Source organism: Mchenga conophoros, linkage group LG15 (assembly GCF_057382185.1).
Source record: "Mchenga conophoros isolate Kocher_MC1m ecotype Shallow Benthic linkage group LG15, M_conophoros_male_GT1.1, whole genome shotgun sequence".
Taxonomy (NCBI): domain Eukaryota; kingdom Metazoa; phylum Chordata; class Actinopteri; order Cichliformes; family Cichlidae; genus Mchenga; species Mchenga conophoros.
Window position 1 is genome coordinate 21,197,500 of NC_140540.1, and position 118,944 is coordinate 21,316,443.

The 118,944-nt window shown below is 39.8% G+C and overlaps 5 protein-coding genes across 10 annotated transcripts; 2 read left to right on the forward strand and 3 right to left on the reverse strand.

Moving 5' to 3' along the window:
• The first annotated feature begins 8,560 nt into the window (after nt 1-8,560).
• Nucleotides 8,561-26,949, forward strand: LOC146558249 (plasminogen-like). The gene is made up of 19 exons (XM_085245950.1): nt 8,561-8,717; nt 11,025-11,160; nt 12,671-12,777; nt 13,085-13,199; nt 13,284-13,423; nt 13,666-13,786; nt 13,891-14,009; nt 14,867-15,029; nt 15,821-15,945; nt 16,043-16,202; nt 17,165-17,346; nt 17,450-17,598; nt 17,699-17,792; nt 20,671-20,785; nt 21,391-21,465; nt 21,563-21,703; nt 24,373-24,479; nt 25,267-25,412; nt 26,552-26,949. The coding sequence occupies exons 1-19, from the start codon at nt 8,669-8,671 to the stop codon at nt 26,711-26,713; spliced, it is 2,406 nt and encodes an 801-aa protein (XP_085102076.1). The 5' UTR covers nt 8,561-8,668; the 3' UTR covers nt 26,714-26,949.
• Nucleotides 25,162-39,652, reverse strand: LOC146558250 (solute carrier family 22 member 2-like). Of its 2 annotated transcripts, XM_085245952.1 has the most exons (12): nt 39,197-39,652; nt 34,045-34,092; nt 33,785-33,888; nt 32,349-32,503; nt 31,941-32,109; nt 30,525-30,639; nt 30,140-30,240; nt 29,846-30,060; nt 29,648-29,756; nt 29,456-29,568; nt 27,364-27,463; nt 25,162-27,033 (listed from the first exon to the last, which is right to left on the reverse strand). In XM_085245952.1, exons 1-12 carry the CDS (start codon nt 39,545-39,547, stop codon nt 26,943-26,945), a joined length of 1,671 nt encoding a protein of 556 aa, XP_085102078.1. In that variant the 5' UTR covers nt 39,548-39,652; the 3' UTR covers nt 25,162-26,942. The 2 variants fall into 2 exon arrangements, 1 of the variants encoding a protein (XP_085102078.1); XR_014888467.1 differs by lacking the exon at nt 29,456-29,568.
• A 2,254-nt stretch (nt 39,653-41,906) lies between these two features.
• On the forward strand, nt 41,907-55,374 carry LOC146558251 (plasminogen-like). 4 transcript variants are annotated; one of them, XM_085245946.1, is made up of 19 exons: nt 41,907-41,998; nt 42,829-42,964; nt 43,065-43,171; nt 43,459-43,573; nt 44,096-44,235; nt 44,380-44,533; nt 44,612-44,730; nt 45,384-45,546; nt 46,927-47,051; nt 47,132-47,291; nt 47,702-47,883; nt 47,966-48,123; nt 48,209-48,302; nt 49,786-49,900; nt 50,181-50,255; nt 50,331-50,471; nt 51,220-51,326; nt 52,037-52,182; nt 54,919-55,374. In XM_085245946.1, exons 1-19 carry the CDS (start codon nt 41,950-41,952, stop codon nt 55,078-55,080), a joined length of 2,448 nt encoding a protein of 815 aa, XP_085102072.1. In that variant the 5' UTR covers nt 41,907-41,949; the 3' UTR covers nt 55,081-55,374. The 4 variants fall into 4 exon arrangements, with proteins under 4 accessions (XP_085102072.1, XP_085102073.1, XP_085102074.1 ...); XM_085245947.1 differs by having other exon boundaries at nt 47,975-48,123; XM_085245948.1 differs by having other exon boundaries at nt 44,413-44,533.
• Nucleotides 55,375-56,375: 1,001 nt separating this feature from the next.
• On the reverse strand, nt 56,376-67,947 carry LOC146558252 (solute carrier family 22 member 2-like). Its single transcript, XM_085247683.1, has 11 exons — nt 67,477-67,947; nt 61,293-61,396; nt 60,973-61,127; nt 60,398-60,566; nt 59,690-59,801; nt 59,044-59,144; nt 57,791-58,005; nt 57,608-57,716; nt 57,088-57,200; nt 56,912-57,011; nt 56,376-56,637 (listed from the first exon to the last, which is right to left on the reverse strand). Exons 1-11 carry the CDS (start codon nt 67,873-67,875, stop codon nt 56,541-56,543), a joined length of 1,674 nt encoding a protein of 557 aa, XP_085103809.1. The 5' UTR covers nt 67,876-67,947; the 3' UTR covers nt 56,376-56,540.
• A 999-nt stretch (nt 67,948-68,946) lies between these two features.
• On the reverse strand, nt 68,947-117,119 carry igf2r (insulin-like growth factor 2 receptor). Of its 2 annotated transcripts, none has more exons than XM_085246141.1 (50): nt 116,521-117,119; nt 114,618-114,757; nt 105,311-105,429; nt 102,226-102,324; nt 101,626-101,758; nt 100,267-100,378; nt 99,802-99,910; nt 99,455-99,614; nt 97,465-97,654; nt 97,059-97,162; nt 96,479-96,643; nt 95,658-95,801; nt 95,315-95,470; nt 95,070-95,207; nt 91,754-91,904; nt 91,000-91,168; nt 90,775-90,890; nt 90,479-90,632; nt 89,227-89,403; nt 89,039-89,134; nt 88,800-88,901; nt 87,657-87,819; nt 87,235-87,411; nt 86,938-87,084; nt 85,260-85,438; nt 84,658-84,745; nt 84,321-84,530; nt 84,097-84,227; nt 83,582-83,685; nt 83,000-83,133; nt 82,685-82,881; nt 82,327-82,453; nt 81,948-82,079; nt 80,807-80,966; nt 80,267-80,375; nt 79,351-79,432; nt 79,083-79,210; nt 78,785-78,934; nt 78,538-78,696; nt 78,207-78,411; nt 76,797-77,031; nt 76,407-76,543; nt 76,032-76,149; nt 75,334-75,480; nt 75,010-75,194; nt 74,636-74,822; nt 74,383-74,529; nt 74,186-74,255; nt 72,807-73,022; nt 68,947-72,640 (listed from the first exon to the last, which is right to left on the reverse strand). In XM_085246141.1, exons 1-50 carry the CDS (start codon nt 116,649-116,651, stop codon nt 72,482-72,484), a joined length of 7,248 nt encoding a protein of 2,415 aa, XP_085102267.1. In that variant the 5' UTR covers nt 116,652-117,119; the 3' UTR covers nt 68,947-72,481. The 2 variants fall into 2 exon arrangements, with proteins under 2 accessions (XP_085102267.1, XP_085102266.1); XM_085246140.1 differs by having other exon boundaries at nt 72,741-73,022; nt 116,521-117,117.
• Between the last annotated feature and the right edge of the window lie 1,825 nt (nt 117,120-118,944).

Consider the following 118,944-nt stretch of genomic DNA (forward strand, 5'->3'; position numbering starts at 1 on the left):
TTTCTTGTAGTCATCGTTCCAACACAGTGTGTTCGTTTTGATTTGTAGACCCCGAAAATGGCGCCGCGCTCCCACAATGCATTGCGGCATGACGTCAACTCCATTTAAGAAACAACAGGAAGACTGAAGCTCATGGCATTGATCAAGCAGGACTCATGATCTTGACCAGCAGCTCCCTCACAGGGAAATCTTCAGACCTCCACCGTAGGCCTGCCCCAGAAGATGGATAAACCCAGCATTTCATGAACACTGTGATGGAGACCTTTGGTTTGTGTAATGTTATAAATACTCGGATACTCCCCAGAGGCTCTGGACTTTTAAATAAAGATATTCAGTCATGTAGAAAGTTATATATTTTAAAATACATGTTCCTCTCTTGTTACTCTGGTATGAGTTGTCATGATCTGGCTGTGTGGCAGGCAGGAAATAGTTCCCAAACGCAAACTCACGGGAAAACAGGACTGAACTCAAAATGCAGCTTTATTGCTGACAAAAGATGACAAAAGATAACGGCGATACAAAATAACATGAAACTAAACTGGGAAGTACTAAGGAACAGACTGACGAGGACACACACGGAGGGGCACACAGTCATGAGGGAGAACGCGACACAGAACTGAGGGAGACGCAGACATAAATACACAGAGGGTTAACGAGGGAAGTGGGAGCACACGGGGAACACAGGTGACACTGATAATCATAACAAGACACTGCAGGAGTGAACGCAACACTGACGGGAGACGGGCAAAGTAAAACAGGAAGTACAGCGGTTCCGACAGGAGGAGAGAGAGCACGGGGAAAACACAGACATAACGGGCTGGGGAAAACATAGAATAAAACACAAGGAGAGACGAGGGCTCACAGATACACAGGGGCACACAGGAGGTAACCAAATAAGGAACATTTTAACTAAATAATCCTAGGAACCAAGGCATAACTAGGGAATAAAGTACAAAACACACAAAAACTGAGAATACTGGGCCCACATGGCCCAGGACCATGACATGAGTAGCTGAATCACTTTATGGTAAATGACACACTATCTGCAAAAAACTCTAAAGGAATTCCAGATGACAAGTTTATAGTTAAACATACAAGTGACGACCTTTGACCTTCATCAAGTTTTATTTTATTGTGTCAGAGAAACTCAAACGTGCTCTTCATGCAGCTGAGTATATCAAGTGTTTACAATGGAAGCTGTGCAGGTCTGAGATCAGCAGCTTTCGGAAACACCAAACTGAGGTCCTGGTAATGCTGATATACAGTGACACAGTTACAGGGGTGATTAATACTTTTGACTTTTTGTCTTTAACCTTATCAATAAAACAGCTGCAGCTTTCACTGACAGCACATGTGGTACTTTAACCTTTGTACTGTTTTCATCAGTTATTTTTGCAGTTAACATGTGAACATGTTGGATGATCTGTCTGCTGTCACTCGGTGGTGCTGAGGTCTGAATCTGAGGGCAGCTCCTGTAATCACAAAGAGAACAGAATCATCACAAACTGAAATATAATGTTTATCTCTCAAATCTGAAATAAAGCTGATCCTTCTCTGTCCCACACACTCAGGATCTTACATTTTGTCAATTCTACAGTTTAATCCATAGTTACAGATTAATGAGGAGTTACTGAAGTACAAGCTTAAAAAAATAGTGTTACTGTCTTTACACATGTGGAGACTGAAAACATGCTGGTCTTTGCACATATTTAATAATCAGCTCTGCACAGGAGCTGAAGCAGAGTGCAGCCTGTTGCCTTTACAGTATAATACTTGTAATGAAAGTACAGTAACGATAATTAGTGACTGAGCACCCCGGGGCGTTTCTCTTGATTTCTTTAGTCGGTGTAAATTCATTTACCTGCACGGATTAGCTAAACAAACTTTACAAAGCAAGTTTCCCCGACAGCTGAGTGTTCATCTTAGCTAGCGAGGTCTCAGGACCTAGCTAAGCACAGTAGTTACGGATTAGCTTGCAAACACGTTTAACTAATGCCGGGCTTACACTTTGCGATCTTTGGCCTATTTTGAGCCGATTTTTGAGTCGTGTGACCGTTTTGTTGGTCGGCCCGAGGTTGGCCTCCATCGTGCGTGGTGCATCGTGTAGTATACGTGGTGTAACGAGAAGCAATTAACACCTCCCGATCAGAAATTGCTTGGTCGGGAGTATTTCAAACATGTTTGAAATCCTCACGACCGTTGTGAGGGTGTCACCGCAGCCGCTCACACTGCGCACGCACAAACACATAAACGTCGGTGAAAAAGACAGAGTAGCACAGCAGTGCAGCGTTATCTGGACACAAGCGATGGAGGCACAACTTGTAGAACTTTGGAAAGCTCATCCGAGCCTTTTCGATGTGGCCTCACAAAATTATCACGACCACAACAACCGTGAAAATAGTTGGATTTACATTGCTGCTCAAACACAGCTGCCTGGTCAATGTTTTTCATTAGCAATGTAGCAAAGTTGATGGTGGTGCTGTGTGAGTAAAAGACAGCGAGGGAGAGCAAGCGACAGATTTTCTGTTATAACCTTCATTTTATGGACGCACAGTGTGAGCACTCGGGTCACATCAGAGCATCGGGCCGTATAGTGTGAGACCCTGCATCGTGACCTACGAACTTATAACCTCTGCGAGTCAATCGTGCAGTTTGAGCAGAAGCTGATTAACGAGACTGAAAAAAATCGCACAGTGCGTGGTGCATCGTGTAGTACCAAAGCTTTACCAAAAAAGTGCAGCGGGTCCTTTTGTCGGGTAGTCCAGTTTACCGAAGAACACCTCAGGCTGTCAGGGTAAAACAGTCAGGCGTGTTTCCGAAAAGTAAACGCTGGCCCTCCTCTCAGAGCCTACGCTCTATCTGTATTCCCGAACAGAGGTACTCTGTTTCTCTGTGACTGCAGCTGTCAGTCAAAGTTGCTATGATGACGTTTCACCCCAATTTAACATCACCGCGGCAGGAATTAGAATCAAATTCGTGGGAAAGGAGACCTCCTCCTTGAATCGCTACCTTATCGTGGTGGAGGGGTTTGTGTGTCCCAGGGATCCCAGGGGCTATGTTGTCTGGGGGCTTTTGCCCCCTGGTAGGGTCTCCCATGGCAAATTGGTCCTGGGTGAGGGACCAGACAAAGAGCGATTCAGAAGACCCTTATGAAAAGAATATCGAGGGAACAGTTTACCCTGCCCGGGATAGGGTTACCGGGGCCCCGCCCTGGAGCCAGGCCCGGGGAGGGTGCCCGAGGGCGAGCGTCTGGTGGCCTTAGTCCATGGGGCCCGGCCGGGCACAACCCGAAGAGGAGACATGGGCCCATCCTCCCGCAGGCCCACCACCCGCAGGAGGCGCCATAGGGGTCGGGTGCATTGTGTGCCGGGTGGCGGCCAGGAGCGGAGGCCATGGCGGACTGACCCCCGGCTGCCAAGACTGGCAATAGGGACATGGAATGTCACCTCTCTGGTGGGGAAGGAGCCTGAGTTAGTGCGTGAGGTTGAGAGGTACCGGCTAGATATAGTCGGGCTCACCTCTACGCATGGCTTGGGCTCTGGAACCAGTCTCCTGGAGAGGGGCTGGACTCTGTCTCAGTCTGGAGTTGCCCCTGGTGAGAGGCGGCGGGCTGGGGTGGGTATTCTAATATCCCCTCGGCTTGCTGCCGGTACGTTGGGGTTTTTCCCGGTGGACGAGAGGGTTTGTTCCCTGCGCCTTAGGGTCGGGGAACGGGTCCTGACTGTCATCTGCGCTTATGCGCCGAGTGGCAGTTCGGAATACCCAGCCTTCTTAGAGTCCCTGGGGGGGGGGGGGGGGGGGGGGGGGGGGGTGCTGGAAGGTGCTCCACCTGGAGACTCTGTTTTCCTGCTGGGAGACTTCAATGCTCACGTGGGTAACGACAGCGAGACCTGGAGGGGCGTGATTGGGAGGAACGGCCTCCCTGATCTGAACCCGAGCGGTGCTTTGTTATTGGACTTCTGTGCTAATCACAGTTTGGCCATAACGAACACCCTGTTTGAACATAAGAGTGTCCATAAGTGCACGTGGCACCAGGACGCTCTAGGCCGTAGGTCGATGATCGATTTTGTAATCGTATCACCAGACCTGCGACCATATGTTCTGGACACTCGGACACTGAGGTGGTTCGGGCATCTGACAAGGATGCCCCCTGGGCGCCTCCTGGGTGAGGTGTTCCAGGCATGTCCCACCGGGAGGAGGCCCCGGGGCAGACCCAGGACACGCTGGAGAGATTATATCTCTCGGCTGGCCTGGGAACGCCTTGGTGTTCCCCCGGATAAGCTGGAGGAGGTGGCTGGGGAGAGAGAGGTCTGGGCCTCTTTGCTTAGGCTGCTGCCCCCGCGACCCGGCCTCGGATAAAGCGGATGAAGATGGATGGATGGATGGGAAAGGAGACTCCTTGGACATAAAGCACCATCATGAGAACTATTGATAACAAAAGAAAGAATCTTTGGGAAAAAAAATTATCTGAGGAGAATTAATTTATTTTAGTCTGACCCCAGTCCCATCCACTAACATGGAGGAGGGGGGGTGCTGGAAGGTGCTCCACCTGGAGACTCTGTTTTCCTGCTGGGAGACTTCAATGCTCACGTGGGTAACGACAGCGAGACCTGGAGGGGCGTGATTGGGAGGAACGGCCTCCCTGATCTGAACCCGAGCAGTGCTTTGTTATTGGACTTCTGTGCTAATCACAGTTTGGCCATAACGAACACCCTGTTTGAACATAAGAGTGTCCATAAGTGCACGTGGCACCAGGACGCTCTAGGCCGTAGGTCGATGATCGATTTTGTAATCGTATCACCAGACCTGCGACCATATGTTCTGGACACTCGGGTAAAGAGAGGGGCTGAGCTGTCAACTGATCACCACCTGGTGGTGAGTTGGATCAGGTGGCGGGGGAGGACGCTGGACAGACCTGGTGCACCTAAACGCGTAGTGAGGGTGTGCTGGGAACGTCTAGCAGAGGCCCCAGTCCGCGAGATCTTCAACGCACACCTCCGGCAGAGCTTCAACAGCATTCCGAGGGAGACTGGGGACATTGAGTCCGAATGGACCATGTTCAGCGTCTCCATTGCCGAAGCTGCTGCATTGAGCTGCGGCCGCAAGGTGGTTGGTGCCTGCCGTGGTGGTAATCCCCGAACCAAATGGTGGACACCAGAGGTGAAGGGAGCCACCAGGCTGAAGAAGGAGTCCTATCGGGCTTGGTTAGGCTGTGCGACTCCGGAGGCAGCCGACAGGTATCGACAGGCCAAGCGGAATGCAGCTCGGGCAGTGGCTGAAGCAAAAACTCGGGTGTGGGAGGAGTTCGGAGAGGCCATGGAAAAAGACTTTCGGACTGCCTCGAAGAGATTCTGGCAAACCGTCAGGCGTCTCAGGAGGGGAAAGCGGTGCTCTACCTGCACTGTGTATAGTGCTGGCGGAGCACTGCTGACGTCGACTGAGAAAATTGTCAGGCGGTGGAAGGAATACTTCGAGGACCTCCTTAATCCCACTGACACGTCTTCCGAGGAGGAAGCAGAGTCTGGGGATGAGGGGAATGACCCGCCAATTTCCGGGGGCGAGGTCACTGAGGCAGTTAAACAACTCCTTGGTGGCAGAGCCCCTGGTGTTGATGAGGTCCGCCCCGAGTTCCTGAAGGCTCTGGACGTTGTAGGGCTGTCCTGGTTGACACGCCTCTGCAATGTTGCGTGGTGATCAGGGGCAGTACCTGTGGACTGGCAGACCGGGGTGGTGGTCCCCATCTTTAAGAAGGGGGACCGGAGGGTGTGTTCCAACTACAGGGGGATCACACTCCTCAGCCTCCCTGGGAAAGTCTATGCCAGGGTGCTGGAAAGGAGAGTTCGTCCGCTAGTCGAACCTCGGATACAGGAGGAACAATGCGGTTTTCGTCCTGGTTGCGGAACACTGGACCAGCTCTTTATCCTCTCGAGGATACTTGAGGGTGCATGGGAGTTTGCCCAACCAGTCTACATGTGTTTTGTGGACTTGGAGTTCGGCCATCCGGGAGGGGCTCAGAGTAGAGCAGCTGCTGCTCCACATCGAAAGGAGCCAGCTGAGGTGGTTCGGGCATCTGACAAGGATGCCCCCTGGGCGCCTCCTGGGTGAGGTGTTCCAGGCATGTCCCACCGGGAGGAGGCCCCGGGGCAGACCCAGGACACGCTGGAGAGATTATATCTCTCGGCTGGCCTGGGAACGCCTTGGTGTTCCCCCGGATAAGCTGGAGGAGGTGGCTGGGGAGAGAGAGGTCTGGGCCTCTTTGCTTAGGCTGCTGCCCCCGCGACCCGGCCTCGGATAAAGCGGATGAAGATGGATGGATGGATGGGAAAGGAGACTCCTTGGACATAAAGCACCATCATGAGAACTATTGATAACAAAAGAAAGAATCTTTGGGAAAAAAAATTATCTGAGGAGAATTAATTTATTTTAGTCTGACCCCAGTCCCATCCACTAACATGGAGGAGGCAGGGTTTATGACCTATACTGCAGCCAGACACTAGGGAGCAATAGAGACGTTTTGGCTTCATTTTTGGGGAGCTGTCGCATCGTCCATGTTTTCTACATTCCTTGCTCAGGACTCACCCCCCCCCCCCCCCCCCCTCCCTTCCTGTTATAAAGCATAGCAGGAACGAATCTCGTCCCCTCCCTACTGGCTCACAGGTTCTTCTTCTTGGTTGGCAACCAATGTTAAGGCGCTTTACCGCCCCCTGGCTCACAGCTCAGTGGACATATATCAAAAAAATAAAATATAAAACAGTTGTTTTTCTTTTGCAGTCACTCATCTTAGCAGTAGGATATACATGAAAAGAGAAACAAATTAAGTTTGAGTGAAAATGTACATTTTTTGCACTCTCTGGGCAACTGACTCAGTGACTCAAATGACTCAAAAAACACGATTCACTTTGGTGAGTGACTCATTCAAACTATATTCAGTCAAAAGAATCAAACTTACCATCACTAATCAATTGCCCATCTTTACTTTAGGGGAACTCTGCCTCTTTACTGTGAGCTTTTTATACCCAACCATGTTACTGAGCTGTTACTTAACTAGTTACAAAATAACTAGTAACAAAATGTTCTACAGCTGTTTCTTTTTAGTAACACTTAGTTTTACAGCAACTTCCAGTCCAACGTTTTTTTAAATAGTTATTGTTCATGAAACAGTACAAGGACTCAGTTTAAACGTTTGATATGTTTTTTTATACCCTGAATGTTAATACTCTGCACAGGAGGTGAAGCAGAGTACAGCCTGTTGCCTTTACAGTATAACACTTGTAATAAAAGTACAGTAACAGTTAATACATTATGGGTTCATTCAGTGATTTAAAATTATTAAGTTCTGTTTTCATTTACAGTTTTCACAGCTTTTTGGAACTGGATTGTATTTTAGTTCAATCGTTTTTGCTCAAATGAGATTTAGATGAAGATCCGATCACATTTTAAGGAGTTATTTACTTGTTCTTGCAACCATATTCCGAATTTGACTAAAAATGCTCTAAAATACAAGAATAATTATATTTCTTAATGAAGTAAAATTGAACACGTGTTCTTGTCGTACACTGATCTGTCTAGAGTAGGTTGTTTTGTAATCCAGTGTTTGCAGTGGAGGGGCATTGGTCCATTTTAGCTGAAGATTAACCACTGATATTGATTTCATTGTATCTAGATCACATATTATTTACCTGTAGAATGAACATTCTGCTATCTTTTTTCATTAACAAACACAAACAGGATTTATAATTTTAGATGACTTTCATTATTCAACTAAAACCTATTGCAGAAAACCAAAAAGGAAGTATTGCTGAGTGAATTAAAAATTGAAGGATAATTTTAAAAATGAGAGATAATTTTAGCAATATTGTTTGATTATGAAACTATAATAAATGTGTCACAAATGTCTTTGTTCCTCAGTTTGCAAACACATGAAGAATTACTTGGTACTGATGCTTCATTTAGACTGGGTTATCTAGTTAAGTGTGAACGACCTGCCTTCAGTTTTGCTCCTGACAACTCGTTATTAATATTAACTTAATAAAAACATATAGATTAACTCAAACTACTAAAGACTAAACCAAAAATAAAAGTAAACATTCTCAATAATGAAAACTAAACTGCAATGAGCAAATCCACTCTGTGAACTAACTGAATTAAACTGAATTAAAATTGTTATTGCTCTAATTCAAAGCTTAAGTAATGCTATGCTTAAAACAAAGAGCATAATTGGAATACAAAAGAAGACACAAACCCTCACATGATATCTAAATAAGTCAGAGTTTAGGGGTAGTTTTTTTAAACATTATGTGATTGGCAGAAGGCTGATCATTCCATCCAACAACAGATAAACCTTCAAAGTTCTCTCTCCACTCTCTAATTGATGTGGTTTAATAATTAAATAAAACTGGAAATTAATTGCAGCTAAAAAAAATTAACAATATGCAACATAATTGAGAATGAAATGCTGTGCTTTTCTTTGTGATGCAATGATTTTGCTTGTGCTCATAAACAAGGATTTTGACCAGCAGCTCTTTTGCTGTCCTTGTTGGGACAATGATTAACAAGTAATTGAATTGCCCTATTTTTCCCCCCGACATGCTAAAAGAAGCCCAATAATATACCACAAGGTGTCTCTTTGAGTTAGTCGATGATGAACTGCTAGTTTTTGGGTCTCACCATGGGCCTGTACACAGCAGCTTTCCTCCTGGGAGCCTTGATCTCCACTGGTAAGTAGTACAACTACTATAGGGCATGTAAAGATGATTTTTCTTGTTATTTGTTTAGCTCTGTTTTCTTACATTTAAAAGATAAACAAGGGTTTGAGGTCTAAACCCTTACAGCACAGGACAATGACTGACTAGCACTTTTTCCTCTTTCAGATGACGAAGAATAAAAATAACTCAGCCAAAGTAGAAAAATATATCCTCATTAGTTAAAGCAGGTCTAATCCAAATTAATACAGAATTTGTTTAAATGTGGGTTTTTGGAATAAGATCAGGCAGTGCAATGAAGTTGTTGTTTTTTACATTTACATTTTGGTTTACATTTAGTTTAAATAATGGAAAACTTGTTGGTCTAAACAGGTCGTGACAGACCACATCAGCACATTCAAAGCTATACTGTTGTTCAAGACTTGAATAATTAATTGAATTTGATAAATGTAAGTTTACATTAAAGTAATTGCAGGTAATTCTGTGTAATTTAGTTTATAAAGACTCAAAAAGTTGTGTAATTAGTGTCAAGGATGACTTTGTAATAATTTTGTAGCCTGTACACTGGTTCCTTTTAGTCAGATGACGTAAAATGGATTGTTTGGCTACACGATTTCCCGATAAACCCTCTAATCAGCAACCTTGACTGACTGACTGGACAAAACCTGCTTATTGACAATGAATATATACTCTCTTTTAAAATATAACATTTGGGTACATAACAAAAAGGACAGTTAGTCATGTTAGATCACTGTTTAGTATTAATATTATTTAGCTGCTGCGCAAGGTGGAAAAAAAAAACAAAACCTTTATCTAAAATTAAGTCTGACAGCATTTGTATTTTGCTGTTATGAGAACTGCTAGATTTGTAATGAAATGTATCTAATAGCAACAGACGATAAGTCCAATAGCACTCTTGATGTGGGAGTCTAAAGGTGACTTGCACTTTGGGTTTTATATTGATCTAACAAATAAGAAATGTTGAGCTTTCGAGATGCTGGTTTTGTTCTCTTCCACCCTTATGTTTCCTTGTGTTATTGCTAATTTCCCAAATTTAGCAGATTTCCTAAAATGTGTTCCTAAGTGTACTGCATTCATTTTTATGTTAGTTTAATGAGTTAATAGGCAAAGATTTAATTTATGTGTCCAACAGAATGATTATATTTTTTCCTTTTACTCCTTTATACATGTAAGTCTAGCTAACATTTCTATGACTCCAGAGTCCACTGCCTACAGCCTATGACAGTGAAAAAGCTTAAATCCCAAAGACCTGACTGAATAATAACTGAATACACAAAAAGGTTTTTTAAAATATATTATTTTGTTGTATCTTAATAATAATAATAATAATAGTTGTTGTTATTATTAGCTTACATGTGCAACTTAAAACACTGTTTTAAGTTCACATCATCATCACAGACGGTGTTGTAGCAATCACAATAACTCACTCTTTTTAGGGTTAAAAGCAGTATTATACTGGGGACTATAACTAGCACACACTCTAAGTCCCTGCTTCAAACCTGTCACGATCTGGTTACAGGGACTCAAACGCAGAGCGGTTAGATGTCTCCAAGGTGTAGTTTATTTACAGTGCCAGTGCAATATATGTACAGTGAAGGGATCCAAAACTCCGGGGAATCACAGGGTAGCTCTCTCACACTCGCTCACGTCTTCTTTGCTCACACTCACACACGTTCACACGGCAGGGAGGTCGCAGGTCCGGGGGGGGGGGGGAAGATCTGAGGCAGAAGAGAAGGAAAGTCACCAACTAATCACAAATCACGAATTATGAATTATGAAGCACAAGTCCACAGGAGCTGTGAGAACACTAACGTCAGTAGTACAATCATCCAGCGACGAGAGGATCTGTGTTCCAGCCTCAAATAGTGCTCCCGGTGATGACAGGTGATTATTGTCAGGTGTGTGTGCCAAGGGCAGGAGCCCACAGTGAGCTCCGCCCAGGCAGAGAGGGAGAGAACAGAAACAGCAAATGTAGCCTTGTGGGGCCGACCGGGCAGGCACGAAGACCATGACAAAACCAGCACTGTAGGGAAACAAAATGGGCCAAATCATCAGTATACATTAAATGATTAATAAGAAGGTTACCCACCATACATGCAGTCTTACATTCATTTTACACAACAGAAAGATCATCGAGATACAAATTGAATATAATATAATAGATAGATTCTTTTGTTTTATATTTTAAAAAACGAAATGTGAAGTCAAGTTTTACTCATCTTTGAGCCACACAACAAAGAAAACATTGATAAATGATGTAACTGATTTTTTGGGGGGGGTTTTGGATGTGATTGATTGCAGTTGGTGGCAATGACGTGGAAGGCTACTCCAAAACTGAAGGTGCATGGATTATCTCACTGAATAAACGAGCGTATTCAGTTAACACTGTGGCTGAGTGTGCCACCAAATGTGACACCGAAACATCTTTCACATGCAAGTAAGTTCACATCTCATTTCGTTCTGTGGATCAAAATGCTGCACATATATAGAATGTTATGTATATGCAAATACATTTTTTTTCCAGTTTTAGCTCCTACTCCTGCCATTATCCATAGGGCCGCATTTTACCCTCCACATCTGCTCCAGTTGTTCCTTTAGCTCCTGGTGGTTTTCAGTTTTCTTGTGCTTCTTCTTCCTGATGTTGCTCTGCACTGGTATTGCCACATCTATCACAACTGTTCCTCATCATCATCTATCTTCAGCTGTATTTGTGGATGCTCCATGATTCAGGTTGTGGCTCTGAAACTCATTGATCCTTACACTCTTTCCACTGCTTGTAGAACCTGAAGGTGCCTCACAATGCAAGGTGGACACCCCCATGCACTGCGTGGAGTTTTTGTTTCTCGACATCAGCTGCATCTATTGCCTTGTGTGGCCAGTGTATTTTTCACACTGGGGATCTGATGACCAGTAAGCCGTATGTGTTTTTGACTGGGATCTTATTCCTACCATTATGCCTTGTACAGTGCAGGCACTCTAATATGGTTGTGTGAAGAATTGAGTTTGTAGGTTGTCAATCCAGGCGGCGTTCAGGGTGGTCTGCGTAGTTGTAAAGTCCTGTGTTGCAGCTCTATAGACCAGGAGCTGATGCTTCTGCTGTCTGTTGTATTTCCAATGCCTTTCTGAGCTATTCTTGTGTATTGACTCATGTTTCTACTCAGTTTAGTTGCTATGATGCTTGAGAGGAGCTTCCGTATGTCTGTGGAAGGTTGCTGTGGTCTGGTGTTACTGTAGGTCCACCAGCCACTTGGCATTGGTGTGGTGTGGCACCTCTTTCTCACAGATGTTTTTTCAGTATTGTTCAGTTTCAACTCTGGGTGGGTCTGGCCCATGTTGTTATTCTCTTGTAGTTGGGAGTACGTCCTGGATTGGCTTCTTTTTTTTCTCCACTGGAGACTTCCTCTACTTGCATCCTTGATCTTTTATGCAGGTGCTTCTAAGATTACTGTGGCAGTGTATATGAGCTCATCATCCCCATAATCAGTGATGCTGATGGTGGGGATGGGGTATGAAGCAATGTCATAACATCACATCTGCAAGCATCTCCTCTGATGGGACTGTTAACCAGGAGACTCGTGCTTTTGCTTGGGTGGCTACCTTGGCTACATATTTTCTCATTTCAGTAGATGCATCTGCCGTTGCAGGTGGCTGGGCAACATTTAGTTTGGATTCACTGCTCTCTTCTACGAGGGTTGGCTCAATATTTCCATACTGCTCACTGCTTTTCCCATTGTACTGTAGACTCTGGATCTCAAGCTTTGATAACAGCTTCTCTTGTAGTAATATAGCTTTAATAGCATGGTATTAATAGCTTTCTATTAATACCATGTTATCAATCCTTGTCCATGTATGTTCCAGTGGCCACCTCAACTCCTAATGTGTACTTAACTTAGATTTGTATAGCAACTTGCAAGAAATCAAACAACACCTCATTTTTTTCCTCACAGGTCTTTTGTCTATAATGAAAAGGACCAAGAGTGTTTGACAACAGCAGCAAACTCTAAAACAGACAGTGTCTTTCGCAGAAGCAGCACAGCTTTATATGAAAAAAATGGTAATGATCCAAATTTTTCTCTATGACTAAAACTAACACTAAAGCTTCTGTTTTCATGTTGTCCTTTCTGTCAGCTACAGTGACTAGTCTATTCTAGTTTACATGTTTTTTGTTTCCAATGCTTTTTGTTGACATTGTAGTTAATGTTATAAACACAGTAGAGGACTGAAAGTTAAACACTGCTGTAATTTAATTTAGTTTCATAAAACATCACAGAACTCAGATCAGATACATTTTTTACTATAGATAATGCGTGATAAACATCAATAAATCTATTTCTAGTCTTTTCTTTTCTTTTCTTTTCTAGCATATCTTCTGGAGTGTGTAAATGGAATAGGAAGAGATTACAGAGGAACAAAGTCCAGAACAAACTCAGGAAAGATCTGTCAAAGATGGGACTCAAACTACCCACACAGGCCAAAGTGTGTGTTTGCGTTTGATTTTGCATCATCATTTCATATCCTTTTATGCCTTTGTTAAAACGTTTCATAATGTTTCTGCTGCAGTTTCATGCCGCAGAGCAACCCACTAGCAGATCTGGACTCCAATTTCTGCAGAAACCCTGATGGGGACAGCAATGGACCGTGGTGTTACACTACTGATGCTAACACCCGCTGGGAGCACTGCAACGTACCCAGCTGCTCTGGTAAGATTAATAAATCTCTGTGTTTGTTTTGTTTTGTTTTATTTCGCCAACATACATGTCTAATTGTCCTCTAGCAGCCATTTCTCTTTCAACAATCGCCATTTGGTTTTTAAATTATCTAATGTAGCTAATATGTGCAATCTAGGCACTACACAATGTTCTGAAATACTGATATGCAATATGGAAGAACGGTAATTATCATGCTATGATATTTCAGATAAATCAGTGTTTTTCCTTCACAGAGGAATGTATGGTCTGCAATGGTGAGAATTACAGAGGAAAAATCTCCACCACTGAAAATGGCTTCACCTGCCAACGCTGGGACTCCCAGAAACCTCACAACCATGGCTACAATCCTAGCACGTAAGACAACATGAGCAACACTTCAGTGAGCTTGTTGTGGACATTGAAAACATTTTCCAGAAGCTACGCTAAAGCTTAAATACTTCTATTTATGCTTTGTTGAGTCTTCCACTAAAGTATCTGGAGGAGAACTACTGCAGAAACCCAGATGGAGATCCCCGACCATGGTGCTTCACCACTAGCTCATCCAAACGGTGGGACTTCTGCTCCATACCGCGCTGCAGTAAGTCCTCACGTTTAATGAGGATAAGAATTTCACAATATTGGAAAATTTGGTGCACCACTGATGTTTGTTGCCAGACCCCACAGGTCTCTATTGCATTGACATTTGATAGCTGTTGAGGCCATTTATGTAGCTAACTCCTTATTAGCTTTAAGAAACCAGTCTGTAATTATTTGAGCTTTGTAACATGGTGTGTTATCTTGCTGGAAGCAACCATGATAAGAAGTGTACACTGTGATCATAAGGAGATCGACATGTTCAGAAAAAAAAAAGTTTGATCATTAGTTTGAACTTCAGTAGGTCACACTGATCATATCTGTATGCTTAAATGCTTTGTGTTGCTGCCATGTGATTGAAAATTTTTTTCTCTTAACAATCAACATAATGCACTGTTGTATACCTAGGGGAATGCCTGTTTAATCCCATTTCCTGTACAGAACCAATCAAAACTGGCTCAATATTAATTTCATATTCGTTTCATTTATTTCAGAAAATCAATTTAAATACAACTGAAATTTCCACCATTTAATAGGGGTTTCCTTCTTTGATGTAAACCTCAAATGCACCTGCAGTTTCTAGACAACAATGTAAACAAAGCATTCAGAAATCCATGTTGAATGAATATTTCTGCTCAAAGCAACATCACCCACTGCAAGAACCCACCAGCTTTAAAAGTACAAGTCAGTGGAAATATAACAGAAAAATAATTTAAATATGTAAAAACAATAAACAGTTTTTATAGCATCTTTCAGAATCGAGTTTAAAACATGCTTTTTACAGATAATAAAGAGAGTGCAGATGTTTGACATCTTTTTTTATGACTTCTCTATACAATCCATCTTGTCTTCTTTTCTCAGCTACTGAACCTCCCACCATCATCCCAGAGGTGGACTGTGTCACCAATGAAGGTTTAGCATACCGAGGAACAATTGCTGTTACGGAGACTGGCAAAACGTGCCAGAGCTGGTCGGCTCAGACACCACAAATACACAACCGAACTCCACAAAACTATCCCTGCAAGTAAGAGCTAAACCTGAAACCAGTGTCAGCCTTTAGTGATTTAATATGGTAAACAAAATATTAGTGGCACAGTTCAACTTTTTCATTAATAGCTTTTAGATCTATTGTAGAACTTCATGATCTACATGATAAAGGTAGAAAATGAGAGAGAAGAGGGCAGTAAGTGAATAACGAAGTGCAGAGAAATAGAAACAAAGAAATGAAGGCAGCTATGAAAGAGGATAAAGAGTGGAAAGGCATTTAGTCCAGATATCTATTGAGGTATGGAGAGGCCTAGGGTGAGAAGGCAGATTAGTTTTTAACCAGATTGTTTAACTCAAATGATCGAGAGTAAAATGATGCCTGAGGAATGGAGAAGATGTTTACTGGTACTAATTTTTAAGAACAAGGACTATGGGCAGAGCTGTAGCAGCTGGAGTGGTGCAAGGTTGATCAGCCATTTCATGAAGCTATGGGAAAGTGCTAGGTTAGGAAAAGAGAGTCGAGGTTCAGTCAGCAGCAGTATGGCTTCATGCTGTGAAAGAGCACTGTAAATGGGATGTTGCTACAGAAAGCATGCTGCTGAGAGAGGAACAGTCATCCTGCATATCAAATACTCAGCACTCAGCACAATACTCAGAACTATGGAGTATGACCACTGTGCTTGTACTAAAAAGAAAAAAAAGAAGAATGTCTATTGTTGACTCTTACTCAATAACCTGTTTTTGGTTTAAGGACCCTGGTAAAAGTATCACATGAAATCTGAAAGATGATCACGCATTTTTGTGTTTTTCTATGTTTATCTTTGTCAGAGGTCTAGACAATAACTACTGTCGCAACCCTGACAATGAAAGGAGGCCCTGGTGCTACACAACTGACCCTGACACTCGCTGGGAGTACTGCAATGTGACACGGTGTGGGAATGAAGCTGCACCAGGTATAATATTAGTCAACTTATTCCTTCTTTTAAAGTCAGCTTCATCTTCTCAAAATGTAGCCAGGAATGTTCTTCCTTTCTTTACCTTTTGCTGCAGATGATCCAGTGATCCCCCCAGATGCAGAAAACTGCTATGAAGGGAATGGTTTCAGTTATCGGGGCATAACATCAGAGACCATCAGTGGGAAAAAATGTCAGAGATGGAGCTCCATGACTCCTCACAGACATGAAAAAACTCCAGAGGCCTTCCCAAATGCGTAAGAATCAAATACATTTTATACACAGCAGAATTCTATACATGCAGAAGAGCGTCCTAACATTTTTGAGAAGCCTACTGCATAATGACAAAACAATCCACAATTTGTCTAGAGATTAATTATTGTACTTTACTTGGACTTTTGGGAGAGGAATGCTAAGGATTCTAGCTACTCAATAGCCCTGGGTCTTCTTTGGCAAAGTCTTCATTTCTTGATGCACAAAATGTTGGTGAAATCTCTCCTTTTCAGATGTGCAAGGTGCCAATTCCATAGGCACTGATTTACCCCGACACCATCAGAAATGCAGGCCTTTGAACTGAGTGCTGATAACAAGCCGGGAGGTCCCTTATCTGGCCTTGCCTTTTATAAACAGGGATTCTCCAGATTCTCTAAATATTTTGATAATGTTATCTACTATAGATGATGAAATATTGAAAGTCTTCACAATTTTACTCAAGGAATATTATCCTTAAGTTGTGCCACAATTTCTACCACTTGCTTTTCCATGTTGGTCCTGATACATTTGAAGTGAGTTGTTTTGTTTCACGAAATAGAAAAATGTCTCAGTTTAAATATTCAGTGTGTTTTCTATGTCCTATTATAAATAAAATATTGAACTTATCTGGATTGGGATTCATTTTTGCAAATCATTTTGTTCTGTTTATCTTTAATTTTATAACTTTTTTCTTCAACTTACTTAAGAACCATAGACAAAACTGTTCTGAACACCTACGGTGTTGTAGGTCAAAATATACTGATGACAAATACTCGTAAAAAAAAAGTAGCAGCTAGAAAGGCTACAAAGGCTAATATTTGTTCTAAGCATGATGTGCCAGTTGATTTGTTATATGATAAATGAGCCAGCAGAGATTTATAGTCCTCCTGAGGTTTGACTCCAGGAGAAAAAAAGTATGTTGTTTTGTGGGTCGATATCCTAATGTTCCAGATCTACCTTTCAACAGAGACCTCCGTAGAAATTGGTGCAGGAACCCTGATGGAGATCAAGCTCCTTGGTGTTACACTACAGACCCCACAGTTCGCTGGGAGTACTGCAACTTGGAGAAATGCCCTACAAAACCTTCAGGAACCACTCGTCCTCAACCACAGGAGCCCTCCACTAACACCCAGACACCAGCAGAAAGAGGTAAATCAACTTTTTTAAAAATGTGGATTTGCCAACATTTTGCTTGCTTGTCAGTTTTTTTGTCAGTTCTTTCACTTTTCCTGGTTCTCTGCTGCTGTTTTAGACTGCAAGACTGGAAATGGAGAAACATACCGAGGTCCAACTTCTGTTACTGTGCTGGGTGTGACCTGCCAGGCGTGGAGCGCTCAGACTCCTCACGAACACAGCAGCTTCACTCCAGAGACTCACGCCAACAAAGGTCTGGAAGGCAATGTAAGTGTGTGGGTGTTGCTATATAAACACTTTGGGGAAAGGGCAGAACTCTTTGTTTTTTTCTCTAGCCATCTAACTCTCCCCCTCTGTCCACTCTCAGAGCTGCAGAAACCCAGACGGTGATGTGAATGGACCATGGTGCTACACTACAGACAGAAACAAAAAATGGGATTACTGCCAGATCTCCGACTGTGGTTTGTATATTCAGTATATTTTATTTGTATTCGCAATAATACTCCATCACTGTGACTCTACAGTTGCTCAGTCACAACTGCAGACTGCAGTGATAACCAGTGTTGGGCAAGTTAGAATAGAATAGCTTTTTATTGTCACTGTTACAAGAACAATGAAAAGCAGTTTGGCATCTCTCCATGTGTGTGGAGTACACAATAGCGTAAGTATTTACACAATAACAGACAAATTTACATTTACATAAGAAAGATATGTACAAGTTATACATGCACCTGCAAACATACACGCACATACAGTGGCTTTCAAAAGTATTCGGCCCCCTTGAACTTCTCCACATTTTGTCACATTACAGCCACAAACATGAATCAATTTGATTGGAATTCCACGTGAAAGACCAACACAAAGTGGTGTACATGTGAGAAGTGGAACGAAAATCATACATGATTCCAAACATTTTTTACAAATAAATAACTGCAAAGTGGGGTGTGTGTAATTATTCAGCCCCCTGAGTCAATACTTTGTAGAACCACCTTTTGCTGCAATTACAGCTGCCAGTCTTTTAGGGTTTGTCTCTACCAGCTTTGCACATCTAGAGGCTGAAATCCTTGCCCATTCTTCTTTGCAAAACAGCTCCAGCTCAGTCAGATTAGATGGACAGCGTTTGTGAACAGCAGTTTTCAGATCTTGCCATAGATTCTCGATTGGATTTAGGACTTTGACTGGGCCATTCTAACACATGGATATGTTTTGTTTTAAACCTTTCCATTGTTGCCCTGGCTTTATGTTTAGGGTCGTTGTCCTGCTGGAAGGTGAACCTCCGCCCCAGTCTCAAGTCTTTTGCAGACTCCAAGAGGTTTTCTTCCAAGATTGCCCTGTATTTGGCTCCATCCATCTTCCCATCAACTCTGACCAGCTTCCCTGTCCCTGCTGAAGAGAAGCACCCCAGAGCATGATGTTGCCACCACCATATTTGACAGTGGGGATGGTGTGTTCAGAGTGATGTGCAGTGTTAGTTTTCCTCCACACATAGCGTTTTGCATTTTGGCCAAAAAGTTCCTATTTTCATCTGACCAGAGCACCTTCTTCCACATGTTTGCTGTGTCCCCCACATGGCTTGTGGCAAACTGCAAACAGGACTTTTTGTGGTTTTCTGTTAACAATGGCTTTCTTCTTGCCACTCTTCCATAAAGGCCAACTTTGTGCAGTGCACGACTAATAGTTGTCCTATGGACAGATTCCCCCACCTGAGCTGTAGATCTCTGCAGCTCGTCCAGAGTCACCATGGGCCTCTTGGCTGCATTTCCGATCAGCGCTCTCCTTGTTCGGCCTGTGAGCTTAGGTGGACGGCCTTGTCTTGGTAGGTTTACAGTTGTGCCATACTCCTTCCATTTCTGAATGATCGCTTGAACAGTGCTCCGTGGGATGTTCAAGGCTTGGGAAATCTTTTTGTAGCCTAAGCTTTAAATTTCTCAATAACTTTATCCCTGACCTGTCTGGTGTGTTCTTTGGACTTCATGGTGTTGTTGCTCCCAATATTCTCTTAGACAACCTCTGAGGCCGTCACAGTTTCCTGTCCTGCAGTGGTACTTCTGAGTAAAAAAACTCATAAAATATGTATGTGGGGTAATCAGGTTGTTAGGTCTTAACTGTTGCAAATCTGCAACGTCTGCCTGGAGAGGGTTAACACAAACCACAAGTTATTTGCAGCCATTTAGCTTTTACCCTCTTTTTTATAACCATTTCAAACTATTTACAGAACAATCAGGCGTTCTGCATTCAATAAGATACCACACAAATTATTTGTGCCACTCCTAAAAAGTAAATTCTGTCCACTATAAAGGAGAACATCACAGCCTGACACCTGCAGACAGCAGTCACCTCATTGTTCTGACACACAACACAAATCTATCCACAACACTACACACTAACTACACAAGACAACACATTAACTACACACTCCAAACACGCTAAATGTCACAAATCTCTCACATCTCAAAACTCGCTCTCTCTCTTTTTCTACTTTCTTTCTCTCTCTCTCTCTCTCTCTCTCTCGCCGTCACTCCTAAAATGCCCCGTCTTCCTAAACAACCAAATGTCATGTTGCCATATCATTTTTTGATTGGTCGATCAACACAAAAGGGCAGGGTTTTTTTTGTTTTTTTGTTTTGTTTTGGTCATAAGCACAGAGTGCTTGCTAGCTCTGTGCTTAGAGAGTAAATGTGACGAAACTATTCAGGAAAAACGCCGAGTATATATTATTTATCATGACTCTGGTTTTACATGGCCTATCAATATAATTAAAAACAGGTATATATCACCTTGTTGCTTTGTCATCTTGAAGTGGTCATGTGATTGGCTTACCACGACTACTTTATTCTTCCTCAGTCAAACACCTGCTTAGCTCCAGGTGTACCAAAAAGTGATCGTCGAGCAGAAAGTGATTGCTGTCCGCAGGAGCGCGCAGTTGCTTAAAGCTGTAGCGCCCAGATTGCTACTTCCGTGCAACTGATATAAGATGCGGTAAGCTGAACACAGCTTCAACCGTCTGTTTGTTGAAAAATAGTAACGCGACCGCACTGCATTTTGTTGTTAGTAACGGTAACAGTGTTGTAACGATAGAAATAGTAATTCGTTAGATTACTCGTTGCTGAAAAAAGTAATGCTGTTAGTAACGTCGTTATTCCCATCACTGGTAATAACTCTTGTCAACTCTTTCAGTTTCAACAGAATTTTTTTTTTGTCCGTTCAATTTTCCTGTGGCTGACAAGGGTGTTAAGACTTCTGTCTATTAATTAATTCCTCAAAACTTGAAGCTAACTTTGTCTTTTTTTGCTTCACTGGGCTTGTGAGAATTCATGACAATAAATCATTACCTTGCAGCTGGACTGGAATGTGGAACGCCAGTTGTCAAACCAAAACGCTGTTTTGGTCGTATTGTCGGCGGCTGTGTATCGAAGCCTCACTCGTGGCCCTGGCAAATCAGTCTCCGGACCATGTAAGGATATAACACCAAAGAGTTACATTTTTAAAATACTCTGAATTTCCCTAACAGATATGTAGAGTTATCCAGAAATTTAAATTATTTTGATCGAAAAATATACACAAGTTTTTTTTTGTTCACTTGTTTTTTGTTTAGTTGATTTTGTTTTTACTGAGGTATTAGGTCTGACTAATAATAAAAATGAATTATTAAAATTCAGACTAAAAGTATTATATACATGAACTAGTTTTTTACCATCATTCTGAGACAAGATATTTCTAATTTTAGAGATATTGTGTAAATGCAGGAAGGCAGTCCTACGTATTTGTTTAATGAGTGTGTCAAAAATGACTCCAAGATTCTTCACAGTGTTACTGATGGACAAGGTAACAAGATGAAATGTGGTGTCTAACCAAACATGGTGTACCTTGCATGATGAATACAATAACCTTAGATTTAGAAGCAGAAAATTAGAGATGATTTATATCAGTTGTCTGATAATTTTCTTTATTTGTCAGTTCACTGTTTTACCATTGTTGCCTCTTAATATCTGTATTTTTTGAAGCAAGCTGTTACAGTTCATCTGTACATTTTGAACTAAATGTCTGTTTTTCTACCAGTACGGGAACCCATTTTTGTGGAGGAACACTGATCCATCCTCAGTGGGTCGTGACTGCTACTCACTGCCTTGAGAGGTCAGAAGAGAGCCACCATTGAAACCTAAAAATCAAATTCTGCAAACTCAAATCCTAAATAATTAGTGCCTATGTTTCTACATGTTATACAATACAGGTCAAGCCGCCCTTCATCCTATAAGGTACTCCTGGGTGTCCACACAGAACTCGCCAATGAGGTATCAAAGCAAGAGAGGAGACTTGAGAAAATAGTGAAGGAACCAAATGGAGCGGACATTGCTTTGCTCAAACTAGAGAGGTCAGTATGGGTCTAATTATCCCTGATCAACTACAAATAGAAATTGTGTTAAATACTACAGCAATTGGAAAACTGGATCAGTCAAATTCATCCATAAATTTGGTCACTGGACACAACATATATAACTGTAAGCATGTAAGCATAACTGTAGAAACAGACTAGTCCAAGATTATTTAATGATTAAATGTCATAATGTGACATGTGCAATATCTCAGTCTTTCCTTATTCTGTGCAATATTTTTTTGTCTTAGTGGAATTACCATCCCACATTACAGCCACAAACATGAATCAATTTGATTGGAATTCCACGTTAAAGACCAATACAAAGTGGTGTATACGTGAGAAGAGGAACGAAAATCATACATGATTCCAAACATTTTTTACAAATAAATAACTGCAAAGTGGGGTGTGTGTAATTATTCAGCCCCCTGAGTCAATACTTTGTAGAACCACCTTTTGCTGCAATTACAGCTGCCAGTCTTTTAGGGTTTGTCTCTACCAGCTTTGCACATCTACAGACTGAAATCCTTGCCCATTCTTCTTTGCAAAACAGCTCCAGCTCAGTCAGATTAGATGGACAGCGTTCGTGAACAGCAGTTTTTAGATCTTGCCACAGATTCTTGATTGGATTTAGATCTGGACTTTTCCTGGGCCATTCTAACACATGGATATGTTTTGTTTTAAACCTTTCCATTGTTGCCCTGGCTTTATGTTTAGGGTCGTTGTCCTGCTGGAAGGTGAACCTCCGCCCCAGTCTCAAGTCTTTTGCAGACTCCAAGAGGTTTTCTTCCAAGATTGCCCTGTATTTGGCTCCATCCATCTTCCCATCAACTCTGACCAGCTTCCCTGTCCCTGCTGAAGAGACGCACCCCCAGAGCATGAGGTTGCCACCACCATATTTGACAGTGGGGATGGTGTGTTCAGAGTGATGTGCAGTGTTAGTTTTCCTCCACACATAGCGTTTTGCATTTTGGCCAAAAAGTTCCATTTTGGTCTCATCTGACCAGAGCACCTTCTTCCACATGTTTGCTGTGTCCCCCACATGGCTTGTGGCAAACTGCAAACAGGACTTTTTGTGGTTTTCTGTTAACAATGGCTTTCTTCTTGCCACTCTTCCATAAAGGCCAACTTTGTGCAGTGCATGACTAATAGTTGTCCTATGGACAGATTCCCCCACCTGAGCTGTAGATCTCTGCAGCTCGTCCAGAGTCACCATGGGCCTCTTGGCTGCATTTCCGATCAGCGCTCTCCTTGTTCGGCCTGTGAGCTTAGGTGGACGGCCTTGTCTTGGTAGGTTTACAGTTGTGCCATACTCCTTCCATTTCTGAATGATCGCTTGAACAGTGCTCCGTGGGATGTTCAAGGCTTGGGAAATCTCTTTGTAGCCTAAGCTTTAAATTTCTCAATAACTTCATCCCTGACCTGTCTGGTGTGTTCTTTGGACTTCATGGTGTTGCTGCTCCCAATATTCTCTTAGACAACCTCTGAGGCTGTCACAGAGCAGCTGTATTTGTACTGACATTAGATTACACACAGGTGCACTCTATTTAGTCATTAGCATACATCAGGCAATGTCTATGGGCAACTGACTGCACTCAGACCAAAGGGGGCTGAATAATTACGCACACCCCACTTTGCAGTTATTTATTTGTAAAAAAATGTTTGGAATCATGTAAGATATTCGTTCCACTTCTCACGTGTACACCACTTTGTGTTGGTCTTTCATGTGGAATTCCAATAAGATTGATTCATGTTTGTGGCTGTAATGTGACAAAATGTGGAAAAAGGTCAAGGGGGCCGAATACTTTTGAAAGCCACTTTATATATATACATTTTATATATATACATATTTTCTTCTTTGTGTATTGTTTTCTTTACTTTTGCAACTTAGTGGACCTGCTACCCATTCCCAGTTTGGAATGGGAACTGTGGGTCTCTGTATCTTCTCCTTCTCTTCATACTTTGGAGATATCCCATCACTGGCTGCTTTATTTTTTGGATTTGCACAGAATTCGTGCAATTTTGTATGTAGGACCACATTGCCCATTCACTTGGAAGCTCAGGTGGTTGGACAGCCTTCCCAGGGTAGACTTCAAAGCTGTGAATGCCGTCTAACATTGTTGTGACTTAGAAGAGGGCCAAATCTTGTCTCACCACCCATATCCTCTGTGGCTTGGCAGCTGTTGTCCCTGAAATAGAGAAAATATTTGATGGTCTCTCACCGCGCAAGAGGCATCACATCAGCAACATGTGAAATGTGTACAAATCTTTGCACAAATACATGAAATAAAATTTAATTACACATAAACACACTGTCAGCAAAGTCTTCCTCAAGAGTACCCCTTACAGCACAACATTGTGCTGAGGCAATGAAAAGAAAAAGTGGATTTCTATGTACGCAAAATTTTAAAAACTTCATAAAATCTAGCAAAAACACTGTCTACATCTTTTACACTTACACGTGTTCATGTGTTTTTGATTTGCTCTTTATGTCACAGTAAATATTATAACTAGGACACTCTCACCTTCGTATGTCCACCATTTGGTCCTATTGCTATGTGTCAGAAAAGAATACCCCATCTTCATGCTTCATAGTGGCCCCCATATGTTATTGGACTGAAATTTGATGCTTCTCAATGTATGAATATATGTTGTGTGTGCGTTTTTAGGCCTGTGCTAATAAACGACAAAGTACAGCCTGCTTGTCTGCCAGAAAAGGACTACATAGTGCCCAGTGGAACAGAGTGTTATGTTACTGGATGGGGAGAGACTCAAGGTAGGTCACATTTATGTGTGCTATTGTTGTTATTTGTGAGAATTATCTGAATTCCTCGTCAATTTGTATAAATTTGTATAAATAAATACATAAATACAATGCAAAGTGTCTGGTTAAGTTGTTTAAACCAATTTTGATCACATATTTTTGCTTACTAACTCACAATGCATTATAGATAATAAACTTAAAAAACTAATTTACAAGCTTTAGAAATTCAGCACTGAGCAGATTAATATGAAATACAATCAGGTCTTGTTTTGTAAAATCCTCTGCAAGATGTAATGAAAGCTTTTCACCACAAAGTGGCACTGTTTAATCAGAGCGTTTTTACTTAGCCCAACCAGCACTTTAATCTTCTGATTGAAATAATTGTGTACTCCTACCTTACAGGACAACTTATAAACAATTCTTCTATGTTTAGTTTTAAAAATAAGTTTGTGATCTTTTAACTATACCCCACATCATTATTATGTACAAATGTTGAGTAAACTCTGGCTTGAATGGTGCTGATACTGTATGTCGCTTTGAAATACAATGCACAGGTGCCTTGGACATAACATTGTAGCTGTTTAATCATTTATAGAATGTTTTCCACTTTGTTCAAACAAAGTAGCTTTTTTAAGACAAAAATTACCTTTAAGGAGACATAAAGACCAGTGCAATAGAACCAACATACAAGAAGTTGATAATAGTATTTATTTATTTTTTTATGCAAACAACAGCCACTGGTTTAAACATGTCTTATCATAATGACAAGGAGGATAACCGCTGAGAATTGTGTCTGCAGGTACGGGAGGTGACGGCACCCTTAAGGAAGCTGGTTTCCCTGTGATTGAGAATAGGGTCTGCAATCGCCCAGCATACCTGAACGGCAGAGTCAAAGATCATGAGATGTGTGCTGGAAATATCGAAGGAGGAACAGACAGCTGCCAGGTACAATTTTTTTTAAAATATGTTTACAGTAGAACAGTTCACCATACATGAGAAAAGATTTCATAAAGTTAGAGTACTTTGGATTTAGAAGTTCTTTCAACAATCAACTATTAAACTCACAACACATTAAAAGTCATTAAAATTGCAGACTGATAAATTAAAGCTACCAAAATCAAATCAAATCAAACATTCAAACCAGGAAAAATTTGATTTTACAAACATGTTAAAGTTTTTTGAGTCCTCTGTTATCACACACACACAAAAAAATCTAATCAACACTAGACAGATGTTTGAACTTCTTTTATCTGTTATGCATGTAAATTTTCCATATTAACAGTAAATATTTAGATGGTTATTTAGATGATTTAAATCGAGATATAAAGAACTGTGCTGACAATGATTACCTGATGGTTGTTTTAGTAACTGGAATATTGACTAAACATTTCTCTGATACTTGTTTGAATTAAACCTCCACTTATTTGTAGCATTGATTAAACATGGAAAAAGTGACCCAATTTTAAAATTATATTAACATGAATGTGTTTTATGGCACACTCATGTTATCAGTGATCTTTAGTTCTGGGGTGTCAAACATAAGGCACGGGGGCCAGGATAGTCCTGAAGAAGACTCAAACCCAACCCACTAGACAATGATAGAAAATGTGAACGAGTGTATCAATTCTGAACTCCTGTAATTTAATAAGACTGCTCACCCCCATTGCCATTCATAGTACACCAACATAATTTACTAACAGGAACAAGTAAATAAGAGGAAAGTTCCTGTTTTGGGGTCTAGAGTAAATTCTGTAATTTTACTAATTTATTATTTTTTTATTTTTTTATTTTGTTTTATTGTCTGGCCTGCCTAAAAGGTAAAAGGACTCAAGTCAAATGTGTTAAATAAATCTTAGTATCCCACTTTTTCAATGTATATAGTCAACAACAAATACAGTAGATGTGCTATTTCCAATGCCTTAATTAGTCTTCTGTTATATTTTTTAAATGAGCCACTGGCCAAACAATTCCTCTGTTTCTTCTCTGTTAGTTTTGCCAGCAGTTAACCTCAATGGCATCAAAAGCAGCTAGTGTGTGAATTGAACAGTAAAATATATGTATATGTGTGTGTTTTCTCCTTGTAGGGTGACAGCGGTGGTCCTCTAGTGTGTTATTCGCAAAACAGGTTTGTCTTGCAGGGTGTCACATCCTGGGGTCTGGGCTGTGCTAATGCCATGAAACCTGGCGTCTACGCTCGAGTGTCTAAGTTTGTGGACTGGATAGATAGAACCATCAAAACCAACTAAACTGCAATGTGGTTATTGAGGATCTTAACATATGTACACTGTTCTGCTCTGATATTACAAGCACTGCTGACTGATGTGGATACACTATAAACAGCGCATGTTACTGGTTTAAAAAAAGAAGGACAATGAACAATGAATGAAATTTGGAAAAACAATACTTAAACGAAACAAGGAAATTATACAAATATTAAAAACGTACTTCCTTGTGTTTGGGTGAAATAAAATGTAATCATTCAGTAGTTGTTTCCCTGTTTTTCATCTGATCTTCAGACTTCAGAAGATTCTTCATTTGATGATTTTCTTCGTGGCTCCGCTTTTTCCTGAGAGAGAGAAAACATTTTGACACTACACCCACAAATAATGCATAGTAAATGTCTATTGAGATAAGTTTCCTTATCAGTTACAATGAAACTTTAGTACAGACTTTCTTTGAATTTTACGTAAGTTTTACAAAAAGAAGTGATGAAAAACAAATGCTAATTGTAATGCCTTTAAAAAGTAATATGAACTCAGAAGAAGGATTACTTTACTCATTAATATAACAAGTTATACACAGTGCTCTTCATATGGACCTCTGGACTAATACTTTAGCTGTACTCAGTAAACGGGATTCTGAATGTGTTATGACTGAAAAAACTGGGACATTTTACCAATTAGGGAACTCAATATCATCAATGGTTTCAGGGAGAGGTACTCCTTTGGTTTCAGGAAGTAACAGCACCAAACCTCCAGCTATGATTGCCACAGCGCCTGTACCAAAACAAGATGCAGATGATGTCAGTGTAATTGCAAAATTATTTTAATTATTTCCTACAAAAAAAGCTAAAGACTTTTCAATTTCCGATATTGTTCTGTTTTTTAAATTTAGTGTGTCATAATCACACGTAGGCTAGTAAAAATATATATTTCTGACTCAAATTGTTGTTGATTAAAAACTAAATAAAAAGCTTTTAACATCTTTGTAATAAATAAAATATCGAATGAATAAACAATTATCACTTTTTAAAACACTCAGGAGCTCCTACAAAAGCATTAAAGGAACTGGTATCAGTGTAAAACATTCTCTGAGCATTAGCTAAAAATATTGCATTTAATGAATTACTTGAATTATTCACTCCAAAGAATAGTTACACAGGCAGTTAGTAACATTGTATTATACTGTGTGGATGGCTCAAACTCTGGACAGTGGGCTCTATAAAATGAACTGAAACTTGTAATTTAACAGATTACTTCCTTTGAATAACCTATAAGATGTTAAATTCTAGTTTACTGCTTCAGGAAACATCCTGAAGTTGTTGTCGAAAAAATACTGGCTAAAGTCGGGTGACAAAAAAGGACCATTCACAGTCAGCAGCCAGTACAACCATTACTCAAACCTGCAAGAACATTATTCTATAACTGATGTAATTCAACAACACTGTGAGTGCCAAAATATTTTTTGTAATTTCTTTGTAGTTTTACATAAGTAAAAATTCACATTAAGTGATGAAGGGGTTTTACAGCAGCAGTAGACTTTTTTAAAAAAGTTTTAAATGTTTTTAAGGACAAATATGGCAAATCGAAACATAGTGATGCTATATTACTACTTACTACTTTATTCCATAAATAGTGTCACTGCTTTGTGAAATTATATCTGATCCATTTGTTTTTCCTTGTTAGGATCTGTTATTAAGAGTACATTATTAACATTTTATGGATGTTTTTGAAAAGGTAAATCTATGAACTTGATTTGTTACCTTTTAAAACCCAGTTACTAGTTTTATAAAAAAAAAAAAAAAAGTAATAGTTGCTATTTATTTTTATTATATTAAATATGGATAAAATATATAATATGTTATTAATTAATTACAATGAACAAAACTACTTTTCTGCCATTTTAAGCCTAACTATTACATTACATGCATGTTTGAATATATCATTAGGTAATTGTGTAGCTTTTATCCATGTAAATGTGTTTTATTTATCACATACATTCTACAGAAGAAATCCTATACAGCCCATACGGAAAATCTCTGACATATTTCCCCCAAATCTTAATTTTAAAATTTTTTATCAGTATTTTTCTGGCAACCCATCGGCAAAGTAATATTATGCTTTCAGGGGTTTTGTTTGTTTGGTTTTGTTTTGATTTGAGGGAGAGGGACGTTCTTATAAATATAATAAATAACAAACAGCTGAATCTTTATCTAAAATTGGAAAACTCAAGAGATGAAATCCAGACTAAACCTGCTTGTTCAGCTGCATCTGTACTCTTTAATTCTAGTAACATCTATGTGATTTGGTGAGAGTAAACACCTTTAAAGCAAATGTCAAAATAGATACATTTCTCTAACATTAGTTCATCCATCCATCCATTCACTTCCGCTTATCCTTTTCAGGGTCACGGGGGGTGCTGGAGCCTATCCCAGCTGTCTTAGGGCGAGAGGCGGGGTACACCCTGGACAGGTCGCCAGTCTGTCGCAGGGCCAACACACAGGGACAGACAACCATTTGCACTCACATTCACTCGCACATTCACATTAGTTGAGCTATGTACATAAAATACAGAATATTTTTTGTACGTATTTTGTCTGTAGATTCATCCTTTTCCAAAATATATTAGTGGCAATGTAGAGCACAGTCCTTAACATTCTTAAGAATTCAGCCTGAGAAGACATAAATATGAGGTTTTGCACCTTTCATCTAGTATTTAACGTTTTTTTTTTTCATATACATGCTTACTGGTAAACATTATAAACCCACCAAAGATGATGAGTGGCAGTTCCAGCCAGATAGCAGCCAGTCTGTACAGCAGGAATGAGGACACAATGCCTCCAACATCACACAGAGTAGAACAAACAGACACTGCCAGGTTCCTGTATTCAGTCAAAATGATGGAGAGATAAACACAATTTCCTGGTTATAACTTCAGCAGGTTATAATTAGTTTCCTCACCTGACAAATGTGGGGTAGAGCTCTGTGTTAACAAACACCACCATCTCAAAGGCCATGGTGATCCCCAACCGACCGATACAGGCAACCGCTGTCTTTAACCAGAACAAGCCTGAGATACACACAGGAAGTCAATAACCAATGGGTACCAGGGTGGTGACCATGTCTGTGTTTTCTGTACAGTCTATGCATAAAACTCACTGTCAGGAATGAAAGCAGCAATGAAGCACGAAGCTCCAGCTACGATATTCGCAGTGGCGAATGGGAGACGCCGGCCAATACGTTCAATGGTGAAGAGGATAAGGAAGGCGGCAGGAAATTCCACCAAGCCAGAAATGAGAAAGTCAATGTAGACGTTTCCTCCTGTTATCCCCAAGCGCATGACGAGGCCTTGATAAACCACAGCACTGGTGAACCTGTGCACAACAAACACAGAGGTTCAGCATCAACTGCATGTAGGCAAAAAAAACGTGTGTGATTTCAGGCAAGTCTCACCAGTTGAACATGAGGATGAAGGTGTGCTTTCTCATGTTTGGAGTTCTGATTAGGTCCAGCAAAGAGGCAGAGGTAGACTCACCTTCACCATCAGTCAGTGACTGGGAAATAAAAACATGGAAATGTGAGATTAAAGCAGGATTAAAAAGTGTCATAAAATAATGGTAGAAATAAGGAGTTAATAGGTCTTAATGTTTCCTGTTAGTGGAAATGAAATGTTAGAGAATAGTTTTGGTGATTTTCTTTATCTTTGTCAACAAATTCCATTAAATACTAAAATCAGCAGTAAACTGCTAAACATATTTGGTGAATATATTGTTCCTTTAGTCATTGCTATCTATAAACTCTTAAATTGTTCTGTAAGTGAACTATTTAATCGGCCTACCTCCGTATTCTTGAACAGTGTCCTGTGGTTCTCTCTGGCCACAGCTTCAGTGATCTTCAAAGCTTTGGAGGAACGGTTCTGAGAGATGAGCCACCTCGGAGACTCTGGGATAAACCTGAGAAACAAAGAAGTGTCTAAAGGTGCAAGTCTGTAGATAAAAATCTTAACTGAAAAGATTTATACATTATTTAGGAGATGAGGAGCTTTTTAACTCCCTGGAAAGTGACTATGGTAAATATGCAAGGTGAAAATGGTTATTATTATGGAACAAGTAATTAAACCAGCATATTAAGCTCATAGCTCTTTTGCACATAAATCTATTTAATACTTACATTTTTTTGTCTCCATGTATTTATTCATGATATTTTTATTTTATCTATTTGTACATGTTAACCGGCATCTGCGTGTGGACAGCAGAGAAAGAATTTCATTGTACAGAGAGAAGCTTTTTCTTTGCACACATGATAATAAACACTTTGAATCTTGACTCTGAAACCACAGCAGGAGAGGAAGAAGTACTACATCTCCGTCCACCTTGCTGACTTCCATAACCTTACTTCTTGCTTTACTATTTAAAGGCCAGAGTGCTTCCTGCATCAGCACAGAACAAAAGCAATGAGATACATCATATATAAACCATAGTCCCAAAGATAATGGGCAGTTTTTGTTTTCCTTTTACTATAATAAATTTAGTGGGAAAATCTATTTTGATCTAAAAGGGAAGCACCATCTCATGCTAGAAGTACTGTAAGTCTTGTTTCCTGATCCAAACTCACATACCACTTTATTACGTAACCTGCATATATGCCTATTTGTGCAATTATCCAAACAACTTGCAGTAGTGCACAAAATCCTTGATTAGTATCCAATTGATTAGTATCCAAATGTGTGTGCAAGGAAAGCCAAAAACAGGTTTGAGGGTCTTTTCGAGACAGAGGCGAGGCTGCCATCTCGCGCCATCGGCCCCTCTGGCCAATGGGCAATATTAATAACACTATTATGTGAAAAAATGACATAGAGTGTTGGACATTTCTGAACAAGTACAGATCTAAAATTTTACATAAGAGTGATGAAAAAGTGACTAGTAGTTCATTTCAAGTGAGCATTTTTTTCTGGATGATCACGCCATGTGGACTGTCATGTCCAATGCCTTGCCCCCGACTCCCTAACCCTTACTGTGATGCAATGATTGCCTCAGAGATCAGGCGATCAGCATGCTGAACACTGGAATATTCATATATACATATATATATATATGAAGGTGACGCACTGTCATAAATGCCACTGGTCATTTATGAGCGCAAAGGCAGGCACAGACAGATGTCTGTTTTTGTTTGACATTGTCATGTGTACACGATGACAATGTCAAACAACATTGAGATTTTTTTTTTCTTTTTTGTTTGTTTGGTTTTTTACCAGTAATAACACACGAAGAGCACGTAGGGCACAGTGAAGGTGACCTGGAGCCAGCGCCAGTCTGTGATAAAGTAGGCGAGCAAAGGAAGGATGAGGAGACCCACACTGAAGAACATCTGGTACAAGATACCCACTGTTCTCCTGTACTTCACACCAACAATCTCTGTGACTAACAGAGGGACAGGAATGGTATTAAAAGTAAGACAATTTTGTTAGAAACAAAACAATGTGACATGCAAAAATAACACAAGTATATAAATTCCACAAATGTAAGAAAATTCTTGCATTATTCACCTAAAAATAATTTGAAAATGTATGATCAAAAGTTAGGTCGTGTCATTTCTACACAGTTAGCTATGAAAATGCCTCAGAGAAAAAATCTGTTTCAGAAAACATGGAGATGATTACGCAGCACATATGAGGTCATCCAGCCTCCTTTGACACTGAAGCCAAGGATGGTCCTGAACACAAGGATGGAGATGTAGTTTGGCGCTATAGCCACTGCGATTCCTGCTACTGCATTCAAAATGTTGGACACCAAGAAACTGATCTGCCTGCCAAACCTGCAGAGTGAAATGGAAAATACATCAGGTGGGGATTTGTTGAATGAATATTATTTTGAAAATAATATATTCACTCCAGGACACATCAGAGCCACAAGTCTAGCCACAAGAGGCCTGCAGGAGTGTGCCTATTCATACCACACAAACATGCCTTCATGTGTTTCAGGGGTGTTATAGTTATATTTTTCTATAAAACACAGTTGTAATTATACAGGGTGGGCCATTTATATGGATACACCGTAATAACATGGGAGTGGTTACTGATATTAAAGTCCTGTTTGTGGCACATTAGTATATGTGAGGGGGCAAACTCCTCAAGATGGGTGGTGACCATGGTGGCCATTTAGAAGTCGGCCATCTTGGATACAACTTTGGTTTTTCAATAGGAAGAGGGCCATGTGACACATCAAACTTATTGGTAATGTCACAAGAAAAACAATGGTGTGCTTGGTTTCAACGTAACTTTATTCTTTCATGAGTTATTTACAAGTTTCTGACCACTTATAAAATGTGTTCAATGTGCTGCCCATTGTGTTGGATTGTCAATGCAACCCTCTTCTCCCACTTTTTACACACTGATAGCAACACCGCAGGAGAAATGCCAGCACAGGCATCCAGTGTCCGTAGTTTCAGGTGCTGCACATCTCGTATCTTCACACCATAGACAATTGCCTTCAGATGACACCAAAGATAAAAGTCTAAGGGGGTCAGATCGGGAGACCTTGGGGGCCATTCAACTGGCCCATGACAACCAATCCACTTTCCAGGAAACTGTTCATCTAGGAATGCTCGGACCTGGCACCCATAATGTGGTGGTGCACCATCCTGCTGGAAAAGGGTGTCTTGCATTGAAATCTGCTGCAATGACCCGGTTACTGCGTTCACCAGATATCAACACAATTTCAATCCGCTCCTCACGTGTTAACCTCGACATGTCAATGGCTGTGAACAAAGAGAAACTTGTAAATAACTCATGAAAGAATAAAGTTACGTTAAAACCAAGCACACCGTTGTTTTTCTTGTGACATTACCAATACGTTTGATGTGTCACATGGCCCTCTTCCTATTGAAAAAACAAAAGTTGTATCCAAGATGACCGACTTCTAAATGGCCACCATGGTCACCACCCATCTTGAGGAGTTTGCCCCCTCACATATACTAATGTGCCACAAACAGGACTTAAGTATCACCAACCATTCCCATTTTGTATCCATATAAATGGCCCACCCTGTATATGTTACCTGGCCAGCACAGTAAACTTGATGGTTGTTGGAGCCTCACCTGTCAGCAAAGTATCCAAAAGCGAAACTGCCAACCAAGAAGCCCACATTGAGAGTAGACTGGAACATGTCCACCAACCATCCATCTGAACACACCAGATTGAACTGAAAAAGGAACAAAGACATTTTTTCATGTCTATATGAAAACTTCCAATTTTACTTACATACCTGCACAGTTTAGTCAATTAATACAGAGAAATTTTAGGGAATTCTCTTAAATCTAAATCAACTTTGTTAAGTTTACGCAAACTGTCTTCTCACCTCTGTGACGAAGGATTTCCTGCCTTCATACTGATACTCCCAGCTTTCCTGAAAGACAAAAAAAGTAAACATTTAATCCAATACGGACAGTTTAAACACTTCACACAAAGCTTTTCAGTTGTATTTTGCTCAAAGAAGTCCTGCCATTAATTAATTCTTCGATCTTAAATATGATCAACCTATCTCTAATGATCGGCTATGTACCACAGGCCTTCAAGCTAGCTGTAGTTAAACCTTTACTCAAAAAGCCATCTCTAGACCCAGCAGTCTTAGCTAATTATAGGCCAATCTCCAACCTTCCTTTCATATCAAAAATCCTTGAAAGAGTAGTTGTCAAACAGCTAACAGATCATCTGCAGAGGAATGGTTTATTTGAAGAGTTTCAGTCAGGTTTCAGAGCTCATCACAGCACAGAAACAGCTTTAGTGAAGGTTACAAATGATCTTCTTATGGCCTCTGACAGTGGACTCATCTCTGTGCTTGTCCTGCTAGACCTTAGTGCAGCATTCGATACTGTCGACCATAATATCCTATTAGAGCGATTAGAACATGCTGTAGGTATTACAGGTACTGCACTGCAGTGGTTTGTATCATATCTATCTAATAGACTCCAGTTTGTTCATGTAAATGGAGAGTCCTCTTCACACACTGAGGTTAATTATGGAGTTCCACAGGGTTCAGTGCTAGGACCAATTCTGTTTACATTATACATGCTTCCCTTAGACAGTATCATTAGAAGACATAGCATACATTTTCACTGCTATGCCGATGACACCCAGCTCTATCTGTCCATGAAGCCAGATAACACACACCAATTAGTTAAACTGCAGGAATGTCTTAAAGACATAAAGACCTGGATGGCCGCTAACTTTCTGCTTCTTAATTCAGATAAAACTGAGGTTATTGTACTCGGCCCTGAAAAGCCTAGAAATATGGTATCTAACCAGATTCTTACTCTGGATGGCATTACCTTGGCCTCCAGTAACACTGTGAGGAACCTTGGAGTCATTTTTGACCAGGACATGTCCTTCAATGCACATATTAAACAAATATGTAAGACTGCGTTCTTCCATTTGCGCAACATCTCTAAAATTAGAAATATCCTGTCTCAGAGTGACGCTGAAAAACTAGTTCATGCATTTAGTACTTCCAGGCTGGACTACTGTAATTCATTATTATCAGGATGTCCAAAAAACTCACTGAAAAGCCTTCAGCTAATCCAAAATGCTGCAGCAAGAGTACTGACAGGGACTAGAAAGAGAGAGCATATTTCTCCTGTTTTGGCTTCCCTTCATTGGCTTCCTGTTAAATCCAGAATTGGATTAAAAATCCTGCTCCTCACATACAAGGTCTTGAATAATCAGGCCCCATCTTATCTCAATGACCTTGTAGTACCATATCACCCTATTAGAGCACTTCGCTCTCGCTCCGCAGGCCTACTTGTTGTTCCTAGAGTATTTAAAAGTAGAATGGGAGGCAGAGCCTTCAGTTTTCAGGCCCCTCTTCTGTGGAACCAGCTTCCAGTTTGGATTTGGGAGACAGACACTATCTCTACTTTTAAGATTAGGCTTAAAACTTTCCTTTTTGCTAAAGCATATAGTTAGGGCTGGACCAGGTGACCCTGAATCCTCCCTTAGTTATGCTGCAATAGACGTAGGCTGCCGGGGGATTCCCATGATGCATTGAGTTTTTCCTTTCCAGTCACCTTTCTCATTCACTTTGTATTAACAGACCTCTCTGCATTGAATCATATCTGTTATTAATCTCTGTCTCTCTTCCACAGCATGTCTTTTATCCTGTCTTCCTTCTCTCACCCCAACCGGTCGCAGCAGATGGCCGCTCCTCCCTGAGCCTGGTTCTGCCGGAGGTTTCTTCCTGTTAAAAGGGAGTTTTTCCTTCCCACTGTTGCCAAAGTGCTTGCTCATAGGGGGTCAAATGATTGTTGGGTTTTTCTCTGTATCTATGAAGCGCCTTGAGGCGACTTATGTTGTGATTTGGCGCTATATAAATAAAATTGAATTGAATTGAATTGAATTGTTTTGTTTTTCGGACATTTGTCTTCCCCAATGGGAACAGGCTCCAACTAACAAGTAACTCTGTAAACTGTAAGGTTTCGCACTTTTAGAAGCCTTGTGTTGCTTACAACACAGTGTCTTACCTTTTTCTTGTTGATCCGTACTGAATACAGTGAGGCAAAAAAGTATTTAGTCAGCCACCAATTGTACAAGTTCTCCCACTTAAAAAGATGAGAGAGGTCTGTAATTTTCATCATAGGTATATTTCAAATATGAGAGACAAAATCCAGAAAATCACATTGTCTGATTTTTAAAGAATTTATTTGCAAACTATGGTGGAAAATAAGTATTTGGTCAATAACAAAAGGTCATCTCAATACTTTTTAATATACCCTTTGTTGGTAATGAAAGAGGTCAAATGTTTTCTGTAAGTCTTCACAAGATTTTCAGACACTGTTGCTGGTATTTTGTCCCATGCCTCCATGCAGATCTCCTCTAGAGCAGTGATGTTTTGGGGATGTCGCTGGGCAACACAGACTTTCAACTCCCTCCTGTCACGGCTGGGCAGCAGTCGTGTGGTGAATTGAGAAAAGGATCCAAAATGCAGGCACTGGCTGGGGTGCGAGTGAGTGTTTATTTACAGAGGTGATAAGGTGACAAAAACAGGAAGAGCAGAGCGGGGAGTAAACAAACCTAAACTGGGGAAAACTAAAGAACTAAACTTAAACCAAACACGCACGGGAGGAGGAACAAAATGCACAAAGAAAGATGGCGGAGAGACGCAGAATGAACACCGGGTTACACAGAGTAATGCAGACAGACATGGCGTTAGACAGACAACGCAACAGAGAGCACAGGAAAACACAGGGCTTAAATACACAGGGAGTAATCAGGGAATGGGCCACAGGAGGGAGACACAGCTGGGAGCAATTAGGCTAACGAGACAGGGGAGCGGTAAAACTGAACACACTGACATGAGACATGAACTTTCAGAATAAAACAGGAAACTAAGAGACACAGAGAACCAGACAGGACACTGAACTTGACAGGCAGACTCATGAGCAGACACAATAACACCATGGACAGACAGAGAGAACACAGGCAGGCATGAAACAAAAACACTAACACATAGCAAACCTAAACAAAAGACAAAACAGAATAACCGAGAACAAAGAATAATATAAAGAAACACAAAACACAGAGTCCTCAGACTCAGGACCATGACACCTCCAAAGATTTTCTATGGGTTAAGGTCTGGAGACTGGTTAGGCCACTGCAGAACCTTGAAATGCTTCTTACGAAACCACTTTTTCGTTACTCGGGCGCTGTGTTTGGGATCATTGTCATGCTGAAAGACCCAGGCACGCATCATCTGGAATGCTCTTGCCTCCTTGGGAGGTTTTCAGTCAAAACCTCATGAAACATGGCCCCATTCATTGTTTTGTTTACATGTTTCAGTCTTCCTGGTCCCTTTGGAGAAAAACAGCCCCAAAGCATGATGTTTCCACCCCCTGCTTCACAGTAGGTATGGTGTTCTTTGGGTGAAACTCAGCATTCTTTCTCCTCCAGACATGACAAGTAGAGTTTTTACCAAAAAGTTCAATTTTGGTTTCATCTGACCATATAACAATCTCCCAATCCTCTTCTGGATCATCCAAATGCTCTCTAACAAACTTCAGACGGGACATTTACTGGCTTAAGCAGAGGGACACGTCTGGCACTACAGGATTTGATTGATTTCTTCACACTAAGCTGCTTACCTTTTGCAGATTCAGTCTTCCCAGCCTGGTGCAGGTCTACAATTTTGTTTCTGGTGTCCTTTGACAGCTATTTGGTCTTGGCAATAGTGGAGTTTGGAGTGAGTCTTTTATGCTGATAAGTTCATACAGGTAACGAGTGGAGGGCAGAGGAACCACTTACAGAAGAAGTTACAGGTCTGTAAGAGCCAGAAATCTTGCTTGTTTGTAGGTGACCAAATACTTATTTTCCACCATAATTTGCAAATAAATTATTTAAAAATTAGACAATGTGATTTTCCGTTTTTTTCATCATTTTGTCTCTCATAGTTGAGGTACACCTATGATAAAAATTACAGGCCTCTCTCATCTTTTTAAGTGGTAGAACTTGCACAATTGGTGGCTGACTAAATACTTTTTTGCCCCAGTGTATATGGACAAGGAAAATTGTTTTCTTTGGTTGTATTCTTAATAACTTATTATCTACCCATTATTAAACATTGCCAACTCAGGTGCTACTGAGTAGAATGAATTAAAATATATGAAGATTAACAGAAAGCAAGAGATATTCATTCATACTCATAGTGGCATTTTGGAGCCAGCCTCAAGTGTCCATTAGAGGAACTTTAGTATTTGGCACTTTGTTTTCTTCATGGATGACTTTTCTTCAGTCACCAGTGGCTGAAAACTAAAAGAAGTGCACTGGGGGTAGAGTAGGCCCTGAGCACAGAACAAGCAAGAACAATGTGTAGAATCTAAAACCATAGTAAATGTCTGTTGCGCTGATTCAAATTATTTTAACGCAGTGCTCAGGGAGATATCTGGTCTCTGACTCATCCGCAGAAGGAAAGCGACGAGTCCTAACATCCAGTCAGTCTCATAAGTAAAAATAGTGTAAACTATCTTCAGCCACAAGGGGTTCTGCAACAGATGGTCTGTCCCCCACAGAGTCGTATTATCAACATCATGGAGTCTGTGTGGGACTGATTACATCAAAAGCGGCTGAGAGAGCAGAACACAGAACAGCTCTGTGAATTTCTCTAACATGCTGGAACAATCTACCAACCAAAAAACTGTACCTTGAACACTTTATCTTGTGTAAAAGTAGTTAAAGGCTGTTTTGTTTTGTTTTGTTTTGGGGTTTTTTGGCCTTTCCATAACGTCACTGATGAACAAAAACATTAAAAAAAACATTTTCAGTCTTCTTTTTGTTTCTACTACCTATAACAGCACTGAATCCATTATTTAATGCTCAAGACTGACATTATTAAACTATAAAACTATAGTTAAATTATAAAACATCACCCATTTATCTACGTAAACTGTGCATATGAAACTATACATGAAACTATATGAAAATTATACATAAACACTGTGAAAAACAGTCATATAGGAACTGACCTTGCATGCTGTAAGTGGGACTCCACTCAGGTCCAGTTCCTGTGTGTCACAGGTCAGCTCTGTGGCATTCCAGTCCACCTCATACTGCTCGCAGGTGCTGTGCTGCACCAGTCCAGAGTTATTGACCAGAGGCACCGTCAGTCTGCGACTGTCTGTCAGGTTCCAGCCACATGCATGCCTCCTCTCCACCACTGCAGGGTCCCGACACCAATGATCAGGGGTGAAACCCTGGAATACGATGCCGACGTATACCCCTGCAAAGGGCAACGACAAGAGGCAGAGCAGGGCAAAGATTCGCCTCTGACAGCGGCCAAATGACCCGGCTTCTTCCAAGAGGTCATCAAAGGTCATCCTTACTGTCGCAAAGTTTAAGAAATCAAGTCAAATCTTGTTCTGTTCAGCAAACCATGGATCAGTGCAAACTATCAGAGTCCCTTCAGGGGTGCTTAGACCTCGTGCACCTCACACTGGTCGATCCACAAGTCCAAAGGGGCCAGATGAAACACAGCTGGGTAACAGCGTGTTACTGTTTAATAAAGTCAAACACAGGAAGAAAGCAGGATTATGCAATCATTAAATGTATGTCTTCTTAAGGAATGCTTGAATGGCCTTAGCTTCAATATTTATGCACGATCATCACATCACATGACACGGATGGTCAGCTGTCTTTTATTTTTCTAAGAAAATGGTGTGACGTGTATTAACTACACAATAAAAATGACTGTGTTTGAATCACTCTGCCTCCATCCACTGTATTCCTGGAATTTGTAAAAAAAAAAAATGTATATATAGAACAGTGTTACATTAAACAGTACATATTTATTTTCTTAACCGAAATCAAAGAAGTTTATAGAATTTAGAGAAAAATTAACTTGATTAAAAGAAGTTGAGCAAATCAGAGAAATCTCTGTCTGGCCTTCTTCACCTTGGAGCAGCTGCTCTGTGCCCGACTCTGTGTTTAGGCCCAGGGACCGTGGATAAATACACAGACATGTTTGTGGATATTGTTGTAAGTGCATTTATTGACTTCAAGGCATTCACAACCCGCTAACCCCAAAGTTTAACCTTCACAAGTAAGTGCCAAACCCTAACACTAATGTAAAATGAATTCTATCTTACATTATAAAACTAATTCTTCAAAGAGAGACATTTAAATGACAGCCAAAATATTTTGACTTCTAAAAGACTGACACCTGAAAAAATTTTATGAATACTTAAAAAATGTATTTTCTTCCTTCTATAATTGTTGCATCTTTGTAGTGTGCAGTGTGTGTTATTCAAACTTGACATTGTTACTAACACATCCTCACCATCATTTTCATTTTCTATGTCGTGATTTTGATCAAAACCACCTTTGAATGGTCTTCATATTAATAAAGGTTATGAGCATTTTCTAAGTCCTTCAGAAAAACCAGGGTTCAGTTAAAGACATGTACATTTCATGTCCTTAAAAATGTTACTATTGTGCAGTGATCTGTCAGTGCATTTATATTAAGCAACTTCTCATCTATTTTCATTGTAAATGGCAGTGTCTGCTATTCCTGCACCACAGTAGAAAGAAACAATGACACACAGTTGATTGTTGACTTTTATGATACAATTAGACTGAAGCTGGAAGCTGCGTGGAGAACCCTGATTTTACTGAAATATCATTATTATTATGAGGGTTTTGATAGGATGTGTTTTTCTTACTTTAACCTTTCTTAGGTAGCATTAGGATCATCATATGATCATATGGTCTCATGAGTTGTCCTCTGTTACATGCTTTGTTTTTCAGAAACATTACTACCATTGTCTTGTGTATGTCACATGTAAGGTCAGCTGTTTGTTGTGCTCATGTAAGATTTCTCAACTCTTACTTCTATCATATTTGTAAATTGCTTATATCACAGATTTGAACAAAATTAAATTAAGCCTGATTAATTCCAAAGACTAGGCTGTGTTTTTTTGGTTATAATAAGAAATCGTCTCATCTTCCTAAGTTTTTAATAAAACAGATTTCAAACATCCAGCCAGTTTTAGAAAGATTGCCTCTTCCTGTTTTTGCCTCCACGCCATTATAGACTGTATAGAAAAGATGGACATAGCCAGGAAACAGAAAGTGTTGGGTTTTTTCCACAGTCTCGAATTCATTATTTGCTGCACAGCAACATCTTGTCAATGATAAAGTAGTCACACCCTATCACTCAATTAATAAAAACTAAACTAAAATGAATAAATAAACACTGCAACCAAACAGAATTCAAAACAAAAAATAATAAAGACACAAAACTATTCTTGCTTTGACTCAAACCTTTAGCCTATATTTTGTTATACAAAAGAGATGAAAGTGAAATATAAAAAGAAGATAATAAACCTTTATTAAGATAATAAACCTTTATTATCTTCTTCACGTGCTACCTGAAGAGTCAAAGTTTCCAAAACTTTACAGGATTGGCCGAAGAATAATTAGTTCAAAAGGCCAGTCGTTACATCTGAGAACAGATAAATTCTTGAGGTGTTACATGCACTACAGCTGTGTTTCATAACGATGCAGCAGAAAATAATTAAATTGCTGTGTTTTTAATCACATTTTTTTTCTTCTGTTTTGCTCCAAAATCTCTCATAAACAAGGATTTCGACCTGCTGCCCTTTTGCTGTCCTTGTCAGGACAATGATTAACTAATAACTGAGCTGTCCTATTGGTCCTCCCAACATGCTAAAAGAAGTCCAACAATAAACCAGGAGGTATCTGATCATATTAGGGTCTCACCATGGACCTGAACACAGCAGCTTTCCTCCTTGGAGCTTTGCTCTGCAGTGGTAAGATATTCATCTTTGAATGATAATTATTAATAAATGTATCATAGCCATTGAAGAGGCAGTTGTTGGATTCACTGTGAGAGTGCCTCATCGATATGTATTAGGATCTTAAATGCAGAGTTTTTGTTCACACAGCCACATAAATGTAATGGAAACAGGTCAGAACAGACAGCATTGAATAATCAATTTAAAGCTAAACCTCATGTCTACAACTGATAGATGATGTTAACTGTGGGCTCAAAGCAAAGATGTTTTATATAATGGATGTAATGGATGGAATTTCTCTCAGCCCATCTATGGTCTAAAACGACCTTCTTTAGCTGTCTTTTATCTGATTGACTATCTCTTGCAAACAGAAGGTTTGAGTGGAGGTAGGCGGGGCTTCTATGCTAATAGACACACCTGTGTGGCTGTGATGACCAAAATAGAGATATCAACTCTCAATGCCATCATACAGAATGAAAAAATAGAAAAAAAAAATCCTGAAACCTAGTGTTTAGAGGAATCGGAAGCGTGAATTTTTCCTTAGTAGGATCATTTGTAAATACATTGACATCCCCATTTGAAAATTTCGACATGCTTAATAAGAGTATCCACCAGTGTAACTAATAATGTAGACTTTCTGATTCAAGATTAGGTCAAATCAACAAAAGAAAGTGATTTTTCTTACATTTTTTATCCTATCTACCTTAATTACATCCCAGTAATGTAACAGAAGCTTAAATAATTTTGGAAATGTTCAGGCAAACAGCAAAGAATAAGCTAACAAATCAATCAGTTAATAAATAAAGCTTTGGGGGATTTTTTTTTGTGTGTGTGTATGATTGCAGTTGGTGCTACTGAGATAGAGGGCTACTCCAGAACTGAAGGGGCATGGATCCTCTCACTGAATAAACGAATGTATTCAGTCAGCAGTTTGGCCGAATGTGCTACCAAATGCAACACTGAAACCCTCTTCACATGCAGGTAAGTTCATACCTCACACTCCCAATTGTTTTCATCTTGGGTATTAAACAGTGCGCACACACACTACATTTATATACATATGTACTTTTTTTAAAAACAGGACTTTTATGTATGATGAAAACGACAGCGAGTGCTGGACAGCAGCTGCAAACTCTAAAACAGAGAATATCATGCGCAGAAGAAACACAGCTTTATATGAAAAAAACGGTAATGATCTTCAAATTCCTGATATAAGTGATATAAGACTGAAATGTCTGTTTTTGCATTTTATTTTCTTTGTCTCTGGTGACTGTTCTACTCTGGTTTGTGTGATCTTTTTAGTTTTCCTAACATTGTGGTTAATTTTTAGCCAATGTGTCATGATCAATGATGTTTGGACTGTGTCTGCAAACACAGTGGAGCTGGATTGCAAGTTAAACACTACTGTGGTTCAATCTGATTGAATACAACACAATAGTAGAGTCCTGTTGTTTCTTTTTTCTTTTCTTTTCTAGAATATCTCTTAGAATGCGCAAATGGGATAGGAACAGATTACAGAGGAACAAAGTCCAGAACAAAATCAGAACAGGTCTGTCAGAGATGGGACGCAAGCTACCCACACAGGCCAAAGTATGTATTCAACTGATTTAACTTAACCATTTCTTATCTTTTTATTATTATTTTATTTCTATAGAACATTTAATAACAACAAAATGTTGGCCAAAGTGCTGTGCAAACATAAAAATTGCACAGTAACAAATGACATCAATAACAAACGACATCAATAACAAATAACGAATACCAGGTAACAGATGAGTAAGTAGATAGATAGTAACTCTCATGCAGTGTTGAAAGCCAATGAGTAAAAATGTGTTTTAAGATTGGATTTGAAAAGATTGACGGTCGGGGCCTTTCTAATGTGGAGAGGTAAATCATTCCACAATTTCAGCGCCACAACCGCAAACGTCCGGTCACCTCTGTGAACCAGTCTCGACTTAGATGTGACCAAGATCTAAGAGCTCTAAAGGGCATATAACGCTGCAGTAAGTCAGACAGATATTCTGGAGCCTGTCCATTCAGTGCTTTATAAGTCATCAATAAAATTTTGTATTTTATTGATTACATTAATTTTTGTTAATGTTTCTGCTGCAGTTTCACGCCACAGAGCCACCCACGAGCAGATCTGGAGTCCAACTTCTGCAGAAACCCTGATGGGGACAAAGGGGGACCCTGGTGTTACACCACTGACCCCCAGAAACGCTGGGAGCACTGCAACGTACCCAGCTGCTCTGGTAACACACACACACACGCACACACACACACACACACACACATATCTAATTATACTCTAGCAGCTATTTTACATTCAATGGTCTTCATTTGGTTTAATACTAATATATAATTTGGGACAACATTATCTGCTATCCATGGCCCAGCATATCAGATACATCAGGGATTTTCCTTCCCAGAGGAATGTATAGTCTGCAATGGTGAGGACTACAAAGGAAAAATCTCCACCACTGAAAACGGCTTCACCTGCCAACGCTGGGACTCTCAGAAACCTCACAACCATGACTACCATCCCAGCAGGTAAGTGCAAAACCTTTGTGAGTTTAACAAGCCTTTTCTGGATTACTTTCTGGATACTTCTTCTTATACTCTGTGCAGTCTACCACAAAAATATCTTGAGGAGAACTACTGCAGAAATCCAGATGGAGATCCCCGACCATGGTGCTTCACCACTAGCCCATCCAAACGGTGGGACTACTGCGCCATACCGCGCTGCAGTAAGTCTCCATTTTTAAATGTTTCCTCATTAATGAACCACAAAAAGGCTTTCACAGCTGTTGTTTGTTGCCCAGCGTGTTCTTCTGCAACACAATTAGCATGATGGTCATAAATTAAGAATGTCATGTGCAAGAGTTGTTGCAGACAAACAAATATATTCATGTTCCAATGAAACCAGACATTCAAACTTCATAGTTTTTGTTGCTCAATCTATTTACAGGCAGCAAAATATTTAAATTCAGTTTATTCAAGTTCAACTAATGTTATAGTGACCTGCTATTTTAAGTACCATGATTAAATCCAATCAAGGTGCAGAGTTAAGCAGGCAACATTTATTTCAGGTGTTCTTTATTGATGGCAAAATCCCAATTCAGCAGCTTGTAGACAAAACACAACAGCCCATTCAGAAATCCATGTTGAATAAACATTGAAATATATATATTTAGATAAACTCAAGCTACCATCATCCACTGCCAGAAACTACTTAAAAGTATAAGTAAAATGAATAACAGAAAAGGAAGAATAGAACTAAAGGAGACTTTATGTAAATGAAGTTGTAAGAAAGTATAAAAGACAACAAAATACAGACAATATGCTTCACTTCTTTTTTTGCTGGATTGTACATGAAATACATCTTTTCTTCCGTCTTCAGCTGCTGAACCTTCCACCATTGTCCCAGAGGTCGACTGTGTCACCGGGGAAGGTGTAGCATACCGAGGAACAATTGCTGTAACTGAGTCTGGCAAAACGTGCCAGAGCTGGTCGGCTCAGGTGCCACATAAACACAACCAGTCCCCAGAAAACTACCCTTGCAAGTAAGAGCTGTATCCAGGAATTAATGTCCATCCTAACGTGGTGAACCAAATATTAGTGGGAGTTTTTGTCAATAGTTTTCAGCTCTAGTGTGTGTAGCACCTACGTGGAGTCATTACCTTGGTTATTAGGGTAATCGTGGCTCAAGAGTTGGCAGTTCGTCTTGTAAAATGAATAGTGGAATTGTAAAGCGCTTTGAGGGTCTTGAAAAGTGCTATATAAATGCAATCCATTATTATTATCCATTGGTACTGTATATGAGTAATTTTGGGCTAGTATCAGAAGATTAAGAACGACCCTTAGAGCTCTGGTACATGAACAGCAGAGGAACCAGACAAACACTGTTGTGTGGCTTAAAAGTACTTCAGTGATGTTAAGCCTTTTAAAAGAAATTTGTGAACAACACAGGATTACAACAGGTTTTAACAGAACTTCAAGTATAAAAATTTCCCCCAAAGTAGCAAAAAAATAGAATAAAAATAAAATTGTGAACAAGTAAAAGATTAGTCTTTTTAAGTTCAAATGTTACCGGTGGGGTCCATGACAAACGGATGTATTGCAACAGAGTCCGTCCGATGAGGAGTGTGTGTGTGTGATTGTCTGTAAACCACCGCCTCTGTTCAAAGATGGTCGCTCACAGTGGACATAGATGGCTTCTTTCACTCCTCTTTCAAACCATCTGTCCTCTCTGTCCAAAATGCCAATGTTCACATTTTGGACAGAGAGGACAGATGGTTTGAAAGAGGAGTGAAAGAAGCCATCTATGTCCACTGTGAGCGACCATCTTTGCGGGGGTTTACGACACCAACTCTCTGCCATCTATAATCCAGTTTTGAGATCCCTTCCCAGACGTCTTAACGCCCACTCACATCCTGGGCCATCTGACCTCAGGAATTCGCATGATAAGGTGGGGCCAGGTTTCACAATGAGCTCACCCGAAACTCTGGCTGATTGGGACCCACACCCAGTTTCACACCTTGGCTCAGGCGATTAGAGGATCATCAGGGGTCCTTTTGTCCCTCTGTGGGGGGAAACTCCCACTAGGTTTATATCTGGGACTCTCCACCATTTGACCTTAGAACTGAAGAAGCTTCTCGGATGAGAGGTGAAACGTCTTCAAGCAACTTAAAGAAGTCCAGATGCTTTTCTTTGCAAGCTCCTTTGACTTATTTTTATATTAAGTAAACACTGCATACTTTTTATTTAAAAAGAACTGTAAAAAGAACAAAAAAGAAAATGTTTAATATTACTTTACATTAGATGGTTTGAAATGTTCATTGAATTTATTCAGTAACATTTATGAGAAAAATATGAGAAAAGAAAGAAGAAATCTCTTCAAAATTATTTTTTCAGTGCAAATATGTTTTCATCTTCTTTGTCAGAGGTCTGGATAATAACTACTGTCGTAACCCCAACAATGAACTGATGCCCTGGTGCTACACAACTGACCCCAGCAAACGCTGGGAGTACTGCAACGTGCCACGGTGTGGGGTTGCACGCACACAAGGTATAGTGTTAGTTAATCTATCTCGTCCTTGTGTTTCAAAAATGAGTGAATCGCCCCCCTTTCAATATCCCTTGCTGCAGGTGATCCAGTGATCCCCCCAAATGAGGAAGACTGCTATGAAGGGAACGGTTTCAGTTATCGGGGCATAACATCAGAGACCATCAGTGGAAAAGAATGTCAAAGTTGGAGCTCCATGACTCCTCACAGACATTACAAAACTCCAGAAGCCTACCCTGATGCGTAAGTATTAAACACATTCAGTTTTTATGGCTAACACAACAGGATGACACAAGAGGATAAGACAGCTGACCTTGAGAGGGGGAAAAAAATTATAAAAAAAAACTATATTCTAACACAAACATGAATCAGGAATTCATCACTACATACAAGAAGAATGTTAGTATGCTGAAGATGTACCTTAAACCTATGTGGTAAAATCCATGAATTTTAATTTTTGAAAATTTTTAGCAGTCAGAATTCTGACTGGCAAAAAACCAAAAAACAAATTTTCCAACCCCAATTAGATCCATCTATTTATTAAGCCCCCTCTCTGGGCTTAACTCTATATGTAACTCTATAACTCTATAAAAATATCTTGTTTAATAGGTTGATGTCTTAAAGTTTCAGGGGCTTTTTTTTTTTTACAACAGGGACCTCAGAGGGAATCTGTGCAGGAACCCTGACGGGGACCAAGCTCCCTGGTGTTTCACTACAGACCCCGCAGTCCGCTGGGAGCACTGCAACTTGAAGAGATGCTCTGTCAGACCTTCAGAAGTCAGTTCTCCTCGGCCACACATCACCTCCATTGCCATCCAGACTCCACCGGAAAAAGGTGAATCAGCTTTAAGTGTCACATGTTGTGCTTCCTTGCCAGTTTGTTTGACCTTTCATTTACTTCCCCTGTTTCGCTGCAGCTGTTTTAGACTGCAAGATCGGAAATGGAGCGACATACCGAGGTCCAACCTCTGTTACTGCGAATGGTGTGACATGCCAGGCGTGGAGTTCTCAGACTCCTCACAGTCACATCAGCTTCACCCCAGAGACTCACCCCACCAAGGGTCTGGACGGCAATGTAAGTGCGTGGGTGTTGCAATAAAAACTCTTTGTGGTAAGAACAGATTTTTTTTCTAGCTTCTAACTTCTCTGTCCACTATCAGAGCTGCAGAAATCCAGACAACGATATAATTGGACCGTGGTGCTACACTACTGATAGGGACAGGATATGGGAACACTGCCAGATCCCTGACTGTGGTATATGAACATTGTTTGTGTTGGCATTCAGATTCAGTGTGTTTTATTTTAATTTGTTACCATCTACCAACCTTTTTAACCACTCTATCAGCATGAATGATGCTCAGTCTGAACTGCAGACTGTAGTAACCCTTGCTTTCTATTCACTCATCTCAACCTGGGTCTGATTCTATCCACATGTGTTCTGGTATTCTAACCATGTTAACAACAGTGAATATCTCACTTAGTTCAATGAGATTAGCAACTATCAAACAAATATTGTTTTGGTCAGAGAAATTCACACATTGTCTCAACAATAAAAAATCTCTGTCTCTATCTATGCTGCACCGCTCTATCATGCTACTATAAATCCCATTATTTAGAAGTGGAAATAGGACTAATACCTCTTTGCAGCTAGTAGGTGCCAGTGATGATAATAAATATTTTTTTCTCTTTGGACTTCAGATAATTAAAGATAAAGACAAATGGCAGTAAGTGAATGTGAAGAGCTGACTTGTTTGGGAGAGCCAAATCCTGTTCAGCTCTGCTGAGAATCCAGGCAGACAGAGTTGGAACTTTATTTTGATCGGCACACTATGTGCAAAGACACACAATCATACCATCATGGGAAAGATGGTAGTGGGCAGACTTTCTAAAGCCAGTGAGTGCAGTGATACAGGCCAGGTACACATATGAAAATATCCATCAGAGCAGGATCAACAACAAACCTAAAAATACTTCTCAGAACTGTTCAACAGTCTGTGCAGCTGTACTTCTGCTGCAGGTGTACCATGGCTTTTTGCAATTCAAACCAAAACAAATCACCCCAGACAAACAGATTAGGACTTGACTGAGATGATACCCACTGACCTCTAGCTATTTTCCACTCTGGAAAACAAAACACTTCTGTCCAGGCCTCAAACCCCATGTTTGTTCTCCCCAGTAGTGGTAAATACACAAAAGTAAAACTTAATTTAACAGTAAAAAATTGCTTACAAAAACACAAACCACATTCGTATTTGTTAAATTATACCTAAATAGAAGGCATAGAGTGATGCTAAATGAGGCCATAAGAGCCAAAGCCAAACCAAAAGAGCAGAATCTCTTGATCTCAATAATGTGTGGAGACTGGAGCCTGTCCCAGATTTCAGAGGGTAAAAAGTGCAGGATTACCACATAGAGATGTCCAGTCTTTTTAATCTACAGTAACCTAAAATGCAATGGAACATGTTCACACAGCCAGCTGATGGATCCCAGCACATGACTTTGACACTGTGAGGCAATACATGGTGCTGCTGAATTATTGTCCAGCTAACCAAGACATGCTAGAGATACCAGATAAAATCCATTTAGTGAGTAAAATGGATTAATAAACCTATTTTTGTGCAAACTTTTCCATTGGCTTGTTGCTAATGAGACTATAAAGTTTAAAGTTTAAACTAATTCAGTGTTTTTGTTTCACTCATCTTCTGAGAATTCATGACAATGAACTACTGCTTTATAGTTGAAATGAAGTGCGGAACACCAGTAATCAAACCAAAACGTTGTTTTAGTCGTCTTGTCGGCGGCTGCGTGTCGAATCCTCACTCATGGCCCTGGCAAATCAGCCTCCGAACCAGGTGAGAAAATAACACCAAAAGGACTTACATTCATAATATAACATGTACAGAGTAATTTAAATACTTTTGACTGTTAACTGTAAATACTGTAAAGACTTGTTCTTGTAGTTATAGAAATAAATACATTGAATGTTAATAGTGATATGTTACAGTATTTTATATTGATTTTGGCCTGGGTTTTGTTTGTCTGTTCACTTTTTAGTTCATTTGTTTTTGAAAGCAAGCTGCTGCTGCATCTCGTCTGTATTGTGAAAGAAACACCTGTTTCTCTTTCTACTAGTATAGGAAAACATGTCTGCGGAGGAACTCTGATCGACCCTCAGTGGGTCCTTTCTGCTGCTCACTGCTTTGAGAGGTAGGAACAGGACCACCATTAACAATTAAAATCAAATTCTGCAATAACTCAAACAGTGATTGATTATTCCACCAGCTCCATTTGGCCTTCAGCCTACAAGGTATTCCTGGGTATCCACACGGAGAGAGGCAATGAGCCATCGAAACAAGAGAGGAGACTTGAGAAAATAGTAATGGGACCAAACAGAGCAGATATTGCTCTGCTTAAACTAGAGAGGTCAGTATGGGTCTAATCATCCTGGGTCAGCTATTAATGATATTACACAAACAACTTGGTGCAGATCTGAACTTTGATCTTAGCTAACCTGAAGGACTGAAGCATGGATGAAATATGTGTTTTTGAAAGTATTAACACTGAGACTCAGCTACCAGACTTGTTAGAAAACAGGCTCTCATACTTTAATCCAGCATACAGATACTGTCTATTAATTATTTAGTTATCCATCTGATATTACAATTATCACAATATCTATGAAAAGAAAGTGTGAAAAAAAAAACCAATAGTGCTATCAGTCAAATTCATCTATAATTAGCCGTGAATGGGTAGCACCGTCTATTACAGCTTGCTTATACTATCATAATAGTGGGGTAATAAGGTGGAAACGAGTAGCCAATAATGTGGAAGTAATGTATAAGTGTTATGTTGTATGAAGAGTAATCATACTGGAATAATATTACATTAAAATGTATGTAATTGTGTAATAATATAGGAGCAAAAGTATCCCCATGAGTTAAACCAATTAGCAATAGCTTAGTGACAAACTGGTAACAATATGATACATACTAGCAATAAAATGGTAACACCCATGCATTAAAATTGTTATATTATATTATGTGATATTAACTTATTTACATTTGGCTCAGTGTCCCAACCTTTTTGGAACGGAGTATGCAGAAAAATAAGTAACTTGTTGACACGAGTTTAATCTTGTGAATGCCATTAAAGATATTTGCATTTCTTTCAGCCCTGCTATAATAAATGATAACGTGCAGCCAGCTTGTCTCCCAGAAAAGGACTATATAGTTTCCAGTACAGCAGAGTGTTTTGTAACTGGATGGGGTGAGACTCAAGGTACGTCACATAGATGTGTGCTTTTTTTTTAATGTCTGTGGATCTTATTGTAATGACAGAGTAAAAACTGACTGATACAAACTGATACAAATCACACGTTTATGTGCTTTTAATCAAAGTTTGTTTGAAGCCACATCTGGTCCTCATAAACATAGGTGGGACATCAAGTAGGCAGGATTTTCTTGTTGATAATAGCCACTGTTTCACAAGTTTTATTTTCTTCTGTTTCATTTGAAGTTAGTTTTTTCCTAACAAAGATGTATTAGTGCTATAGTGATACCCATTCACATCTTTTTCTAGCATTTTTGTTCTTGATTAAAGAAAATGTTTAAAACAAATGTTTGAAATGTTTTCACAGTTGCTTTACAACTCATGATACACTGTAAGCTGAAAAACTCATTCGCACACTTTAGAAATGCCAATGTAGAGATGATTGACACAGAAGGAAAATCATTGAGTGCAATGAAAACCTTTCACCAGCAAGTGGCAGGATTTGAACAATAAGCTTTACTGTGGCTCTATATCGACCAGCAATAATTACTATTTTTGAACATAATTTCTAATTAATGATTCTTTGTTAATTAAACACATTACATCTTGGACAGGGAGGTTTAGCAGTTTGGTCAACTCCACTGTACATGTATTGCTACACATCTTATGATGATGGCCATGAGGAGGAGGAAGGTAATTGCACACAGGTGTGTTGGCAGGTACAGGAGGCGATGGTGTCCTGAAAGAAGAGGGTTTTCCGATTATCGAGAACAAGGTGTGTAATCTACCAGAATACCTGAATGGCAGAGTTCAAAACAACGAGATGTGTGCCGGATATATCGAGGGAGGAGCGGACAGCTGCCGGGTATGAAAAACACAAACCTATGAAAACTGGGGAATGTTTATAAAATGTGTGTGTTTTACTTCATCTTACTGACCTGACATATTTTAATAGATTTCCAGAAACTAATGACTGAAAAAATCAGATATATAAATGTTTCATTTGTTTACAACAGTTCAACATAGAATTTAGTAATAGTAATAATGTTTCTATAGTAAATTCAAACAGTTAATTATTCTCCACCCATCCATCCATCCATCCATCTTCATCCGCTTTGTCCGAGGCCGGGTCGCGGGGGCAGCAGCCTAAGCAAAGAGGCCCAGACCTCCCTCTCCCCAGCCACCTCCTCCAGCTTATCCGGGGGAACACCAAGGCGTTCCCAGGCCAGCCGAGAGATATAATCTCTCCAGCGTGTCCTGGGTCTGCCCCGGGGCCTCCTCCCAGTGGGACATGCCTGGAACACCTCACCCAGGAGGTGCCCAGGGGGCATCCTTGTCAGATGCCCGAACCACCTCAGCTGGCTCCTTTCGATGTGGAGCAGCAGCTGCTCTACTCTGAGCCCCTCCCGGATGGTCGAACTTCTCACCCTATCTCTAAGGGAGAGGCCAGCCACCCTTCGGAGGAAGCTCATTTCCGCCGCTTGTATTCATGATCTCGTTCTTTCGGTCACTACCCACAGCTCGTGGCCATAGGTGAGGGTAGGGACGTAGATCGACCGGTAAATCGAGAGCTTCGCTTTTACACTCAGCTCCCTCTTCACCACGACGGACCGGTGCAGCGTCTGCATTACTGCAGCTGCAGCCCCAATCCGTCTGTCGATCTCCGGCTCCCTTCTCCCATCACTCGCGAACAAGACCCCAAGATACTTGAACTCCTCCACTTGGGGCAGGAACTCATCCCCGACCCGGAGTGGACACTCCACCCTTTTCCGGCTGAGAACCATGGCCTCAGATTTGGAGGTGCTGATCCTCATTCCCGCTGCTTCACACTCGGCTGCGAACCGTTCCAGTGCGAGCTGGAGGCCCTCACCCGATGAAGCCAACAGAACCACATCATCTGCAAAAATCAGAGATGAGATTCTGAGGCCACCAAAGCGAAAGCCCTCCGCCACTTGGCTGCGCCTAGAAATCCTGTCCATAAAAATTATGAACAGAACCGGAGACAAAGGGCAGCCCTGGCGGAGCCCATCACCCACCGGGAACGAGTCCGACTTATTGCCGGCAATGCGAACCAAGCTCTTGCAACGGTTGTATAGGGATCGAATGGCCCGTTAATGTAATTTAATATAAACTCAAAGATGCTTTGACATTTGTGAAATTTACAGATAAAATGACCAAAATCAAATAACTTGCATGTGGAACTGTACAATAATCCAATACTTGGAAAAATCTGATTGTATAACAGGTAATTTATGCTTTTGATACGAATGTTTAATTATATTAAATAAAACCTGTTAGTCCAGCTAAAACTACACATACTTGTTTTAACTTTTTACATCCGTTCTTCCATATGTGGTTTATACAGTAAGGATTTTCTGAGTACATTAACATTCCAAGTCGTAGCTTTAATATGAATAGGTTTACATCAACATAGAAAGAACTGTGTGGGAAAAATGGCAGTTTTAACATGGCGTACCCAGTTGCAAGGGTTTGTTGCAGGGATATGTTGTCCTTGAAAAAGAAAATTAAAAAGAGCTCACTCATAGTTTGACATCTTTCAAGCTGAAGTTGTCAAACAGTATGAGGAGTAATGATGTGGCTATGCAAATGAAAAATATAAGAATCAAATATTATGAATTTGCTTTCTTACACATGCATTTGGGGAAAACCGGCTTGGGCTATATTTCACAGCTGTCCTTTCTTACATGTAGCACTCAACAGGCAAGCAGTTTCAAATACTGAAAATTCTTCAAGTGTGTGAGGTGAAAGAGCTGCTTTGATGGAGCATACAGAAAGTAGTAAACTCACTTTGGTGAATGCAGTGGTCAGCTGTTTGTGTCATTCAAACATCAATTTCACTCGAGCAACAAACAGACTTTTCACTATTTAGCTGGGAGGTTAAAGATCAGACATTTTTTGTCAGGTGATTCTGCAAAAGTTCACAGAGGAAGTTCTTTGGTTTGCCAGAGTTATTGGGGTTCTTTCCAGAAAATTATTATAGAAATGTTGGAGAATTTCAGTCAACCCGAGTAGCACAATTTAAAGACAAAGATCAAAGGTTATTTGCATGGCTGCAAAGAGTGTCATCAACACTCTTGAGGATTTAAGTAAACACTTGACTTTGTCTATTGTGTGTTAAAAAGGCTAAACAGCACACATCACTTTCAGTATTGGCACAAACATATTTTGATTAAACATACACATTCATTAGACATGGAAACATGGAAAAACAAGCCCAAATATTTAGTGTGGACTGTAGACATAGAAAATTTGTGTTGCTTCTAAAATGGATGGGAAATAACTAAATACGAATGTTTTGTTTTTGTAGTTTCAGGTATTTGGCTTATTTCCTGAGCCATTCTCACTTTTACCCCCATCATTTTAACACAAATATGTTTACTTTCTAAGAAAGAGATTTTTAATATTCCAAATAGTTTGTTTATTTGGCAAATATGCATTAGTTTATTACTTACACAATAATGCAGAAAAAACCCAACTTCCTTCGTGTTTCCTGCTCTTTTTTAGGCTGGTTTCAGCAGCTGTTAACTTAAACATAATCAAAAACTGTAGTTATTTCTACACATGTGTTCTCCTCCTGTAGGGTGACAGCGGTGGTCCTCTGGTGTGCTATGAGCAGAACAAGTTCGTCGTGCAGGGTGTCACATCATGGGGTCTGGGCTGCGCCAATGCCATGAAACCTGGTGTCTACGCTCGAGTGTCTAAGTTTAAGGACTGGATAGACACAACCATCAAAGCCAACTAAAAGCTATCATCTGCAGTGTGTTTACTGAGGATGTCTTAACCTGTATATATTGTTCTGCTCTGGCAATGATTGACTTCATGACATGGAGTTTTTCGGTGTTCTATTCTCTCCTGAAGTGGATAGACTAAAAGCAGAGCAGCTTACTGGTTTCAAAAGCAATGAAAATGTTTCTGTAACAGGTTAAACTTTTTTTTTTTTTTTTAAGAAGCCATGCTTTACAGAAAATGCATTACAAATCTACTTCTTTGTGGTTACATTGAGTGAAATACAAGATAAAGATTCAGTTGTTGTTTCCTACTTGATTGTGTGTGACTTAATTTAGTTTTAAGACATTCCTACAGTTTAACCAATTGGTGTGTGTTATCTGTCTTCATAGATAAAGCTGGGTGTCATCAGCATAGCAGTTAAAATGTATACTATGCCTTCTGATGATACTGCCCAAGGGAAGCATGTATAAGCAGAATTGCTCCTAGCACAGAATCCTGTGGAAATCCATAATTAACCTTAGTGTGTGTGAAGAGGACTCACCATTAGAATGTAAAATATGTGTTGTGTGTTCTTTCCATAGCTCAACATCCCTTACACCACGTATTGTCTGATCATAGCGCCAAAGTTCACGACCTTCAACTACCTGACTGAGCTTCAACTCTTTAAATAAGCACAGAAATGCAAAGTGTATATAAAATGATTACAACTACACCTGTAATGAAAAGGTTAGTACGTGATTATGATAACACCAGTAATACAAATTATAACATAATACCAACAGCGTCAATCAATGTTTTTGATGAGAATAAGAATTAATGCAATGGTTAATGATAATGGTTATGAATAGTAGCAGTAAAATATTTCCCTGATCTCCACAACATGAACAAATTGGAGTCTATTAGACCACTGCAGCACAGTACCTGTAATACAAATAGCACGCTCTAATTGATGTAATAAAATATTATGATCAACAGTATTGAAAGCTGCACTGAGGTCTAACAGGACAAGCACAGAGATGAGTCCACTGTCAGAGGCCATGAGAAGATCATTTGTAACTTTCACTAAAACGGTTTCTGTACCGTGGAAAACTCTGAAACCTAAATGCAAAAGGTTAACATCAGCTTACAAAAGAGTTGAAAGAGACAACTGAAAACATAAACTCATATGAAAAGTGTTTACTGAGGTTATTAATTAAGTGAAGGCACAGATGATGGCGCACTTTAAATCTTATAACAGTAAATGTTTTAAATGAAAATACTTGAAGCTTGGTTGCATTAAAGATAACTTTAATAACTGTATGACGTGGTTCCATAAAAAGACACAAGTTAGTCTAAACACTAAACACTGTGCACAAAGAAAAACTGAGAAATTGTTAAAATTGGCTCCTAAAATAAAAATCAAGGAAGTAACTAATATATCCACAAGCAGCACTGTTAAACAGCATAAATAAATACTTTGGTGTGCAAAGGAGCTTAAACAGTTGCCCGATCTTTGTTGGACGCTGTATTTTGGTAGTTGGGCAGCAGGTTCACCATCTGCTGGTTCTTCAGTCCGATTTTCTCCTTTGCTCTGAAAACACAAAGTCGCGTTATGCACATCAACTACAAAGCTACGAGTCTAAAACACCCATGCATTATTATTCATAAATCTGATTGTCAATCAGAACATAAATCAACAGCTTTTCTGATAACTGATTATATGTTTTAGTCAGTTTAAGCAAAAATACTAAATGTGCTGTGTTGGGGAAAAAAAAGTCTCTCAATCTGTACTTACTATAGATACAATAACAGAGATATGACGGGATTTAAAGGGGCTTAATTTTCTTACTGCACTAACTACTCACTTTTCTGGGAACTCAATGTCGTCGATGGTATCGGGCAGCGGTACGCCTCTGGTCTCAGGGAGCAGCAGCACCAAACCTCCAGCCAGGAAAGCCAGAAACCCTACACAACACAATTCAATAATGCATTTAAGCTTTGATAGTCACATTTATCTGACTTTTACTCTCAGAAAACCCACCAAAGATGATGAGTGGCAGCTCCAGCCAGATCACAGCCAGTCTGTAGAGCAGGAATGGAGCCACAATGCCTCCAACATCACACAGAGTGGAACAAACAGACACTCCCAGGTTCCTAAAGACATAAAAACAGCATTTCTTTTAATCTACTAAAATAAAGTATATTTACTTTTTAAACTTTTGATGCGAAGACATGTTTGAAAGGCTAAATATCCACAGTTACATTAGTTATCTACATACAAATACAAAAACAGCTGGATTTGGACAGGTTCTGAAACTGTGACATAAAAGAAAAGGATAAAAGTTCATATTTTGATCAGTTTCACACTTATATTACCAGGTACAGCTTCAAACGGATTTGGCAGCAGTCTAAGCTTTCTGTGAGCACAGTTCTATCAATAGTGATTTGTGATGTTCTTTTGTTATACTGTACACAGAATTTACTGTTGTTTACTGATTACCTTAGTTGATGTATAAATTATACCTGTTCATCCCAAACACAATACATTTTCTGTATTATACCTGACAAACGTCGGGTAGAGCTCAGTGTTAACAAACACCACCATCTCAAAGGTCATCGTGATCCCCAATCGGCCGATGCATGCCACTGCCGTCTTAAACCAAAACATGCCTGCAAGAACAGACAGAACCATTAAAAGAAAACTTGGAAATCAACGTTCAAGAGCACCAAATAAAATCACTCACTGTCAGGAATAAAGGCAGTGATGAAACAGGAGACTCCAGCTACAAAATTGGCCGTGGCGAAGGGGAGGCGTCGGCCGATGCGCTCAATGGTGAACAGGATGAGGAAGGCGGCAGGAAACTCCACCAAGCCAGAGATGAGGAAGTCGATATAGACATTTCCTCCCAGAATGCCCAGCCTCATGATCAAACCCTGGTAGACGACAGCACTGGTGAACCTGGGAGAAAAAACATCTCATTAACTTCGAATCTTTATCCTAAATTCCATCCATCCATTTTCTTCCGCTTATCTGGAGCCAGGTCGCGGGGGCAGCAGCCCAAGCAGAGAAGCCCAGACCTACCTCTCCCCAGCCACCTCCTCCAGCTTATCCGGGGGAACACCAAGGCGTTCCCAGGCCAGCCGAGAGATATAATCTCTCCAGCGTGTCCTGGGTCTGCCCCGGGGCCTCCTCCCAGTGGGACATGCCCGGAAAACCTTGCCCAGGAGGTGCCCAGGGGGGCATCCTTGTCAGATGCCCGAACCACCTCAGCTGGCTCCTTTCGATGTGGAGGAGCAGTGGCTCTACTCTGAGCCCCTCCCGAATGGCCGAACTTCTCACCCTATCTCTAAGGGAGAGGCCAGCCACCCTTCGGAGGAAGCCCATTTCCGCCACTTGTATTCGCGATCTCGTTCTTTCGGTCACTGCCCACAGCTCGTGGCCATAGGGGCACAGCTCAACCGGTAAATTGAGAGCTTCGCTTTTACACTCAGCTCTCCGTGAATCGCTACCTTATCGTGGTGGAGAGGTTTGTCTGTCCAAGGGATCCCAGGGGCTATGTTGTCTGGGGGCTTTTGCCCCCTGGTAGGGTTTCCCATGGCAAATTGGTCCTGGGTGAGGGACCAGACAAAGAGCGATTCAGAAGACCCTTGTGAGGAAAACATCAAGGGAACAGTTTACCCTGCCCGGGATAGGGTTACAGGGGCCTGGGGAGGGTGCCCAAGGCCAAGCGTCTTGTGGCCGGGCCTTAGTCCATGGGGCCTGACCGGGCACAGCCCGAAAAAGGGACATGGGCCCATCTTCCTGCAGTCCCACCACCCGCAGGAGACACACGTAGGGGTCGGGTGCAATGTGCGTCAGGCGGAGGTCCTGGCGGACCGATTCCCGGCTACCAAGACTGGCAATTGGGAGACTTTATCCTAAATAGATTTTTTTTTTTTTTGATAAAGAAGAGTCATTTATAATAACAGTTGTGTCCTGCTTTAATTGAATCCTTACCAGTTATAGCTGAGGATAAAAGTGTGTTTTCGCATGTTTGGCGTTCTGATCAGGTCCATGAAGGAAGCGGTGGTTGAGTCTGCGTTATCATCTTTCAGGGTCTGCAGGATCATTTATATAACATCACATAGTAAAAGTATTTCTGGTTGTTTTTATGCCTTAGCTTCAGCCTGTTTTACTATGTTTCTCTATGAAAAAAAATCTCACAAAAAATAATGCAGTCTAATCCAATCCAGATCGTGTCTTTTTCATGGAAGGCTTGAAACCGCTTATTGCACCTTTTAAAACAGCATGGCTTCAAAGTAGAAGAGTTCAGCTACTGAACTGGCTTGCCTGGAGTCCAGACCTTTCACCAACCAAAAACATCTCGTGTATCATGACATGAAAAACACAACAAGCAAGACCCAGAACTGTTGAGGAGCTTCATCAGACACAAATGGGACAACATTTCTCTCTCCAAAGTCCACAAACTGGTATTTTCAGTTCTCACACATTTACAGGAATGTAAATCTATTTCTATTTCCTAAAAGGTAAGTTTTATCTCACTTAATAAGTCACAATGAATTAGACTTCAAATTGTCATGTTATATGCTGATAGATTTTGATTCCAGGTAACAGATGCAGAGATTTTGTGTCCAATGGCTACCTCGATGTTGGAAAGAGTCATCTTGTTTTCTTTGGCTATGTCCTCTGTGATCTTCACTGCTTTGGAGTTTTGGTTTTGAGAGAGAAGCCATCTCGGAGACTCTGGGATGAACCTGGAAATGTAAAATGTCAACAACAAATCTGTTGTTAAATACAAAACTATTTAAAGGTACAAATTCTTTCTTTTTTTAATTGATAATGACAAATTATCAGTAGGTGCGTGTATTTTTTCACTAAGACAAAGAGATTTTTGGGTTTTATTTTAAGGTTTAATGGGTCGTACAAAGAAAGAACAGGCAAAACAGACAACCCACGTAAGGGTAGCATCTGATAAAATATAGTGCTAAAGGTGCACAGGTTGACATAGCGGCAAAAAACTAAAGGTAATAATATCTTTTCTCCACAGTACCTCTGGTGTAATATACCCTCATTGGCTCTACAAAAGAAAACATTTATTCTAAACCTGCATTTAAAATGTATTAATATGTATATAATAACTGGATAATGTTTTTTTTAGCATAAGTGAGAAGACTACTCACTTTTATAAAACATTTGGAAATGACTACAAGACACAGATTTCTAACATTTTAAAATCACCTACATGTCACTGAAATTGGCTACAGCCCAAATAAATATGTTAAATAAAAGTTGAAAGATGGGTTAATAAAACTTCATTCATACTGCTGTATGTGGTTGTGGTGACTCTTACCAGTAGTAGGACAGGAACAGGATGTAGGGGATGGTGATGACGACCTGCAGCCAGCGCCAGTCTGTTATATAGTAGGCGAGCAGAGGGAGGATGAGGATGCCGATACTGAAGAACATCTGGTAAATTACTCCGACTGTACGTCTGAACTCCACGCCCACGATCTCTGTGACTGAGATGAATAGAGGAAGGTGTGTGTTGGAGTCAAATTGTTAAATGTTGTCACTGTTTTACTTAAATTTGTAAGTCTTAGTTCAAGCAGCAGGATCAAAGACATGCCTTTGTCTCTGACCACCTCTCCAGCCTGTTGGACGGTGGGGGACGCACGCACGCACGCACGCACGCACACGCACGCACACACGCACACACGCACACACACACACCCTTTTGTAACCATAGGGGGGTTTACTATGGGAGGTGCTTGTGTGTACTGTAACTGTTTTCAATAAAAGGCGTTCAGCTCCAAAACCCTGGTTCTGACCAGTCTCCCTTGCTAGCAAGTAAAAGCTGTTCAGGGAATGACTATCCTTGATTGACTGTGGTGAAAAGCAAAGGTAAAGGTTATAAGGTGGTCTTACTCAGCACATATCCAGCTACCCAGCCTCCTTTCACTCCAAACCCATAGAGAGTCCTGAAAACCAGTAAAGATATGTAGTTTGGAGCCACGGCCACCAGGATCCCTGCAACCCCATTCAGCAAGTTGGATATGAGGAAGCTCATTTTCCTGCCAAACCTGAAGTCAGACATCAACAATCATCACATTGCTGTAAGTCCGTCTCACATAATGTCAATTATTTGGTCATGTAAGTGCTAAAAACAACAAGAAAAAAATATAAATAGATAGTAATTTAATGTATTTTGAGTCAATTTTCAATCACTGTCACAATCATAGCCTAACCTGTCAGCCAGGTAGCCAATGGCAATACTTCCAACCAGGAACCCCACGTTCAGAGTGGCCTGAAACATGTCCACCAACCATGCATCCGAGCACACCAGGTCAAACTGGGAAAACACAAAGTGAAAAATGTCCTGAATCTGTCAAAACAAATTGTATGGCATGCTGCCCATGTTTTTGTTCATTTTATGAACAACACAAAATTACCATATTAGTCATTAATAAATCTTTGCTTGGGATATGGACATATTTAGGTTTTACCAAAGTAGTCAGATTCTCTGAGCAACACAGTTCTCTTTTTATTTATGTATTTATTTATGTGTACACACACACACACACACACACACACACACACACACGTGTACAAAAACAAATTCCCTCTCGCCCCTGCGGGCGGTCAATCCTTCAAGCTCGGGTCCTCTACCAGAGGCCTGGGGGCTTGAGAGGCTTGCGCAGTATCTCAGCTGTATCTGAGCTCTTAGCTGGACAGAGATCTCCGATGTCGTTCCTGGGATCTGCTGGAGCCACTGGTAGGATTTCTGGATATCAGCCACCTTCTCTATCTGCCGGTGGTACATACCGTGCAGGGGCCTGTCCTTCCATGATGGTTCCTCCTCTTCCTCGTCATTCTAGGGTTTCTGTTGCCTGAGGTATTCACTGAGCACGCTGTCAGTTGGGGTCATCTTCCTGATGTATTCCTGGATGTTTTCTGCGTCCTCCTGGTCTGGGGTACTGACACTCATTAGTCCCCAGCCTCCTTCCTTCCACTTAGTGTACAGCCTCAGGGTGCATGACTTGGGGTGAAACCCTCCATGCATGGTCAGGGGTTTCCTGATGTTGATGTCAGTGGCTTCTATCTCCTCCTTTGGCCCACTTATTATCCCAGCAGGGTAGCTGATCACGGGCAGGGCGTAGGTGCTGATAGCCCGGATCATGTTCTTACCATTCAGCTGACTCCTCAGGACTTGCCTGACCCTCTGCAGGAAGTTGGTGGTTGCAGCTTTCCTAGCGGCCTCTTCATGGTTCCCATTCATCTGTGGAATCCCCAGGTACTTGTAACTGTCCTGTATGTCTGCAATGTTGCCTTCTAGTACTTTGTTATCATCCAACTACATTTCTCCAGTCCGACTGACATTCCAATGTCCAGAGGTGTGGACTCGAGTCACATGACTTGGACTCGAGTCAGACTCGAGTCATTAATTTTATGACTTTAGACTTGACTTGAAAAAATGTTCTAAGACTTGTGACTTGACTTGGACTTTTACACCAATGACTTGGGACTTGAATTGGACTTGAACCGGTTTACTTGAAAAGACTTGATATTTTACCCCAAATATAAAATTTAACATGCATATTATATAGAGATTGAAAATGTGACGTCATTCACGGGTAGAACCGCAAAGGATTCTGGGAACTCGTGGCAAGCGGTACTAGCGCACGCAGGCTTTCAATTAAAATCAGTTATACAGCAATAAAAAGAAACACAAAAATGTCAAGAAGCTGTTGTATTATTAACTACAATAGCCGGTCGCATGACAGCCACGGGAAGCCGACGGGTAAAGAGATCGGTTGTTATCGGATTATGTCGTTGAAGAGAAATTGTTCGAGCCATGTTTCCGAAGTAACAAAGACGCGACTGGATTGCAGCCATTCAAAGATCAAATATAACGTCCCAGAACACTCCAGCTCACAGGTTAGTCTGCTCCAAGCATTTACACAAAGGTCAGTCTGCTGTTGTAGTTAATGCGTCATTTTCATAACATAACTGGTGATATACAGTGGGGCAAAAAAGTATTTAGTCAGCCACCGATTGTGCAAGTTCCCCCACTTAAAATGATGACAGAGGTCAGTAATTTGCACCAGAGGTACACTTCAACTGTGAGAGACAGAATGTGAAAAAAAAAATCCATGAATTCACATGGTAGGATTTGTAAAGAATTTATTCGTAAATTAGGGTGGAAAATAAGTATTTGGTCACCTCAAACAAGGAAAATCTATGGCTCTCACAGACCTGTAACGTCTTCTGTAAGACGCTTTTCTGTCCCCCACTCGTTACCTGTATGAATGGCACCTGTTTGAACTCATCATCTGTATAAAAGACACCTGTCCACAGCCTCAAACAGTCAGACTCCAAACTCCGCCATGGCCAAGACCAAAGAGCTTTCGAAGGACACCAGGAAAAGTATTGTAGACCTGCACCAGACTGGGAAGAGTGAATCTACAATAGGCAAGCAGCTTGGTGTGAAAAAATCAACTGTGGGAGCAATCATCAGAAAATGGAAGACATACAAGACCACTGATAATCTCCCTCGATCTGGGGCTCCACGCAAGATCTCATCCCGTGGGGTCAAAATGATCATGAGAACGGTGAGCAAAGATCCCAGAACCACACGGGGGGACCTGGTGAATGACCTGCAGAGAGCTGGGACCAAAGTAACAAAGGTCACCATCAGTAACACACTACAACGGCAGGGAATCAAATCCCGCAGTGCCAGACGTGTTCCACTGCTGAAGCCAGTGCATGTCCAGGCCCGTCTGAAGTTTGCCAGAGAGCACATGGATGATACAGCAGAGGATTGGGAGAATGTCATGTGGTCAGATGAAACCAAAGTAGAACTTTTTGGTATAAACTCAACTCGTCGTGTTTGGAGGAAGAAGAATACTGAGTTGCATCCCAAGAACACCATACCTACTGTGAAGCATGGGGGTGGAAACATCATGCTATGGGGCTGTTTTTCTGCCAAGGGGACAGGACGACTGATCCGTGTTAAGGACAGAATGAATGGGGCCATGTATCGTGAGATTTTGAGCCAAAACCTCCTTCCATCAGTGAGAACTTTGAAGATGAAACGAGGCTGGGTCTTCCAACATGACAATGATCCAAAACACACCCCCCGGGCAACAAAGGAGTGGCTCCGTAAGAAGCATTTGAAAGTCCTGGAGTGGCCTAGCCAGTCTCCAGACCTCAACCCCATAGAAAATCTGTGGCGGGAGTTGAAAGTCCGTGTTGCTCGGCGACAGCCCCAAAACATCACTGCTCTTGAGAAGATCTGCATGGAGGAATGGGCCAAAATACCAGCTACTGTGTGTGCAAACCTGGTAAAGACCTATAGTAAACTTTGACATCTGTTATTGCCAACAAAGGTTATGTTACAAAGTACTGAGTTGTATTTTTGTTATTGACCAAATACTTATTTTCCACCCTGATTTACGAATAAATTCTTTACAAATCCTACCATGTGGATTCATGGATTTTTTTTTTCACATTCTGTCTCTCACAGTTGAAGTGTACCTCTGGTGCAAATTACTGACCTCTGTCATCATTTTAAGTGGGGGAACTTGCACAATCGGTGGCTGACTAAATACTTTTTTGCCCCACTGTAGGTTACAAGCAAGTCTGGCGCTGAACAGAAATTGTGGCGCTATGCTCCTTTATTTATTGTGCATAAATAGTGAATTGTCCTGACACAATATTGCGTTTCGCTTCTGTTATTATGGTACATTGACAAAAACATATACTTTTATTCACAGGATAAAACAGGTTTTTTTGTATCACTAATTGCCCAGTACGATTACAGCATACAATATTATTGTCACTGCTACATTTCTGTAACGCGTACCAGAAATTATTTCTACTACTAATTAATTACCGTTAAGCTCAAAGGTTATATTAATAAACGGTTAACGAATGTGTATTTATGACGACGATTTGTGAGACTGGTAAACTTATGATACGTACGATGGTCTTTACTTTCTACACGGTGCATTTCAAGGTCCTGTACCCATCCGTCGGTAAACTGTACCTGGGCTTGTTGCAGTGACCGGAAGTTACTAAACTTCACGAGTGTATGCACTCACAAGAACCGTATAATTATAAATATGCATATAAATATGCTACGATGAGATAGCTGACTTCATCTAACTAGCAAATGTTGTCCAGGCTACGTTGGTGATGCAGTTTTTTTAATGTATATGATATTTTTGTCATGCGATTTTAAAGCCGGTGTTGTGCCAAAAAGTGATTTCCAGTGTTTCTGTGTATTTTTTATGTGTAATATCTTTACGTATGTTCGTAAATAGACTTCGGTGAACAGGGGATACAAAGGGGTTACATAAAGAATTAAAAAATTATCTGTTTTTTAAGTATCTTTACAACTTGTACTTACATTATAACCAATCCGGTCCTTTATCCCCACTTAAAATATTTTTACAGAACTATTGTAATATTTGCTGCCATTTCTGCTGTGCTCTTGGCCAACTTACTCTTACAAAATACATTTTTAATGTTAATGAGATTTTTTTTACTGCATAAATAAAGGTTATATAAAAGTCGCTGCCAAAAACTGATTGCGGCTTGTATCTTGCTACACGAATGTTGTTTGTGGCTCAAGATGACTTTATGTCATCCATAAGGGATGCATTTGACATATGTTTAACATATTATAGCCCAACAAGTTACTTATAGCACTTTAAATATGAGCAATCGCTTTTTGGCAAATACCGGAAATCAGTTTTTGGCAGACAATCACTTTTTGGCACAACACCGGTCCTACAACCGCATCCAAGAATAACATGCAGCTTATCTCAGAACTGTCGGTGAAAATTATTCTTGGAGCTAGGTTTAATTGAGCTGCATTTTAAAGAGGTGCAATTTCACAATTTGTGTATATTTTCTAAGTTCACTATTTTGTCATGTGTTGAGAAAAACACAGATTTAAAAATTACATGGTCTAATATTTACATTTAGCATAACTGCAACATTATTTTTTCTTTTTTTTTTTTTTTAAAGACTCGAAAGGACTTGAAATTCAAAATTTCAGACTTGTGACTTGACTCGGACTTTTACACCAGTGACTTGAGACTCGACTCTGACTTGCCTGACATTACTTGAGACTTGAGGATAAAGACTTGAGACTTACTTGAGACTTGCAAAACAATGACTTGGTCCCACCTCTGCCAATGTCATTGCTGTATATTCTGGGGGTGTGGATCAGTAAAACAATGCCTCATTCATTCTTGGCATATAGCTTGATGTCATCCATGTACAGGAGATGGCTGACAACTGTATCGGTATCCGTAGCCAGTCTTGTTAATGATCTCAGGGGTTCAGGCCTGTGCAGAACAGCAGTGGGAACAGAGCATCTCCTTGGTAGATCCCGCACCATCCCTTGATGGTGACTTGTGCTATGGGCTTGAAGTTGGCCTCTAGTGTTGCCCCCTGAGAGCCTTCCTTTGATCTTGTATAGATCTAGGCATCCCAGGATCCAGGATCCAGGCCTTCTCGTAATCAATCCAGGTCTTCTCATAACCAATTAGTGGATTCCCATTCATTTCCTATACTGGTCCCATAGGTCATACATATATATATATGCATAACAATTTTATTACAGGAAAAGTAGAACACTTACAATGATTGCTGTAAAATGTTATCTGCACATACAAGATAGATGGATATGTATATATATATACCCACTTTTTCCCTTCACACATTAAAATCTATTAAATAGAAAAGCCTGAACATTTTTCTGTAAAATCTTTGAGCACCCAATTAAAAAACACTTCACATTGCCAGAGAATGCTTTCTGAATGATATATAGTTACATTTCATTATAATGCAAAAATAAAGCATGCAGAATCTTTTTAAGAAATTCTTTCTCAAAAATAAAGAAAATGCAATTTTCATTCAACTTTCATGTTGGATTGAGCAAATATGACAAGCTGCCCCACAAAAGCAACAATAGCAGTAGACTTAATCTAAATTTTACCAATTATAAATCAATAAAATAACTAAAAAAACAAAATAAATATATTTAAATATAGACAAATATAAATATCTTTATCAGTGTGGGACTTTACAGGTTGGCTTGAATTGTTTTTGCATATTTTAATTAGCCAACACAGACCTTTTTTGCATTTGCCCCAAATTACAGTTCCAGGCTTTTACCTTTAATATTATTTGAGATATTCATGTTCAGACACTGCCGCAGATTTCAAGGTGCAAAAGAAGCAAAAAATTATTTTAAGTCGAGACTGAATGACCCCTTTTTTAAAAAACAAATCATTATTTCTGTTTTCTATATTCCAAGCTGCGTCATGTTGTTGAATTCAGTTTTTTTACTCAAAAAATATTTTGTCTATGTTTTGTTTTTTGGTCTGTGTGTGTTGGCTGTGACCTCTTGTTCCCCACCTCAGTAACAAAAGACCGTCTTCCCTCGTAGTCGTACTCCCAGCCATGTTTGCAGCTGATTGTGGGAGTTCTGCTGAGGTCCTCCAGCTCCTGTTTGTCACAGGTGAGCTCAGTGGCATTCCAGTCCACCTCGTACTGCTCACAGCTGCTCTGCTGACCAGAGCTGTTGTCCAGAGGTACTGTGAGCCTGCGACTCTCTGCCAGGTTCCAACCGCATGCCTCTCTCCTCTCCACCACTGCAGGGTCTCGACACCAGTGATCAGGGGTGAAACCCTGGAAGACTATCCCGACATACACACCTGCCCATGGCATGGACACCATACACAGCAGGATGAAGATACGCTTCTGGCAGCGGCCAAATTTCCCAGCTTCTTCTAAGATATCATCAAAAGTGGTCATGATTGTAGAAGGGTTTCTTTACTTTAACCAGCTGCAAAAAACACTCAGCCGGAGTCTAATTTGTATGCTGAGCTTCCCTCTGCAGAGTGCCCATTGAAATGCACATGCACTGGGTTTTTAAACAGCACAAGAAGGAGCAAAGGTCCATAGAAATGCGTTCGTACTGCACCGCCTGTTCCCATAGAGCATTAAAAGACGTTTGCTATCCAATTTACTGACGTCAGAGCCCAGCAGAACGTCTGCTTTGGGGATTAATTTACATAAATTCATCAGCGTGGACACATTGGCCTGGACGGTGACACAGTGATGATGTTTAATCAGTTAACATTTAAGAGGTACTTCATTGGAATCTGTTAGACATTAAGAACTGAGAAAGATAAGATCAGCTGAAAGAAAGTTGAGTTTCTTGAGTCTTTTCAGACAAGTCTAAAGAACTTGGACTGACACTAAACGTGCCTTAAAGTTAAGTCAGTCAAGTTAAGCCTGAATCTTGACTTAACAGGATCAAGATTTAATCTTCAAGACAAGCTCGTGTGTTGCTGGAAATCCTTTTGAAGACAGATCAAACTAAGACTCAAGTCTTAACTAGTGTGAAATCATTTTTAAGCAACTTGAAGCCCGAGACAGGATCAAGTTATTGAAAACAAGAGCAAAGGATTCTCCCCCCCACCCAAAATTCTCCTACCACATTGTACCTGAAATATTTTAATATTTGCATAGGTTTTAGTCTCAGCTTCTTTGAGACAAATTTTAAAGACCTAAGACCTATTCTTGGATAAAACCTCATTTTACCCAAGAATAGAGGTTAGGAAGTCTCATTCAAGACAAGTTCATTTCATTCAACGTTCAAGGCTCGTTCTTCTTTCATACGGTAAGTCAGTCCAGACAAGATGAGATGACAAAAATAAGTTTCAAATTATTGAGCACAAGCCAGATGTCAGGACGTCTTCAGGTCAAATCTCAAGTTCGTCCAAATAAGAACTTAATTGCAATGTTGCCAAAGATGACTTTTAAATAATTTCTTTCTTTTAGAAATTTTGTCAGACATAAAATGAGATTACACCACAAAAGTAATAAACAGCAGATCTCTTATTTATTCAAATAATGCATTATTTTACATATTTTTTATTTTAAATAGGAAAACAGGCAAAGAGCTGAAAACATCAAACATAACCTTACATCAACTAAAACATAATGATGATATCCCATCATACCAAATCATTGAAGAAAGTTTCTTGTGCTTTTTTTTCCCCCTCTTTTTTCAGTTGGTTTGTGTGCTGCTTGATGTCAGTCTCACATACTAAATTTGTTTCATCATACCCAAATGTTTCCACGACTGTGGACAAAAACAAACAAACAAAAAAAGCACAAGAATGTCCAGTAATAACTTCAAGAAAGAGATGGTTCAGTACAGTACCATGCAGATGAGCCACGGGAACTTTGGTGCAAAGCAGAAACAAATTTAATGCAACAATGAACAAATAACTTCACAAACTTTACCTCCTGCTACTCTGAAATGAGGAGTGCTACAATGTTGAGACTCGGGAGAGATGACTACAAAGTGCCAAACACAGACACTTTCAATTCACCTCTCAGACTAACAGGGTCAGGATTCTGGTAAAAAAAAACTTTAAGAAGAACAGCTCAAGTTCATATAGCAAAACCACACGCTGAATGAACGAACACGTAAAAGGAAAGTTTATAAAAAGTCTTCGTTACAATCATATTTTATGATAAATACTGATCATAAATATTTCACCTGTTACCAATGTCATTGTCATGTTTCTGGAAACCTGACCATGTGCCGTGTACTCTCATTCTTTAAGCTGTTAAAGGTAGATACACTTGCACTGTTCAGAATTTCAGATCAGTAGCACAATAATATGATTATATGATAAGAGAGTTTATTAAGAGAGTTTTAAAATGTCAAAAGCTGCTTTGGAAATGTTCAGTTTGTAATCAGAGAGAAACAGAAAAAGTAAAAGGAGGAGTGCGATCTGTTTCTACTCTTTGCTATCACAACACTCCTCGAACCCCTTTCTGTGAAACACTGAAGTTTACAGTGCAAATGACAATTATTTTATTAAATGCTGTTTCTTGTTATTTTATCAGTATTTTTTGGGCACGTGGCATCGTACAAAAACGCGCTTAACAATTATGTGTACAAAGCTTTAGAAATACCCTGAATGGCAAATCTTTGTTATTGAGGTTTTAGCAACAAACTCACATTTGAATACTGAGAAAACACAAATATTAATCTACACCAGCAATGCAACGGCAACTAATGTGATGAATATACGATCAAGGGCACGTTTTTTTATGGTAGTAAATGTCTGGCTATGGATCAACAAATGCACTGCAAAGTGATTTAATTAAGCTCAGGATTGTTCACCTCCTTTCCCCAGTTGGAGAAAATGAGAAGTTATTACTGATGTACAGAGATAAAGATTTATGCTACCAAGGCCTGCAGCTCACCCCTTCCTGGTTATACAAGCAGCAACACAGTTTTCAGATATATTTTTTGTTCCAATTACAAGGCTGAAACTCAAAACTTATTATTGCCAGTGAAAGCAAACAGTTGTTTATAGTAGAGGAGTCAAAACCAAAGAATAGTACAGATTATTTTAATTAAAAAATCGTTTTAGCTTTAAATGTGCCTCCCTGTTAGCAGTAATTAGGCTAAATCTTTAGACTTGATGTCTTCAGGGAGTTTGCAAAGTTTTAAACTGACATTTCAGTCAATTTGACCAACCAACCAAATCTGATTAATTAGTGGAAACCTACCAAATAGACTTTCAGTTTGTTTGTTTGTTTGTTTTTTAAACGATTTTCAAAAAGTCCACCTTCCTTTATGAGGGTGTGCTACTTTTCTCTAAACCAATTAACTGGAAAAAATTGAGCTATTTTATTGGTTTTCAGCTGCTCTGCACATCAGAAAGAAGAGTGAAGTGAAAACAGAATAATCCAACCTAATTGTTTTTTGTGATGATCATGTGTCCATAAAATCACCGTATTTGAGGTGTGTTTGTTTTGTAAAATCACCCGGTCTGAGCTCTAACTGTTGTAGAAAAATCAATCTCAATCATGCTGTGTTTACACTGTGCAAGCTTACAGATTTAATTACTCTCATGTGGAAATATGGCATAAAGTAGGTTTCCATTATTACTGACATCCTCTGTGAAAAAGCAAAACAGCCTGCATTTTAGTTTCACTACCATCTTTTGCATCATGCATTTGGCTGAACAGGGCGGATTTCAGCACTACGAAAAGTTGGCTTCACTTTTCACGCAGCAATCAGATCTGAGTACAACAACCGAGCCTGTAAAGTACAAGAGCACACGAGCATGAAAAGGGAAAAAAAAAAAAAATCGATTTCCCTACATTAGTGCCAAGGGTGGCAGTAGAAATATGGCTTTAACAGGACGGGAGGGGACCAAATCAATCCAAAGGAACGCCTCCAGTTTCACTTTCAACTTTCTTCAACCATCCATTCATACTTAAGGCCATCTCCATTTTCACACAGAACAGAGAAACAAACGTAATCAGCTCGGACGAGCCGTTAAATAATCACCAAAACAAACGTGTGAACAATTCACCGGTGAAGACTAAACGAAACGTCCATATTATAGAACATTATCATCTATTTACAACGTCTCTGATCAAATCAAGACAATCAAAGAAATTCAATCCGTTGCTGGACATGATTCATAGATGAAAATGCAAAGTAAATTCATCAGTATGAAGGCATCGTGCTTTCTTTTCGAGGGCAAAGAAGGGGAAAACGGGTCTGCTATAAAAGCAACTGTAAACAGCACGAAAACAAACTGGTGTCTTCATTCCCTTTTTAGAAAGAAGCTGGCACCTTCACTGCCTAAGCTATGGGAATAAATATCATGACAGTTTTTTCATAAAGTACCTGCGGGCCAATGGAGAGCAAAGAAACAACTCCAAACAGGAAAAAAAAAAGTCTTCCTTATTAAGTACCTTCACACAGTCCACAAGCAGACACACAGCCAGTGTTAGTACCATTAATCAAGGTAGGAAAACAGCTTCAGTTCAAAACACCAGAAGAAAATAGAAGATACATATATAACTTAATTTTCATTCACATCTTATCATGCCTCATTTCAGTGATGATATCAGATTTTCCCTTCTTGTAATGATAGTGTTGTGGTATCATTGTTTACTGTTTGGTGCATATGGTTATGGTGACATGTCTAGTTGACACATCAAGCTGGAAATCACATTAGAAAGAAGCTTTGTGTGCTCCCAGAGTCGATTTTAAGAGCTGGCCTGTTCGTTCTTCATCAGACAAATGTGGCAAGGCTGAAGTATCGGGATTATGAAAGACAATATGGTGGAGTTCAAAAGAACCTTAAGAACACTTTAAATGAGCTGTCAAATAAAAATTATATGTGGACGGTGAACTGGACTGAGTCGGTGTAAGCCGAATGAAGGTGCCGCCCAATAAAAATATATCCCTAAAGAAAGGAAAGGTTTCTGTCTTCGGTGTGTTGTTGGCATTTCACTGTTGCTATTATGGAGACATTCACTGAGAGAGAAGAGTTCGGATTGGATGGAGAGAACCAGGAAGGACAGAGTGACATCACACCCTGAGGAGGTCCTCGTCACTGTCGTCTTCTTCCCGTTTCTTGTTCGCTGCCGTGTTGTTACCGTGGTTAAGGCCAGAAGAGCGAGGTTTGCTGCTCTTCCTTTTCCTATCTGACTCGTCCAGGAGGCCCACCAGGTCCTCGTCGCTCTCCTCCTGAAATGAAAGACTTCTGTGAGCTTTTGAGAGCAATGGGTGCAATCATTGCTACCATGAACGACTGAGAGGATACCAGAGAAAAAGACAAAGAACTGACTTGCAAGAAGGCGCTGCGATGAGCCGTAGAGTGCTTAGCGAGTCCTGACGATTTTATCACACGTACCCCGGGGACACTCAGCACCTCGTCCTCGCTGTCGTCATCCTGATCGTCCAGCGAGAACGACCGCAGACCCTCTGTATTCACAGGCTTGGTCGTGATGTGACCGTTGCTTTGGTTATTCTTGCCACGGTGCAAAGACGATGAAGATGTGGGAGGAGCATCGATCTCCTCCATCAGCCATTCCATCTCCTCCTCTCCTCCTTCTTCATCTGTGCTGACCTGAGTATTTAAAAGGCACAAACAATAAGATGCATATTAAGCTTTTACTCATCTACATGGTTGTTTAAAAAAAGCTTCACTAGAGTATCTGATTTGTAGCATGCTATGGCTTTTTGAATATTCGCTAAGCTATAAAAATAATCTTAGTGTTTAATCATTAGTGATGTAACATGTAATCCTTAAGTTGTCCTTTTTTTATTTATTAATATGATTACTTTATCACTTTATATTATTACCTTAAGAAAAACTTAAGTCCAAGTTCAGGTACAGCTAGAATATGACACGGCTACCACAGCTTCATACAGCCATTTCAAAGTGGGCGTGGCTGCACCAGTGAATACTCAGATGTCTTTGCTGAAATTGGAATAGTGTATTCTCGCACAAATTTAGTTGTAAACGCAGACTCGACTCCGCTGGTTACCAACTGGTTGTACTCTGGTTAGATTTCTATATAAAACCAAAGTTGCCACAAAAATAAAGCTGCTTTGTCATTTGGCAATTTGTATTTAAATCCATGTCCTGCAGCTGCTTCATTTGTGCAGGCATTTGTTAATTTTTCTTCTGGCTGGACTCTGACTCTTTAAGGAGTTGATGTGAATTTCTGAGTATGTAGACAGCAACAGATTTGTGATTTTCGCTGATTTATCACCGTTTATCATTGTCAGAGTCCAGGCATTTGCTAGCTTTCCCCCATTCAATCACAAGCAGAAAGCCTTGATGCACCAACGTTGCTTTGAATGCAGAAACTAACTGCGAGTGGTAGCACAACTGGTCCCCATCTTTGAAGCAACCATTTCAAAGGCAACAAGACTGACAGTTAATTGCTCCAAGTTGAACTCATTTGGGTTGTGCTGCTTTCTCCAGCCATTATTAGCCTAGGAGTGGCTGCAGCATAACATGTTCCTTCTCTAGTTACAAGTTACAGAAACCCTTTAAATAACATGAGGGATCATGTTGGAGTCGGAGTTTTGAATTATTTTGTTTGTTTTGTTTTATTGTGCCATTTGTTATTTTGGCCTTGGCTTCACCCTGAGCAGCAGCTTTATTCCCTGTCAGTGCCAGTAACCCACTCGTGACTCTTCCTTGCGTTATGCTTTCTGATCTTTAGACCGGGGAAAATACAAAGTAACTTTGAAACTCGTTCATTCATTAGCTCAACCAACCTTGGAATATTTATAGGAGACTTGGTTTCCTCTCCTACAACAACCAGCGATCTTCTGCCTCACCAGTTCCCTGGACACAGACAGGTGAGATTATGAAAGAGGCTTTCATACAAAATATATATTTTTAAAGATGTATATATATATATATATATATATTTATATTTATATGTACCAAAAATGGATACTCATGGTCTCACCTCCTCTCTCTCTTGTGCAGCAGAAGCCCCATCAGACACACAATTAGAACCACCAACAGGAGGCTCAGCACCACCCCCATTGCTTGGCTCCGCCTAGACAGAGACGGAGTGTCTTCACCGTCATCATTTATCTGCCTGTCAACAGTCCTGAAATTCAATCCAGAGAGGAGACTTCAACATATTTATCTAGTGTTTTGTGCTCTTGGGATTAAAGTCAGATTGTAAAAAAAAAAAAAAAAAAAAAAGGACTCACATCAGATCGCACACAGCGTTTGTGTGCCACACAAACAGATACTGGCAATTGTCCGTCTCCAGCATAAACTCCGGGATGCCGACACCTGCTGACGGGTTACAGTGAAACCTTATTGTGGATGAAACCGTTTTGTTCTTCACGCGGCCACACTCTGACTCAGAAGGCACTATCACATCCACATTTCCTCCTGATGGAAAAACAAAAACATGTTAAGATGCTGTGACCTCCAAATGGAAGGACTCACGCTAAAATGAAATGGCACTTTGTTTCTTATGCAGGTGTGGGTTTTTTTTTTTTTTTTGCACTGATGTCATTGTCAATCACATGCTTTGCAAAGGGTTTTGAATGATAGATCAAAATCCTCTTCTGTTTACCTTTTATGTAGTACTTGGCTTTGTTGGATGAGCCAATCTTGCGGCCGTAGGTGTCATTCGGTTTCACCTGGCAGATGTTGGCACCAAGACATTTAGGCAGGGATTTATTGGTGATACCAGACAACTGGATGTGGTAGATGTAGCGGTCGCCGTTGTTACGAATGTCTCCAGACGCCTGATGGTGGCTAAAAGGCAGAAAAAAACCCAAATGAAACTTTTATGACAGAAAGAATTTTAGAAGTGCGTTTTTTTGCTTGCTGATTGAAACTGAAATTTATATGAGGTGAAGTGTAATGAGTGGATGACACAGGTGAACTCTGTTACCTGAAGTAGAGTGCTCCCAGACTGAAGCTGACTCCAGTTTTAGGAACCTTTATGGTTCCATTTACCATCTGTACCTCCGTTGGTTTCACTGCACAAGCTTCCAGAGTCTCCCAGCCTATCAAGAACTCACATGAACCCTCATCAACCCTGCACAGACAAGAGAATATAGGATATTCAAATAAGAATAAAGCATAACAGGTCTACTTTAAGATGCAGAGGACCAGTTCAAATAACAAAATAACAAAAACAAAACAAGGGCACTGAGACTTGTGGGAAAAAAGACAAATGAAACACAAGTTAAAATTGTTTTAAAATAGGCAATGTAAACACAACTTTTATGTGAATATACACAGAGATACAGATCAGGAAAAACAACGTGACAATTTAACAGGAAACATTTGTTGCATTAATTTCAGACAATGTGATGCAACTGAACAACATTTAGTCTGCTGAGAAATGTTATGTTACTCAATTAACTAAAACTAAAGTTTATGAAATAAAGCAAGAAAAAAAAGAAAAAATAGCTAAAAAAATTTGCTATAATCTTAAAACAAATAAACAGGATAATAAATGATTCAAAGTTTAAACATTCTGTTAATTTGATACAGTAATTTAATACCAATGTTGTATTAAATGAATTAATCAAATTTCTACTGAAGGGAAACATTAAAAAAAATCTCTAAAAGAGGTTTTGTTACCTGATAACTTTGGGGTGTCCTACTGTGGAGCCGCAGCTCAGCTGGATTATGGTCTTGGCTTTCTGGCGTTTAGGGCATAATTCATCTCCTGCTGAATAGTTCACAAAAATCTTCCCACCTGTAGAGGAAGGGAAATCTCTTGAGACTGTCGGGATAAAGTTCTCTAACATCAAAAACACTCCTGTGAGAGAAGAAAACAAGACCTAAAGGCAAACAAATGTCTAATCAGTGATCCTTGCTTACACATTTAACTCTTAGTCTACACTGTTTTCAGTTTATTTTTTATAATAATGGTAGTAAAAAACATTTATATAAAATATCCTTTACACAAACTGACACCAAATAAATGTAAAGTATTTGCAATGGTTTGCACACCACTGGACTCCATTTTCTGCGTGTAAACTCGGCCCAGGACTTCGGTTTTTCCTGCTGCTGTGCGGCGGCATACGGCTGCATCTTCAGGACAGCCTGGCAGCCCACCATGGATACCCTGACACAGGTTGATGAAATACCTGAAGCCACAGAAACAAAGATGCCAAATTTTAAAGAGTGAGGAATCATAAGACCACAGCATGAGTTTAGAAATTCTTTTTAAGAAAGGGCTAATGCATCTTATATGAGGCATATGCATTGCTAAATATAAATAGATCTAATAAATAGTGAAAAGTTGGAAAAGCATCAAAAGTGTGTGCAGAATGACTGCCGAGCTCCAGAATCGAACTGTGGATTTACTGCCTTCGATTAAGGAATCAAAACCACACTTACGAATCTCCTTTGTAGCTGAACTTCCACGGCTCAGTGAGGGAGGAAAGTGCTCGGAGGTCAAAGGTCTTATGCTGGCTGACGAGCTTACACTCCATCTTCCTTGGGGTACAAACTGCATTGGTGCGCCACTGGAAAGTGACTGTACAACCTGCTGTCTCTGAGAGCAGCTCTGGAGAACCACTTCCTACAGAATGGTCGCATGTAAACAATATGGAGGACTGATGCTTAGCCGAGGCTGGGAGAGAGAGAGGGAAATAAAAAGAAAAACAAAAGATTTTCAGTTTTGGAAGTGAAGACAACACAGCATTAGGATAAGTATGTTAAACTATCAGGAAGGAGTTAATGCCTTTATTTAGACAGAAGAAGAAGACAACGAGAAGCCCACCCCCATCCTAAGTTGCCCAAAAATGAGCATTTACAGCTTGATAAAAAAATTGTTTTGTTTTCCTCATTCATAACAGGTGTAAGGACTGGGACTTTAGTTTTACCCTTTATAATAAACTGGTTCAGGTGTGTTGTTAAGGGCAGCTCTCCTCTGGCCTCACCTCCAATAATTTCGAGTTTAAACAGGTATCATCAAAGAGGCGACATCCATCTTTTATATACAGTTCTTAGTTTTGTATTTTTTCCCACGTCAACATGAAGCCACAATTGATTATAAGTCATTTCTCTAAAAGTAAACAAACTAAATCTGACTGCTAAAACACATAAAAATGTTTTCGCCATGCATGAAAAAAGAAAGAGTTTAATCTTTTCAGAAGTGCATCTAAGCATTGCTCTAATCAGAAATATTGCACCTATACAAAATTTATCATTACTTTCCTTCATGTGTGTTGCACTGCTGACACAACACAAGATTAGCTATTCTGTAAAACTTTTATCTGTGCTTTGGACCACTGATAGTGACAACTGCAGTTAGAAGTTAAAATAAAAAAATACCAACGTTAAAGTTCATATTTTATAGTAGCCATCATATTTTTTTGTGTGCTTATTTTCTTATTACCCAGCTTTCGTGTTGCCATGTCCCAGCTTATGTCTAAAAGAAACAAACCTCTCACATCAACTCCTCAAAATACTCAGCAACTGAAGGAAGGAAGCTGGACTACCCACAGAGAACACATGCAAACGCAGGGAGAACATGCAGGGAAAACTTCCTTAATTTGTTTCTTCTGATAAATGCTGCTATTTGCAAGCTGCGGTGACCAATAAAAATGCTGTTCAGTCATTTTTCTTAAATAAATACTAATATCATTATTGCGAATTTGTATGACATATTGTGTATATTTTGAGGCTGTGAACAATAAAACGTCATTTTCTTTCAGTTTTTTCTTTTGAAGCATTTTTCCCATTAACATCATACCTTGTTTTTGAGCTAGCTATAAGAGTTTTACTAATTACCGAAGACTTTACCTAGTGCGCAGGGATATCCTCCACCATACTGCATCAGCACAGCCTGCTCTTCGTGTTTGAAGTCCATTGTCATGGCTTTACTGATGCCAAATGATAACCCCAACTTGTCTGAACCAGAAACGTGGCACACTGCACTCTGCTCACAGGCCGGTACTTCCACTGAGCCGCAGACTTTGATGTGATACGTACCCGAGTTCCCGTTTACCTAGACATACACACAGAGCTCTGACCTTCCTATGCTTCTAAACAAAGAATATTTCTGTTACAGTGAAACTTTTGAATCAAATAGACTTCCTTTGGTTAGAAAGTGTTCAGTATATCATCAGCTCACCTGGACTTCCTTGGAGAGGTTTGACAGGTCAAATGTAAACTGGAGCTGAGAGTCAGTAAGCTGGCAGCCGCTGATGTTAGTGGCATCTGAACAGACTATCGGGGTTGCCCACTCAAAGAAATAGACGCAGCCCTGCAGCCTCAGCATTTGCGGAGAGCCCTGTTCAGAGATAGAAAGTAGTTAAAAAATAACCAGGATAAAGAGAACAGGCAAAAAGTAAATACTCTTATTATATAGCTCTGCTGACCAGCTCGAGGCCTCTCCGGCAGGTAAAGACAATGGTTGAAGTGTAGTTCTGTAGAGGGTCCAAAGCACACTTTGTTGAGCTGTTGTAGGTGATGGATACCTCCCTTGTTAATTTGTTGAGCTCTGGACCACGGGTGGTGCGACCAATTTCCTTCAAGAGACAATAATGAAAATTATTATTTTATTAACATTAAGTCCTTGTGATGTCACTGCCTTGGTAAGGCAGATCAAAGCAATTAAACTTTTTTTTTTTTTTTTTTTTAAATAGTGTAAAGGACAGCATTTGTCAAAGAACTCACCACAGGTGGTCCGTCATTTGGATCCATGCAGACAGCGGCTCCAGGTGGGCAGTTGACCCCAGGGATGGGGTTTAGAGGCTGGCAGATGTTGACGTAGAAGTCTGGGTTATCCGGGTCAATGTCATCATCTATTCTCAAAGGAGGAACATGCAGACTGTTAAGGACTGACACAGTGCATATTGTTGTACAGGGACTCGTCATTTTAACTCAAAATGATGCAACTCTGCTATATCTATAGGTGTGAGAGGTGAACCTGTGTCTCACTGACCTGTTGCTGTGTAGTATCCGCTGACATGAATCAGAGGAGTCAGGTCTATGAGAGCAGAGCCGTTCTGGACTGAACAAGTTACCTTTTTATTAAAGGAAAAGCAGAAAAGAAAAATCCCTTTTTAGAGCACAAAACTGTACTGCAAGTCATGAGCCATCAAACAATTACAACTTTAGAGTCCAGGAGTTCAACCATGTTTATTTTCTAATGTTACCAAACTTTTAGAGACTACACAAAAGCTTCAGGGACATCTGCTTATCATTGGACATTCCCCGCTCCTTTGATGACTAAGAAGCTGACTTCAGGTGACCTGTCTGCCTCTGTTAACTTAAGTTTGCTTCTCTCTGGGAAATTATGTGCCATATTAGGAAAGAGCACACCCTGTTTTCCAACTGAACTGCAGTATGTCAAAACAGCTTTTCAACATAAAGGAAGCACTGCAACAACAGGCTGTATTGACTGTATGCAGTCTTTCTGTCTAAACAATTTTCTCCCTCATCTGTGCAGTGAACAGTAAGCAGCTGGTTATATCACAGCAAACACAAACACGCTATAATCATTTATGATTTTTCATCAGCTGTGAGGCTGTAGCTCAGGCCGTAGAGCAGGTCGTCTACTAATCTGAAGGTTGGGGTCTGCATGTGTGCAGGTAGTGACACCAAGGTTCATTCTGTTGCATCCATTGGTGTGCTAATTGTTAGCTAGAAAGCACTTAAGGTGCTTGTATGAATGGGTGAATGAGACAAGCGCTTTGAGTACTCATGGGAGCTGGAGTAGTTTTTATACAGCACTTTTCTACTTAATTTACTACAAGGGAAAACACTAACTTTATTTATTTTTAAATCTTATTACAAAAGTACATTCCTTTTCCACCTGTGATGGACTGGTGAGTCTTCTCTCACACAAACATACTTACAGGCTGCTCACAAACCAACGGTGTGTGGAAAGCGAAGAAGTGCGTGCACGTTTCAGTGTTTGAGCCAATCAGCACTGGCTCTGAGGGGGCTGAGCTCATGCTAGCTGGCCTGCACAAACACAAAACATTCAAACAAACAAACAACATTCACTCGTTTATTCTAAATAAATATATTAAAATCACCAAGGTTGCATTAAAAAGGCGTTTAACAAATCTGTAAATACTTGTAGTGAGTTTACTCTTATTTAAAAGATGAAGCACTACTTCATCAATAAAGCTCTCACACTAGCTTTTCCATCACTACCAGATTCTGAAATAAAGGATTAATTCAAGTTAGTTTTATATTTAGGAAAATTGGAGGAAACAAATGACACACAGTATCACGATGTATACAGGTATGAATTTTCTCTTAAGGGGTACTTTAAATCTCAGTTTGCTATTCCTGAACAATGCAGGTTTGAGAAAATGTGATTCCTGAGAATGCTCTATGCTTGACGTAGTTATAGATGAAAATTAAGATGCAAATGGAGGAAAATGTACCTGCAGATGAAGCTGATGACGGTGCTGTGGGTGAGGCTACGGTTTGCAGGGCATGGACTTCCTTCTTCATAGGTGAGCTCCAGAACATGGTCCTTGTATGAGAGCTTATTGCTCACCTTACCACCACTGACCACATCACTGCCTTCCTTAATGCACACAGCTATAACACATATTCATGGAGATCATTCAGAAAGCTTTAAATGTAAAACACAAAAATATAAATATTCCATAGATCTGTTCTACCAGCTGGAAATCTGCAGAACGCTCAAAGTTTTTTGGGAAATATTTATATTTCTTAGCGAGTGAGTGATCAAATTCAGCTCAGACTCTGGGATTCATTTTTATTATTACTTTTTAATTAATAGTATTTTTTTCAGGACTGCAAATATATCCCATTGTTGAGCATTCGAACCATGACCTTACTGCACTTGTATTGCCACATATTATTCTCTCCCACTGTGTATCTGATGCTGATTAAACATTCTTAGCATAGCCATCATAAGTTACAAATCCAGACCATTTTTTAACTCTCTGGTAAGCGAGCGGTCAATAATTTGAGAGAACCTGGAAATTCAAGTGTCTGGGTTTCAGTCGTTGCTTGTGTTGCAGACAAACAGTTATGACGTTCTTGGCGTTTCATAAAGTTTCTGAATATCTATCAAGACTAAACAGTAACCAGATTAAAGTTGAAGGAAGCAATCTCTCCTAACTACAGAGGCACTTTGTTTTCTTTATAAAGCAACTGACTGGTTAAAAGCAGAACCGATTGCCTGAAAGTGACTCCTGTATACAGTCTGATTCAATGATGACATAACAGAGACCTCTGATCGTCTCAGTGACTGAAGAGAAATGATCTGCTAGACTTCCATCGACATGATTGCACAACAGAGTCAAATTTATCTGCTGCGCCAAATTGTATAATATTCAACTGAGAGAGGCCCTAGACCAGAGAAATATGTGAAGCAGCATACCAAATAAAAGCTACCACCACTGCTGATTTTTCACAATTCATAGAATTAAAATAATCCAAGTATACTTCTCAACTTGGTAGATCTTTCATTTTTTGTAATGAGAAATTGGCTAATATAATCCAGAAATGTGGTGCGGCTAAATTAACAACTCGCCGATTGCAGTGACGTACCAGTGTCAGGGCTGCAACCAGTGTTGGCCACAGATCCACAGATGTTCATGCGGAACACCATCTTCTGGTCCTTATGATGGTGCACAGTGTAACCCTCATCCTTCTTCAAGGGGTTCAGGTCAAATAAATGACCTATGGAAGATGTCATGGTTTAGCACTGCGGCTATTTAGAAATAGATATTTAACTTGTGCACATCTTTACACACTCTTAAGAGAATACCAGAGATCAGCAGACATAAAGAGGAATAAAAAGGGAAAGCAGATGCTTTTTGAGAACTTAAATTTAAATGCATATTACCATAACATTCTCCTTTTATTACTCCAGCAGGTATATCAAAATAAACAAAGATGATATGAGGAGAAAGTGTGTGTTTCTGACCTGTAGCAGGGTTGGTGACTCTGCAGTTGTCATGCTGGACACTATTTAGAGGGCAGGCAGCAGCTGTTTTCCACATGAAGGTGTACACACAGTCTTCAATGTCAGAGATCAGAGTAGGCCGAGAGTTCTATGTGGGGCATATAAATACATGTTTTTTATTTTTTTTTTATATTTTAAAATAACTCAAATTTGGACCCTACGGGGGAAAAGCAGTGAGCCTCTTCTACATGGATCCTACATTCCACCTCACGTGTGGTTTAGAAAGCCATTTGATGCTCAACAAACTGTTTACTGCATGTTTTACAGCCTGACTGCCATCAAACATTTTAGCTGACCATCTTTTGAGTACAGTTCTTACCACTTTGTTTTTGTCACACTGGAAGCGGATGATACTGATCCTGTTGCGGCTTCCATTTGAACAAGCCTGGCCGCTGGTGTACTGCAGCATTAGGACATTTCCGTCCCACGTAGGACCAGAATGGACCTGACCCAGACTCCAATATTCATCTCCAACCTTCAGGCATGACGCTGCAGTGGAGGGACACTTCCATGGGTCTGTAGCAAGGAGAAGGATTTTCAGTGGATTTCAAGACATAGAAATTTGGGCCAGAATTATATTTAAACTCTAAACCAGAGGTAGATGTAATGACATTACTGTATCCTTTACACCAACCTTTCTGCTTCACCAGCGACCTACAGACGTTAATGTAATACTGTTTATTCGTGTCCCCAGTGGGAAGTTCCGCCTCCCAGTTCCCAGAGTCCATAGCCAGAGGTGAGAGGTCGTACGAGCGACCCTGATCATCACTGACAAGAGAAAAGGAAAAAAGGAGAAAATTCTGGACTGTGGTCCTTTCTGTAAATGATAATTAAATTCTACTAAGTTACACAAACTACATACACTATAAGAAAAAAAGAAGTCCGTGTGTTGGAGTCAAATTGTTAAATGTTGTCATTGTGTTACTTAAATTTGTAAGTCTTAGTTCAAACTGTAGGATCAAAGATGTTCCTTTGTCACATCTCCAGCCAGTTTGTTGCTGGGGGAGGCTGAAGTGTTTTATTGTAGGCATCTATGTGAGGGTTCTGTTTGTTGCTTAGTAATCTTCCTGCTTTTATGATCCTTTTGGTGAGCAGGAGGTCACAAACACACACCCCCAAACACAAACACATACACTCTCTCACACACACACACACACACACCCTTATCTTTTAGAACATAAAATTGGAAGGCAATAATGACACGAGGACGACTTACTTGTAAGAGCAGCTGGTGGTCTTGACTGGGACACAGGCCAGTGCAGTGGGCCAGTTGAACAAATAGGTGCAGTCTGGAGTCTCCCTAATATACTCCGGTTCTCCCTGAAAAAGTGAAGTAGCATTAGACACAATTGCTTAAGAGCTTAGAAGACCTCTGTGTGTTGTGAAAAATAACGGCCCAACATTATGTGTTAAAAAAAAAAAAAAAAAAAAAGGAATCAGAGAGATGTTAATTTTTTTTTTTATTTCGTATACATCTTGTTTATATTTTTTATCTATTCAGAGATCAATTCTGCAACTAACAGTAATGTGTGCAGAAGGCAGGCCCTGAAACACAGTGGTCATTTATGTGGAGACAAACCACAGGATGATTCTTTCAACCACAAATCTCCAAGTGCAAAACTGTCACTCAGTCACCAGTCAGTCTTACAGATATCTGATCTGTTGCTCTCTGTTAACAACCCCTTCAAAGCTACATAGGAGGAGCAGAATTTCTGTGTGTGTTAAACTTACAGGATTCCTGTCAGGGTTGCAGGAGAAGTAGATATTGGTAGACCTCTCATAAACTTTATGGCAGATCTCTCCACTGGTGTAGTTCAGGATGATCTGGTCTCCAACATAAGTTAGCACCTGGTTTGCCATTCCTGTGTTCACACGAGCGAAAATTTAAAAACACGAGTACTGTAAAAATGACAGAGTTTCTTATACAGTGTAATGTTTAATCTGTCTTTTCATACCTGCGATCTTATGTTTTCCTCCGGCAACTTGGCAGGAGGAGACAGTTTCACCTTCTGTCTTTTTGTGGGTGCAAACATCTTTTTGGAGTCCGCCGCAAATTGAAAGATAGTAAGTGTACTTGGCAGCATTTAGGAAGTAATCTCTACCCTTCAGAGAGCTCAGATCAAATTCATAGCCACTCTTAGGGTCACGAACTCGACAGTCAGTACCTATGAGGGAAAGTTCGGATAATTTATTGTCCATTTCCATGGTGGATCAAATGCTAAAATGTACAGATTTTGTCTCTATGTTTAACCTTAAGGAACAGTTTCTGTCCACTGTCACAGACGTTTTTACCTTGTGACTTCCTGATAGGGCAGGCCTCGGACGTCCGCCAGATGAAGACATATTCACAACCATCTATACGGTCAAACATGGGAGAGCCCTTGAAGTAATTACAAATGGACACAAATAATCAAAATTTAGATTAAAAGAAATTGCTACTGGAGTTGAACATGCAACATTTAAAAGACAAAAATGAATTTTTATTTGTGATTTGCCTAAAACAGACAAGACCAGAAAAAGCTACAAAAGGTATTCAGAGATTAATTCGGTACACATCTCAAACAAATAAAATGAAGGTATGCCTCTATCATGAAATCCATTTGCAAATACCTCAAGGGGAACTTATTTTATGTATTTTTGGTAACAAAGTAACCATAAAATGTAGCTTTCAGTTAGTGAGTTAAAGTCTAACAGTGCTACTGAAGAAAGCACTAAAATAAACAGTACACGTTTTCTCACTTAGCCTCTATCGCAGTTAGAAACTAGAAAATAAACATCACATTTTTCCTACCAAATCTGATCCACACAACTAAAACATTTATATTATAATAATATCAAATAGTCATCTTGTGAACATTATGACTGGGTTAGTTCAAGAGTCTAAAAACACTCACCGGGTTTTCATCACACTGAAAGATGATGCGAGTTGAGTACTGGGACGAAGACCCGCATTTGTCTCCATTCTGGTACACCACGCTGATGGAGCCATCTTCTGCTGCCTGTGGGCTGGACTGGATGTATCCCAGGTTGTATCCTTTGCCATCAATGACAACGCAGGATCCCAAAAAGCCCACTGCAGACAATACAAAATGTTATACTCTAACTATTTGCCTGCATTTTTCCAGTAATATCCCGTGCCATCCTTACAGTCTAGCATTTAGGAAAATGCCTTTCCAAAAAACAAAAACAAAAAAAAGTCATTCATATTTTTATTTAGCTTTGATGACAACATGCATTTGCTATGAGATCATTTTTATAAACATCACAACATTTATTTACATCCAGAACTGAATTAAATGTTAAGAACTTGTATTGATGATGGAAAAGTCAGACAGCTGCATAAAGCTTTTTCCATTTGTGGAAAAACTTGGTCATTTACTTTGTAAGTAGAAGTGCTCTCTGAATGTTAAACATAGCTGTGATTTCAAATGTTGATTTCTATTAATTTTTTTTTTTTTTTTTTTTTTTTTTTTTAAATTGGACCGCATCAGTTCCTCAGATTCCATTTCCCCACTTTGGTTACAGATTTTCATAAATGCATTGCACAGTTTCTAAACGAGTTTCTGTAGTTTCATATTCTTCGTTTTTTCTTTGCTTGATGCAGGCCAATAATTTGACCCTTGTGAAACGGAGAAAAATCTCTTCTACGCCCACAGAATGGCAACGTGGTTGTTTACAAAGAGAGAAGCTACTCACTGCATCAGTTAGGGTTCATTAACCCGTTCCACTCAAAGCAATATTAATCACCGATCTCCAATGGAAGACTCTTCTTATTCTCTGCTCTGCTTATTTACACCAAGTAAATGAAGTAAGACTATCAAAAAACATATGTCAGACTTAACTGGGTGTATTTTATAACAATAAATTGTAAATGAAGGCAAATCAGTTAACCAGCAACCTGTACAGTTTAAATGTGGTATCAGACTAGGTTAACAGTTCATCTGCATATTTTAATACAACTTCTGGAGGCTTACTGCTGATTTTTCGCTGTTTAAAACAAATGGCTGTGGAAGGAGCAGATACAAAGTTTGCTTGTCTTCTTCACATTGGAGTTTGCTGATCAGGGGCTTTGGTAAAAGTAAAAGTTTAAATGGTGGTCACCAGAACAGCAGCTTTTTTGGGCGCTAGAAACACGTGTTCTTTAACTCTACCTGCGCTCATCTTCTCAGCACTGGCTCAGTCTCTTTGCAGTGTGTAAACAGACTCTGGTTTCACATTAAACTGTGCCAACGTCATAGTCTCCGCTGCTGTTGTTGGTGTTTCTGTTTAAAACTGCACCCTGTGTGGGCTTAATGTTGTCAGAATTTTTATTCACTAGCTGCTCTAAACATGTTTGCATTGCACGTCTGCTTTAGTCGCAAATGTGGGTGAAACGCTCACATTAGCATTTCCATGGTGACAATGGCGAGCTACGGAGCCGTGCCTCAAACAAAGCATCGAAGACTTCGTATCGAGAATTTTTTATAAACAAATTATTCAAAAATAATCAATGAATAGTTGCAGCCCTAGTTGTGTCAAATCCTCGTCAACGTCAAATCCTCTTATGTCTATCTAAACCTGTTAATTTCTCACCTGGACACTCATCTACACGTGGGAGGGGTTTGCAGACGTTGATATAAAACCTCCTTGATGTGCCTGAATCTGTGTTTATGGGATTCCACGGGTAGTCATCTTCATCCCGGATCAGGTGACTCAGGTCATACTCATTACCATGCAAATCTAGAAGTGAAAAAAATAAATCAGATTTATTCATTAATTAATGAAGACATGTTCAAGTTAGTAAACTTTTTTGTAATCTAACAAATTCTAAAAAAAGGGACACCTGAAAAAAAAGAAGCCATGATAATTTGTGTGTGTGTGTGCCCAAACCTGTGATCCTGCAGTCAACTGGAGCAGGCATGCAGGCCAAAGCGGTGGAGAACTCAAAGAGGACGTCATGGACCACATGCTTAGGGGAAGTACTCATGTCCTCTCGCACCAGTTTTAAGGATCCAGGGTAAGACTTTGGATCACACACAAAATTAATCCGGAAGGTGTCCCGAGTTGCTGATGAAAAAGCAAAAAAATAAAAAATAAAAAAATAAAAAAAATGGAGGAAAGTCACAAAAAGTGCACCACTGTAACGTAAAAATAGCATCAGTATTTTTGTTTATAACCATAGTGTTGTTTGATCAAAATACAAAATGAATGGACACTTGTCCATGTCCATCATCAGATCTCACTGTGTGACACATTTCAAGATCCAGCGTGAACTGCTTTATTCTGTACATTTTCTATTGTGCTTTTGCTACCTGTTGGAACGTCAACAGGTCCCCTGTATGTTAGTTGGAGGATGCCGTCAGTTGAATACTGGAGGGTCTTCTCCTCCCCCACAGGGCTGATGGGGTGCTCGTTCTCCAGCTCACAGCCGGCCATTCCCTGACCACATTCAGCTACATCTGAGCAGATGTTTACCTGCAGGTAGGTGGGATACCACTTTGAGTTTGTGTGCTTTATGCGATATTTCATACCATATAATAAGTAAACATCTTAACGACAAAGTCTGTGAATACACAATCGAATGATGTAGTCCAGCATCACACATCCAATTCAAAAACTAAAAAGAATACAAAACAACAACAGGTAAATCAGCAGTATAAAGACAATATTTTGGATCATTTTAGTCACTTGCCTGCCAAAGCTTATAAATGTTGGTGTTTACGTTTTATAGTTTTAATGTTTTTTTGTTTGTTTTTTTATAGGTTATATTTTTATTTAAAATGTTAAATTCAATTTTATTTATATAGCACCAAATCATTTTATATTGTAAAGGCCCTGCAATAATACAGAAAAACCCCCAACAGTTAGACAACCTCTAATGAGCAAGCACTTTGGCGACAGAGAGAAAGAAAACGTCCCTTTCAACAGGAAGAAACCTCTGCAGAGGTTAAAAAATTAAAAGAAGAAGAAAAAAGTGCTAGTTACACCCAAAGTTAAATGATGTGCAATCATTTTAAAGCTGAAACTGTTCTTTCATCAGTCTGCATTCATAAGGTTTATCCGTTAATATAATTCATTACCCTTTTTAGTAGCATTTAAAAGAAAAACATTGTTTCATACTTTCACATTTTTTAAAATAAACTAAATAAGGACAATAAACATTTTTCATCTTATTCTGAAGTTTCATGAACTACAATCAGAAAGCTTCATCTGCCATGTTTTAGTGCTACGTAATGCGCTATATAGCTCTAATCGTTACCCTACACGGCTGGCAATTAAATTCCCTCCTCACAATGCTTTATTTGATTAGAATTTAATACAACCATTTGGAAAATATCACTTGAAATGCAAAAATGTAATGTTTTCCATAGCACTGCGACACTTCTATGCAACACTTGAGAGCTATAATTTGCAGAAATTATGTATGCTGGCAGAATATTGTTGAAGTGTCTTACCAGGAATTTCTTGCCATTCCCACTTGTATTGTATCCGGTCTTGGAAGCCAAGGGCGTTAGGTTGTACTCAAAGCCAGTGTTGGGGTCCACCACAGCACATGTCTGATATGCCAAAAAAAACAACAACCCAAAAACCCCACACAGATTACAACCATTTCAAGTATTTTGTTAAGTTTACCACAGTGTATCAATTACAATTAAGTCAAATTAAGACTTAAGATCCATGCAAGTACACTTACATTGTTTGTGATGGTTCTGATGGCACAGGCTGCATTGGTCTCCCACATAAAGGTGGCAGTGCAGTTCTGGTACATCAGGAATCGCGGTCCCTTAACCTGAATAGTGCGGAGTGCAAACATTGTTACACTCAAACCACCACTGTAGACAGCCAACAAGCCATTCTCTTCTCAAAACTGCATTTACTCACGAGAGTCCCTCTGGAGCAGACCAGGTGAATGCGCGTTGTATACGAGAGTTTCTGACCGTCCGAATCACAGGCAGAGCCATCTGTGAACTCCAGCATAAGGCGGTCCCGTGCTTCGATGATCGGCCCTCGCTTTGAAATGCCCATGTTACTGACTGACACCTCCTCCTCTACAGAGCCCTGAGGGGAGGCAGGAGGGAAGAGGTGAATAATTGAGTATCAGACACCAGTTACACTCTGCAGTTACTTTGAGATTCTTATTCAAATGTTCACCCTGAGCATGTTATTATAAAATGGGTGGAAGCAATATTAAAAAATAAAAAAAGAGCAGCAACAACACAGAAAAAACATTTGCCGAATGACTTTGTTTACAAAAATATAGCAAATCATATTTTGTGTCACTTTCTTCTGGGTTATTAAATGTTTGGTACGCCTATATTCATGTCCAGATCTTTCCATCTCTAAAGGCACACTAGACTAATCAATAAATATTAACATATTAAAAATAGTGTAGCAAAATAAGTATTATCGTTTCTGTCAACTGTAATATAAATTATATGATGGAAAAAGAGGAATTTGTTGTTGCCAGCTCTGTTGTCAGAGTTGACTGTAACTGTCAATTACACATGTAGGGATGGTAGTTAGAGACAAAGCCAGACAAATTTAAAGTTCAAATCAGTCCACTCTGCAAACTGCTTCTTGGTTGAATTCCTTTAACCAGTGGTAAAGTCATACCTCTCACTGTTCTCTTTGCAAATACAGATAGTTCTTTTTTCATGAGCAATACATTAGTAAATCTGGCCCATAGTGGTATAGTCACAATTCTCTAAAACCAGCAAGAAAAATTAACACAATCAATCATAAACCCGAAGTGGATTTGCAACAAGGCCCCCTTTCAAGTCAGTTTCACAGTCCTTCTGGTCAGGCTATATATACACAAGATTTCAATGCAATGAGAAAAGATTCAAAGTCAAATTTGCCTCAAGACCTTTGAAAAACGCATCCCATCCAGGCCTCGACTACCCAATCAGAGTTGGCAAAGGGGTGTATGGCTGGACTCACTGGTGTCCAGATTCTGATTTTGACAAGGTGTTTTGAGGATGATACTCAAGCTATGCTTTGTGTTACTGCAGTTCACCGTCTGGTCTCCACCAGGGAAAGTTTGGTATTCACCAGAAGACTGACATGAGCTGTGTGTTCTTCCTCAGTAATGTCGCATCTCTCTGATTCAGTGGAGGTGTTTAATGTTACAGACCTGTTTGGTTACATATTTCATCTCGCAGATGGATGCATCGCGGTCGCAGCCATGTACAGGGCTGATGGGGCGGCATACGTTGATGTAATACTTCTTCAGATTATTGCTGTCGGATAAGTCCATCACCTGCCAGTTGGAGGTGGTGTGTGACAGGCTGAAATTGAAGAAGAAAAGCTTGACGAGGAGGACAGCAGATTGGCAACAATTCAGTGCTGGACTGGATGTACTTATTTTCATGGCCTTGGATTTAGACACTGGTAAAGCAGTTGCTGCACAATGCTTTTTAAAAGCATTACCTGGATAAGTCATACTGTTCCAGTGTGTCTGGATCGGTCACCAAACACTCATGGGGTCTTTCAGGGCACGCGTAGGAGGTATACCAGCGGAAGTTGTACGTGTACTTGTCTTCTATCTGAACGAAGATTTTAACAAACAGATGTTTATATACAAATCATACAGGAGACACAAAATACGTCAAACACTGTTTAAACAATCTGACAAAGAGGTAGGGAGGATTTTACCTGGAATTCTGGGTTTCCTGGTCCAATTTGTGGGTCACAGAGGAAAGAGATGAGCGTAGATCTGGGAGTGTGCTCTTCGTTGTTGTATGGGGTGCCGTTACTGTAGTTCAGCTGAATCAGCCCATCGTAGTACGACAGGCGGGAGTTCTGTTCCCCAAGACTCCAAAAACTAAAGAAAAAATATGCTGTAATTTATTCATGTTTCTTCATTGCTGAGTGTATTTAAATCACTCGGTTTCAGGATCTTTAATTTAATAATGAGTGTGTTATTCAATATTGACCTAAACTTTTTACACACAATGTTGTGTGTTGGGATGTAAAATGACCAGTATAATGTACAAAATGCAGATTGATAGAAGGAATGCTTAACTTAGGCTTCCAAAAAAATATAGATCCTAAACTAAATACATTGTTGCACAACGCGTGACGCTCATTTATCCCTCTTCTTTCCACTACACCTTCAATACAGCAGGAATTTGCAGTGCAATCAGATGGAGGCAGATTATTATTGAATTCTTGATCCAATTGGTATTAAAATTAGCAAACTAAGGTAACACAGCAAAAGCACACTACGAATACTTCAGGGATAATTTACATTGATTTCTCAGATTTGTGAGAAAATTCACGTCACTTCATTTTTTTAAGCACGGTTGTTTTTAAAAGTGCTTAAAAGTGGAGTGAAAGTTGAGAAAGTGGGGCAGAACAGAATAAAGAAGTGCGATTCTTCTTGCATGTTTGTAGCCTGTAGTCTTACTTCTTTTCCACCTGGCATGCGCCGGCCTTCTCAGGACACGACGAAACACTGACTGGACCACAGACGTTGATGTAATACTGATAGATGCCTTTAGTCAGGTTGTAAAAACCACCATGAGGCTTGGAGAGAGGCGACAAGTCGAAAGAGAAGCCTGTGGAGAAGCTAAGGTTAGTTAGAGGTTAACAAGAGGATTTAAAGTAAAGAGACAAGAAAAAGGCAACCACAGGTTTTTTTCTTCCTGGTTTGCCATCATGAAAGTAACATGTGAGAGGGCACACGTGTAACCTACCATGATACAGGTGTTACATTCTCCACTAGGTGGCAGTATCGAGCAAGAGTAGTGAAACCATGGTGGTATCAGATAACTTTTTATTAATTAACTTTTTCAAGATTATTATTTTGTCATTCCTGGCATGTGCACACACATGCACAGACAGATGCACACAGCTGGAATTAATTGCTAAGAAAACATAATTCATTTTGGATTTGGAAGTATCAATTTTTAAAACGATCACATATTAAATGGAGCAAGATCCACTTTTCTATCCCCTTTTTGTATTTATATATACAGTGGGGCAAAAAAGTATTTAGTCAGCCACCGATTGTGCAAGTTCCCCCACCTAAAATGATGACAGAGGTCAGTAATTTGCACCAGAGGTACACTTCAACTGTGAGAGACAGAATGTGAAAAAAAAATCCATGAATCCACATGGTAGGATTTGTAAAGAATTTATTCGTAAATCAGGGTGGAAAATAAGTATTTGGTCAATGACAAAAATACAACTCAATACTTTGTAACATAACCTTTGTTGGCAATAACAGAGGTCAAACGTTTACTATAGGTCTTTACCAGGTTTGCACACACAGTAGCTGGTATTTTGGCCCATTCCTCCATGCAGATCTTCTCGAGAGCAGTGATGTTTTGGGGCTGTCGCCGAGCAACACGGACTTTCAACTCCCTCCACAGATTTTCTATGGGGTTGAGGTCTGGAGACTGGCTAGGCCACTCCAGGACTTTCAAATGCTTCTTACGGAGCCACTCCTTTGTTGCCCGGGCGGTGTGTTTTGGATCATTGTCATGTTGGAAGACCCAGCCTCGTTTCATCTTCAAAGTTCTCACTGATGGAAGGAGGTTTTGGCTCAAAATCTCACGATACATGGCCCCATTCATTCTGTCCTTAACACGGATCAGTCGTCCTGTCCCCTTGGCAGAAAAACAGCCCCATAGCATGATGTTTCCACCCCCATGCTTCACAGTAGGTATGGTGTTCTTGGGATGCAACTCAGTATTCTTCTTCCTCCAAACATGACGAGTTGAGTTTATACCAAAAAGTTCTACTTTGGTTTCATCTGACCACATGACATTCTCCCAATCCTCTGCTGTATCATCCATGTGCTCTCTGGCAAACTTCAGACGGGCCTGGACATGCACTGGCTTCAGCAGCGGAACACGTCTGGCACTGCGGGATTTGATTCCCTGCCGTTGTAGTGTGTTACTGATGGTGACCTTTGTTACTTTGGTCCCAGCTCTCTGCAGGTCATTCACCAGGTCCCCCCGTGTGGTTCTGGGATCTTTGCTCACCGTTCTCATGATCATTTTGACCCCACGGGATGAGATCTTGCGTGGAGCCCCAGATCGAGGGAGATTATCAGTGGTCTTGTATGTCTTCCATTTTCTGATGATTGCTCCCACAGTTGATTTTTTCACACCAAGCTGCTTGCCTATTGTAGATTCACTCTTCCCAGTCTGGTGCAGGTCTACAATACTTTTCCTGGTGTCCTTCGAAAGCTCTTTGGTCTTGGCCATGGCGGAGTTTGGAGTCTGACTGTTTGAGGCTGTGGACAGGTGTCTTTTATACAGATGATGAGTTCAAACAGGTGCCATTCATACAGGTAACGAGTGGGGGACAGAAAATCTTCTTACAGAAGACGTTACAGGTCTGTGAGAGCCAGAGATTTTCCTTGTTTGAGGTGACCAAATACTTATTTTCCACCCTGATTTACGAATAAATTCTTTACAAATCCTACCATGTGGATTCATGGATTTTTTTTTCACATTCTGTCTCTCACAGTTGAAGTGTACCTCTGGTGCAAATTACTGACCTCTGTCATCATTTTAGGTGGGGGAACTTGCACAATCGGTGGCTGACTAAATACTTTTTTGCCCCACTGTATCAGAAGACAACAGGTGTTTTCTTTATTTTCTTTTATAACAGTTCATTTAAACTGCATAAAAACTACAAGATATGCAATGAGCTCTAAACTGAATTGTCTGGAAGATGATGAAAAAAAAAAACAGATTAAAAAAAAAAAAAAAAAAAAAAAAAAAAAAAAAATTGTAAATCAAGAAATACTTAAAACTTTGAATTGTGATTTTTTTGCCTGTCCTTCATTTCTTCCACATGTAAAGTATATTTGACAGCAAAGCACAATCAGCTGTATTTGACACAGACTGTCAGATTGTGTTGAGAATGTTGACGCTGGCAGACAAATACAGAGTAGGTGCGCCCCACTGAAGGCAACAGTGTTAATTAGAGCTAAAATCAGTAGTCAGTTAATCTCAATTCACTGCTGTTAAATTTAAACTTAACTGAATTCAGTGCGAGACATTAACGTCAGCATTTAGTCATCTTATCGACTGACAGAGGTTTACCCCGACTTTTACAAACAGCAGTGTTTTTCAAATACAACACTATGTTCTCCTGCTTGGAAAGGACAACTGGGTGAAACAAATGTGATCAATGCATTCACTGTCTACTGAGGTAAAGCAGACTAGCCCAGAGTTGCTTTGCAAATCTTTAAAGAGCTTTACTGTGTGAATCAGTGAAGAAAATTACAACTTAGTCTGCAGTCAGTTAGTGTTTATTATAATCTGTAACTCTACAGAGATGTTGACAGTCAACTGATTTATGGGTCTGATTTTTCCACTTTTACAAATGTGTTTCTGTTTGTTATCATTTTTTAAATTCAATATAAGTGCGGGATTAATTGTACCATTTTCTAGCAGTTCACAGCCAAAACAAACTATATCATGACTGTAGCCAGTGGAAATAAATTTTAAGAGCTCAGAAAGATATACGATCAGATTTCCAAGTGAGACGTGAAGGATCATGATTACCCTCTTTTATCTTTCGGGGAAAAACTTACACAGAAACTTATTTATGGATTTGTGGCTGAGAAATACCATTTTCTCCTTCCTAAAAGCCTCTATTAACCCTGTTGCTACCTTGTTTTCTTCCATCCCTTTTCTTGCTCAAATTAAAAACGAATGAGGAAAAGCCCACACATATTTTATAGTTGTCTGAGCGTGTCATACCAGCTTGAGGGTCCTCCACCTTGCAGTTGTCTCCCTGCGTCTTCGAGAGGACGCAGGCGGCGGCTGTGTACCACTCCAACTCATAAATACACTCATCAGATGAGACGCCAAGAAGGACAGGAGCACTATCGAGATCTCCTGCAGGAGTACAGGAAAAAGAAACGCAAAAGAGTCAAAAGTAGCAGAAACATAACTAAGAAAACAGAGGAGAAGAGGGTTTAAAAAAAAAAAAAAAAAAAAAAAACCTGGTTTGCACTTGAGAGTCAGGATAGTTTTGATCCTTGTCTTGTTTTGGGTGCAAAAACTTCCATCAGTATACACCAGCCTGATGTCATTTCCAGTTTTGGTTTTCTGGGGAGAAGAGAGGAAGCTTCCCAGGCTGATAGTTCTGTTATTCTTATCTGAATAAGAGACAATACATAAAGCACAATGGTCATATTCACTGCAAGAAAAATACGGTTTGTCTCATACTTATTGGGGGAAGTATGCATGAGGACCAAAATACTATAACTTGTCAACAAATCTATTAAAGTACTCAGATTCAACCAGATTAATCTTTAAGAACGCCCTCCTTGTGGACATTCTTACCCACGGCACACATGGCGGCATCCACTGGACAACCAGCTGCCCTTCCTGTAGGGATGACTTTGTGGCAAACATTCAGGTAGTAACGCGAGTCTGCCTTTGACGATTTATCATCCACCACCTCCCAGTTCTCACTGCCCTCTGACTCTGAATCAAGAAAGAAAAAACAAACATACAAAAAAAAAAAGTTGTTTTTTCCCCCTAATTTTTCAGTCACACCTGAAAGCATGGTACTGAACAGGTGCTACGATGAGAAGCTATGAGCACAACCAAGTGAATTAACAGTAATTATAATAAAAGCAACAGGGAAAACAGAGTAATATAATTTTAATTAGAACCACATAGTAAATTATTGTGTGTAAACCTAAAGAGACAAAACACGCTAGATCGACAGTTTTCAAAGTGAAATACAGAAATTCTTTATGCTGAGTAAATAAACTTAAGCATATGGTATTTGTAGTTAGGTATATACATGTATTTATGTAGCTATGTACCCCATTTCCTCCTTAACAGGTCGGCCAATCTGAACCAAACTTAATACCAACATCACTGCACGACAACGACATGAAAAATTATAATAAATCCCAATACTTTTAATTTTCCAAGATATATTATGTCATTTCATCATCATCATCATCATCCCGTGTCACTCATATGTAACCTAACAGTCACCAAAAGTTGCACCAGGGAAGAAATTGTGCTCAAGTCACCGCTAAACACTAAATTAAGAATTTAAAAAGGCACCACCTGCCAAAAACTAGGCTTTTGGTGGAAAAGCAAAACCATTAGTGGAAGAAAAATTTAACTGATCTGTTAAAACTCACCTGGGTATCTTGTGAGGGGTGAAAGGTCATAACGCTTGTTGCCATCTGTGACCCGACATAACAGATCCTCCTTCTCTTTGACGCAGGCAAACGCCGTATCCCAGTTAAAATAATAAGTGCAGTCGGTTTCCCCAGCAAACACTGGATTCCCTCGCCCGCCGTGGGCTGCAAGAATTAAAGGCAAATAATATAGAAGTAGTTAATAAAGACTGAACTTCACCTGAAACTCCATATTTATACATTAAAGGAACAATGTGCAAATTATACAAGGTGAGCCTTACAATCATTTCTTATTTATTTAAATGGAAATTGTGCATTTATTTTATGAATGTGAATTTTATTAGAGTTGTCTTAGAGATCAACTCCAACGATGCTCATGAAAACTAAATATTATTTCGATTTCCCTTTTTGGAGTTTGACCTCCTATTTGCCTTGTCTGTGCAATTTGCTTTGTTTTACAAGGCAGAACACCGTGTAACTCTTTTACTATACAGATATGTCCGCTCCGTTTTTTTATTCTACTGCCAGGTGGTGCCAAGAATTTCAGCATCTGTGAGAAAGCAGAAACAAGTTGACTCACAAGCAGTCTTGTTGCACTGAAAGTTGATGATGGTCATTCTCTCAAAGCCAGAGGAGCATTTGAGGCCATCTGGATAGATCAGAGTCAGATCTCCATCTGAATAACTGAAGAGGAGGAAAAACAATGGAAAGGGGAAGTAAGGGGGTTGGAAAAGCAAGATTTGCTCTACAGTTCCATGCTCATGGATCAATGTCAGGATATCATTTTGACAATTTACACATCTCAACAAGCAAGTTTATTAAATCAAATTAGAAAACTTATTTTCAAAACCATTTACAACTTTAATAATAAAACCATCTTTGATCCTTTTGTATTTCGTGATTCTCTGACGAATAGTGATCACGGCCAGTGGACTATTCCACACCCATACTCCTATACACACACTTCACAAACACACAGAAATTACCGTAATGTCTGGTTCTGATATTGTCCAGCCACAATCTTCCTTCCTTCGCCATTCTTCACCTGGCAGGATGATATGAACGGCCCGTCACCACATTCCTGAGTGGGAACCCTACCACATATGTTCAGGTAGTAGATGTAGCTGTCAGGTGTGCCACTGGGCCCAGACTGTGTATAGTATGGATGATCCGAAGCTAAAAACACAAGAAAGCATTTGAAAGTTTCAGTCAACATGTTACTGATTTTTATCTTACTGCACATTACCTATTAGGAATATCAACAGAACCAATAACTACTTTTCAATATCAAAATTCTGACAACATGATAACTACACATATATGTATGTGTATAATGTTTGTTTATACATATATAATACATATAGCTAGATGATAGTTAGCTTAGCTAAGGCTGGAGGCAGCTCTTCTAAAACTCTTATTAAACTGTACAAACTGTTGCTTAATATGTGGAAGATCAAAACAGGACATAATGTAAGAATTTGCGAACACCTGGTATATGTGTTTTGTTTTGTTTTTAAATAACCGTCGAATAAAACCTGTGTTTGAATTTCCTGGACCCTGAAAATGTTGAAGAATATCAAAGCCTCTTAAGGTTTTTCCACTTTTTCTATTAAGCTAAAAATGAAGGAAGCATACTGGCTGCATCTCAGCACAGCGCTCAAAAAAGAAAAGAATGCATTCAAAACTCATCAGATCTCACTCCAGTGACCTGCTGGAGGTCATTTTGTAAGGCTCTAGTAGAGCTCATCCTGTTCTACCCTTGCACAAAGGAGCAGATACTCATCCTGCTGATCGGTTAAGGACTTTCTATGGCTTTGTCCAGCTCTCCTGGAGTAACTGTCTATATCCTGGAATCTCTATTATGCTCTTGAAACTGTGCTGGGAAACACAATAAACCTAGTGGCAATGGTACATATTGATGTGCCATCATTGAGGAGGCTGAACTAGTGAAAAAACAGTCAGAAAAGATGAGGGGAGAAAAATGTCAGTGGGCTCCACCTATAGAACCATTCCTGTTTTGGGGGTTGTCACCGTATTGCCCCCAGCACACCTATTCTTAATTTCATGACATCAAATATGATTAGCAACCCCCTCTGCTACTTATTTGAGTAGGTCAATATTCCAGACATTTAATAGGCTTCCTTTAATTTTTTGAGCAGTGTACAAAAGAAAATGTGATGCCTTTTTATCTTATCCATAAAAAAAAGGGGGGGGCGGAAAGAAAATCACTGATGGCCATTGATTTGAAATAAGCAGTTTGTCAATTTAAAGAACAAGAAAAATGTTTATACAGTCACACCAAAAAATGAAGCAGGCCGAGATCTGAAAACAAATATGAGAAAAACATCTTTTTCCTTAAGTTTTTCACTTGAAACTATCCTTTTGTCCCGAACTGCAGACTGCATCGTGGCACACAGACTTCAAATGGACTGTGGCAGTGAGTGGAAAAACCTTTCACATTTCTAACAAAACCAGGAGGTTCATACACCATTTAGTCATAAAGTCACTTCCTCTAAATAGGCCCAAAAAAAGCAGCAACATGAGACAGTTAAATATGTAAAACAAGTTTTGTGTAACTGCCAAAAAACTAAATACAATGTTTGAGCTTTATTTTGCTTTTACACTACACTTCTTCAATTTAATTCAGTTTTATTTATATAAACAACAGCTGCCTTAAGGCAACTGACAGTTTTGTTTTTACTAGCAGCCCTTTGATAGTTACAACCTTATTTTTCTAATTGTAGAAACCAGTTTGAGGAACAAGGATGTATTTGTCACATGGCAGCATTTGTAAAGCTAATAACTCGTCATGTTAATCTGACATCAGCTGAGTGTGGTTTACTACTACTTTATTTTTATTTGCATTTGATTTTAATAGTTCCCCCATTGACATTTCATTCTTCATACAACTATAAGGAATAACTTATAAAAGGTTGTTTAAGCTGTTTAAGATGTTTTAGAGGAACAAAAACTTACAGGCTAAAGTGAGAGGAGTTAGGTCTATGGAGATGTCATGCTGTTCGCTGGTCAGTTTGCAGGTATGGCTCTCCAGATAGTCTCTGTGACAAGCGTATTCAGTGACCCACTCCACCTCGTAATGGCAGTTTGGCTTAGCTATCATCGTAGGAGGGCTGCTCTGTGAATGTGAAAATTAAGTAAAGTTAGGGGTTATGGTTCATTCTGCTAGCTGTGCAAAAAAACAAAAACAAAACACCCCCCCTCCCAAAAAAACAACAACAATAATAACAATGATAACAATGAGTATGAATACATTTTAAGCAGTGAAACAAACAATTCATCATGAAGACTGTAGCGTAACCTACCAAATGCCTGCTTGATGGGCATCTGAAGGTGATGTTGACTGCTGGTTTGCTTGATCCACAGATTGCTGGAGGATTCGAGTCATCACTTAAAGAATACTGTAAACTCAAGCTGGAGAGGAAAAAGTGCAAGAAGTATGAAAAACTACTAAGAAAAGGTCTTCTTTTCATGTTTATTTTTTCATATAACCAATCTGTGCTGACTTAACCTGTGTTCAAACTTACCAAAGGTTATGTCAACACATACATGTATTTAAAAACATGACTATAGCACATCTGCACATTCTTGACCTTCTGATAATCTTTTATTCCTGCATATACTGCCTCTTAGACTGCCAAGATTAGAATTTAACTTCAAGTTTCAACTCTAAACCTGAAGCACCAGACTTAGAAGACAGCTCCAAAAACAAGCTTCAGGAGAGCCATACCTGCAAACTTCACTGTCATAAACAAACATGAAGAAAGTACCTGTCATCAGTCATTAGCTCTAGCTGCTGGGTAGGAAAACCCATGTTGTATGAGCCATCTTGTGTGACGAGGCAGGCTGCAGAGCCCTCTGTACAGCCTTTGTCTGGAAGGTCTGAGAGACGATTGAGGAGAACATGAGATTTAAAAAAAAGATTCTTAAATTTCTTCTTGTTAGAAAACTAATTCAGTGTGATGACGATATGCAGGACAGCATGTAAACAGTCACAAGTCCCTGCCCCTTTGTTTACAGCTGCTTAACGGGTGTTAAACAGCACTGAGCTTGGTGTTCCTCCGAGCAACATTTTTTCACATCACTACTGGTGTCATTTGGTGAACACAATTCTTTGGTTCACCCTCACCAATGTGTTAGTGTTTTGTTTTTTGACTGAAGCAAACAGCTTGATCTCAGTGGGAAAAAAGAAAAAAAGCCTCAAAAGAGTATTTTACACCATCTGCTCCGCACCAAACAGCATAAACATAAAAACAGTGACTATGTCGTGGAAAATTTGGCAACAGTGTGTGCTATGCAATGCAGTGAGCAATGCTGCAACTTTTACACAACAGAACCCAAGCAACCACTCAGTAGGATGCATTGTGATTGGCCTGTTTAGCACTGTCAATTCTGTGAATGTCAGTTTTTAAATTCAACAGTGAGAGACTTAGAATCATCTCTTCAATAGAACTCTGGCCCCAGTGAGAATAATCACCTATGCCTTTGCACACCTTAGCTTATTTGACAACTTATAGTGGGTTAACCACCTTCAAGACAATCAAGGGGACAGCCCTCCCCTATTAGTGGTTAAATACCCGGCAGTCTCCATCAGTCGTCTTAGAACTGAACCGGGCTCTTAATGAGAGAAAAAACATCTTATTAACACCAGAAGTTTTGTCCAGCTGCCTTCTTTTCAAGCCCTCAAAGCCAAACACAGAGCTAAAACCATGTAAATAGTGGAATCTGGAATCCATGTAAATGAAATGACAGAAACATGAAAACTACAAGTAATTATATATTTAATTTTAACACCTTGATTTTTTTTATTTTACATTTAAATTGAAAATTTTAATTTGCAAAAGCACCACTATTGCTTCTATTTCTATTGCTTTCCAGTAATTGCTTTGTTTAACATACAATGTGGCGACGCTATGCAATATTTTATTGTGCCACGTTATAGTAATGACCATCTATAGACCTTCAAGGAATGGACCTAGATTTAGGGAATACATGAAAACAAAGAAGAAGGGCCTTTAAACAGGCTCCCTTTCTGCTCTGTGCACACTTTGGCAATGTAGTGTTCCTCAAAACAAAAAAAACCCTCATTATTACAGAATCCAATCACTTCCTTTCCTTCAAGTACTCACTGAGACTGCGGCAGATGTTGATGTAGAAGTCTATGCTGTCTTCGCCGTCGTCCACTAGATAGCCATCTTTCAGTTTTATCAGAGGACTGAGGTCATGCTTCCTCCCATCAGAGTCAAACACGTAGCAGGGCACCTGGGCAAAGAAGAGCTGGATTAACTCTACAATACAGATGTATTCGTGCACCACTTTATGCTGCATTCACAAAAAAGCCCCCCCTCAACAGTTTTACTATTGTGTTACCACAAACTTTGCACGTGTGTTTATAGCTATCTGATAATACACAACTTAGTAACTGTGATCATGGATATATCATACTCTTTGGTTTATTTTGTTGCTTTTAACATTTTCCTGAACAAATTTATTTCACACATTTTTTCAAATGTTTCCACATTAACAGGATCACTGTCACAACATGTGACCCATTTTCTGCACAGATAAACGCTGTAAACATCTTCGCAGTGATGGAATATGGTTATACAGCTTTCCATTTCCTCTTCAGCTCATTGTGTTTAATCACAGTGAAGATTTCATTCCTTCTTTCTTCTAAATGTAAAAGTCTGTTGAATGAGTCAGCGACCCCATCAGATGCTCCACCGCACCTCTTTATGTGGCTTGAATTTGTCTTTCTTGCAGGCAGCGTAGGTCTTCCACTCAAAGTAATGCACGCACTGAGACACGGTCACAAACTCTGGAGTCCCCTGCAGAACAAAGACAGGAACATGAGTAAGAAAGGTAGTTTCATGTTGACACAGGTGATGAATGCATGCTAAAGTATACGGCACATCATCGTCCATGACATCAAAGATTTAAGCATTTAAGATGCTGAATGTGTCATTGTTTCCATTATCACAGAGAAATACAGAGTATTAACCTTTGTTGTAGTTATATTGTGGGGAGGAACTTCTAAGTAAGTGTTGAGCCTCAAACAAACACAACCACAGCCTGCTGCTGCTTCTGGATTTGCTGATGGTTCAGTGCTTCATTCAGAGTTTCTCAAAAACTCTTTGACAGCAGCATTGTTTTTTAAATTCCAGGTATTCTCCACATTTTAGCTGCTGTTTTACAGAGTCAAAAACAACAACATTTTCTCCCATTAATCCCTTTTACTTTACTGTCATAATTGTGTATTCTAATATTACAAATGCTTAAAATTTCAAATGACGACATAAAAGATCAGTGCATGTACAAATAATGCCAGCCTATAGCTGTGTGACATGAGAGCAGATATTCTTAATAGGGCCACCTTAGGCGAGCTGATACCCCCACACAGGCACTGTTTGGTTGGTTCGAAGAAAGGTAAAGAGTTAAAATTGTTGGAGACAATGGATGAATTAACGGGTGTGAACTAAGTATTGGATAAACCAGGATTATTTTGAGCTGTGAATCGTGCAGTGCTACTCTAGCAGTCCTTTTTAGTGGACTGAAAGGACATCTCTGAATGCTTCACAAGACGTCACTCCATTTCACTGATCCTCAAGCCAATGCTGAACATTGCGACCTTAACCTTTATTAAACAGGTAATCCCATTGAGACTCAGCTTCTCATTTACAGGAGAGACCTGTTCAGACAGCAATAAATAACAATAAAAAAAAAGTAGTAAAAAAAGAGGTAAAATTAAAAACTTAAAAACATATATATTGGGCATATGACAGTAAAGGGAAACAGGAACATAATTTGTTTGCTAGAAAATTCCAAAAGTGATTAATAATAAACACATCAAGGATTAACTTCTAGCCCAATAACCTTTATTTATTTTCCTAAATGTACTGATAAAAATAGAGATAGAGGATTTAACTATAACATCTATAACATTACCATTTAGACCGGACTTAAAAAGGAGGGGTAAACTACAACAACAAAGTAAATATAGGAATAACGTTAAAGCGCTCGGTTTTTTAAAACTCTTTTGCAACATGTCTGAAACAAGGCACAGTTCTGTTAAGATAACGTCTACTATAATCTGCATTTTGCTGTCATCACTTCTTTTCAGCATTTAGTGATTTGCCCTAAAAATTGTGGAAGCCACTTTTATTTCTCCCCGTCGTACACTCTGAAACAGAAAACTCCTCTTTGTTTCTCGACAGGAAATGATACTTCAACCCACCACTCACCCACCCCATCAAAACCACAGATACACACAACGCAGCGAGCAGGATCACGCTATGAGGTATCAGTCATTATTCTACATCATTTCCAGTCACAGATTCACTGACAAGCAGCGACAGGAATCCAACAATCATCATCTTAGAGTTCCAAATGTTTGTTTCACTTTCAATCAATTAACTTAGTGTTTTAGTTTTTTGTCTTTTGCACATTTCTCCACACAGACACAAATACCTGATGAAACAACAGAGCGCCATTTAACTTCCTGTGTTGAAAAACAGGATGTTTAATACTTTGTATCCAAAAGACATCGAAAGTGTCAGCAAAAACACGCAATAAACTTGACCTTCTGTGCATCTTAATTTTAGAATAAATAAGGTAATTAACCTCAAATTCATTTGTGGATTGTACTTGTCTTCCTGTTATAAACTTAACATATTTCTAAAGTCTGTTTGAATAGGTGAGCTGCACTGTTTGTAAAATACAGATAATCTTCCAAAACATTTTTCCCTCTCTCTGTGTCAACTGACAAAATCTGCCTTTAGGAACAATTACGTAAAATCAAATATCACAATATCACAAATGTCCTACCTCCTCTAATGGATTACCCATCATTTGTGCAATCACTCTGCACAGCAGCAACCTTTGGGGGCTAAATAATGATGTCAATGTCAAGTGCTAACTCCACAGACTCCCCTGCTGAAAGCCCTTGAACATATGAGCTGAAAATGACATGTGTAAAACCTGATTCAAATACAGAGTCTGGACAGATCATTTCCACTTGCCACCTTCCTATGCATCACACAGCTATTAAAGATTAATGTTATGTTTTACTAATGATGTTTGGATTAAAAGAGCAACAACAGAATGCCAACACACAATGTCTTTTGATCCATCCATCCATGTATTTAGCTTACTTGTATGTTATTTCCATGCACTAATCAGCATTGTGTATGGAAGTGTATGGATAAACTCTGCACACCAAGCTAGTGTTATAGCTAAAACTTAACACTCAACTTGTCCAAATATGGTGAATTCTCTCTCCTAAAAAAGGAGCATGTGCCAAGGTGGCAGTGTGATTAGCAATGCATGGTTGCATGTAGCTTTCCTTACACAGGGAGCTCTGCTTTCTCCCTTCATCATTCATAAAGGTTAAAAAGAGAGCGAGAGATGAAAAAAGAAAAGGTGTCCATAAAGATGAAGCCAAGGCTTCAAAATAGTAGTTCACATGCTAATTGGTGGACACCATGATTCATGCTGCAAGTAAGATTTATTATTCAGAACCTGTTTACTATGCCATGCTTCCATTCTGACCCATGTATATAACACACAATGTGACTAAACTATGTCAAAAGTTTACATCTAATGTTACTGCAGCACATCAGTGGCTGAACGATTGCAGAGACTGCTGCTGCACAACACGTCAGCACACACCAGGTGTTAGTGGACAAAGGAAATTCATGTAGAACATCGAACAGTTAGTTTGATATTTTCTGTGCATTCCCATTAACGCAGCTATTGAACAACAGGTAATCATCCATCTAAGAATATTTGGTATATTCTACTGATTGTCAGTCTTACCATGGTTTTCCCACACTGGAAGCTGATGCTGGTCTGAATCTTGTTGTTGCTTCCAGGACAAGTTTGCGTGCTGTTGAAATCCAGCACAGTGTCAGAGAGCTTCTGCAGCGAAAGGTCACCTGTACATTTGGCAAAGACAAAGAAAACAGTCATTACAAAATAATAACATGCATGTAAAGAGTTAAATGACTGAAAATCATTAAACCCTAAATTACATAATATAACAACAGGTCAGAGAAACCTTGAAGTGGTGATTCATTTTAACATCAGAAATGGTAGCTTTCCTTTAGATCAATGTAAATTCATTTAACTTGATGTGGACAGATCACATAGATCACTGAGCTTGCCAGCACGAAAACATTTATCTAATAAAGGTATGACAAAGATCGTTCAGTTGGTACAACAAACATACATACACAGGCTCTCGTTCTCAGACCATTCATCCCAAACAGTCACTGAGACAGTTTGGCAGAATAATGTTGTTGCCCTCCAACATCCACTGACCCAGCAGGTCAATGTAAACTCTGCATCGCATTTCCAAATCACCAGACGGCTCTGTACCTTAACATTTTGACCCTGGTGTCTGTACACTGTCATTAATCATTTCAAAGCACTACAAAACAGAAAACTGGCAGCAGTGGGAAGTCTTGTGCATGTTAAGAATTTGACTTGATTTAAGACTCAGCCTGTTAAATAAACTCACCGCAAGTCAGGCAGACGAAAAGCTAAGATAATAAAATGTTACAAGCTGAAAAATGCTGTGTAGCTTCAAAAAACAAATCTGGATCAAACATCCAAAGACCTCAGTGATGAGCTGTGTGTGTTTAATTGATCATTTGAGTTTAGGGCAATCAATCTAATTTTGAAAATTTAGCAACACTTGTAGCTTCCATCGATTACTAAAATAAAACAATCAAGATATAATGCTTATTGATCCTCATTTTTGCCTTCCGGGACTTCTGTTTCCTTTACTTCCTCTGGTTTAATTAGTTGTTTTACACTTTTTTATTGGTTTAGTTTAGCTGGTTTACAGGTTTTCATTAGATGCGACATATTAAAGCGTGATCTCTGAACGCTCTGATAAGACTACTATCACGAGAACACAATAAAGGAGTGTAACTAAACAACCATGTGACCTACTAACACTGACAGCTACTGCAGGTCTTCAAACTACTGAACTTGGCTGAAACACGGCTCACGTCCCTGCCTGTAATATTCAGTTACAGTGGTTATCTGTTGTTCTTTAGCAGCTGGCACAACATAGATAAGAAGCAATGAAATTCAGTATGCAGCATGTATGGATTTAACAGAAATGTATCTACATAATTTGATTAGATGAGCTCAGATGCTGCTTAGAAGCTGGCTGTAAGAAAATTAATGTTCACATATTTTGAAAAGCAACAAAATTAGCAATGCTTTCTCCTTGTAGTTTACTGTAATAAACAGATTTATTTATTTTTATTATTATTTGTCCACGGTCTACCTCTCTGCAAAGTATCAGGAAATTTCTCTTGGCAGTCTTTTAGATGACATTGAACACATAGAAGCTGAAAGCCTTGCAAACACAATAGTAAAAGACAGTGAAACCCTAGGATCAGCCTAAGAGCTACTTTCCTCTTATAGAGTGGAGGAAGCGTTCATTGCTCCAAAGATTTTGACTTCAGGAAGTACAGGAGACGAGAATGTCAAAGTGTGTGAGAGAACAGTGCGTGGTTTCTGAGCACAGTCACTAGACAGCATGGATAAAGGCTCGAGCAGGCAGTAAACAGCACAAGAGAGAAGGAGGGGGAGAGGAAGCCTGAGTCATGTCTGTGTTAGTCAGTGTGAATGCCTGATGATGTGTTCCCGGGTCATGTGATAAATCAGCTGATGTGACTGAACTTCAGCTCAGCTGATCAGCACTTCATGTTGTCCATGCTTGTCTTTTTTCACTTTACACGTGGGCGCTTCCTCATAAGAAAAATAACTAAAGCTTAATGAAGACAATCTAATGAAATAAGCTGGAAATGCAGGCCACAGATGCACTCAGGAGTCAGACGAGCAGTACCATACACCACTTTGTCACCAGAGGAAGGTCATGACCTCAAGCTGCAGGATAAGTTGTTGTTGTGGGACTGAAATAAATCTGTCTGGCAGCCAGACAAAAAACAAAGGCAGGGATATAACTGAGGTTGAGAAAAATCCTCAAACAATCACCGCGAGCTTATGTCATCATATCAGCGACAGTGGCTATAAAGATGTGATTCATTAAATAAATCTTTAAATATTTCAGTGAAAAGAACTGGTTTTAAATACCATGTGTTAATTAACCCTTTATTAAAGGTGCAAATGCAACACAAACGTGTCTGTTAATGAACGATGATGGAAGCAGCACATTGGTCACCTGGTCCAAACAAACCCTTTTATTAGTGGTTTCTAAACAGTTGGGCATTCCTCCTCCCAGACGGCCCAATGCTTTGGGCTGTTTGCACTCACAGGGAGAGAAAAAAAAAATGTGGAGCACAACCAAAGCTGAATGAATCTGATTGATGTGGGAACAATAAAGAAGAAAGAGAGCATTCACGCCTGTTTGCAAGATTCATTGAGATGGCATAAACAGCAGTTTATGCCATCTCAATCCTCTCATCAATTAGAGGATTTTTAAGAAGGAAAGAAGTGACACTCGTCAAACATGAAGTGAGGATATTAAGACAAAACACATCTTGTCTGAGATTTACTTTCACATATCTGCTGAGTTACAGCCTGCGGCAGCAGCTCCCGTTGCTTTTTTTTATAACTTTACTTCCTGATGAAGTTAAAACTAATTGCTTATTGTTTTTTATACAAAGGTGAAATGGAAATCCTTTGTTTTGTAAGTCATATAAAAGTTGAGTATTAGGAGTATGCTTATGCTAATTTTTTCCTCATGTTCTTGGCAATGGAGTCTCTTTACTATTCCCCGAAGAGCTACTCAGCCAATGACGGGGTTTCGATGCTAGACAAGTTTCAGTGATCATCATGGGGAATATGAGGCATCTCTCAGGGTGCTTATTAAGCCTTAAACAGCACCGTGAGTCCAGTTTGATGCATTTTGTTGAGCATTGCAAAGAGGCAATGCTACACTCATACAGTGTAACGAAACATGGCTTCGGGGCTTCTCCGGTGGACTGGGACATTAATCTGAGCGGTAAGAAGGAATGTGGCAAGACTGCACTAGCTGTGATTGAAACGTGGTGCCATCCTGGATATGTTACTGCAAAGAAACATTTGTGGCCTGAATACTGAAGATGAAGAAATGCATCCATGTGACTCGCTGAGGGAATTTGTCATTGCTGCTGCTGCTGTTTGAATCAACACACCGTTTGGATTCCTCTGTCAGCTGATGCAAGGCTCATCCCAACAACTGTGGCTGTGTGAATGGATGAGGATAATAAATGGGTCCAGATGGTCCTCAACACCACTTAATGACCATACAACTGAACACTCTCTCCAAAATCTTAGTCGCAGATACAGGAAATCGTTACCACCTCAGCCTGTAATATTTACATTCATTTTAGATTCAAGCTTTTGTATCATATTCGATTTTGAGATCTTCACTTTTTCTACAACTTCACAATTTTTAAGATAAATTGTCTCATCTCACATCATCGTTATCATCTTGAATCAAAATAGCTGATGTGTTGGGCCAGAAAACAGAAAACAAATTCAACTCCTTGAGCTTGACTTTGGAATCAATTCTAAGGAGTACCAAACCATTTTCCCCCTCTCAACAGAAGGACAGAATGAATACTTCTTGGACTGTAAAAGGAACAATAGACTTGTTCTGTAAACAGGAAAAAAAAAAGTAACGGAGTGGAGTAGAACAGAAAAGCAAAGCAGACCAGAGCATAACACAGACAATGGTCGACAAGGTCTGTGATGAATTCTAGTGGCTCATGATTTACTCTGGTGAAGTGTTTTATTTTGGCCAAGAACTACTCTAAACAAACATATTTAGTTCATTATCAAGTAATAGAAAAAAAGAAAGTCAAATTCTGGCATTTTAAAAGACTAAAAACATTTTTAGCTAAAAAGAGGTGTTGTTCTGCTAAATGTCTACTTTATGAGATCTAATAGTTCTCATAACACTTCTTTTTGTTTTGATTTATCACCTTACAAGTTCTGAGAGCCCAACGTCACTTTTTAAATGGTTAGAAGAACCAACAAAGAACCACATTTAAAAGACCTGACAGGCACTTTTGGTTAATAAAGCCATCAATCATCAGATTGATTCCAAAGTAATTCTTATTTGACTAGTTTATAGATTTGATGTCTTCATTTGATTACACCAGTTCTATTTAACTTAATTAATTTTGCAGGTCCTGAGACAAAGCGTTTTCTTTGTTTCCAAAAACAAACCATGACAGAAAAAGTTGGAGAGCCACTCGCTCGGCTGAATTGCAAAAAGACGATGGACCCCTCAAACAATTTGGGGGACGATGAATAAAGACACAGACACAAGAGGCCTTTAAAGACAGATGCTGTTTGTGGATGTTGCTGACACACAGCATCGGCAGCATCAGCAGACCGATCAGCACAGAGACGGGATCTCTGATGAAGCTCTGAAAGACAATTAGCACTGTAACCCCTGCTGTCAGCAACAACACTGAAATTTTCCAAAAGAAAAACAGTACTAATGTTCTCACTTGTCATCCTACGAAACAGGAAAGTGCAATAATATATGCACCTTCTAAACCAAATAAGGTCTCTCTTCCAAAAGTATTAAAAATTTATACTCAAAATTATGTAATTATGAGCCTTTTTTCTTTTTTAATACTTTGACACGATCAACAGAAAAGTAATTATTATACGTGATTTGAATATATTCAAACACAATACTGCACATTTTAAAGAGCATTTATAAACCGTTTTGTGACATCTTGTAGGGAAAAAATGAAATGAAAATGAAAAATGAAAATGAATGAAATGAAAAAAAAATGATTGAAAGGAAAATCCAAAGTATATTCAAGCATGTTGTGATTTCATTTTGGGGGGGGGGGGGTTGTGGTCTTCAAAAACTAAAAATAAATCTGAAATTAACTTTCTCCATCAGTGCTCCTGCGACAATAGAGGCAACACCATGCAGAATACGCTGTAGCTGCCCGTTTATGCATTAATTTATTCGCTTCACAGCGTGATGAACTATTGCATTTTCAGTTTATGGAAGTTAAATGTCACAGATGAGCAAACGGCACTATGTGAAAGGAGGGTTTCATTCTGGCATTTTAATATGTAAACAGTATTTAACCTTTGGCGTTGCTCTGTTTGATAGCATCCTCTCGTGTCCCTCTTATCTAATTTTTTTAAACAGACTCATATATTCTTACAAAGTGCAGGCTTTGACTGTACTGCAGATGGATCATGAGACATTATTAGCAATAAGTAGACTTTCATAACTACTTTTAACATTCAAGTTTAATTAACATGAAATGTTGACATTTAAAATTGAAGCAGAATGAAAAAAGTAATAATTATAATAATTTCTCCACTTTCAAGTATTTTTTGTTCCTGAACTTTTCTTACATCTTTCATTAGCAGTGAAATGGCACAGTGCTGAGGCTAGAAGTAAAGTGATGGAAACCATTAAATCTTTAGAGGATCGAAGGGAATCAGTGAAGTTTCTGTAACGATTGTTTAGTGACTAAATGTTTAGGTAGGCCACAGCAAGTTTTCAGACTTTGAAATGAGCCACTGCAGTCTCACATTTGGGAACAGCTGGCATCAACATTACAATGACACCGACAATAAATAATAATAAATCATAAGCACATTAACAGGCTACCTACAGTGGGGCAAAAAAGTATTTAGTCAGCCACCGATTGTGCAAGTTCCCCCACTTAAAATGATGACAGAGGTCAGTAATTTGCACCAGAGGTACACTTCAACTGTGAGAGACAGAATGTGAAAAAAAAAAATCCATGAATTCACATGGTAGGATTTGTAAAGAATTTATTCGTAAATCAGGGTGGAAAATAAGTATTTGGTCACCTCAAACAAGGAAAATCTCTGGCTCTCACAGACCTGTAATGTCTTCTGTAAGAAGCTTTTCTGTCCCCCACTCGTTACCTGTATGAATGGCACCTGTTTGAACTCATCATCTGTATAAAAGACACCTGTCCACAGCCTCAAACAGTCAGACTCCAAACTCCGCCATGGCCAAGACCAAAGAGCTTTCGAAGGACACCAGGAAAAGTATTGTAGACCTGCACCAGACTGGGAAGAGTGAATCTACAATAGGCAAGCAGCTTGGTGTGAAAAAAATCAACTGTGGGAGCAATCATCAGAAAATGGAAGACATACAAGACCACTGATAATCTCCCTCGATCTGGGGCTCCACGCAAGATCTCATCCCGTGGGGTCAAAATGATCATGAGAACGGTGAGCAAAGATCCCAGAACCACACGGGGGGACCTGGTGAATGACCTGCAGAGAGCTGGGACCAAAGTAACAAAGGTCACCATCAGTAACACACTACAACGGCAGGGAATCAAATCCCGCAGTGCCAGACGTGTTCCGCTGCTGAAGCCAGTGCATGTCCAGGCCCGTCTGAAGTTTGCCAGAGAGCACATGGATGATACAGCAGAGGATTGGGAGAATGTCATGTGGTCAGATGAAACCAAAGTAGAACTTTTTGGTATAAACTCAACTCGTCGTGTTTGGAGGAAGAAGAATACTGAGTTGCATCCCAAGAACACCATACCTACTGTGAAGCATGGGGGTGGAAACATCATGCTATGGGGCTGTTTTTCTGCCAAGGGGACAGGACGACTGATCCGTGTTAAGGACAGAATGAATGGGGCCATGTATCGTGAGATTTTGAGCCAAAACCTCCTTCCATCAGTGAGAACTCTGAAGATGAAACGAGGCTGGGTCTTCCAACATGACAATGATCCAAAACACACCGCCCGGGCAACAAAGGAGTGGCTCCGTAAGAAGCATTTGAAAGTCCTGGAGTGGCCTAGCCAGTCTCCAGACCTCAACCCCATAGAAAATCTGTGGCGGGAGTTGAAAGTCCGTGTTGCTCGGCGACAGCCCCAAAACATCACTGCTCTCGAGAAGATCTGCATGGAGGAATGGGCCAAAATACCAGCTACTGTGTGTGCAAACCTGGTAAAGACCTATAGTAAACGTTTGACCTCTGTTATTGCCAACAAAGGTTATGTTACAAAGTATTGAGTTGTATTTTTGTTATTGACCAAATACTTATTTTCCACCCTGATTTACAAATAAATTCTTTACAAATCCTACCATGTGGATTCATGGATTTTTTTTTCACATTCTGTCTCTCACAGTTGAAGTGTACCTCTGGTGCAAATTACTGACCTCTGTCATCATTTTAGGTGGGGGAACTTGCACAATCGGTGGCTGACTAAATACTTTTTTGCCCCACTGTATATAGGCAAGCTGTAGTTAGCAAATAATTTGTATGAGGAAAAGTTTTTTAAATAAGTACATAAATAAAACACTTTCCTTCCCTCTGACTTTTCACAATTTTGACCCTGTAAAGACATGTTATATTAGGATTCTAGACCAAAAAAAACAAAACAAAGATCAGTTCTACAGAAGACACACTTTTCTCTACAAAACATTTGCCTTTTAGCAGGACTTCAAGGTTCAAGACAAAGTCCAGTTTCATGCGTCATTCAGACACAAAATGAAGAGTGCACATATTACCAAATTGTGCGTAAAATATAATATTTAGCATCCACAGGATGTACACGTTTTCAACACATCCCCATTAACGATCTGTAAAGCACTCTGCCGTGTGACTGTCATGAGACACAGCTAACAGCATGCTTGCAAACAGACCAAAATGATTGTAAGATAAAATCCTTTTTACAGCAATAAGATGCTTGAATGTGCACAGGACACCAACTAATGAGGATTTTCAGTCAGCAGTAACCTGTTTGTTTTTCCATACAAGCCTAAAGCTAACGCCTAAAACTCAACTCTCAAATTAGCAGGAATTAGATTAACTCATTTCCTTTAACTCTTAGCCAAACACACACACGCGCGCCATCACTGGCCACACAATAAACATCGCTCTCAGAACAGCGAAAGTTACTTAACGTAGCGTCTTGCTGTAGTACTATCATGGAAATTGCACTGTATTCACGCTGAAGACAACATACTGCGTTTCTATATTACTAGCACTATACTACTATAATGAGCCATCTGGATGCTGCCATGCCTGGCTGATTTGTGATTCAAGACGCTGTCCTACTGACATCAATTCAGTGCTGTTTATATAGAGCCAAATAATAAGATCAGTCATCCCAGGGCACTTTACACTATTGTTGAAAGGATCCCAAATAAAACCAGACCAGTGGTGGGCGGATGTCTGTCTCAGTAGGTTGTAGTGAGAACAGTCTGACTCAAGAAGTAGACTGTTTGTGTTAGCTTTCTACTACATGAAGCATCTTCCACCCTTTTTGCTGTTGAGAGTTTTCAAAATCCTTTGGACAAAAACCTCAAAGCCAACAGCCATCAAGCTGTATACCCAACCTAACGGCACTAAAAAGCATCTTTACGGTCTATCCGTATATATAGGGAATAACTTCTCCATTTGGATCTTCTTAAAGCTTTAAAGCCATGGCTGCTGTGGCTGACAGGTGTCCTGATACATGCACGTAGGTCTCATCTTCTCTACTTTAAATTAGTTAACTGCATCGCTCCAGCACATTTGTGCTTCTAGGGGCATTTCTGGAGCATATCTTAATGTATGGTAGAGGTCATCCATTTTTTTGATGAGCAACATATGCAGGATTATGCATTTCAGGCTTTAAATCAGCATCTCTCATCCACTTTCAATGGGGATGACATCGTGCATCACCCAAACTGAATTGTGAATTTGTTGTTTTGCTTAGTTTGCAGTGTTTGGCATGAAAAACTTTTCAAGTGCCAGCTAATCAGCTAAAGTCATGAAAATAACCCGAGAGAGTGAGATGACTGCCTGTCCATTCAACAAGAAAATCAAAGAGAAGTTGATCGCTGTGGTTAGTCTGCTGTGTATGTAGAAAGTTAGTAACACGAAGCCAGCCTGCTATGATGATTGTGTTTTGTATGGATACTAATACTGGATCTCAGGCTTAAGATGATAGTGACAGGTTTAAAAAACAAAACAAAACACTGAACTGAGCATTTTACCCCCTGCACCAGAATCATGATTTGTGCAGAACAGTCATTCTTCAGCATGATGGGACAGCAAGAGGAGGAACAGCTAACAAACAGTGGGCAGGTTGGTGGGCACTATAACCCACATAAAGAACAAGGCAGACAGAAAACTCACCAACAGACTGCTCTTTGTTGGTTGTGAGGTTTCGTAAACACATGGCAGTGTCAGCTCCACAGCTGGTTGGTGGTGAAGAGTCACAGAGCTTTAGTGTATATCTCACTTTATTATCTTGATCTATTGCCTCCCATTTATATCTGCAAGACAAGGAATAGAAGACAATAAGCAAATAGATACCCAGGAAATGAGCTTGTTGGCCCCGACCCCACAAAATTACAGTCTGGGACAACAAATGACTATCATTTCCACTGCTACTATAAAGATAAGTCATTGTTTTGGGCTGTAAATTTTTTTGAAAATTGTTAAAATAGTTACAATGAACAAATGGGAAATGAATCTTTAAAAATTTATACTGTGACTCGTGTTCTTTTACTTATTTCTCCTATAAAATAAATCACACTCATCTGTATAGCAAAAACACACTGACATATAAATGACAGTTTAAAATATCTAGTGGTTCACAGAAGTACAGCATTTATGTAAAAATTACGGTTCGTGCTTTGCAAATGTACGTTTTTCAGCTTTTTCCATCACGCAACCTTTGAGGAAATTTGAAGCTTTGACTTCTGATTTGACAAAACAAGAAATACAAACGTGCCTTCGAGTTTTAAATGATCTTCTTCTAAATTTACCACTTCAATCCTTGGCAGAAAATAACTGATGCCTTTCTCTAAATACCTAAAACTTAAATTTAAGGCATTCTTTTCTTTAACAAACAAATGTAACAATAACAATAAACAAAATGGACTAATCTGAGTTAAGTGAGATTAAACCAACTGGGATTAAAAACAGAGATAAGAAAGGAGGAGGTCATAAAATAATTTTTAAAAGCCCCATGCTTCCATTTCAGTGAGTGTGGAAAACACATGTGCAAGTCTTACACACACACACACACACACACACACACACACACACACACACGGTTTCACTTCTGATTTTTAACTAATATTGAAGTAATCTTTTTATGACACAGAAGTGAGGACAGTATTTAATGGTTGTATACTAAAAATTCCAACAGTTCAGAAATGCTCTTGTCATTTTCACTTTTATTAAAATATGAATTGATCATTAGCATCATTATTTCCCCCCTGTTGGGTATAACGTGATATGGTATTGTGTGATATTATGTTTTTCCTAATAAAACAGGTGCTGTAAAACCTAAAAAATACACAAATACACCGTGTTCTCTGAACGTAAGGAGTAATCCCACACATCAATACGGATATTGACCTAAACCAGACTGTAAAGGAACAGACGAGGAACAGAAACTAAGGGAGAAGTTAACTGTAAGCCATGTGTGTTTCTAACCAAGGTCCTCGGAAGCTGCCAAATCGAGGTAATATTAACCCAGGCTGAACCTAAGCGTTGAGTCACCGGGTTATCATTTGCGCTTTATTGCTGAGTCAATATTTGAACAGCAGCTACTGAGACAACGCTGACTTTATTTTAACTCCCATATTTATGTTGTTATTCTCTTCCGGTGCGTTTATTTATATAAATACGCCGCTGCTCTGTGAGAAAAACGCAATGTTGTTAAGGTTTAACATTCCCCAATTAAGCACGGCAGTTTTGTGCACGTTTCGGCATTTATAGCTAAGCTTCACTTATTTCCTCGATGAACAAGAAAAACTAACTAGCATCGACGGTATGTGAGTTTCAGGGGTAGTCTGATTCAGCTGTACTGGTTTGCTAGCTGAATCAAACTTATTTAGGCTGTTTGCTAAATAAGAAATAAAACTACCTATGACTGGAAATAAGCATTAGTAGACATATTTCTCAATTCAGTTTATTTAGACGATGTGTGTACACGAGAGGACAACGGCTGCACCTTTAACGCTGTTAATCTGTCAGCAGCTGCAGTGTTTGTACCCCCAGAAGGTGTGTATGTGTGTGTTGTTACCTGCAGAGGTCCTGGTACCACGGGCTGTTGTTCTCCGTCGTTCCGGACCGAACCAACAAACAGCCTAGAAAGGCCGCGAACCACAGAGCCAGCTTCAGAGGCTCGAAGCGAGAACATTTATACCCAAACATGATGGTTACTGTACCGGGTAACGTCTGTGGAGCCTAACTAAGACGACATGATACAGCAGAGTGTCTCTGCTCCTCACCAAATCAGTAGGAAGTGACTTCATCACATGACAGGACATCACATGACTCTCATGATGTTGACTGAAGGGGCGTTCGCTGTCTGTGAGAAAAATCTGACATCTGAAAACGCGTGAAAAAGTGTAAAGTGTCAAGTGTGACGTAAGTAATAGCCAGGGGTAATAAAACAATTTTGCCTACTTCTTCACAACAGGTGGCCACAGAAGGAATTTGTGTCTCCTCCCGGATATCTGCTGCTTGTTAGGTAAACATGCAAGCCAATACACAAGCGAACCATTAGGAAAGGTTACAAATGAAAAAAAAACCAAAAAAAAAACCCACACACCAAACAAATCAAACAAACCAACAAACAATAGAAACAAAAGCAATGTGTCAAACAGAAAAGGACAAACAAAATAACGAGAAAATGATCATACATGAGGACATATAGCAAGAAAGTAATTGTAAATTTACATTTATGAATGTGGAAACTAGCAACAAGTAGCATTAACAGTAACAACAGTCACATCAACTCTTCTTCTTTCATTTTCATGATTTTTTGTGTTAAAGGGTAAGACATTATATGGATTTTTAAAAATTGTAATTTTTTTAAAGTGTTGAAATATTTTTATTGATGTCCAACAAATCCTAAAAATGACGTGTCTTACTGGTGTTGTTTTATTGATATTTTTTTTTAATCCCACATGCAATAAACCACTTTAAACTAAAAATCACACATATTTTTTTAACCATTTGTTATTATTGTAACTGTTTTGCGCTGTGCTGAACCAGATTCTTTTCCAAGTCATCACTTCAAACTTCACAAACTCTAAACCGTAGTTAATTGCTAATATTTGCATTTGATGACTTGAGACGACTGTTGGGCTGTAGTTTTAGATAAACAAACTGTAATTGGGCTGAATTAGATTTAATCATTTTTTCAGTTAATCAAGAAAATACACAACAGAACAAATTTACAACACAGTGCTACTCACTAACAAAAAACCCATGTCACACAATCATGACTTGAGCTATTGTAACTGTCAAACGTATGTACCTATCAAACCTACTTATCACCCCAATGCATCACTATTGATTAAAAAATGAATTAACAACAAGAAAAGATTTTATCACTCTTGTGATTCTCCAAGTGACAGAATAAACAAGTTGAATTTTTCTAGTTACAAATACGTCACTGTATGTCCGACGTTACATGAATGCGACATTTCTCATGACACATAGCCAAGAGGTTGACTCGAAGTATTTAGCCCCTGAAGTTTGTCTTACAGGTCAATCCTGTTCTGAAGTCGCTTCATTGACTTCTAACCTTCCACTCGTGAAACATTGACAACATTTATTAGAGGATTCTACTGTGAGACATCCTTCAGTCTGATAGCGAACATAGCTGTGACTAAACTGCAGTTCAGGACCAAATTACATTAAATACAATTACATAAGCTTCTCTAGGTTTTCATTTTGCGCCATCTTGTGGTCATGCTCGAGCAACGAAACTGGGAAAGGTGTCAGACTTACTTGTTTACAAAGTAATAAACTGAAAGTTTATTACATTTAATCTGTTATTTGTTAGTTTAGTATACCAGGCTGTGGGTACTGCCTCTGTCAGTAATAAGGCTATAAAATTAGCAATAATTCAGGCCTGTGATTTGGATGAAATTAACAGTGAAGATATAATGAAATCCAAAAAATATTCACCTTTGCAAAAATATCCAGATTACATTTGTTTGCAAGCTGGTTCAGGTCCCTGTGTTTGACAACCTTGGTTCAGAGCCAGCTAAGCAATCTGAGGTATTTACTGCTGTTATTGTTACAGCAACCTAACCTAGGCACATCGTTGCATTATGGGAGGAAGTGGAGAGACGCCACACAAACATGAAATACTTTAGCCAGTGTATTCATACCCAGGACCTTCTTGCTGTGAGCCAACAGTGCTAACCACGCCACCACTGCTGCACAGCAGTCATTTATTTAAAAGTACTTTCTCTTCCAGTATTCATTAAAAAAAAAATTAATTTAAGCAGTCATAGATCTCCAGAATATATATGAAGAAGAGTTGAAGAGCTATGAGGGTCCTTTAAAAGTAGTTCTTGTTTATTTGGATTTTATTGGACAGCAGATTTACAGGTGAGTCACAGGTGGACAAAAAGGTGAACACATATATTTTGCAACCACATTAGAGTCCCATGACCTCCACAAAGCAAGGGCATTAGAGAACAAATAC

What these genes read in the sequence shown, in the direction of transcription:
- LOC146558251 (XM_085245946.1), top strand. Translation starts at nt 41,950, where the DNA reads ATGGACCTGAACACAGCAGCTTTCCTCCTTGGAGCTTTGCTCTGCAGT. An exon ending in CAACGTACCCAGCTGCTCTG is followed by an intron (nt 44,236 to 44,379) that starts GTAACACACACA and finishes TCCATGGCCCAG; the next exon opens with CATATCAGATACATCAGGGA. An exon ending in CCAGAAGCCTACCCTGATGC is followed by an intron (nt 47,292 to 47,701) that starts GTAAGTATTAAA and finishes TTTTTACAACAG; the next exon opens with GGACCTCAGAGGGAATCTGT.
- LOC146558249 (XM_085245950.1), top strand. Translation starts at nt 8,669, where the DNA reads ATGGGCCTGTACACAGCAGCTTTCCTCCTGGGAGCCTTGATCTCCACT. An exon ending in CCAGACACCAGCAGAAAGAG is followed by an intron (nt 17,347 to 17,449) that starts GTAAATCAACTT and finishes CTGCTGTTTTAG; the next exon opens with ACTGCAAGACTGGAAATGGA. An exon ending in TGGATGGGGAGAGACTCAAG is followed by an intron (nt 24,480 to 25,266) that starts GTAGGTCACATT and finishes TTGTGTCTGCAG; the next exon opens with GTACGGGAGGTGACGGCACC.
- igf2r (XM_085246140.1), bottom strand. Translation starts at nt 116,651, where the DNA reads ATGTTTGGGTATAAATGTTCTCGCTTCGAGCCTCTGAAGCTGGCTCTG. An exon ending in TTCAGCTACAAAGGAGATTC is followed by an intron (nt 76,544 to 76,796) that starts GTAAGTGTGGTT and finishes CTGTGGCTTCAG; the next exon opens with GTATTTCATCAACCTGTGTC. An exon ending in CTGGGAGCACTCTACTTCAG is followed by an intron (nt 75,195 to 75,333) that starts GTAACAGAGTTC and finishes TCTGCCTTTTAG; the next exon opens with CCACCATCAGGCGTCTGGAG.
- LOC146558250 (XM_085245952.1), bottom strand. Translation starts at nt 39,547, where the DNA reads ATGACCTTTGATGACCTCTTGGAAGAAGCCGGGTCATTTGGCCGCTGT. An exon ending in GATGACCTCATATGTGCTGC is followed by an intron (nt 32,110 to 32,348) that starts GTAATCATCTCC and finishes TCCCTCTGTTAG; the next exon opens with TCACAGAGATTGTTGGTGTG. An exon ending in TTCATCCTCATGTTCAACTG is followed by an intron (nt 30,061 to 30,139) that starts GTGAGACTTGCC and finishes TGTTGTGCACAG; the next exon opens with GTTCACCAGTGCTGTGGTTT.
- LOC146558252 (XM_085247683.1), bottom strand. Translation starts at nt 67,875, where the DNA reads ATGACCACTTTTGATGATATCTTAGAAGAAGCTGGGAAATTTGGCCGC. An exon ending in CTGTTCCTGTCCTACTACTG is followed by an intron (nt 59,802 to 60,397) that starts GTAAGAGTCACC and finishes TTACATTTCCAG; the next exon opens with GTTCATCCCAGAGTCTCCGA. An exon ending in CTCTACCCGACGTTTGTCAG is followed by an intron (nt 57,201 to 57,607) that starts GTATAATACAGA and finishes TTATGTCTTTAG; the next exon opens with GAACCTGGGAGTGTCTGTTT.